Source organism: Epinephelus fuscoguttatus, linkage group LG4 (assembly GCF_011397635.1).
Source record: "Epinephelus fuscoguttatus linkage group LG4, E.fuscoguttatus.final_Chr_v1".
In the NCBI taxonomy this organism is placed as follows: Eukaryota; Metazoa; Chordata; class Actinopteri; order Perciformes; family Serranidae; genus Epinephelus; species Epinephelus fuscoguttatus.
The window spans coordinates 10,296,290-10,421,196 of NC_064755.1; the positions used below are offsets into that span (position 1 = coordinate 10,296,290).

The 124,907-nt window shown below is 41.0% G+C and overlaps 5 protein-coding genes across 7 annotated transcripts in view; 1 reads left to right on the forward strand and 4 right to left on the reverse strand.

Annotated features, from left to right (window-relative positions):
* Positions 1-6,049, reverse strand: part of exoc3l1 (exocyst complex component 3-like 1) — a 17,015-nt gene extending 10,966 nt beyond the window's left edge. Inside the window, exons 1-2 of the mRNA XM_049574888.1 lie at positions 5,770-6,049; positions 1-168 (exon numbers count right to left, since the gene is read on the reverse strand). The exon at positions 1-168 is cut by the window's left edge and continues 8 nt beyond it. Coding sequence (XP_049430845.1) covers positions 1-168; positions 5,770-5,812 — 211 coding nt within the window. The 5' untranslated portion in view covers positions 5,813-6,049. The remainder of the gene's footprint in view (positions 169-5,769) is intronic.
* Positions 6,050-12,706: 6,657 nt separating this feature from the next.
* Positions 12,707-29,350, reverse strand: si:dkey-30c15.10 (uncharacterized protein LOC559353 homolog). Of its 3 annotated transcripts, none has more exons than XM_049574886.1 (23): positions 29,231-29,350; positions 28,327-28,426; positions 28,032-28,199; positions 27,487-27,582; positions 26,736-26,920; positions 26,011-26,103; positions 24,488-24,569; positions 21,609-21,925; positions 21,411-21,505; positions 20,518-20,647; positions 20,121-20,256; positions 19,505-19,693; positions 19,176-19,302; positions 18,738-18,786; positions 18,136-18,189; positions 18,016-18,048; positions 17,901-17,922; positions 17,522-17,631; positions 16,874-16,927; positions 16,040-16,126; positions 15,601-15,708; positions 15,361-15,506; positions 12,707-14,042 (listed from the first exon to the last, which is right to left on the reverse strand). In XM_049574886.1, exons 2-23 carry the CDS (start codon positions 28,418-28,420, stop codon positions 13,877-13,879), a joined length of 2,541 nt encoding a protein of 846 aa, XP_049430843.1. In that variant the 5' UTR covers positions 28,421-28,426; positions 29,231-29,350; the 3' UTR covers positions 12,707-13,876. The 3 variants fall into 3 exon arrangements, with proteins under 3 accessions (XP_049430843.1, XP_049430842.1, XP_049430844.1); XM_049574885.1 differs by having other exon boundaries at positions 24,488-24,572; XM_049574887.1 differs by lacking the exon at positions 16,874-16,927 and having other exon boundaries at positions 24,488-24,572.
* Positions 29,351-32,868: 3,518 nt separating this feature from the next.
* Positions 32,869-33,721, forward strand: LOC125887820 (C-C motif chemokine 4-like). Its single transcript, XM_049574899.1, has 3 exons — positions 32,869-33,188; positions 33,280-33,406; positions 33,582-33,721. Exons 1-3 carry the CDS (start codon positions 33,125-33,127, stop codon positions 33,679-33,681), a joined length of 291 nt encoding a protein of 96 aa, XP_049430856.1. The 5' UTR covers positions 32,869-33,124; the 3' UTR covers positions 33,682-33,721.
* Positions 33,722-35,465: 1,744 nt separating this feature from the next.
* On the reverse strand, positions 35,466-98,055 carry LOC125887815 (septin-7-like). Its single transcript, XM_049574892.1, has 13 exons — positions 97,768-98,055; positions 91,825-91,924; positions 69,964-70,070; positions 58,933-59,033; positions 58,666-58,800; positions 53,434-53,551; positions 52,420-52,512; positions 51,278-51,374; positions 42,309-42,360; positions 42,090-42,215; positions 41,225-41,360; positions 38,541-38,686; positions 35,466-37,943 (listed from the first exon to the last, which is right to left on the reverse strand). Exons 1-13 carry the CDS (start codon positions 97,804-97,806, stop codon positions 37,904-37,906), a joined length of 1,290 nt encoding a protein of 429 aa, XP_049430849.1. The 5' UTR covers positions 97,807-98,055; the 3' UTR covers positions 35,466-37,903.
* A 3,253-nt stretch (positions 98,056-101,308) lies between these two features.
* Positions 101,309-103,428, reverse strand: LOC125887867 (C-C motif chemokine 4-like). The gene is made up of 3 exons (XM_049574954.1): positions 103,226-103,428; positions 102,106-102,223; positions 101,309-102,010 (listed from the first exon to the last, which is right to left on the reverse strand). Exons 1-3 carry the CDS (start codon positions 103,290-103,292, stop codon positions 101,896-101,898), a joined length of 300 nt encoding a protein of 99 aa, XP_049430911.1. The 5' UTR covers positions 103,293-103,428; the 3' UTR covers positions 101,309-101,895.
* Between the last annotated feature and the right edge of the window lie 21,479 nt (positions 103,429-124,907).

Consider the following 124,907-nt stretch of genomic DNA (forward strand, 5'->3'; position numbering starts at 1 on the left):
TGGTGTGAATGGAGGCAGTTCTCTGACTCTCTCTCTTCTTGTACTGGCTCAGTCGCTCCAGATGCTCAGGACGACAGAAAACACCTGACGCCCACTTCAGGGCAGCACCGCGGGCCAAACACTCGGCCCTCTCCACCTCTGGCCATACCTTTGCCACTGGCATCATGTCTGACAGAAAAACAGGGAAGAATAACATTATTACCAACATTACTCAAAATATACATATGTCATTGCTGCACAGAGGCAGATGTTTACTCTTTTTAAGCCCAAATGTATGGAATATATGTAAAGGAGATATGGAATCATAACATTTCTTCTTATGATATGTATTTTAGTTTGCCATTGTCTTTTCTGATACTCCCACTGGGAGTCGCCAAGGTAAAAAAAATTCAAATCTTACGATAACCGGCTTTAAAACTCAGTGAAGTACCACATTTTCCAGGAAATTTAATATTAAAATCATGTCCACTGACAAAAAAACAGGGATGAGTGGAAAGTAGCTAAAATTATAAAGGTTTTTAAAGCATGATGACAAAAAAATCATCAGCCATATTTTGTTATGTTGGTCAGCTTGTTAGCCTACACACCTTTTTTCCCTTAAAGGGTTAGTAGTTTTTGAAGTGGGGTTGTATGTGGTACTTACTTCAGTTTGGAGAAGTGGCAGGAGTATCGCTATAGAAGCTAAACAATGTACTGCTGTGGAGGGGTCAGCAACAAAGTGTATTTCAAGCCTTCACCTAAAAAAGTCTCACTTTAAAAAAAACCCAACAGTTTAAGTATATCCTATAATGAGACTATTATCACCGCTTTATCTTTCTGTCAGATTACCCATTCCAACAGAGAAGCCATTAACAACTTCAGCTCCTCATTTATGCTCCCGTCAATGCCACCAAACTACATTGACAAAAACAGTAATTTTGGTTGGCTGAACACTGGAGCTGCTGCTGAGTTAGTTTGTGTTATTGTGTGACTTTAGTGAATCTGAACTAAACAATTTAAATGCCGAAATCACACAATAGCACAAACAAACCAGCTTATCGAGGCAGCGGTAGACCAGCAGCTTCTGTGTCTAGCAATGTTAAATCATGGTTTTTCTTAATGGAGTCTGGCTGTGATTAGAGAGATATGACAGTTTTAGTTCCCCATCGGAAATCGCTCTCTGACAGAAAGGTAAAGTAGTGACAATATTCTAAATATAGCGTACACTTAAACTGATGATGATTTTTTCAGGTGGCTCGTTTTGTTGCTGACCCCATCTACAGCAGTACATTGCCTAGCTTGCCTGACTCCTGCCTGCTTCTCCAAACTGGGGGTGTGCTGACTGACATCTACTAAAGGCAGCACACTCACTATGGATAAGTACTACACACAACCCCACTTTAAAAAAATCGTAACTATCCCTTTAATACCCAGGTCAGCCAATTAGCTATGGTAAACATCTAGTGTTTTTGGTTATGTTGATGATGACACATCTTTTTTTTAAATATATTTTTTGGGCTTTTAGCCTTTAATGGACAGGACAGACAAGTATGAAGGAGAGAGAGGGGGTGTGACATGTGGCAAAGGGCCACAGGCTGGAGTCAAACCCAGGCCACTGCAGCAACAGCCTTGTACATGGGACGCCTGCTCTACCACTAAGCCACCAACGCCCCTATGATGATGACACATCTTGATAGTTTTCACCAAATCTGCCTTTTCCAGTTTGTTGAAAAGCACACAGATGACACATTTTAGGAAAGTACCGCAGCAGCATCTCATAGTACCTGGTTTTGTCTAGTTTTGTCTCAATATCTGAATCAATCCAAATCAATGTGAGCACAGTCCTCATCAGCTATTAAGGGTTTCTACTGAAAATATCAACTAGTGATTCCTTTCTTCACACTACAGGTCACTCTTAGTTTACATCTTAAAAAGTGCATTCTCTTAAATAAAAATATTAAGTCAGTGGGAAAGGGGATATTTCACATGTCATATATTTATGGGTGGTGGTTATAGTTTATGGTGTCGTGTATAACTAAATTGATCATGAGACCAGATATTTCATGATCTGGGTGGCTTACCATGTCAGCTAAACAATTTTCTGAGGGAAGCCCTTCATCACGTTCGATCAGAATTGGACAGGCTTGGTCCCAAGTGGATGAGAACTTTTAAAATGTCATGGTTTTATAAATCTCAAACTTTTCAACCAGAGGAAGGGCAAATTGAGACTTTTGCAACCAGATCACATCGTTCCCCATGCCAGAAAGGCTTGAAATGGCCTAATTATCTGCCAAATGAGGTTTAACTTACTCACGAGTGTCATTATTTCTGTCTCCACAGCATTTCTGCCTCCAAGAAATAATATCCAGTGTGGTGTGATAAAGTTTGTTCCCAGCTGGGAAGTTCTCTGTCAACAGTGACTATGTATTGCATTTGTAAAAAATGTTTTTAATGTGTTTCCAATTTACCAGCCCCAGGAAAGAACACCCTGATTTTGTAATAGTTCCCCATATTGTCCCCAAATGTCCTCCCAGCTCTCCCATGCTCCCACTGTTTACTGCTGAACTATCAGCTCCATCACCCACAAAAAGAGATATGCTAAGCAGCAGCAGTATTGATGTTTAGGTAATGGGATATGTTGCAAAGTCTGAGTCAAACATTTCTCTGAACCTTAATGGAGAGGATCTTTTTATAGCAGAGAGAAGTGAGGCACTGTTGTCAGTCGGCTAGTCAGGTAAGCAGGATAACATTTCTGTTAGTCAGCCATCAGAGTCATGTGACATGGCTTACACACTGAATTACACATCTTAATTGGTCTTAATTGAATAATGCTCTGGTCAGTGACTCAGCAGAGTGAAATGTGCTGTGCTCGGTCACCAGCATCGAGCAATCTCTCTGTGACTTCAGGGTTGAAAGCTCAGTTGATTGTATTAAGATAACAAAATTATAACAGTCACAGATAAAGCATGTGTCACTAAAAGTTCAGGATTTGGTTGTGGTAAGTTCAGCCTTTCCAGTCTCTGTGTGTTTGTGTGGAGATGTTTGGATGTCTCAATTACACAAACAGGGCTGCCTCTGTCTCAGAGGAGGTCATGGGACACTATCTCTTACCAGCACTAAATATGAGCGCTGAAACATCATCATCAGCAAGTCTGCAAAACAATAAACCATAGAGCTCACATTCAGGAAAGTGATGAGTCATGAGCTGCAACGCAGCACAGTCAAAAACACAACTGCACGGGCGACAGTACAGCAGCTACTAAGTGATTGCCGCACTATAGTGCTGTGGGAATGGTGGGTTGGCATGGAAACCGGCAGACTCTGTGCTCATAATGGCACATGGTGGAGAATTACAGCCGGTCTGATGGGAGACCTACTGCCAAACAGATCTACTCCTGATACGCCATAGCATATACAGTTGTTTATGCAGATACACGGTGTCTTTAAAGGGGCATTCCTCTGATTTTACACATTAAAGTTCAGGTAAAGCAAAAATAAATACGTGTTATAAGTTTGTCAAACAACAGAAAAAAGTGTTATTAACCATCCAGCCATATTTGAATAATCAAAAAAAAAAATCACCAAGTATACAGAATAAGGTTTCAAAATCATGAAAAAATGAGCAGTTATTCCTTACTCTGAGATGCTGAGGGCATGTCCGCTAAAGTGGCTGAAACGAAGATCAAGCCACTGAAAAGCGTCAGACACTCGTTAGCAGATAACCCAGTAGCGCACATGGTCTATGGAAGCAACCCAAACCAAAGGAGAGAGCTGCTGCCTCTCGTTCAGCAGCTAACAGTAGCTAACGTTAGCACAAAGTAAACACCCACAGCAGTGAGCAGTAACTGCCGGCGGGCCAGGTAGCCGATTTGGGCTAAAATACTAAAGCGTACATTAGTGATGACTATTTCACTTTTATTTACATGATTGTGGCATTTAACAAACATGTTTACTCATGTGTGTATTCGACTGAAAGAGCTAAGAGAGCTTGTTAAATGTAGCACACCGGGGCCAAACAAAAGAACACTAATGCTAAGTGCTCCAATGTTATAGTGGTGGAGGAGTTGTATGAAGGATAGTCATGATTTAGGCCCACCCCAGAAATCCTGGACACAGAAATGGCGAAAAACAGCTAAATCATTTAACCCCACATTTTGGCACAACCCAGTCTTTTCACATGTTTGTAACAAGTATTTTGAAACATTTATAATGTGTTTAGAAAGAAATCACTGATTATACTTCACCAAGACTTTAATGTTAATTTACAAGTCACAGCAAACACAAAAGATACTATTGAGTTGCATTATGGAAAGTATTGGATACATGATTTGTCGGATTTGACTCATTCTAAGGACTACGGCCCTGTTTACACCAGGTATCTACATGTGACTTTGATGATCTGATCATAAGTGGACAGCGCTAAACACAAGTGTAAACAACCAAGACGCATTGTGATCCAATCACTCAGACCACTTGCCGAGGTGGTCTGGGATGCATTTGACCACATCTTTTGCAGTGTCAGTGCTAATGTGTCCTGATGCATCTCCAACAAGGACGACATCATTAATGCAGGACATGGAGGTTATTTTGGTGACAGTGTGCAAACACTCTACCACCTGCCCCCTATGTGCTCCTTTGATTTGCCCTATGGAAGGAGACATGTTCAATTCTGTTGACAGTGACACCTGTTCCAAAACATCCACTTATATGATTGGTGAGCATGCTGGTGAGTAGCCAGTAAGAGTGTGGACATAATAACTATGTGTGGGGCACTTTGACTCTTTAGCAGAAGTGAAGTAGGCAGTAAGAAAATCTTAACCCAAGTGGTCAGATGGAGACGCATGATAAACAAGGATGTGAACAGTGATGTGTCACAGCTGTCTGCTTGTGTTTGGGTCCCCAAACTGCATGATGATACCTGGAGTCAACAGGTTTTAAAAGTCACGATATCTCAACTTCTGCTGCACCATTCTTTTGTTAATCTGTCTTTACAAAATGCACCAACTTTATGGAAGTGGAATACTAAAATGCAAGACTGTCCCTTTAAATCTGGCTATTTTCAAAAATCAAATAAATAACAAGTTCATGGTTATCTTCATTCTTGTCAGAAAAGTATTTGAAAATGTTCTGACACTTAAAGCCCATTCTTGACCTGAGAAAATCTCACCACATGGTTCATTTAGTAGCTGTTGTGGAGCTTTCAGTCATGTGGCATGATCTTCAAACCCAACGATCACAGAATTTGACTTTCTTTTCTAAGTGTATACACACACACACAAAATATAAATTTGAACATGTACAATTTCATGACAACAGGGATCTTGATCACATAGTATGACTGAAAGCTCCAGAAAAACTACTAAATGGACCTTGTAGGGATACTGTTTTAAAAAGTATTTGAAATTGCACTGGGACCATCAGAGGACTTATTTTTGGACTCAGGCTGATGAACGTGTATTGTTAGTAGCTCTTACAAGAGAACTTAATCATTATCACAGCTCCTGTGTTGAGGGAGAAACCTTCATCACACAAAGGGTGGTTGACACTGGCTGGCAAACATTCAATATGTTGACAAATGCAAGCAACAGTCCACAAATCAACACGTTATTCTAAACCTAATGAATGACCCTTTTTGAAGAGTTCATTCATTTATCTGACAGACAGGCAACACTGCAGCCCTGCACAGCTTTGTTTTGTCTTTAGCTAATGACAGACTTCAGAAGGATTGGGTGTTGGCCCTTTACTAATGTTGTCAACAGGCAAACCGTGAGTGTCTGTGTGTTCTGTTACCTTCTGGTTTGTCCCCACCATTCTTCTGATCCCCTGCTGACATTGGAGTTCAGTTTGCAGCTGTGCGTCCGCCCGACGTGTCTCCTTTCCCCTGAGGGCCGGCACTGAGGGTGCCCAGGGTGCAACACTGGCAGAGGAGGGTGAAGAAAGACACAGATGAGACAGAGAAGAAGAAGAAGGAGAAGAAAGCGTGGAGGAGAGAGGGCACATATCCATTCTACTGACGGCTTTCCTCTTTTCCCTCACACACACTCTCTCTCCCTGACACATCCTCTGCTGAGAGGCCGGCAGGAAAGGGAGGGAGCTGGGGGGAGGAGAGGGAAGAGAATAATGCTGGAGAGGTGGAAGGGGGAGGGTGAGGGTAGAAAGGGGCAGGGACAAGGAGGGTATTGGGAGATATGCTGTACTCAGGGTCCTGTTGAGAAGATAATAAATACTACTTAAGAATAATATTTCAGCTTTCTGATTTCAGAGCTTTCAGCCACACTTTCTTCATTGGGCAACAAAAAGCTTGTAAATTAAATCTTATCGGCTACTGAGCTTGCATGTGAACAGATCCATCTCCATGACAACTGAGCAAACGTCATCCGCTCATGAAGGCCATGTGACGCTGTTTTAAACTCTGCAGAGAGCTAGTAAGGGGACCTTGAGTTGGGACTACAATTGCAAATTACAATTTGCAAGATCAAGAATGAACTGCATGTTTACTTTTTCATTTTGAACTTTTTCATTTCTAAAGAAAGAATGCAACATTTTAGATTTTTTTCTTACATGCTTATTGCTGAGAGTCAGATGAAAACACCAGTACCACTTTCATGTTAGTACAGCAAATATGAAGTTACTGCCAGCGAGCAGTTAGCTTAGCTTAGCACCAAGACTGAAAACAAGGGGAAATAACTAGCCTGGCTCTGTCCAAGGGAAACCAAATCCTCTCTTCAACTTACTAATGAACATGTTTGGGGCAACAGCAGGGCTGGGTATCGGTATTCGATACCCCTTAAGGTATCGACCAAAATAACCAAGAAACAAGAAGTACCAAAACTTCTTCAGTTGAACGATACTTGCAGTCGATCCATTTTGTCCCCAGTTTAAAAAACGATTATTTGAATGGCTTTGCTTGCAGTCAATCATTGCAAGTGTTCTTCGATTAATGCAATATATTGATTGATTGGCTTACTACCACAGCAGCTACAACCCATACAGTCTGTCATGTGAAGTCAAGCAGAGTTTATTGACAGAATTAGCAGTTCAGCATGCCCAGATGTCACCAAAATGTTTGACAGTATGGCTGTACTACATGCCGGTGGCATCTGGTGCCATTTTACGCAACAAAATGCTTCCATTCACATGATGGGTATTGAATAAAGAACTCTGTTGGTACTGGTGTCACTTTAAGAGAACTGAAAGGTGGCCGATTCAGCTCCAACTCAAACCATGTACGGGACTGGTGGCTGAAGAGGTACCAGTTCACCTCTTGGGCACTGCTTAAGTGCCCTTGAATGGGCCTTCAACACCCATCACTCTGGCATCTCTCCAATGCATGAGTGGGTATTTCCTGTATGTGTAATAAAATAACAGTGGAAAAAAAACTACATGATTTTAATGCTATATCTCGTTTGTGTAATACGTACAAAACATAGACTGAATTAAAAAAAAGGACGCAGCTACTGTGACGTCAACCATTGGTGTGTGGACTCCCATTTTGACGCCTTGAGTTTGACATTTCAGCTGTCGCCCTTTTGTTTTTTTGGAGCCAGTAGTAACCGTATTTGGACGAGAGGTTGGAGCTGTGGTGGAGCGAGGGGTGGATCTGACTCAAAGACTGTAGCAACGCTTCGCAGACAGCCTGTCACTCAGAGCAGTTGTCAAGAATGTTGAGATTAGCTATAGAGACCATAGCAGTTTTTTGTGCTAGGCTGTAAACATGTTTATTTTTGCTGTAAAGTTAAGCATTTTAACATGGGTGTTAAAATGCTCAAGCCTCAAGTGGCCATTTAAGGAACTGCAGTTTTTGGCACTTTCGCATTAGCTTTATTTTTCAGACCCAGAAGTTGCTGCTTGGCACAAAACCGAAGTGTAAAATAACACTGAGTCATGGTGTCTTGACATCTTTTAAAGAACTATTTTTGTCCCACATTAAAAGTAGCATGAGAAAGAGCGAGATGTTGAGGGGAGGGGGCCAGGAAAACAATACAGATGGTGGCACAAGGGGTGCGAAGGGTAGGGGTTAAGTGGACATGGTGTTCCCACGAAACCTCCTGGGACTCCGAGAGTCTCCTTGACTCGTAAAGGGAAACCAATTAAACACACAGTTACAGGAAGAAACAATGTATAATGCATTAGCCTCCAACCCACTGTAAAAGAAGGGAACACACAGGAGCCAAGAACTAATGGAGTCCATGCCTGTTAGTCCTTCACATTGCAGTGTACTTTATAGGTGTTCGTAGATGAATACCAGACATCAGTCTCATAACATCATTAGTATGTCACTGACCTTCTCTTAACACCAGGTAGGTAAACTCTATTGTTGTTGCTCAACTAAATGTGTTGAGTTTTTCCACTGAAACAAAAACAGGCTGTGTCATTGACCCTCTCTGATCCTCTGCAGCTGTTTGACCAGCGCCAGCTACTACCACTGAGGGAAGTTTGTTTATTAAGTCCTCTGAACCGGCCGCCCTGTTTACGCCTCCAAGCTTCCCGGACCTCTTCAAAACACAGCGAGGAGCATGCCAAGTGGCCCCGTGGCTGGAGCCAGCACAAACACGTTATCTGAGGGGAACATGGGAACATCATCTTTCAGTGCTGCACTTCAGATTTCCTCATGCAATTCTAAAACTTGTGCGTGGGTGCTCTGTGAGCTATCCTTGAATAACAAAAGGAATCTGAGCGAGGGACAAAATTGTGAAAGACAGGATTGTGAGAAAGCTCGCATAGGATGTTACTGGTATGGGTTGAATGTTGGGCACTGTGATAAAGTGGTTCAGTACAGAGGGGACCTTATGCTTTACTTTTTAAACTAGAATTACTGCCTCACATTTGTAAGCCTCCGCAGATCTCTCAAGTTGCAGTTATAGTTGACATTCATGTCTGTGAAAACATGAATGCTTCACACACATCTTCCCCTTGGCAGCACAGGAAAATAAACAATCAGCATGGTCTTAAGTTGAGCACCCAAAATGAGTGTCACCAATTCAGTGTCTGACCAAATGTCTACCCGTCTGTCCCTATGACATGATGTTGAATAATGGACAGAAAACATTATGTCACAGTGAAGTTGACCTTTGACCTTTTGGATATGAAATGTCATCACTTCATCATTTTATACTATTCCACATTTGTGTGAAATTTTGTCATAATTAACATATGAATTCTTCAGTTTTGGCCAAAAACATATTTTGTGAGGTCACAGTGACCTTGATCTCTGACCTTTGACCATGAAATTCTAACCAGATGATTCTTAAATCCAAGTTGACATTTGTGCCAAATTTGAAGAAATTCCATAAAGGTGTTCTTGAGATAACACATTAATGAGAATGAGAGGTATGCAAGGTCATAGTGACCTTGACCTTTGACCATCAAAATCTTATCAGTTCATCATTAAGTCCAAGTGGACATTTGCGCCAAATTTGAAGAAATTCACTGAAGGTGTTCTTGAGATATTGCGTTCATAAGAAAAGGACTGATTGACATATGGACGGACGACCCGAAAACATACTGCCTCTGTCCACGGCTATCACCAGCGCAAATACGTAAAAATCAAGACCCTCCCACTGTTGCATTGAGCATTGAGAATTTTAGATACACAAATCTAAATATGTAATAACTGATTTCTAGGCCACTTGAGGTCAGTGGACACCAGCTGTGAATGCATCACTGACATATTATAATCTGTAAATTGATACAGTGACTTTCCTCCAAACAGCAAATAGGGAGCAACATTACTGTCATGCCATCTCATGAATGCAAGTCCAAGAGTCAACTGTCCTTTAGGTTTGTTTTGGTCTCCATCAACTCCTGAGAAATGCTCCCGTATGGTGAAACTGAATCAAAACAATTCTGTTTCGGGCAATAAAACCAAAACACTAAGCAAGAAAGACTCTAAATAGCCCAATAGAGCTGAGGGGAACTGCAGAGATAGGTGATGGATTTACCAATATGGTTTTTGTCACATTTCACATCTCACTGTTACTATAAAATATTACTTGTAGCTGCTTTAAACTAAATGTGACACACAAGGTTTATATAATACATGTCCCATGGAAAGGCTGACATAAAATTGAAATCTGGATATGAAAAAAATGATTTATGACTTTTCCCTGAACAATTTCCTTCAGTGCCATGTAAGGAATAGAGCCGAGGTTGACACACCAGGATGTTGTGCAGAATGTATTCCTGTCAGGGTGGGACCACATCACCAAGGACAACACGGCCGCTGACCTACTGCACTCTTGTCTTGTCACACTGACAGCAATGACTACTGAGAATTGTGAGTTTCCTCCCGTCTGTTTCTGGCTGCTCAGTCACTCCCTCTGCTGTAAATTACCAATCTGAGTTACAGACGTCCGGCAGGATAAAATCAGAGTAAAGATGAAGTCTAACATCCAGACAGTTGACATCAAAGTAACTTTTGTACCTCTGAACTGTCTGTTCATCAGTCATTCAATACTTTCAGCCATAATTCGCCAACTAATGTTACCGGTCACATTGATATGACATTTACTGTGGATGTTCTTGGTCCACAAATGATGAATAACCTACTGACCTGTCCTCTAGTGCCACCATAAGACCAAAATTTTCAGTTCTATATGACAGTGTAAGAAAATCTTATTACCAAGAAACTGGTCAGATTGAATGAAACCTTCACATTTTGTGAGTTTTCAAGGTCCAATGTGTGGGATTTAGGGGAATATAGTGTCAGAAACTGAATATTATATCCATGATTATGTTTTCTTCAGTGTATAATCAGCAGTTGGCAACTTCCAGGCCTGAAAAATGAAGCCAAGACAAAAGTGCCAAAAACTGCAGTTCCTTTAACGGCTGCTTGAGGCTGGCTCCAGAAGTGAGTCAATCTCCATAGACCCACATATTAAAATACCCAACTTTACAGCAGAAATAAACAGGTTTACAGCCTGGTGCAAAAATATGTTTGGTCTCTATAGCTAATTTCCCCCATCCATGATGACTGGACAGGGGGTGAATCTTTATTTAACTCACCTGTTTATATTTTATTAAGGCTTAAAGTTACGAATAATTAAGGACACGCGGCTTTGAGTGACAGGCTGTCTGGCAATGGTGTCTTTGGCTTCTCAGTCAGATCCACCCCTCACTCCTCTACAGCTCCAGCCTCTCGCCCAAATATGGTCACTTCTGGCTCAAAAATGAAAACAACAACAACAAAAAAAAAGATGGTAATGTCATGGTAACTATGTCCATTATTTTTACATTCGTCTGTGGGACGCCATTTTCTGCTTCCATCACGAAGTCAGTCTCATTATTGTTAGCATGTAGCATATGATCGGACATGCAGCCTGGGCTTGACTGGAAATCTAAACTGTGTCTTTGAGAACACTTGCTTGCACTTGCCATCATATAAACCTTCCAATTATATTTCATAGTAATGAAGCAACAAATTGCTCAGGACACAGAAATACAGATACTGGAGTGAAACTGCAGTAAAATACTAATAAATAGAAATGTATTGGAGTAATAGTGAAAGCTGACAGAAATATAAAAACTCAAGTACAGATACTCCCAAAAATTCGTAAGCATTGTAACACAGTTTCATGACTTTTTTTTAAAATTTTTTTTTTTTAACCACTGCCTGAAACTAAGAGTCATTGTGTTTTTGTTACCTTACAATGAGCCAGAGCGGGTCCGCTTCCATAGAGTCTGCCATGTTATTTCTACAGTAGCCCACAATGGACAAACTAAGCAAGGTCTGTAGATAGGGACATTCCCATTTTGTTTTCATAGCGGTTGCCATAGTTCTCCTACACGCTTGGCACATGGGAGAATTTTCAGTTGAATCATTTGCTTGAAGTGTTAATGGAGGATTAAAAAAGAGAAATAATGTACAATAGCTTGATTACTGTGGCTAAACAATTTATCCATAGATGTAGATTTATTTACATATATTACTGACACTAAGTGATAAAATGATATACAAAGCCTTTGATTCACATTTTTCCATTGTAGATTTGAAAAATTGTATCATTAAACCAACCTGATGGCCACTAATGCTGCTAACAAAAGAAAAGTTAGGTCATTTGCATTAACCTTACATAATGAACTTAAACTACTGGGATAAAACCTGCTGTCAAATCTGTGAAAGGTTACAAACCAAAAGAAATCCACTCCACTGCACTGCACCACCTCCCAGCACCCAGGGTATACAAATGCCCTAACAACCAGTGTTGTCCAGTTCAGCCCAGCTGTATGCGTCTTGAAAGCCTAATCGAGCCCCCCCCCGACCCCTCCCTCCTTGTTGTCATCACCTTGAGCTCCACAACACCCAGCAGCACCTCCACCCAGAGGAGCTATGGGACGAACAGGAAATCTAATTCTAGACCACTTCCTGTATGACATTCCTGACCTGAGCTGCCTTCCTGCCAGACTCTCCCAGGCTCCGTATGTATAGCGCACCAGCCACACTTTTACATTCCTTTACATGTAAATGTCTATACAGGACAGGAGTATGGTGAGACACAAAGGGATGTCAGGCCCATTCAGTCCATTTGTGAGACATCTGTTTTAAATAGCACTGTACCATGATTTCAATGTGGGGGGTTTTTTTAAATCAGAAAGGATAAGGAAATATCAAAGTGGCATTGTCTAATGTTGATGAGTAATTATAGAACAGATATATTAGCCTCTGTACCAGCACTTACATGCAATACCCCCGCCCGTAGTCCATAAATGTAAATTGTTTTTGTAGCCATTTCAATCCATTTATTTTATTGGTAACTTCATTAAGTGCATAGAATGAGAGTTCAAATGAATAACACTGAGAACAAAGAGACAGACTGATAGGTGGAAATACATGGAAAAGAACACATCAGACAGAACAGACTACATTCAGTGTAGCAGCATCACTACAGTCCCCTCTTTTACCTCATCAGTTCCCTCATTCACTGCATTACACATATAACATGGTTTAATATTGTAAATATATGAATTGATTTATGTGCAGTAACACAAATCGTGCACTTGGGAATATGAGTGAACACTTCAAACCACTGTGAACGAAGTAAAATCTCCGAGACGCAGTGACATGCCCTGACAAGAGGGACTGTCTGATATTTTGACTGGTTATTTCTTCAGTAAAAATTCTATCACATTTTACAGAAACAGCCAAATATTTGTTGGTTCAGTAAAAAAAAAAAAAAGCCTGCTTCCATCTACAATGCATCCACTCGGCCCATGATCAAAAACTGTATGTCTGAATGCCTATGAAAGACTCCCATTCCAACCTTAACTAGCACTCCTTCTATGAACTATTAGTCTGTAGTGTTTCGTGCCATTTGAAATACATTCTCACCCTAGATATGTTTAGTAGCGTTAAAGATTTCCTCCTCCTTCAATATTTATTAGTGTATCTATATAAATTGGTTTATCCTTCCAGTTTATACGAAGCAAAAATATAATATGAATCTAAATACATGTGTAAATTATTACAAAAATATATCAGCTACAAGAAGTTTCACCTTAGCTACTGAAAGTGACCAAATAATATTGCCAACAAAGGCTAAAGCAGCTGATTGCCACAGAAAATTCAAAATAAAACCTCTTCCACAAAATCATGATAAAGAAAGACTAAAATTATTCAAACGGCAACTGTAACTCAGCAAATAAAAGTGAAAGCCAACAGCAATGATTGGATTCAGGTTAAAAGAAATAAACAATAGTATGGAAATCAAATAATCTCCAAAAAAGAAAAATCAATATGAGATACATGTTTGCCTCGTTTACAATTTGCCAGTTTCATTTCGACTGTGAAACAGAGCCTGCTAAGAAGCAGCTCACCTCCTGCAGCTCTGAGGTGAAGAATCTAAACCCTGATGTCAGCTTATCTACCACACAGAGTAGGTTCGTTGGCCTCGTGGTGTAGTTACAGTATGCTCTCCCTCAGGTTCCCACTGCTGGACGAGTTTGACTGCTGACTTTCTGTTTGGGCTGCTGATGCGCGGTTCCATGTGTGAAAGTCCAAAAGAGCTTGATTGAGTTTCTCCATCCAGTCCAATCTCTCCTGTTTGGTGTCAGCTGAAAACCAACACCTGGAAAAAATAACATCCATCAGCATTGTAACCAGACCTGTCCGTTACTGGTACGTTGAGCCTGTTGTAACACCTGTCAGGGTCAAAGTATTTGTTCTACTTTGGAACACTTGTTGTAAAATCATGGACAAGACAACTACAGCTTTTTCTACATTTTCTTCCAAATTAGAGGGAAACTTCAGTGTTTTTGAACCTGGGTCTTATTTTCCCACGTTTTTGTTTCTAAGTGACAAATGGAGACAACATCTTTTAAACGTCTGCAGTCTGAGCCACGAAACAGACTGCAATCTAATCCTGACAGGCTATTGTGCACCATCAATCTAAGTCCACTAAAACGACTTGGCTCAAATTATTATTAATAGCGTCTGACTACATTATGGCAAGGACCCTAGAGTAAAATGAAAGTTTCGTTGATCCAATCTGTTTGTTAGTGTGTGTAACCAAGTCTCTCCGAAGGAGAAGTCTCGCTCTGAAATCTCAAACTTTTCCACAATGTCAAAATGAGCTAAATATTCAGCCATGACATTGAAAATCTTTGAGATAACACAAAATGACACTTTATGTTCTCAACACAACAAACTCTTCCTGGCACATTTAAACTGTTGCTTTTCCTGCAACAAGTCACCTCTTGGAGAATTCTAAAGGAGACATCACCTTGAGCAAGACTTGGTCACAATACCAAATAGACCAGAGAAGAGAGGTGTGGAAAAATGTTTAATTTCTCTGAGGGGTCCTCTCTGTGATGTTGTCAGATACTGCAGCCTTTCTCAATATTAGTTCAATTTAAAAAATTGTTGTCTCCATTAGTCACTTAAAATAGGGTCCAGGTTGAAAAATACCACAGTTTCCCTTAAAAACCACATCCAATGGCACACAATGTGAAATGTGCTATAAGAGTGTAGTGGCTGTTTATCTTTCTTTATAGTAATTATACTGCTTTAAAACACATTTCGAGAGGCAACCCAATCACTGATGTCACAGAAGGTGTTTCCCATCTGCTGTCAAAAGTAAAACACCCTCTATGACATCACTAGTTGACTCCAGCCAGAAGAGCAACATGCGTCATGCTTACTGTAAACAAAATGCCAATTACATTTAAGCATGTTTTCATGGTAAGTGAGGAGTTTTATTCTGCAAAGAATTTGTGCCTTAAAAAAACAGGATTACAATCCATGAACACAAAAACACCATAAAAAAACAAATCCTGCCATCTGTTTTAAAGATGTCACATTTAACTAAATAAACTGAGTGTATTTACACTTCACTAACTCACAAAGATCTAATTTTTCAGGGTGTTGTGGTTATTATTCAATCTTACTTGGCCAAGGCGTCCTGGTTGGCGTCCTGCTGCTGAGGGACGTTGCTCACCAGCTCAAAGGTGAAAGGTCGAGCACACAAGTCCCTCTTCACAGGCCTGACGCACTGACTGTGAGAGCTGGACAAAGAGATGCTGCTCTCTGCTTCCTGGGAAGTTCAACAGAAAACAGAATCAAAGCTAAAAGTAACTTGGTGACTCAGTCTGCTCAAGTCTGACGTCTGGCTGTTGGTCTGTCCTTACCTTAGTTTCTTTGTCATTGGGGTGGTTCCAGTAGTGCATGTTACATCCCTCCAGAACAAAATATCGGCGATGCCACACACCATATCCACTGATCAACTCAAACATTGTCTGGGAACAGATCCAGAAAAAGAGTGGGCTTAATACAACTAAATGCAGCAAGAAGATACTGACACTTAATTTTAAATTATTAAGACCAAACAGAACATTCTCCCCCCATTTACTTTATGAATCTTAAAATTAATTTTTTTATTTGCATTTTTTTTTTGAAGATTTTATAACAAAAAAAAACAACAACAAAGCAAAACAAACAAACACAACAAAACACAAAACACTGAATCTTAAAATTTAAGGTCAGTTAGACACTAAATTTTCATTAAGATGGACATGTTTGCCATGTAAAAAGAAAGTTGAGGAAAATAAGCAACATCACAGTACTGACCAGGAAACCTTGGTGCTGTACATTAGAGTGACTCTCACTGTCCAGACCCAGGTAGATGTTGCCCTCTAGAGGAGAGAGAAAAGGCACCTGCAGGCCGGGGAAAAAGAGGGAGGGGACACACTGTTAAACCAGTGTAGTGTGAAAGACATGTAGAGAAACAATAAACAGGAAACAATAATTTGAAGAATTTCATTCCAACATGATCTTTATCTGTTTTTGTAAAGCGAAGCTACCTGAAATCCAACTGTTCTGACTTTTAAGAGATTTCATTTATATCTGTTCGATATACTGAGCATCATCATAAGCAGGTAGCACCATGCTGCATTTTGGAGTGAAATTCTTCTAGTATATTTAGATGGTTAAAACACACACGGACAAACACACAGCCTCTATGGAAAACATGGCTTATAAGCTGCTATTTCCTCTCAAATACCATGTAATCCAAAATGAAATGATGCAAGAACATAGCAGAAGAGTGTAAGAATATGTGCACAAATACATTTCATTGTAACGCACATTTATAGTTTGTGTAAGCGCGTAAATATCTCTTTAATATATATTTTGAAGCACTGAAGCACTATGTCATTTCACAACAATGTGCTGATTGACCAGTGGAGTCAAAGGACCAACATAATATTTTCTTTGATTTCTGAGATCAGACAGGCAAGAGCTTAAACTAATAAACGGAAATCAACTCACGACAAACAAATACTACCAAGGCTGAGGCGGCGGTTAATTAGTATGACTGAAATGATGAGTCAGAGATAAGGTTAGTTTTTGCAGAGGGAAACGGTGAGAGGTGAAGAGCTGACAGTGTGGTGAAAAGAGTGAAACCTTTTCCTGAAATTCATCTCCCAGCAGCCTCCTGATTTTGCCTTCAAGTTTCATCTGAGTGGAAGAAGCGAGACAGAGAGAGGGGGGAGGGAGGCAGACACGTTACATCACCAGTGAGCCCACCCATGTGTGGAAACTTCTAACAGAATAATAAAAGCACCACATGAGTGTATATTTAAGTGGTGCCTGCAGCACTGGGCTTCTTCTCTGGTCATACAGTGCTGAAGGTCAAAGAAAAACACAGAAAGGTGCAAAACCTGGTGACAGTGGATGTGTTAGATTGGCCACGCTTTTCTTTACTGCTATCATCAATGCTATCATTCAATTAATAACCAATTCATTTAATTAATTATCACAAAAGGTATTTACGAGTCTGCACTTACAAAATAATAAACCAAAGTGCATTCATGAAATGTTTTATTTTACTTGCCACACTGACAAAGGCCAGCATATTCCATTTGCTTTTAACTATTACAGTAATTTAACTGACCAGCAATCCCACTTTCACCAACATTGCTCAGTACACATTTCAGCAGCAGACACAACCCTCTGGGCCAAAGTAAGACAGCTGTGTATGAACCTAAGATCCTAAAGATTGCAAATACATTGTGAGCAGCCCTTTACAACAGTATCATGACAGATAATTACCTTGTCCAGCGGGAACTTGCTGTGTCCCAGCGAGGCCAAGGTGATCTTATGGGAGCCCACCAAACAAAAGTTGCTGGAGCGACGAGTATTGAGAGCAGAGGGAGCAGCAGCTGAAAGGCAAAGAAGCGCAGAATGAAACTCGTAACAAACATGAAATAGTCTGTCAGCACTATGTATGACCAGTGAGTTTAACAAAGTTTATTTGGTAGAAAGCAGAGCTGCCTCCATATCAAACTCCTATTTTAATTTATTTATGCCAAGAGTTTTCTAAACATTTACATACTACCATTCAAGAGTCGCCAAGTTGATTAAAATGGAAGCCCCCTTTTTTTTTTTTTTGCGCTATAATGAATACTGACCAAAATTAAACTCAACTTACATGTCAGTGTGTTACTGGATCTCTGTTGAAAACAAAAGAAAAGGTTTAGATGAAAGGTCATAAACAACAACACATACTTTAATATGTGAGCATGAAATCAAACCTGGATACTCACTGTGATGGTGTTCAGGAGCTTCCTTGGTGTGACCTGAATATGTAGACACAACTTAAGTGAATTAGACTGTCATTGATAAATACACACCTGGTTCATTATATGGCTCACTCACTGACTCACCCGTGACTTGGTGGTGGTCCGGTCCATGCTGCAGCTACTACCTGAAGTGTGGGACTGGATGGCACAAACGCAGGCACATTAAAAATCCACAAATTAGATCAGAACATCAGTGCTGTGCAACTAAACAACTTGTTGAGACAAATACGTAGCATGCTAAGAAGTGCTAACAGTATGTTCAGCCATGCATGCTGTGTAACCCACCAAATAAAGCTCTTCAGCTACCTCAGCTTAGCAATCAACAACACATACATCTCTGTCGAATACCAACAGTGAACAATATCCCAGCTAATGTCACGTTGAGATAACAACATGTGGGGCTATCTACCACACTGCCATCACCTGCAGCATGCTACTAAAGGCAACTAACCACGGCACTTCAGCTACCTCATCCGAGAAAGCCACACCACACACTTGTTGTATACATCACCAGTTATATTTAAGTACAATAGTAAACATATAAATGGGAATTTAAAAAAAAATAAAAATAAAATAAAATTCTAGAATCCGCAGCCCCAACAACTTTGATATTTCTTTTAATTTTATTTTAATATATACGTAAAAATAAACAACTGCACAACAAAATGTCAAATGTTTCATCTCACCAGGCTATAGACTTCCACATCAATCTCAAAGGAAGAGCGGATATCCTTCCTGAAATCAAAGAGACAAAATTATTATCATATGCAATCATCTATTTCTTGCACTGAAATGATCGACACAGGCATAAGACTCTTTATATTCAAAGGGCATGAGCAAAAACATGTTTTATAAAAAAGTGTCTCAGTTTGACTTAACTTGTCTGGATGTGACCATTCATTAATCATTTATTAACAAAATATAAAACATGAACTGAAAAACCCAACAGATTTGTCCAGTGATGTCAATCACTGATTAAAATAGGATAAAAAAGAGGTTTTATGTGCTTATGATAAAATGTGTGCTGTCAATCCAGGAAAATTAAGTCCAGAGTAAATGCAGCATATTAGTGCTAGAAGCAGTGCATAAGCTATATCAAATGACACAACCACAAACCAGCTTACAGAGTGACAGAAGTAGGGAAGGAGATGGTGTCTCCATTCTGAGCATCAGCAGCCGTGGCCAGCGGGGTGGCGACAATGTTGCAGGGGCCGTAGCGGATCAGGACAAAAAAGTAGTGACTTGGCCGACCTAAATTATTACAAAAAATACTCAGTCTTTTCAAAGAGGACATCGACCACTACATTTGTGTTAAGCAAGCCCTGAATTTTGAAATAGAATTTTTTTTATTGAAATCATACAAATGCATCATATTGATGTTAAATATAAAGGCATTAAAAATAAAACCGAATTTAGAAAAAAAAGAAGAAGAAATGTCTTCTTGATACGCTACCTGTACGGTTGTGTGATGAGCAGACGAATTCCACCTTGAGTGGCAGCTGGATGTTTGTGATGCTGACAGTCCCTCTGCAGGCCTGTTGGGAAACATACTCCCTGTCCTCTCCTGCTGCTTCCGCTGACTCCGAGTTCCTCTCCTCCCTCAGTCTGGTCACCTCTGCCAGCAGAGCAGAGCGTTTCTCACCTGAAACAGACAAGTAAATCACAAGAACAATTACAGATGCTGCTCAGCAGTGAGTCAGGGCTGGGCAATCTGGGGTAGCCTTCACATAACGTTTCTCAAACTTCATACAGAAAGCAGTTGTTATGGAAACTCCGTTTTGGAAATATATCCAGAGTTATATTGTAGTTACACTTGCAGATTTACATATAATAGAAGACTGGACAACTGGCCTTGGTTTAGGTCTGCGCTCTCCAAATACCCATCTAGTTAGCATACGAAATTTTGAGTCATAGCCAAAAACATATTTTTTGGAGTCACAGTGACCTTGACGTTTGACCACCAAATGCTGCTGCAGCAACAAACTCTAAATAAAACAGAATAGTCTGACTTCCTATCTGTGGTACACAGAGATGGGACCATTAAACCAAAAATCTCGATATGTACATACATGAGACCAACAGGAGTTTCTCAGCTTCCGCCTCCTCCAGCGAGCCTCGTCCGTGCTCCTCATCAGTACAGCAGCTCAGAGCCTGCAGGGTCTGGTTGATCACAGTCTGCAACTTCCCTGCTTCTGTATTTAGAGCCTGGACAAACACAGGACAACATGTGGGTTACTCATCTGTACTGGATTTGATTATAATAATTATTAATCAAAAAGCTAAAGGCCAATCTTAACTGTTTCAGTGAAGTTTACATTTACAGTTGACTGAATTAACAGAAAGTAATAAAAGTATGTACATTCTCAGATCTCATCTTGAATACTGATTGACGTATTGTGAAATTAGTTAAATAACAACAACAACAACAGTTATTGGGTTAGTCTTGTTGAAAACTGCGGTACACACTGTGATTTTCTCCTTGGTGTTGACAGAGGGTTGAGGTTGGGACTTCTCCGGAGCTCGTTTCTGAACCTCAGGAGTGACACTCTGAATGGTGGGAAGCTTTCTCTGTCTTTGTGTGCGATAGGCATCAATACTGTAATGCAAAGAACAAACCAAAATCAATTTACAGACACTTGAGTGTACCAACCAACTACACAGTCAAATTAGAGTGTGTCAGTATTAAATTTAATTTAACAATATACCCACAAATGAAGGATTATTACTGACTTTACAGCTCCTACATTCAAAAGAAAAGTGCAAAAAAAAAAAAGCAATGTGAAGATAATGATGACATGACATGTTCACAGATCTGCATGACTGAAATACAGTGCAGCATTTAAGCAACAGCAACACATTTAAACACTAAACCAAAATCCTAGTTATCCTCTTGCGTCACATATAACGGTGTAAAATCATAGCTTTGGGGCAAAAAAAACACCTGATAGCAGTGAAGTTTGGGCTGCAACAAGCTGCTATGCAATGACTCTAGACAGCTGTTGCAGCCACTCTGAGCTGAGGCTGTATAATTCAACTTGATCATATCATATCATCATTATCTGCTGATCCAAGATTTGATTTGCAATGTTTAAAGCATCTCAGTTCTACATAACACATTCATAAGTGATTTCAATTTAACAATGCTATTTCAGTTATAGTGCTTTCTTGGTAAAGTCACCAGTTATACAATTTCAATGGTAAAACCTTACTTAACAAATATAAGTTTGGGCTTCTAATTTTTTTTACATGTGTCACAACAATTTTGTCTGTCAAAAGACAACAACTGATGACCCAAGACAGAGAACTCAGTCACGGTTTATTCCAAACAGAATGTGTACAAATGGCTATGATGTTATTACCTGTATAGAGGAGCAGATTCAGCAAGAGGGGGGGTGGTCTCCTCTGGGGTCAAGAGCAGAGAGGGAGGATTGGACTCCTGGCTCGTTTCCAGTCGCTGGTGGTGGAATGTTACATATATTTTCAGGCTCTGAATTTATCACAGAGCTCCCCTAATGGAACTCGTGTATTGACAGCTCAAAGTTATGAGTTAATCTTACCATAGGGGTGACTACAGCCTCTACAGACTTGCTGAGAGGGGACAGGATGCCACTGGGAGGAAAAGTCAACAGCTCTTCTCTATCGCTTTCAAGCAGCTTGTTCTCATCACCCTCCTCTTCACTTTTCTCCTTCTCTGACTCCGTGTCCAGTTTTTCTTTGTCTCCAGAGCAAACGCCAATGCCACTGTCATGGTCCTCAGTGTCCTCATCATCGCCCCTCTCTGCCTCTACCCTTCCAGCATATTCCAACACCTCCTCGAACATCTGATCAATTATTTCAGCAGTGTTGGTCTCATCATGAGAGCTCAGTTCAGCATCTGTGGAAAGAAACATTCAACCGTATCATGGAACTGAACAAATAAGAACTACAACTAACGACTGGTAGACGGCTGCTGAGGTCCCAGATAACTAAGTGATAAAACTGAAGACACATTATTCCCACAAGTGCACCTGTGCAATACCAACTGTGTACTCATGGCCCAATATTGATTTCTCTACGTATTACTTGTGTCGGGATAAATGTTTCCAAACACACTTAAGCTAAAAAATTAGACATTTGAAAAGATACACACAGTCATACAAACTTCTCGAATAAAATCTGTGCATGTTTGCTTGTGTGCATGTCCGAACCTTTAGTCACCCCGTGATTTAGAAAACATGCTGCTCTGAAAATGAACTCACTGTATGCTTTTCACCAGTGGTCAATGAATTCTGTCATGTCAACAAACTACTTCACCCATGTGCTCCACTCCTCCTAAGGTGTCCCTCAGGCACTCACACCTTCACCTTCTTACTGTTCTCACCTGACATACTTGTCTCTGCCCTGGGCTCCATGGAGGTACTGGCCTCAGGTAGGGTTGTGTCATTAATTAGCTCAGGCTCCAGGATAAAGGTGACTTTCTTGGAGCTTTCTCCTGCCTCTGCCTTGTGAGTTTCTCCTATCAGCCCATCCACAATTCCCTCCCTTTCATGTCCTGCATCTTGCTCCATTTCTTCTATCTCCAAAATAACTGACACCTGTGCCTCTGTCAAACTCTGAGCGTCATCATTTCCATCTATGTCTGATGATTCAGTCGGAGTCTCTTCCTCAGCTTTTGCTACATCTTCAATATTTCTTTCAAGCTCTGTGTGCCCCGTCTGTGTTTCTTTAGGGGACTGTGAAACACTGACAACAGGAGATGCCTCCGTTTGTCCCACTCCTCTGTCTGACTCAAGATCCATGTCCTTTTCTTTTATATTCACTGTCTCTGACTGTTGGCATATATCATCATTATGACCACATACTCCTGTATCTTCCTGATCATGTTTTGTTGCAAAAATATTGTTATCTTCTGTAACGGCTCCGTTATAAAATCCCTCACAGGACTCTATGTTTCCTTGGTCTCTGTTTAAATTAGACTGATCTTTCACAGAATCATCTAAACAGCTTTCTAACACATCCTCATCCTCCTGAGGTTTCTCACCGTCCTGCATTTCACAGGAGCCAGCAATCTCAGCTGAGACATTACCCAAAAAGCATTCACTGTCCTGAATGTCAGAGGGTTCACTGTGATCTGAAACACTGCCTCTTTTCTCTTTTTCCATTCTGGATGATCCCAACTCCGTTCCTTTCTCCTCAGCACTCACATCTCCCTCCTGTTCTGCAGCTATAACAGACTCTTCCTTGCACACCTTGTCTTGAGGATATCTCCAAGACCTTGCCTCCTCATCTGTTGAAGGCTCAATCCCCTCTTCACTGTATGAAAAACCATCAATTTCTTCACAGGAAAACACCTCAGACATGCCCTGTTCAGTTAATGTGGAAATCTCGACTGTTCCCTTCATGTTTGACTCCTCTAAATGAGTTGATTCTAGCAAGCATTGCTCTTCACCCGTAGGCAACTCCGACACATTCTGGTCCTCACTGAAAAGTACTTTAGAGAAACTCTGATCCTCGCTAAAAGACAGCTTCAGTACAGTCTGTGTCTGTGGTTGTCGGGTCCCTGGCTGATTTTCCTCATTTCCAACTGAGGCCTTGTGCTGTTTCTCCTCCCTGACTTCATCACCCTGATGAGTATTTTGCTTCTTCCATTCCAGGTGCAGCTCTGCCTCAGTAGAGTTCCCAAGCTCTACAGACGCTTCAGGAGCTTCAGAGTGACTGGGTGCACTTTCACCTGTTGAAAAAATAGTCTCACGACTTAACACTAAACTACCAACTACTACAAGTACCGACAATTCATACTTGTCAATTTATCTAAAGAATGTGTCAAAAGCTGTTTAAAATCCTTAGTGTTAGATACTGACTGTGTTGTGAAGGAAACATCTGGCATAATAGAGAATGCAAGGACTGAATTTTAAAAATTTCAACCAACTGTCATTGCACTGGCTGCTATTAATGTGCTCATACTCACACAAAACACAGGTTTTCTATCCTGATATGGATTCTGGCGCTTAAACTAACAGTACTGACGGACTATTAATCTGAAACCACTGTTCTTTTCATTTTAAAATGAAGGTCTGTATACCTCTTTGTCAAATTATTTGGGATGATTAATCTGCTTGTAAAGTAACATACACCTCTTGATGTAGATCATACAACAGCATTTTCGTTGTTGTCCAAACTTGACATGATGTTGTTCTAGCAGGTTTATAAAATTGTGGTACTCCAATTTTAGTGAATATATATAATGTGGGTCAAATCTGACTAATGATCAATCAGTTTAATACTGTCCGTTTTAGTGGTTATAGAGACCCAGTGTCCAATGTATATCCAATGAGATCCTGTGTGCTAAAGTCCTGGTTTGTGTTGACTTAATTCCTTAAAATATAGAAACAAAATGTGTTTATTTCATAAATGAGGATGGTATGAGGAAAAGTCAATTTAATGTCAAAAGTCTTACCTGTCCCATCTGAAGATTGCTTCTCTGCACCTGATCTAGGAGCTTCAAAACTTCCATCTTTCATCTCAGCGTCACCGTCCATCTGCTGGAAGCAACAATCCAGAGCACAGGTTTATTTGATTTATCAGTGTAATGCAATCAAAGTATATATATATATATATAAGAGCTAAAAGAAAAGTAATATAATACTGCATTTGGCGGTTATTGTTGTGATTTGGTCCATGTGCCCAACAAACAGAAAACCAGTGTAAAAATAAAGGGGCAAGAGACCTTTGTCACACAAGCAAATAAAACAGAGTATCAAAGAAAATATAAAATAAAAGTAAACAACAAACAGCTCGTGTAACCAGTGGAGTAGAGCACTTAATAACAAGGTGAAGTGATGATCAATAGTAGAAATGGGTGGATGATACCAAAGCTCTACTGCTCATTTCTATGAAGCTCGCTGTTTCAATACACTGTGTCAGAGCTTGTGTCAAATGATGAAAATCTGCATGAGATGACGTCCGAAGCTCCAAACATCACTGGTGCTTCAGACCCCTCCAAGGTGACTCTGTAATGGTCATTACTGGGCTAATCATATATTTATAATAATATACACGAAACAAAACTTGAATTATTGATGATGTTCAGCTCTGTGAAGCAGCCAGTTGCCTTGTCATGACCTCACAATGACATCTCAAATGAGACAGTTAAGTTTTGCTACTGTTCGTGACATGTGAAGTGAAGTGATAGTCCTTTGCGTGAACAGCCCATTTCCCCCAAAACACACCAGTTACGTGGGAGCACTACGTATTTAAGAAGTGAACTACCTTTATCTAAAAAGAGAAGCATCTGGAGCCACATAAATGGGTAATTGTGCCAACAGAAGTAGTAAACTTGTATGCTGATATTTGCCTTGTTCTGTTGCTCAATTTAATTCGTATCACTGCCCAAATAAATGTCACCCATTCTGTTGACTCCAAATATTTTGGTCATATGTCAAAGCACATAGATGACCAGACAGAGAAGGATTATTTGGCCACAGACTCACATCCCAGGGCTGCATAGGAGGCCAATGAAATCTCCCTCTAGATCTAGGAACCCAGGAGGGAGATGAGGGGCCAGGAGTGGTCCATGCCTGCTAATGTTTACATGAACTGGTGTGTAAAACAAGATCTCAGACAGACATGTAGAGTTTGTTACAGTTATTGTACCAAACACACTTTATGCCAGCCAAAGTGGACATTCTCTTTGAAAATGTTATAACCATAGTATATCACTTGATGGCTATGCAAGAACAAAACTGGGTGATATTCAAATAGCCACTTGTCATCGATCAGCCACTTGCACTGGTATCAGAAAAATGCTGAAAACAGTCAGGAACTGTGTTAGTTTCTTGTTGTGTTCCTATTTTCAATGAGGTAAATAAACCAAATGTACTTTAATATAACAGAAACTAAATATGACAAGACATTACTGATGGCTCTTACTGAAACATTCTTGAATGTTTGGAAAGCAAAATACCATGGACACAAACCCACCTGAGATAATGAGGGATCAGAGTTGCTCCTTTTCAGCCAGGCATTCTCACTGATTGGTTGAAAAGGCAACTGGTTCAACTCCTGTTCCCGTTCCTGATCAGTGAAACCATGTCAGAGGTCAGACAAACTCTACAGGTACCACGAGGATAAATGATGTATTTGAGTACAAACAGCATAGTATAAATTAATTTATTCATTCATTCTTAAAGGGGTAGTGCACCCAAAAATGAAAACTTGGATCACTACGGACGAGCAGTATGGAGATGTTCTGTGGTTTATGTGTTTTTGGACGTTTGAATCTGGGGCGCTGTAAGCCTCCATTAGGTGGAGTTGTGTTGCTATCCCCTCTCCCCTTGGATCTCCGCAAGTGATGTGAGGACTCTAAAATTTCACCTGAGCCTCCATCGGCATATGGGTGAGTAGATAATGGCTGAATTTTCATTTTTGGGTGCACTATCCCTTTAAGTTCTTATAATTAGGGTACTGCAGCTGCTAGTAGCTTTAGTTTAGAAAGGTTTTAATGTTTAAAGATTCACAGACACCACTGAGGAATACGGATATATTACAAATAATTTACATGTGTAAATGACTTGTATCAACAGGCTTTTGAATCTATTTGCACATTTAAGAACAACAACTTCAGTGCTCAAATGATGTTGATCAAGGGAACTTAAACACTGCTAATACATTTCAGTCAAAAAAAAAAAAAAAGCCCCTGAACGAACCTGGCGTATGCGTGAAGCCTGCTTGGAGCTGGGTGCTGTAGTACTGTGGAGTTTCTCCTGAATGGCAGACACAAAGTTGGAGCAGATCCGTGGGGAGGGGTTGGCAGGGCTTGGTGTGGGGTTGGGGCTAGCTTGGAAGACTGGCATTTTGAAACGCTCCAATCGCTGATTAAATTCTCCCTCACCTGGAGGGAAAACATTTAGAGATTCATTTTTAAACATAAATAGAAATTAGGTCAAACTTAAATCTAAAACTAGAGACCATCTTGTGATGGGATCACACAAACGGTGATCCGCAACTTAAAACGATTGTGGGCCAGGGTGTAAAGTGGGCTGGCAATAGCCCCGAGCCTACTCCCGGCATCCTTGCTTGGACTACAACCATCTTCAAACACTGCCTTCATTGTGATCTCAACCACACACTTGTAAAGTTATGTTAAGTTTTCTGACTGCATCTTGTATGGTTTTAATGGTATTGCCTTGACAAAATCATTCCACAGTTTTAATTGACTGTGAGCTGGAGTTCAATCTTAAACTCACTGTCTGTCTGTCTGTCTGTCTGTCCATCCATTATCTATCCATCCATTCCCATATCTATCTATACACACACTTTTATCTATTATTCATTTAATGTCTGTGACAGAATAGAATATAAATAGAATAGAATAGAATATAAATTGAAGCTGTATTCAACAGTGACAAATCTGAAGGGCTTTTGATTGTGTGTGTGTGTGTTTATCTGCATCCTTACCAAGGAGATGCTCTCTGAGGCCCTTTTTGTGGATGAAGAGCGATGGACTGTCAGCTCCAGGATCCGACAGGCACCGCTGGGCAAGAGGAGCTGCACCTGAAACAAAAAACGCTTGCTGTTATGAACTACAGCATATATGTTATAATCTGTCACACCTGCTCCACAAAGATTGTTCAGCACTTCGACAATTGTTCTTATCTTGCATTCAGACAACCCAGCTTGACTGTTGACCTTGTCTACCATGAAATGTCACCATCTTTAGCAGTAATACAAACACTTAATAGCTCCACTTAGCTTTAGCTACTAATGCTGTCTGATACAACAGTCCTGCAATAAATCCTACCTTCATTAAGGTTTTTTTTGCTGAATCTGTTTTGGATATGTGCTGAAGCAACGTCAAGATCTTTTTGGGGTTGTTGTTTATGAACAGTAGACTGTTGAATTGCAACGCACTATACTAAGAGGTGTTTCTAATATTTAGTCTACCTTCACTGATAAAAATGTGCAGGACAAACTATTCAACTCAAAAGTAAAGGCAGGATTACCCTCTCGTCGCTGGGTGAGTTGCTGGACTCGGGTCCGGACCGAAGGAACCATCGGTGTGTCTGGCTTCATCTCCAGCTCAGCTAGGCGTCCAGAGGAGGATGGTTTAGGACTACGGTTCTCCTGACCAGCTGCCTCCAGACGCCGCCGCTTCTGGCCATCATTCACCTCTGAGACATCAGAGTTAAAGATGCACAAGGACAAAAGTCACAAATATGCATAACTTACAAGACTGCTGTGAATGTGTAGCCATAAAGATATGAACTTAATACTCTGTAAATGCAGGCACACGCAAACCTGATTGTGAGAGGACATTGTCTTCAGAATCTGACAGAGGTGCTCTCTGTCTTTTCAAGTTGACATTGCCATTATTTTCCTCGCCAGCTTCCATACTGAGCTGCAAACAATGACATTACAGACTGGGTAAGTATATTAAGATATCAGCTGTTATTGAGTAGAAACCTTTAATCACAACGGGTTTAGTACAAACAAGAGTCAAGCCGTGGTAGTTTATTTAGCACCTGCTGACTATTACTAGAATAACCTCATGAGAGGTACAGACTTGTTAAACAGGAGATTTCTCAACAGTGAAGGTCATGCAGGTAACTATCATGAGGTAAGGTGATAACTTAGATTAAACTCTAACTAGGTAACGTTATGGCATGAAAAAATATTTGGCTAAAATTACTTAAGCTAGCTTCCAGACGTTTTTACACATATAGAGGACACACTAATATTGGCTAACAACGCTTCAGCAGCTCTACACCCTAAAAGATGAACCGTGACAACGCCCAATTTTTCAGTTTCAGCTCAGGTCGCTGTTAAAATAAACACACATTCATAGCAAGCTGTGACAACGTTAGCTACTCAGCTCTTGTTAACACGGCAAAGAACCCGTGTTTGTTAAATTAAATTCACAAACACTTATATCTTGACAACCTGTAAGTTAACTTAACAACTAACGTTAACTACCTGTTAAATGAGCTTACTTAATGTTAGCTTGCTAACAACAGCAACACTGTCCTTTAAGTTCAACTCTGACAAACTTATTTCAAGCTAATTTAGCTAAAGTTGGGCAGCGTACCGACAGCCTAGCTTAGACTGATAAGCTAACGTTAGCAGGAACACGCTGTCTCGCGTCGTAACAGAGTTAGCAGAGCAATGTAGCGCTATATGCTCAGCAAGTCGCTTGTTGTCTTACCTGAAAAGAAGTCTGTGTGAAACGGGTCAACGCTAACTGACTGAAAACAAGAAACAACCTTCTTGTTGTTATATGCTCCGGTCTCCTCCTCTAACTTTGAATTTCAGCGGGTCTTCTGACGTTAGCTGTGCATACAAGTGGAGTACCGTAAATACTCTCAAAGAGCGCGGATCTAGCGCCGGTCAAAGTATAATTATGATGATGCCGTTTTACCGTATTAAACCAAGTAAGCACGCAAAACAAGATTCCAGTACATCTCCCAGGTGTGTGAGGTGTGGGTGTGACACATTGTTTTGACATAGATGTTAACGGTTAAGTCTGTTAAATACATTGTTGGTTGTCTATTTATTACACTATTTGTGTGATGTGTCAAAACTGTTCTATTTCTATTTCATTTTATTTCCATGATCAAAACTGTAAATCTGAAACAGAGTAAACAGGCTGTTAAACTGTGAGAATTAGCTATACAATGTGATCTACTACTGGAATATCTCTCTACTGACATTTAGTGGATAGAGGCTACTTTTGGTGACAAATCATATTATGCACAAAAACGTGCCTTGATGCCCCTCTCTGAGGTGTATGATATTTTTAATGTAATTTTGATTCACACATCCATTCTCCATTGCTACTGTCTCGGGTCACAGCGGCAACAGGTGGAGTTGTCCAAAAAACCCACATTTTTTCCCAGCAACTTATGCTGATGAATAGCATTTGTATTTAACATTTTGTAACAAATAATCAAATGATGTAGTGCAGTCCACTGACCTTAGTGCCACCCATGTATCTCACAACTGAAAACTGATTGATAGGCTATATTACACTGCAACAAGAGAGCGGAGAGAGGATTTTGCATTAGTATGTTCAGGCATATCAGTAGATGGATTTCTCAAATGTATTTTTGAATGGGAAGTGCTTATGTTTATATAAAAACCTCAGTGCATTACATTGGCAGTCTATTGATGGAGATTTGAAAATCATTTACAGATGATGATCAAGAGGAAATTGGGCTGCAAGTGCATGCAGACAAGAGATCTAAATAGGTCACAGATGCTTTGCTAAACCTGGGTTTGTGTACGAGTCTGAAAACAGCTGTGATAAGATCTTATGAACATCATGCAATCTCCATCACTTCAGTCTGCTCCACACAGATTTGCATAAAGGGGGGAAGTGACTCATGTTAAACAAGTGATGTAGTTTACCCTGGAGGAGGCAAAAACCAATTCAGTGGTTGGTATGTTGTATTTGTATTTATGACCCAGCAGCCATCTGATTTAATACATTTTTATGAACTCCAAACTTCAGTTATTAGTGGTAAGAATTACTGAATAAAAGAGATAGTTCTAGTTAAAAGTGGCACGCTTTGAGATACCGACTTTGAAACTTTAAACCTCACTGTATAGTTTTAATACGGATTAGAATAACTGATGAAAACTGTTGACAGTGCCTGTGGATAATGCAGAATAATGAGGACATTGTTTCTGGGAATGTAATTGCCAGTGCATATATTTGCCATGTTGTGAATGTGGCAGAAATCTCAGAAGCCCGTATGACAAAACATGGGCATATTAAACCAGATCTCTTTCCATTCATACCAATCCTCCACACATATATTATGGTCAGTCCTCCAGGACTATATAACATCTACGTACTTGTTGCAGTAAAAACCCACTAACCTCTAAACTGACTTTGGCAGTTTGATTTACCTGAATGTGTTTTCTTTTGCTGGTGGAACCAACTGGATTAACCTGCTGGGGAGAACCAGGGCAAAACTAACCTGCTGGGCCAGTACTGACACCACATTCCTCCTGCTCTCTGTGGGATGTGTTACAGTATGTGCATGCTGTCTTCTCTACATCGGGAAACTTGATTTACTGTGTGCTAATTTAATTAAATGAATCTGTATGCAACACTTAAGCACCAAGCACTAAACTGAGATAATAAAGTCCCTCAACTTTTGACTCAAGCACCCTTAAAATTAAACGCTCTGGTGAATGCTTGTGCCGAAATGCCCACCCAAGTGTTTGTTGATTGTGGTGTGAGCTAAATGAACAAGTGAAATGTGCCTCTTTTTCAATTTGTTTTTTTAAATAAGTTGATATTTGGTTTAAGTGATGCATATGCTCAGAAACTTTTTCAAATGAATTTGCACAAACCAGTTGACACACAGTTCAACTGGAGTTCGCTGGCCCCTGGCAGTCCAGTCATCACAAGAAAATTTTGGCATTGTACATTTTTGCAAATCAGAAATATATTACATACACACGTACCGCATCGCATAGCATCGTATCGTATCGTATCGTATTGCATTGTATTGTATCGTACTGAATCATACTGTATCAACGTTTCAAAAGTGATCTGACTGTCACCTGGAGGTGGAAGGGATGGTGGATAGTGAAACACTTTGGGGAGCACCTGCTGACCAACTTTCAAGACCAACAAACAACACAACTGGGTTTTAGTGACCCATCACTATATATCTAGCTGTTTTTTAGGCACTAAACCTGGGTTGTTTTTTAACAGAGACATTGCTGTGTTTCCAGACAAGACAGTGCCACAAAAAACAGGTACTGTAAACCAAGACAAGATCTGTTCCTAACCATAACCAAGCGGCACACGTTAACCACAGTGTCTGTGAAACATAAAGAATCATAAATGTTTTTCAATGTATCCACTATATAATAGAAAAACGGGAGCCCACAAACACATGGATGTCCAGTAGCTACATCTGTTATTTTTACAGTCTATGGCAAAAATGTACAATGGAAACATTTTTTTGGACACTCGTCGGCCCTTGGAGTTCTGGGGTTTTGGGGCAGTTGCTTGGTTTACCTGGTTGATCCAGTCTCAGGTGGAATGCAGAGCCGGACCTCGCACATTTAATGCCCAGGGCAAGCATCCCCAGGTGGTGCATTAGGCGGACTATGTTGTCTGTAGGAAGATCTACCACTGGTGGAATGTACAATTTTACAATGTCAAATATTTAAGTTTAAGCTTTAGCTACAGATCAAATACATCTCTCTATTTTGTAAATAACCTTATTAGTTGTGGCAAAAATGATGAATGTACAAAGTCACAGTGTACTTTATGAATCCATGAAATGTTTCAAACAGCAAATATTGTGTGTGTTCAAAGGTCATTTCATGAGTAAACTTAAAACATATACAGTACAAGTGTATGATGAATTGAATGTTCATGATAACCTTTCCATTCACTAAATATACACAGTGATGTAAATAAGATAAATACTGAACCGTCTTTTCTGTTTTCTGTGGTCGTGGAACTAAATCAATCTTTGCAACAAAGCTGTTACTTCCATCCTCTCACCAGACAGCAGCATTTGACGTCATGCTGCTATACGATTCTATAAATGTGGTATATGTAAATGTGAAAAGAGGAAGATGAATTTCATCTCCTTTAATGAGAGAATTTAAACCAAAATGTTGCTGCTTTAACTTAAACGTAAAAATAAAAACACTTGAAATATGATTTACTGAAAATGTTTTTATGTTTTTTATGTTGTACTTTCCTGCAATGTTTCAAACATGATAACCTTTCCACAGTCTAAAAGTGCACTGAGATGTAGACGAGATAAATACTGAAGAGGCTCTTCTGTTTTCTGTGGTCGGGGAGCTGATTTTAATCTTTACAACAAAAGTCATCATCAGCAGTCATCTGAGCCTTTCTTGGCAGTGGAAGTTCTGAGGAGGTGTGGGGAAATTCTCCCCGATGTCTCACGGCAGGATTAATGTAGCATGGAAAGGCTGACGTACATCATACACCTTTCGGTTCCACAATGGACAGGATTTATATCGGACACAGTGCCGAGAGTCGATCACAGCAAAGAGAGAAGAAGAACAGCATCATCCTCCTCATCCTTTCACTGACAGCATCATGAAGACTCTGTGCATCACTATGGGGCTGCTGCTGCTCATTGCCTGCTGCTGTGGCGCCACACGTGAGTTTGTGTCTGTGTTTGTGCCTCATCGTCTGCAGAGTTTGTTCACAGACATGTTTGGATTGACTTTATCCATTTACCTTCCTCACAGCCACAGCTCTTCAGATCAACATGGCACCTGGAAACTGCTGCTTCGGCTTTTACAACCGCAGTATACATGTGAAGAGGGTATCCAACATTATCAAGACCCACAGCTCCTGTCTGAAGGAGGCATTCATGTAAGTTTGTGCCACATTGTGCTGCTGTTATTGTCTCATAACTGAAGATGAAATGACGAATAGAATAATGGATGACCTCCAGGCATCAATACAAAGCCACAGCATGCTTTATAATTACTCTTAAAACACAAAAGAAGAGGCATGACCTGAGTTTTCTCTCCTGTATGTTTCACAGAGTCCAGACTATCAGAGGAAAAGAGATCTGCTACAGTGGATCTTTCCAGTGGGCTCTGGATCTCTACAATCAACTCCACAACACTGAGGGCAGCGGTTAGCAGCAATGAAGATGTATTATTGTATAATACTGTGATGAATTATTGCCTGGTTTTGCAGATCTACAATATATTTTATTAAATACATTAACTTTATTACTGGCTGTGTTATCTGATTGCTACCTTGTGTCTGAGGTTTTCAATTTAGCCCTTTTATAAATGATCAGATGACTTATGTGTTTTTTTAAGTTTGGTTAACTTAGGTTAATTTAAAACATTAATATTAGGGAAAATGCCTATTCTATAATATATTACAGGTTGCAGACAGGACTTGAATGGCAGGCTCTTGTGTCACTTTGCACACCTTCTCATAATCCCCAAGATCTTTTCTTTTCGTGAGAAAATTCTTTGTCACTAAGAGAGGGCTATAATAATCAGACTTACCAAGAGAGGCCGCTTGAAATGTTGGCATTTAAAGAATTGTTTTTAATAAAAAACCCATGCTGCTTTCTTTAAGGACATGAATCGACTCAAAGGGACAGATACTGTGAAATCTATCTATGTTTTATATTTTATCAATCTATTAGCAGAGGTTGGGAACCACTGGTCTATGACATACAGTGTAATTCTTCAATTACAGTGTAATTTATTTTTGAACTAACGCTGTAGGGCAGGCCGGGGTTGGTTGGCACACTTTTCACTTTCTGACGTATTTCTCTGACATCATTTATGTAAGAATATTCTAAACAGCAGTGAATAAAATGTTAAGGTCTCAACTATAAATATATATGTTTTGATGCTTACAAATATTTTCTAAAATAATGAGATTTGTGATTAAATCCATGTTGCACATTTGTACCAAACAGCCACATCATGGGGTTGTTTGGCACAATGATAAAATGCAGTGGTTATGAAAAATGATATAAAAATAAAGGCAAAAATTTCAAAACTTTTCAAGGACCCACAATATAAATAGTTTTTCAAACTCTTATCAAACATTATTTCAACTAGTGGGCATACATGAAAGGAAGAAATGGAATGCGAGGAGAAAATAAAAGAAACATATGTGATGGTCAACAAAACGTCGTCACACATGAATGCTTATTAGAGCTACGTTACGCTGTCAACTCCAAAAATACATTTGCTGTTATGTTAAATTAATTGGAAGGTTATCCATTGAAGATTATAGTATCAATTTTGTTAAACACAATAAAATTTCCATGACTTTTCCAGGCCTGGAAAATGTGATTGTCAAATTCCATAGCTTTTCCAGGTTTTTCGTGACCATGGTTACTCTGCCATTTAAAGTATTTTATCAATAGAGCTGTAAAAGTATTTACAATTGACAAATCAACTTACTTCATATTAAGTAACAGTCAAAGTTTCAAGTGTAAACCAACCCCACATACATTTGACCCAACTTTGTGACATAATTATCATAGCTAGCTATCATCAGTCATCATAGACCTTTGAAACTTCTATCAAAATGTAGCTGATTTCTTTGTCTATTAACTAGACGTAACACATTCCCAACATCTCAATCTAACACAGTTGTATAATACATTTAGTCCACAGACCAAAATGTTAGTGATTTATCAAAGATTTTAACACAGTAAATGAGTGCAGGACAAAAAAGCAAACATTTTGGTGTTAGACTGAAAATAGCTGTGTGCCAACCAACCCCGATCCCCCCTACCAGTACAGTATGTCCGATACGTGTGTGTCATATTTACATTCGTGTATGTTTTAATACAGCTCCATCCAGAGATTTTAAATGTTTGACTCCACATTATTTTTTCATTTTATGAGCGTGTTTAAAAGAATACTTGCACACATTGGGAGTTAAAGCATAACCTTGTCAACTTTAATATTAACCATGTACAGTTAGAGGCAGAACACATAAAACAAAGAAGAGAAGCAGAAAACAGTGTACATATAAAAAAAAGAAAATATTACCAAAAAAAAAAAAAAAGAAAAGAAAAATCCACCTAAACTTATGTCTATCTTAACTTGGTGTTATTGGAAGGGCGAGTGGCTCTCAAGCATTAAAAAAAAAACAAAAACAAAAAAAACAACAACACTTTTTTAAACTTGTAGGACCACAGCATTGCTTTTCTCTGGACTTTAAGAGAAAATATAGCGTAACAGAGCAGTCCTGAGAAAGTGTACTCATTGGCATAGATGTATACAGTATATGTGTGTGCAGGTAGAAATGTATGGAAATGTATTTGAGGATAGTTAAGACAAGATTTAAATGGTAGGTTCTGGTCTGAGTACAACTTCCTGGCATATAATATTCTGAAAAATAACAACGAAAGAAAAAAGGCCACTGAGCAGCCTCCTTTATGTACAAAATATAAGCATTTCCATCATCAACAAATCCATACAGGTAAGATTTAATGTGCTGAAGGTGTAAGGTTCGTCCCTTTAGCATGTTGCTTTAAATGCACGTTTAAGACTGCAGGCAGTCTGAAAACTATACTAAAAATAACAGATTAATCTGTGAGTCATTTAACAAAACTACAAAGGATTCCAGGAGTCGCTCTTCAGCCTTACATATAGTATTAATAATATCATCGTCATCATATGAAAATAAAACATGGAAACTCTTGGAAAGGTTTATTAAAGGTTTGTCGGAGCACACTGCTTTCTGACTCTGACTCAGACCTGAAGTTTACAGAATAGCAGAGGGGTTGTGTTTTGTTGTGTGAGGAAGCAGTTATGTATGATACTGGTTAGTGAAGCTGGAGATAAAGCTATGGCTGAACAAACTTCTCCAAACAAGCGGTTATCTTTCTGAGGAGTCCAGGGAGAAATTAAGGTTTAAGGAATATTTGATCCATTATCCCTTTGCTGGTTTGACACAAAGGGAAAATATCACAAAAAGCTGGACATCAGGGTTCAGATCTATGACAACATCCATCACTTACACCACAATATAAAACATCTTTGTTATCACTGTAACCTGTAGAGACAACAATGAGGCTTTTGCATAATGTCTTCTGTTTAAATATGAAACACACTGCAATGACAAAAATCTGGCTGCTCTTCTGATCTCCCTTCTTCTGCCTGTCTGATTCAGATCCGACAGTATCTATGACCTCAAACACAGTTTAATAAAACACACCTGCTCATACACACACGACTGTAAATCCTGTCTAAAGGCCTGGTCACACCAACATTTACATCAGTGAATTGGCTTGCGAGGGCAGAGTTTAGTGAAGTTTGGTGAACTTCAAAGGGGGAATTTGTGCTGTTGACCATTAGCAAGCTGTCTTGACGGTGCTGACCTTTGAGAGGGCAGAGAGTCCTAAATAGAGAAAGCCATTTTGGCTTTGGGGTTTACACTGCTTCGCAAAGGAATGCTTTGCAGACAGTTATGAGACGGGAATCAAAGGTATAAATATATATTTTTAATAGAAGAGTAAGTTTGCTAAATGGACAAAAGTTCTGTTCGCTGAATATTTGTCCTTTATTCAGAAGACATATTTGCTACAGGGAGAAACTTGTGACGAAACTAACGATGAGTAAACCGGGGGAGTAAAAGGCAAGTGTTAGTGGCTGGCCAGCATGTTAGCAATCGGCTTGTATCAGTACCAAGCTTGTAGAACCCAAATTTTGCAAAGCGACTTTCTGGTGTGACCGGGCATTAACACCACCACTTCTTTCTCCTCAGCTGCCACCTGATTCAGTTCCTTCACTCACATACACTCTCCCTTCTCTTCACACACTCTCACTGAGGTCTTTATGACTGGTGTTTAAATGTGAATATTTGTTTCTAAGAACAATAAAAGAAAGAGAGTCGAGAAGAGGGATAGTACGTCTATCTGTAGATCTATGGAATACCTAGAGAACATACAACTACTACATGTGTACAAATGGCTATGCATGGTCCCTGCCATGTGTTAACTCCGTGCTGTAGCTCAGAGGAACTCGAGGTTCTCCTCTTCGTCAGGAAATATAGGAAAATAGAATTTCACAAAAACATGCATTCCCCATGAAAACAAGAGGTTTTAACAGATACAGTGAAACCCTGCAGAGAGACGAGCATGTGGGCTGCTGAGGGCATCTGCATGTGTGTATATGTATGTGTGTGTGCATAAAAAGCCTCTATGTCACATGTGGTTCATGTTAAATGCAACACAGAAGAAAGTTGTAGAATGTGCTGTGAGCGTTTTATCTGTTTATGTGTGTGTATGTCCGGAGGGCCACGGTACGAGTGAACTTCAGAGGGGATGATGAAAAAATGAGTTTGTGTCAAACTGAAGGAACCGGTCGCATCCCTTCAAAAGATTTTTCCTTTCTTCTTGTTCTTTTCCATCGTCCTGTGGGAGAAACAAGAAAAGTGAGAATATTACTTCACTATGTTGAACAGTAACAGAGAAAAAACCTTATTGGTCTAATTGTTACTGCTATTCCTCAAATTTCCTCTGTGTAACTCACATCAGTGAAAAATTAGATAAAAGAGAGTGTAACATTTCACAACTCTACATACACAACAAAATACACCTTCACTTAATTTTTCTGTGAAGATTCTCAGTCATCCAGGTCATGGTAATCATAAGTGCTATATCATAGGCAACTGGACTTGCTTACGTTTCTTGAAGACGTTTCGCCTCTCATCCAAGAAGCTTCTTCAGTTCAGAACTGAAGAAGCTTCTTGGTGCACCAGATAAAATAAATAAATAAACTAAAATAAATAAACACATTCATCATTCCAACTAGACTTCATGCCACATGAGATAAAACTGTAAAGATGTTGTTCCTTTTAGTGCTGGTAACCTTTAGAGGTCAGTGAAGGCAGCACAGGTAGGAAAATGTGGCATATGAATCAATCAGTCACTGTACTGCAGACCTAAGTGAACAATGCTGCTGGTTAAACAGCAACTTTAGTCAGTTGTTGAAAAGTGTGTGTTACTGACTTGGAGGCGTCCAGTTTCTGTTGCTCGAGGATTCTCTGCTGAGCCTCCCAGTTGGCCTTCTCATCCTCAAACACTCGTCTCTTTTCCTCCAGCTCTTTGTACTGTGCCTCCAAGTTCCTTTTCATCTGTTCGTGGCGTCGCTCCAGCTGCGGGTCAAAGCATTACATAGACTCACTCTCAGGTTGTATGCTTCCTTCAATAAAAACAGTTGGTCATTCACTCATATAAATATTTTTTATATGACGCATTAACTCTTCAGCAATGTCTCCCTTTTGCTTCACACTCTTACATGAAACTCCTGCTGTACTGGTCACTTTTCCACTCCAATTTCCTCTGCTGCTGCTTCTCAGCTCTATGGGCTGCAGCTTCACTGCAGCCAGCGTTAAAGGCTAACTTTGGTATTTTCTAACCTGGACGCTATTTGCTAGTGCTTCGGTCTCAAGGTGACTAATCGGAACAGAAGTTTTTGAAATTGGTCCAGTATTACGTGAGACTGCTGCAGCCAGCAGCAGCAAAACCAGATGTGATGTAATCCCTATGGGCAATTGAGCATTGTCAATTTACAACCACTAGAAGTTGTTTTTGCAGATGAAAGGATCGGATTGTTATTGTAAGCGTCTAATAACGTTATGAAAAGGATCCCTGCAAGACTACAAGACTACATTCAACAGTAATTTTATCACTGTAATACACACACTTCATTCAAAGTTGATTGAAACAAATTGACACTCATTAAAGCTATCTTGATTTTTCTTTCTCATGTTTCAGCAATCACCAGCTCTGGTTTGGTTAAAATAAACCCTTAATTCACCCTCTAATATGTGAAAATATGCTGGCTCTACACATGCTAAAATCACGGTTTCTTTAAATAGAGTCAGGTGGGTTTGGCGACAAAAGCTTTTTAAGAAAATGAAGGGATTCTCCCAATAGAAGTTATAGGGGGGTTTTAATTTTACACAGATACAGGAAGTGGTGAGTTTGAAATGACGGCACGATGCATTAACTTCATCAAGGCAAACAGGAGCGGATAAAAAGTAAAAATATAAAAACACAGAGGCAATAATAAATAACGGCCCTTTTATAATGTAGTCTGTTTCAAATGAAGCTGGGAGCCTCTGCAGTTGTGGTGAGTAAAAGCCCCGCCGCTATTTGCTAATGTTATTAATTTATGTCCGTCTCCATTATGAAGAAATAACATTCTTTGCTAGCTTGATGCTAATGGTAGTACTCAGCGGGTTGACAAAATACCTCTGCTGTTTCACCCCATCATTTTTCCTTTTTTACTCTTTGTGGTAACTCCCCTGGAGGAAATATCTAAAAAGCTGGGGTTTTGTTGCCGTACAGTTGTCTACAACAGCAGACTGCTCTGTGTTCCTATTGGTCAAAGTGACGGCTGTGACGGGAGCAGTTGTGAATGACCAAAAGAAAATCAAACATGCTAGACTCTCTGTTGGAACGTCCTGGGGTGCCCCAGACGTGGCATTGGTTGCCGTATACTATGACACACTACACAAGTTTAAATGATGGATTATCCCGTACGACAGTCGTTGTCGTTCACGATCCATGCCATTACCTTACGACGCTGTGTCGGGCTATAATCGGGCTGATATGATGTAGTGTGAGCCAGGCGTTAGAATAACAATCTGAGTCTGTCAGTGGCAAAAACAAGCAATTATAGTCGACATACATTGATGGTGCATATTGCCCCGAGTGGTTACACTGCACCCTGTGTGATGCTGCCGTTTGCCATGCTCTCGATCAATTCTGGACCAATTTCAAAAAATGTTGTTCCCATTAGTTTCCTAGATAGAAAACATTAGGCTAGGTTTGAAAATATCAGTTACCCTTTAATACTAAAGATTCTAACCGCTGACCCATTGATTTAAATGTCAAGATTCATGAAAACAAAAGCGTGAAATCATGCTAATGTTTTTGGTTTTTTTTAAAAAATCTGACAATTTTTTTTTTAACTCAAGGTCCATTTACAGTTCTAGCCATTTCCAGAGCTTTCATCCACATCTGGCTGTCTTTATCTTCATCTCCATGACAACTTAGCAAACTCCAAACTTCAACTAATGAAGACTGAGATGCTGTTTAAACCTCCAAAAAAAGAGAGTAAGTTGATCTTGAGTTACTTTTTTTTCTGAGACAAACGACTATTTTATGGTAAAGAATGACATATTGGTTATGTAAGTAACTGTAAATCCAAGTTTTTAAACTTACCCCCACTGTTTTTTGTTGTTACCTACAGTTTACGACTGGTTCATTCTTTCAGAATCGCAAACAAACACGTGCATCATAGAAGTCTGGTTATACTGCAGGGTTACTAGAAAGTATTTGCCAGACAATCAGAATAAAAGTGGCCAAAATAGAAATCTTACATAGAAACTGTTTCAGAGGCAATCTGATTTAGACAGAAAGATTTAAGACTTTACAATGAATAGTTTCAAACTGGATTTCCACTGGACTGTTGGCAGCTTCAGTAATTAGGTGCATGACCTGTTTATCAGCATACTGCCGGAATATAAAGCATTTAAATGGAACACATAAAAGCCACTGTGAAGTTGCAGGTAAGTCGTTGGACTTTTAGAAAACAAATAATTGCATCATGTTGGATGCCTTAAATGTTGACCATGAAAAAAATACAAAGGTCCAATATGTGTACTCTACAACCTCAAACCCACCTCAGCCTCTGAATCCTTCAGTTTCTGCTTCTTCTCCTTCACCTTCATTTCAAAGACCTGTTCCATTTCAGCCTCCATCTTCTTCATTTTCATGACATGCTCCCTGCGCTCCTCCTCCATCTGTGCCAAGGGACTCCTGTTGACCAGAGTGAAGGCAGAGGTTAACAGTTAGTTGAAATTTCTTCTGTTCACCTTTTTGGGGTGGCTGCAGCTCAGGAGGTAAAGCAGGTCATCCTTTAATCACAAGGTTGGTGATTCAATACCCAGTTCTTCCGGTCTGCATGTCAATGTGTCCCTAAACAAGACCCCAAGTTGCTCTCCCCTTGACTCTTAAAGGCTTTTCAAGACCTTTTCAAAATAATTTTAAACCAAATTTAAGACTGATTTTTGGAAAAATCATCTTTTTCTTATTCAAGAAGTGCAAACTGGTATTCGGGTCAAGTAGTTAGTATGGGGTTCTTTGCAGAGTTAGGTAGGTTTTAAGATTTTTAACATCAGAAATGGGGACTTTGATGCAGAAAAGCTTGACTGAGCTTAAAGAAAGTAAAAGATGAATAAATGAAAGTAGATCACATATTTGTGGCAATTAAGAACTCACAAATTAAGATTTATGGCTTCTTTATGTCTTTTAAGGCCTGATATTTAAAAAGTTGAATTTAAGACATTTTAAACTTTTTTAAGACCTGCAGACACCCTGGAAGCAAATTATTAAGTGCTTTGTCTGGTAACATAGAAGGCGCTATATAAATGCAGTCCATTAAAAAAATAAAACAAAAACAAAAGGAAAGCAGTTTTTCTAAATCTAAAGTGGTGGGTTTTTTCTCATTATAAATATGAAAGCAGTGGTTTAGTAACCGAGGCATACTTAGTGAGCTGTCCCTTGGTCTTGGAAGTGTCCACTCCATTACAGGTGACGGCAGCGAGTTTCTTACTACGATAATTTTCATAATGGACGTTGTTGGTGACGTCCTTTAAATCTTGCATGTGCGTTCTGTGGAACAGGAAGAAAGAGAAAAAAATTAAGTACAAAGGTGTATGATGAGGAAAGAAGAGGAATGCAATATCAGAGAGAGAGCCATCTCACCTTATGAGCATATTACGTAGCACGGTGAAGTCACAGTGTTCACCGTTCTCCACTGAAACGCACAGGAAGAGAGAGAGGAAGACAGAGTAGGAGGGAGAGGGACACAGAGATATCAAAGTTAGTACACATGAACACTACTCCCAGTAATAATCCCAATAATCATTATTTGGCCCCAAGGGAAACTGATACAGTCTCACACCTGTCTTACAGGTGCTAAAACAGTAGTAATATAACAGCAATGAACTCTGGGTAAATGTCAACTGCTGGGGTCTATCTCTGGCTATGTGTTCACACTGAGGGGCAGTCCCAGCAAAAACAAATGTTATTGTGTCTTTGGTAAGTGAGATCAACACAGAAGTAGTGTGCATTATTTACATGATAAAACATAAACAGTGTAGTGGCAATATAGACAACAGTTAAAAAAACATAAGCAAAACCTCTCCAAGTTAAAATTCACGTTATTAATCTCTATGGAGACCTACTGTTACAAACACACACATATCACAGTATGTCAAGTTCATTCATTCGTAGGTTATAAAGGGAGGGGGTATACTGAAAGAAAAGTATCTTCAGGTGTAGCCAATAAACGGAGGTATTATACAAGATGAGGTGTAGTAGCACATTAACAGGGCACAAAGGGCAGAGGGACATCAGGCCATGATCACATAGGACGGTTTTAATATGAGTATATGACTTTCATATTGTTTTTTACTGGGTTGGCTTACAACAGGTTGTGTCTACAACAAACTGTATCGAAGCTTCAGGCACAAATGTCTCAGTTGTGTTACAGTTTAGACAACTGACACGTCTGTCTCAACAGCAAACAGTGTAGTTGCAAACACTCTTTTCTTTTGTGTGATTATCTAACTATGTTCATGAAAATAAGACCGACTCAAGGTCACAGTGACCTTGCCCTTTGACTACCAAAATCCAAAGAGTTTATTGTTGAGTCTAAGTGGACATTTGGGCTGAATTTGAAGAAATTCCCACAAGGTGCTCTTGAGATATTGTGTACATAGGAATAGCGTGGCTGCAAGGTCATAGTGACTTTGGCCTTTGACCATCAAAATTTAACCAATTCATCCTTGAGTCCGAGTGGACATTAGTGCCAAATTTGAAGAAATTCCCTTAAGGCGTTCTTGAGTCACCATGTTCACATGAGTGGGACGGATGGACGAACAACCTGAAAACATAATGCCTTAGGCCACGGCTGTCGCTAGCACAGAAGCATAAAAAAAAAACAATGCATGGAGGAAGATCAGCCCTGAACTTGGGGTTTCCATTAAGTAGACTATGATACAGTGCTGGTTATGGTCGCTTGGAAATGTCAGGTGCAACCTGCCTCCACGCCCTTGAAAGTTTGCACAGAGTTGGCACATGAGTAGACACCCAGCGTCCGACCTCAATTTTTTCCAGGCAGTAAAAGATGTGGCATACATCCCGGCCAAACAGCTCAACCTCAAAGCAGCATTAAAAGATTTTTTGGCAACCTGGGGTAAGAGCAATAAGCTGTCAACACCACAGTGACATATTATCAGCTTGTAATGTTGTGACAAACAGTTGCAGCAGGCAGAAAGCAACATTAGCATGTATTTGGGTTGTGTTTCTGGGTACCAGATGAATGCCAATTCAGCATTCAGTCACTGTTTAGCTCTGTTTTGGTCTCCACCAACACCAAGAAAATGATTTGGCTATTTAGCTACTAAATGCTATTACAATTTTTACCACCTAGTCTCTAAATGTGTCTGTCTGCTGCTTGGTGTGGAGTAGATGGAGGACAGTAGGTTTATCAGAGCTGTTTTAATGTTAACAGTTGCCTGATTTTGCTGGAAACAACATTAATTAGACCATTAGGACTGCACAGTAAATCTGCCGCCAAAGAGCAGCCAGTTGGAAAACGCTGAAACCCTTCATAGAGCTGAAGGAAACTGCAAAGTTTGGTGAATATTCTGTGGACTCATCGCTACAAGTAAGCCCTATCACATTACACACAGTCCAAGTTTCAGCACAAAACAAAGCCTCCTATCTGATCACAGCCTTTCACTGTTGGACGCCACATAGTTAGAACGAACAAGAGTTCTTGGTCAGACAACAGGAAACAGAACTGGTCTCATTTCAACAGAGTGCAGTTAGATGATTGTGAGTTTTCATCATAACAACAAAGACATGGTTACACGGTCAGATGGGATTCTGGAAAAGGACTGCAGATAAACTGCTGCTGACGATGTATGTGGTGGATCTCCAGCCTCCTCTTCATCAAATACGCTGCTCCTGACTGGTTAGCCTCCACCCCACTGGCAGTCAATCATCAGGGGAGCGAATAAGGAGGACACCTTACCATTGATGAAACTTAAGCAGTCCCGCCCCTTGGCCTCCCAAGCCAGCCAATGACCTTCTGTCTCTTCTAGAGGAGGGAGCTCTGACGGAGGGGAGGGGTACGGTTTTTCAGTTACTGTCTGCGCCCAGCGGGGGCTAAATCTGGGTCTGGAGCAGCTGGGTTAATTATGGCTCAGACCTGGCCCAGTTCGAGCCCAGAATCGGCCTATGTTTGGCCCAGATTCAGCCCAGATTTGGCCCGGATCAACACCATAACCTGCATGTGTCCAAGCTGACTGACTAAAGAGCGCAGGGCTTGTAGAGGGAGTGTGGTGGTTGGAGGGGTGTTATATGAGGATCTATGCATGACCAGTTGGGGGTGCAAGTCTCAATGAGGGAATAAGTGAAGGAGCTCAGTGGGGTCAAGGGTCATAGGAAAAAAAAAGGTTGTAACTAATAATATAAAGATCTTATTTGTTGATGAATGGCAGAAAATACCTGATGCATACTCTGGGTCCTTTTAAAAAATTCCACTCATTTTAGTGTTTTTATTTGTCAATCATGGACTTAAAATTGAAAATTGCCTTAGCCCATCAGGTGTTTTGAGCCTGAGCGCTTTATCTACTAGCAGTGTATATTTAGGCCATGATGATGAACCGCTTTAATGAATCAAGAGCACACAACTGTTTCAACAACATGTGTCTGCGTTAAAAGCCTTACATTAAAATTCCAAATATGCTAATGAGTGAGAATTCATGATACCAAACCACATGTTACCTTGATGACTTCAATGAGCTGCTACATGCCTTTTTGGAAAACACTAACTCGCCATTAATTGCTCATGAACCTATAATGAATTTATAAGCAATGCGTTAGGAAGGTGGATCCCAGTCCTTGGTCCAGTGATACAGCAAGGCCTGTGCACCGTTCTCACCCTGCACCAACACAACCAATTCAACTCCAGCATAATACAATGAGTTGAATCATGTGGTGAAGCAGGACTGAAATGAAACGGTAAAACAGTATGGGATACCACAGGAGCAGAGAAGGGAACCACAGCGTTAGAGTGATGCTTCTATTGCAGCTGTAGCTTCAGCACCAAACAGCCTCTAGTTTTCTCCATGACTATTCACAGCATCAGACCTGGGACAACAAGTGAGGATGTGAAGGCTTTAAACCTGCTGACAACACCACACAGATTTTGAGATATGTCAAGTAAGCCTTATCAAATAGAGGACAATTCCTGTTTATTACAACCTTGGCAGTGCTTCCCACAGAATAAGAGTCAGGGTGGTGGTAGCTGGCGATGGGGTGGGGCGAACAAGCAAACTTTCTTTCTTTTTTAATGCCTGTGTGTCCCTTTGTATCATTCTGTGTCCCGTCTCTAAATTCTGAGGTTTTTGTACATCCATGAATGCAGCACGGGCGGAGCCCTCCATGAGTTCTTTTTTTCTCAGCCGCAGTTTGTCATTCATGGGGTGGATAATTCATCTTTCGATCTGTTCAGAGCTGATCAGATCAGATCAAGGATGAGAGGAACAGCTGCTGCGAGTGAATGCAGACTTTTAGATCCAGCAGAATGAACAGTTAGGTTTTACTTTCAATGCACCTGATGTTCTGCTTCTCCATCTCTCATCTCTGCCCTGAGTGTGCTATGCACTCTGACAGTGTGGAGCTATAAATAACTGAATATTTATATATTCCAATAGCGCTCCAAATGAACAGTCCAGCTCCAAGACTCTAAAAATCTATTTGTGGCAGCAGATGTTTTAATCATGCAGGCTGCCACAAATAAATTAATGTGTGGGAAACCATGTTCGGTCCTGTTTTTGTAATTCTGACCAATATTCTTTCCAGTAATAATATCAATATACTCTCCAAGTTAAATGCTGAGATCAAGAAACACAGTGACATCATTAAAAAGAAACCCAAGCAGCCAGACAATCATACAGGTTTTCAACAAGCTCCAAGGTTAGCCTAACATTTTTGGAAGGGAACAAACAACAAATGGTAAAATATTTGCCCAAACTGTTCAACCTACTTGCTATTACTACCTGCTGTAGTGTTCCTATACTTTGGTTTTATTTTTAACAATATTTTAGGCACGCTTATTTTCAGTTTTACGTCCAAATTAAGGGCTTGTCTGTACATACGTGGACATGTTTGAAAATCTTGCTTTTTCTATGCGTTTTGGCCTTTCATCCGCATGCAAACTGCGATTTAGGTCCCTGGAAATGAAGCTTTTGTTAAATTCCATCCAGGAAGAAGGTTTTGAGTCTTCACATGTTTTGAGGGAAAACTGAGTTTTTGGCCTGTAAAGTCAGAGCATGCACCGTTATCTTGTTTGTGAGGCGCCACAAGTAAGGCGACATTTTGTGCAATGGCTGAGGTGGCCAAAATAGTACTGGCTCTAACCTTGCTAACAGAAATTTTTACATGTTTACACATAAATGTACAGTTACTCTTAAACTACACTGGAGAACAGAGGCATCAGAATGCACCACAGAGGTCACTGCTCCAGGTAGCCTTCCGGTAATTGTTTTTCAGGCTTCTGACTGGCCAACATCATCTTCTTTGCATGACTTTAGTGCCATGTTTATATCGTTGCCTCTTGGTTTTCTATCCACTTGACAACACATCCAATGTGTGGACAGAGATTTTTTTGAGGGATTTTTTTCCCGTCCACTTCATTTTCAAAAATTCCCACATCTGTGTAGATAAAGCCTAAGTGGTTTAGATTGTCTGGCTAAAATGCTGGCTTGTTTACAACCTGTCTGTTTCTTGCCCAGTCAGACTTTGTGGTATTGAGGTCACCCTGTTCCCACATCTCAGCTATTAATGTGGTGAGTAACTGATATAAAACAGTAGTAAAAGTCAATCAAAATCAGACCCAAGCTGTAATAAACTGGAATTATCCTTTAAAAACATACTGTGAGATTGTCTTACAGGTTGACTATCAAATTAAGTGATACAAATACAAGAAAGATAATCATTCATGTGTCCCCCGGCAAAATCACAGGCCTTTTTCTCTATGGTGACACCTAACATACACTATAATGACTGATAGTCCAAAGAATGGAGATTGTTTAAATACCCCTAAGGCATGACAAATATATTAAATAGTGCTTATGGAGTGAGACAGTGATGAAAATAGGTTCAAGTAGTTTTGCTCTGGTGTAGCCTGGTTCGTCTTTCCCTTTGGGGGGGCGGGGGTGGATTTTTGGTTCTCCACAATGTCTTGCTATTAAGGTGCAACTAGCAATAAAAAATGCTCAAATATTGGTAAGGCTGTAAAATGTATGCCAAATTATAAAATATGATAAGAAAGAGTATACTCTTTCCAATATGAAAGAGTAGTGCTTCGAACAACCAAGATACAGATAATTACCAACATGGAGCAGAGAAGATGTACACTGCTGTTTAGTGAATGGACTTATGGTTGCTTTCTTTAAGTATTTGTTAAAATAAACCCGGACTACTGGGACACTACTGTGCCAAACACACCGATGCAGAATCACATGTAGTGTGAATTGTCCAAGTACTATCCTGTTCAAGACTAAATTCCACAACATCAGCTACACTGAAATAATGAAATTTATTTTTTTTAAATATCTAAATGATATATTAATAATCACCACTAGAATCTTCTTACAAAGGTGAAGTCTTTTTACTTTGGATACAGTTCTGGTTGTAGAGGCTTGTTCTGCATGGTGTATGATAGATGTCAGCAAGGGGGCCATTATTCTACTGAGAACACATGAATGATTTTGGTGTCGTTGTTCTTTTGTACTTCAAGATATAGTAAGTTCACATTATAAAATGTTATTTGTTTTCAGATGTTTCCAAAATATGGTGTGTTTCAGAACTTAGAAAAGTATTCAGCCCAAGTCTGATTAGAGCATTGGTTTGACCATCAGCCTAATGATGAGACAGCACAGCAACAGAAAAGTGGAGGGAAAGTGGGACGGAGAGTTTGGGGAACACTCTGAGGAGGAGTAAGAGGAGGATTGGAGAAAATGAGGCTGAAATTAAGTGAAAGATGGTTTGGTTTACCAAAAATGCCCTCTGTCAGTCATGGAAAAGAATAGACAAAGAAAAAAGAAAAAAGAGAGAAAAGAAAGAATGAAAAAGTGAAAGACTGATAAACGGTCAACCACAGAGCAACAACGGTATAATACTTTATATAAAGATATATACAGTATATCATCTTTCAAAGGACTTTGAAACAAATGGAAACTAACACACCAGTAAGAGCAACTACAGTTTATCGTGGCTAGTGGTGGTTGGATCAGTCAGTGCTTGCTGCCATACTGAAACAACATATCCCAAGATACACTATGTCTGTCCTCTGTTTTTTTTTTTTTTCCAGAATCCCTATCAGGGTCAAGACTACTGAAAGAACTGTGTGCATGTGAGTTTGTTCGTGTGGAGGGGAAGACAGGTGGGTGTATAAGGTAACGATGTATTAACTGCCAGATAACTTCATACTTGTCAAAATGTAATTGTTATTTCTATTTTTAGGAACATGTTGCAGCCCATTTACTTCCCAATCTCAAGACAAAAAAGTAAAAAACCCTCTCATTAAATGTGGAGGTTTTAAAGTTCTCCATGTCCAACAGTCGTTGTCACTGTTAACCCCCATTCACACATACAGACTCATAAACTGAAGAAGCAACAAGCTGCCAGTCATTGAGAACTGATGCTCAAAACCATTCTGGTGCTGCCCACTGAGACTCAAAAAACAAAACAAAACAAAAAGTTTAACTCTAGGCAAACATCAGCTGACAGGTGGATTTTGATTCCCTTTGGAATCAGAAGCACTCAACTCAGCTACATATAGGAACTTTAAACAAGCTCAAAGTTGCAGTCAACAGCTTCCAAACTGTCTGAAACATAACTTTAAAAATCTTGGGGTGGTATTCCAAAACCAAAAGCCATAACTGACTTTCAGGACATAGGCTGGTTAAAAAAGTGTCAGTATGGAGAGTTAAGGAATCACATACTGATATATTTGTTTCTTTTCTTACATTTAATGTTAGTAATTATCTGATGTGTATAGACAGTTAACATTTTGAGTTCCACAGCTATTTTAATGTGTTATGTATCCATACGTGTTAGGCAATTTGTTGTTCTTAAAATAGGCTGGTTGTCCTTTTCTTAAAAAGACAAAAATACATCTTTAATCTGAGGGAGTACACTGACTGTATTGAACAAAACTACTGGAAACAAGCCTTCTCAAGTTTAGGTGGGACTCACGGGTACCCATAGAACCTATTTTCATTCATTTATCTTGAGGTATGAGTTCAGAGGACCTCTTTGAAAACCGCCACATCAGTTGTTTCGTCACTAAAATTTAGCCAATCTTCCCTAGCTTCCTGACAAGCTATATCGACAGGGTTGGTACCAATGGATGCCTTAGGTTGTCTAGTGTCTAGCTTAAAAAATTAGCGTGCCGCATCCTCTTAGGGCCGAATGAAGCCCCCCTGCTGCGTCGCTGTCATGGCCATAAAAGTTGCACATGAACACACTACAAAAGCTACAGCCGACAGTCAACCAGCATGTATGTTCTGCGCCTGGGTGAGTGGATATAACTCTCTACACCAACAAAAGATCATAAAAAACAATCTTACCTTATCTAACAAATTTGTTTTGGTCTCACTCCCTCTTGACTTTAGCTCTCTGTTCACTTTGCTCACTTCTGTTTCTCTTCTTGTGCGCTGAGCTGAACTGCCAATCAAAGTGATTTCATTCACCCAAAGGCTCCGCTTTGCTGACAGCAATTCAACATGTTGAATTGAAAAAAAAAAAAAAAAAGCCGATGGGGGATGATGGGGGGCAACGGTGTGGGACATACCTCACCGACGAGGGCGCAGAAGCTCACCAATGGCCCAACTTTGACCGACAGCCAGCCATCGGCTTGATTTGTCAGGGCCTTTAAAGAAAGTAATGTCAGCCCTCAATTATTTTCACCAGGGAGAGTCAGTAATTGTGTTGGGGGGCCATAACCTCTCCTCCAACCTTTTCATGGACACAACATGATGCTTTAAATGTGGCTACCATCTTTAGTTTGACTTCCAAATCCAACAATAATGAAGGGATAAAATGATACTAAAATCAATTATCTATTTCGAGACTAATCCTATAAAGCTCCAGCAGGTGTATTGTGATCACGTGGCAGTAAAACATTTGTTTTCTACTTTAAAGGATTGAATTTATCAACTGATTTCCAGTCAAGAATACATTTTGACAAGTGGTTGTATTACCTGGTAGTTAATACATTCAGTGGATACAGGGGGTCACTGTGGAAAACATGCACTGTGTCCCACACTCTCAGGATTATCATGCTTCATTCATCATGATAGACATAATACTGTGACTGCCGGACATTCTCAAACACATCAACCTTCAAACGACAACATGCATCAGCCTCTCTTTCACATCTGTCATTGTCTGACCGAGATGCAACGACATACTGTTTTTCTTGAAAACCGATGTGAAAATAATAATAATTTAAAAAAAAGTAAAATCATTGTTCCTTCTGAACTTTTAAGAGTGCACACTCCTTTTCTAGTTCATTTTCTAGGCCCCTACAGTTTGGCCACAAAATGGAAGCTGCGTCCTTCTTTTCTGGTAGTGGACCTGAGTGAACCTACCTTCTGCGACGCCCCATGGGTACTGGCGACCTCTGACCTTCTTTCCGTTCACCTCGATTACTACGTTGCTGCCGACCACTGCCAGTGGCATCTTCTCCTGGAGTGGAAAGAGAAACAACTTTCTTTTACTGCAACTGCTGAATCCACCTCTTTCTGGATGGCGCAGTGCTAACAGCTGTTTGGAAGGCTGTTTGAAGTCATTTCCTGTGGCCACTGACCATACCTGACATCACAGTTTCATTAAGGTTAAGTGTCTGAATCTTTAGGGTTGGGATACACATGTCTGCTGACGTGTTTATTAGTATTAGTACATTAAAACTCCCATCTAGTTCAAAAGCAGTGAACTGACAAAGAAAGAATTGGCTTAGTCTTGGATTTACATATTTTTAAGGCCGGGTCCTTATGTGTGTGTCCTTGCAAAATAGGTGATGCTAGTGGCTGGGTAATATTTTTTTCATGCCACCTGTGCATTATTTTATCATATGCACAAATAAAGAATCAAGAACCAAACCAAAGACGTGTTGCTTTTTGTGGATCAGCTTATACTCCCATAGAGCAGCTTTTAAAAAAATTGGATGGCATGATGTAGTGTCCTTCATTTTGGACTCTCTGTTCCGTCTATGGTCAGCTGTCAAGACAGCATGCTTGGGGTCAATGGCACCAATCATGTGTCAAAATTGACCAAAATTCAATTTAGGTCCATGAGCAAATTCATTTATTTCCAAAGTTCAATTGAAATGAACTGATCACCAACAACACTGCATCATCTCACTGTTTTAAATGCTGCCTTGAGCGGGTCTTTGAATCATGTAAATGTCAATGATGGCTGACATCAACATCAACATGCATGCACCACATTTGATGTTGCCAGAGGCAGTGGTTACTGGGGCAGAGTTACATAGACAGAATCACTAGTGAAAGTTCTTCAGTGAGCTTGTCTATAACGCTGACGATCAGTTGTGCAAGGAGTCTGCCAAGCATGGGGAAATGGGAGTGAGCCAGCTGCAGGGGTTGGATACTGACCAAAGGACAGACTGACCTTTAGCTGTCTGCACAACTTGCTATTTAGTGATTCCACTGAGGTCAATCAGAAATCCTTAAATCAACTTTTAAATTACTAACAGGACAGTGCGGTCCATTACCTTAATCTTCCGGATGAGCTTGTTGTCCTCATCGTCCTCCGTGTCTGGGAACTCATAAATCTTGATTTTGTGCTCCTGTATCTCTTTCATTATCTGACGAGGAGAGAAAGTGATCAGAATAAAGGTAACAAATACACACTGCCAGGCCTGCATATGCAGATCAACAGGATTTTAATTCCTCTTGATAGCTCGTTTTTTTTTTTTTTTTTTTTCTTTTTTTTTGTGAGTTTGACTGATACCACTTAAATGTCTCTGCATGATGTATGGAGCTAGAGCATAGACTGTATATAAATAATGGACGCAGCCACCATGATGTCACCAATTAATTTGAGGACTCTCAATTTGAAACTTAAAAGTCTGCCAATTTGGCTGTCACTATCTTGGTTTTTTGGGGCAAAAAGTGAACATATTTGGACATGATGGTGGAGCTGTGAAGGAGCAAAGGGGGGATCTAACTGAAACCCTGGGGACCCTATCAAGGTAGTGTAACTACAAGTCTTAATCAAATCCAAACAGGTGCGTTATCTCAAAATCAACCCCCAGTGCAGTTGTCACAAACAAGGTAATTAGCAAATCAGACGAAAACCATTTTTGGTTCCAGGTTGTATGCATATTTACTTCCGCTGTTAAGTTGGCCAGTCTCTGCTGGTTGCCTGGCAACCCGAGGTGACAACAGCAATACGCCAGGATGTTACTGCACTCAGCTTTTGGAGAGAGTCAGATTACCTATTTTGTTGTTTCCAGTCGTTTTGCTAAGATAGGCCATTTGCCTTCCAGCTCAAGCCCAATTCTTGACACACAGGAATAAGAGTGGTATCAATCTTCTCATCCAACTCCAAAATTAAAAAACGTACTTCCCAGAGGGTTCTACTATTTCTGTACAGATATGCTTCTTGCAGTAATTAAATAAGTAAATAATACAAATATGTTTCAAATTGATTTATCTGTCTCCCTCAGTTGGATTGCAGCAACAACACTGCCTATCCCAACAGCATGACACACTTCCACAAATACCTGTTTTTTAAAAAGCTGGCACTCCTCTGGTGTCAGAGTGTCAGCTTTGGCAATTAGAGGGATGACGTTGACCTTGTCATGGAGTCTCTTCATGAACTCGATGTCCAGCGGCTTCAGACTGAAAGACAGACAGAAAGAAAACTGTAAGAACTACAAGCCACTGAGGTCAGCAGAGGCCCATTCAAATGTAACACAGATGAGCCAGGCCAGTTTGGTATATACTCTTTACAATCCCTTCCATTGATAATCCAATCTTTGTTCATAAATGTATGTGTCTGTGTGAGTGAGCAACAGGCAACTGGTGCCCTATCCTGTCCTGGGTGTACCCTTTCTCTCTGCCAATGAGGGCTGACTTAATCTACGCCCTCCTTCTCTGAACTGGATACACCCTTATAGAAAACTGATGAATGAAAACCTATAAAGGGCTTATGTTTGATTACAGTGAAACAATTTCATGGATCAGCAGCCATGTAAGGAAGGCTGACACATCCTGTGATGTAGAATTAATTGATATGAACTGATCTAAAGGAAATGCCATGGTGGGTGTCCTCAGTGTATGATTTTTCAAAGTAAATGCAGTTCAGTGGGTCACCAGCAGAGGGCCAACGTAAACCGTACATGACATGTACTGTAGCTCACAGTAAAGACACAATGAAGCCAGCTGAGGTTGACTTTTTGTCTCCTGTGTTCTTCTGTGGCGACAACTAATGGTTTTGTCTTGCTGGGCTGATGAGGGATTGTCTTTGTTATGCTCCCATAGGTTCTTTAACTCTGTCTGAATGACAAGGGGGACTCATATTCGGTTGAAAATATGAGTGGTGGTGGGCAGTGTGTGTGGAAAATGAGTGTGTACTGTATAATGTGAGAGAATTATGTAAAAATATAACCGCACATGGTTGAACACTTAGATTCAGTTGTGCCTGTATGAATTCAATTTTTTCATTTATGTACATTCAAATGATGTATGCTTTGTCTGACATAGTTCTGTACATGTGTGTGTGCGTAATAACTGTGTGTGTAAAGGGGAAGTCAAGGTACTCATCCCAGGAATGCAGAAATACAAAGAGGGCAACAAAACAGCTGTTCGGTGGTTCACTAGTTCACAGAGGGACAAAGAGACAGAATGTGTGTGTATGAAGTAGTTGGTAAGAATGGGGTCAGGTTGGTGTACAGAGCAGCATCAGAGGAGTCCTGGAGTGAGTGCAGTCCCAGATAAAACAGGAGTCAGAGTGTCTGGTCTAAGCAGAGGTAGACTTAAGACTTACTGGCTGTCAAGGCACTTCTGTGATCTCAGAATGTTATTCCTTTTTAGAGTTAAACTATAAATCATCTCTACACACGGACAGTGATGTAGCTTGGTGGAACTGGTTGGAACTTTTCCTTCCTACTCCCTGCGGTATCTTGGGGTATAAAACATCACAGACAGGCTAAGCTTGGAAACATGAGCATGCAGTTTACTTCTAACGCAGGATTTACGGGATTTCAAATGTTACAGCCACATGTCAGTGAGTTTTGGTAGAAGCAGCATGCAAACTGCAATTCTGCAGCTGTTGCAGAAGATTTGAAGGCGTAAACAGTCTGTGGAGAAACTAAATATGCTGGCAAATTCCTGTCGAGTGACAGGAAAAGCACAATTACCTGATATATTTACCCAGAGAAGTGAACAATGGCCTCAACATTTACTGACTTGTCAGTGCCACAATAGTTAGCTTGAATTTATATCACCAATCCTTACACAGAGTACAAGATTTGGGCATGCCACAGCCATTTATACAGCTGTCAAACACAGAGCAGCAAGGTTAACTGACTTCAAACTCTATCATGCACTTAATAGACTTACTGCACTGTACAAGCTGGGCAGAAACTTTACAGTTTTATTAATGGTATATGTTTCTTTGCAGCATAGTTCAGCTTTAAGTTCCTTTCAGATATGCACATCCTTATTTAAATGTGATGGCAATTAAAGGCCCTGTTGGTCAGTGTCGAGCCATCAGTGAGCATCTGTTGCCCTAGATTTTGTGGTGTGTCCCGCACCATTGGTAGTAGTCAGCCCTTGTCGGCTGATTCAGTGTACTGAATCAGCGACGAGACAGCGGAGCCCATCGGTGAGTGAAATCACTCAGACTGGCAGTTCAGCTCAGTGCATGAGAAGAAAAACAGAAGTGAGGAAAGCAAACAAACAGCTCAAGTCACGAGGGAATTCAACTAAAACAAACTTGTCATTTAAGGAAAAAAATTAAGCTACTGAGCTCTTTAGCAGACACAGTTAGTAATTGCTGGCGTTACTGTTGGCTAGAGCATGGGAAATACAATTAGTTCTATGAACATCAGGTTGTGTTGTTAATGCGCTAACTGGTTAACTCATTTTAAATTTATCCTGTTTCTCTTTTTGAATGATGAATACAGATTAATGCAGAGTTATTTCCTCTCACAGAGGTGCAGAACGTATGTGCTGGTTGGCTGTAATCTTTATTGCGTGTTCAAGTTCACACTTTGGCCAAGACACAGGCGACATGATGCGGTGCAACAGCTTTGACAGCAGTCGGCCTTCTTTATAAATACTTCTTCGATGTCAGTTTGGTGTTTGGTGTGTCATTTCCATAACACTTCCAACACAGCACAAGTCTGAACTGAACTCTATTCTCATGTCATGTAAGTCTATAAAAATAATTTTTCCCTTTGCGATGCAGTGCAAAAGAGATTAAAACAAGTCTATAGACATGCTAGTACGTCTCTGTGAGGCAGTGCAGAGCGAGCTAAATGCTAACAACTGCATGCTGACATGCTCACAATCACAATGCCAACATGATATTTAGCAGGTATATTTAGCATCCTGCATTGCTAAATGGCACTAAACACAAAGTGCAGATGAAGCTGATGGAATTACTGAAGACCTGATGGAGGTGCTAAGTCAAATACTGAGGGAGTTAAAGTTAACACAATTCATTTTGAGGGGGACCTTACTATCTGCACCTATTCCATGTCTATACATCCAATAGTTGTTGAATTATTTCAGCCTGAACCAAAGTGGTGGACAGTTAGACCAACAGACTGAGCAACTAGCATTAGCATCCCTAGAGCCAAGCTGTTAGCGAGGCTAAAATTCCCTCCTCAAACACTTTCAATATTCTAAAAATTAATTTATAGATAATACACGTTACATTTCTAGACACATTTTCCATGTCTCATGTATTGTTCCTATTCTTGTCTCTGGTTAAATGTGGATTAAAAGCAGCATGACGATAATTAAAGCAAGCAGAAATTGCTTCAGTTTCCACATTTTGGAGTCAGAATCAAAAAGAAGTATTACAAAGGGAAACTGTTAATAGAACAACAATAACAGAGGCCAATTTATTCATTAACAGAAAGCAACATGTTCACACAGTTTTTGACTGGTGCTGTCAAATGAAAGCAATTTTTGACAAGTTGCATATGACTCATCTCTGCAGATTTATTAACAAACCAGGCCTGATTGAAATCTATGTAGAGCAAACTCAGCCATCATTAAGCCTGAGTGAATGGATGGATTTTGGGTTATGTGGAAACAGAGCTTCACATTTTAACTCAGGCTGGTGCTGCAGCTATACTGACAAACAGGCCATGTTCTTGTGATGCCAACACACGCACACAAACACACACCATCTGAGACACTGGAAGATGAGAGAAGACAGAGTGTGTTTGTCTGAGATGAGAGGCCTGCTTCTGTGAGCTGCTCCAAGCCTCTGCTCTGATTGGGTGATTCAGGGATGGAGAGCAGGACTCGACTGAGCATGAGCAGAACTGGGTTATATAACCTTTGTGGGTCACAAACACTGGCTGGCTGCCTCCTCGTCTATGGCACAGACACACACACAACCTTTTTGCTTCAGCCTCAGCTTGCATAGCTGGCAGAGGATAGGAAGCTGGAAGGAAAGGTAGACTTTCCTTCTGCGTAGGGGTCTCCAAGCCAAAGGGAGGTCATATGGTCTGCAGGTTCTCATCTCACTTTAACACTGCATCAATTGATTCCACTGACTGGCACAGCACCGTCATTTGGACCAGTACAGAAGAATGTTGGTTAGTGTTGGTTTATAACATCCTTGAATACAAATAGACTGGGAACGGGAGCACCTTGACCAGAACAAGACCATCCTCCCACTTGCCATCTGCTGCTTCTAAAACACTGGCTTAAAAATATCTTACTTCACCAGGTTAGAACTATGGTACCATATGAAGTTATCAGCTTGAAAGACACTTAGAGGCAGCACCTCCATCAAATTTTGTCCCGCCCCCAGCTCTCGACAAAATTCTGATGGGTGTCATAAGTGCTGCACTTGTTGGATTCCTGTATGTAACTGCAATTACGGTACTGTGCTGATGTGGTGGTACTATCATAATCAGCACAGTACACTGGGAAAGGTGCTGCCAAAACTGCAAAGGAGGAAGAGAAGAGCTGTCCTTTTTTTTTGTTTTGTTTTTGGCTAGACCGCAGCAAAGCAGAACAACCAGAGAATCCAGAACTACCTGCAACGTAGTTCATACACTTAAGTAATAAAGTACAGAATTATTTAGTAATATTAATAATGAAGACCGTCCAATAAAGGACTAAGACCATAATTTTTGGGGTGGGGATACATTCCTTTTGTACTGCCGTAAGAAAAAATCCAGACCATCTCAGCCCCAACAACAAGCTTAGAGGGGTAAAACCAGCACCATGCAACGTACTACATAAATTACTGACAATTAATACCAAACCATAACAACAAGCAGTTAATAGATGACAACATAAATCACATTGTATTACAGAACACAGAGGAAAAATCAGAAGGGATGCAATCTGACAAAATATGCAACTGTTTGCCAATGCAATTGCAAATGGTAAATGGCCTGCATTTACAGTACGGCTTTACGATTTGCCTGTCATTCACCAATTAGACCTGGAGGACAACCAGCTTAACCTCCTGAGCCAGAGCCGCCTCCCAGAAGATAATGATAATTACCCATTTTCTTGTTGTGCTGCCTCCAAATGGCAAAAGAATCAGTTAACGCAGGATTAAAGATCCCATTAAATGGACACTTGATTCTCCAATTAAACTGAGCGTCATCAGTAGTGACTTCATGCTGCACTAGTCGGTGTCAAAAAGGTCCATCAATTACGTCACATAATATTGCAGCCTCAGTGTCATGTTTAGTCCATTTTATCTCACTTTACTCAACCTCATCTTATTACAACTTCATCTCATGCAGACCTACCCGTGTCCAGAGGGTGCGATGAAATATAGGCAGCAGTGGACTCTGTTGTCTGGCATGGATCTGCGGTTCACCCTCGACTCTGCATTCAGGAAGTCCTCGCACTTACTGTCAATGTAATTTATCACTGGCTGCCAGCTGGAAGATGAAGAAAAGATATCAGGCAGAGAAAAGAGGAGGAAATTGGATAATAAAAAACATATGATCACTTTGTAAGAACTCTGCATATGTTCATTTGGGAAACACTCTGACTGTGCCAGGACTCCTCACCAGTTGCTGTTATCAACTGCATCGCCAAACCCAGGAGTATCGACAATAGTGAGTGTCAGCTGGACCCCTCCTTCCTTAATCAGCACTTTGGACTGCTCCACCTGAAACACACCAACATTCACACGATTAGGTCCATTACTGGTCAGAATCAAAACCTATTCCTAAAATCTAAATCTGAGTTTTTGCAGTGTTCTCATTATATTTTTGCATTTGTGCAGATTCAACACATTGTAAATACAATTCAGAATAAAATTTGCTACCACAAATGTGCCCACACACAGCGGCCTCCATGTTTAATTATGTGACACGACCCTCTCCCACTCGGGGCACCGATGATACATCATCACACTGTAAACGCGCCCACACAGCCTGCTGGGAGACTCAGAGATACCAGTATCTGCTGCAATCACTTTCCTTCCTCTATGCAGCAAATATTTGGAGCAGTGATGGTGTTTGGGTTAAAGATGGATGATTACCACTTCCTCACTACGCAGGGCACTGAACTCCTGAATGAAACTAATCCTGAAACTTATTTATTTTATTTTTTTATTTATTTATTTGAAAGGGACAGTACACATTAATGAACATCAGTATGTGAGTACATGTGTAAATGTGTCGGAGTTAGCAAGCCTGCTAATTTACATCCGTAGTCCCTTGGCAGGTAATAGACAGACAGACACATAGGAGGTAGACGAGAAAAAAAAGAAGGAATAATAACAGTACACAAGGAGTTCACATTAAAATACCCATTCATACATAGACATAAAGTGCAGTGTGGATTCTATAAAGTGCCGGGTGTAAAGTGCCAGTTGTTAAAGTGCAAGTGCATGATAGTTAAATAGATCCACATGTGGTGGCCCACTCCTGCCGCTTAGAGTGGACCAAGACATCGGATACTTAGCAGCAGATGAAAAGTCACATTCACAATTTAGGTACACAAAGATAATACATCACAGTGCAGTATAGTGCAGTGCATGCATACATACGTATATGTAGGCATGCACTGCACAACAACAATAACAACAACAAAGACAGTGCAAAGCATGGCGGACAGTCACAGAGCACGGCACATACGTATATGTATCGCGCTCTGCGAGAGGTCCGCCTAGCCATGATTACAGTGTTGGTTTGTTTTGAGCCAGTTTTTGAGGTGGGCCTTAAAGGTGCTGTAGGTAGGGCATTCTCTTATTGTACATGGTATGTTGTTCCAGATGTTACTGCCCTTAACCGACATAACAGATTGTCCAAAAGTCGTGTGTCTGTAAGGTACAAACTGTACAAACTGATATGAGGCAGCCAAGTTGAACTTCTTAAAGAGCAGCTACGGTAAATCTTGTGTAGAGGGGAAGCACAGCTGCACTGACCTCTATGGGCTGAAAGCTTTAAATGTGCTGTATTTCTGATCACACCCAGCTGAGAGTTAGTGTCCTAAATAGCAAGGGCGTAGGTTTCATTTAAACATTGGGGGGAACACACATTAAAGAGGAACTAACTACGCCCGTTTTCTTAATTTATACATGTCATTCCTATGGTCCATAATAGTCCATAAATATTAACAAACATGAATAACTCTCTCTCCAATCCAAAAACTAGAGTATAAGGTCTGGAACTGCTCCATAGACAACTAATTGGGAACAATGTTGAAGATGATACTGAAAGCACCCAGGGGAATGTTCTAAGTATATGGGTAGATTTTCTGTTTCAGAACTGACATCAGTACTATAGAATAAAGCTCATTTGGGTATAAAAATGAAAACAAACATTCTGTGGGTCCAAAATATTAAGCTCCCATTCACTGTCTATGAAGCAGCTCTAAACGTTATACTTGATGACATCATAAGTTTGAGACTCACTTCTCTGGTTTCTGGCTTTGAGAGAGAGGGTCTCATGTTCACAAATATTGATTGAACTTTCCTAACCCATGGAAATAAACAGGGATTCACTGATTGTGATTGCAATGCAGTAACAGAATCTTGTTATCTGATCAGCACTGCCTTGTTTTACAGTTTAATCTGGGTTTAATCTGAGTTTGAGAGAGAGGGGCGTCTCTCTCTATTTTGATCCAATTCCATACTATTTGTGTCTGGGAGGCCGACATACAAAAATGCTGAAATGTGACTGTAGTTCCAACAACAAGTCTAGAGCCAGCTAAAATATGCCAGATGACCTGGCAAATGAGCAGGGAGATCTGGGCGTCAACAGTGGTGTAGCGGTAGGTGATAAGGCTGGTGTTATACTAGGAATATGGGTAAGTTACCGAGGAAAAAGTGGGTATACTCACCTATATATTCCAGTGGCTTTTTGACTGATAGGTGGGTATACTGTAGATAGTCAGAAAAAACGTTGGTATTCCCCTGTATACCTGCAGATCCACTACACCACTGCTCATTAACCAGTAACTAACCTGTTATTTATTTATTTATTTTTTTTAAAGATATTTTTTGGGCCATTTTGCCTTTAATCGGTAGGACAGTTAAATGTGAAAGGGGGAGAGAGAGAGAGGAAGTGACATGCAGCGAAGGGCCACAGGCTGGAGTCGAACCCGGGCCGCTGCGGCAACAGCCTTGTATATGGGGCGCCTCTCTACCACTAAGCCACCGACGCCCCAACCTGTTAATTTTTAAGGGAAAAAAGCACAATGACATGAACTACAAGAGACCCTTCCTTTTGATATAGCACTCCATTTACTCAGTAGGCTGTCTGAGAGACAGACAGACAGATGGAAACATAGGGCCCACTGCCCACCCTCTGATCTAACGTCGGCCTTGGCCGCTCTGTACGGCGCCCCAGCCTGGTCGGGTGGGAGTTAGGTAGCAGAGCCGCTCATTTGGGGTTCCTGTTGGTTACGTTGTCTGGTCCTAATCTTTCAGGCAGCCACAGTGAGTAAGATATAGATATAAATGTGAAGCCTTTGTTGTGGCAAAATGCCTAAAATGTGCAACCATCTCTGTTTAGTCATGGAAGACCACAATCAACCACTGCTAACCAAAAAGGCAAATGTTAATAAAAACTATTCAGTGTATTTGACATAATATAAAAAGGTAAAACTGGTCCTGCTGACTACTTTGTGTCTCAGTGCCTCAGTATGCTTAATGAGGTTCCAGGTGGTATAATAATTCCAGATCCAACATATTGTTGTTAAGAAAATAACCATCTGATTGATTTTGTGCGTGCAGCCTTAGTTCAAAACAGAAAAAGCAGACCAACACAACCATTCCATCTCACACTTCAGCTACATGTATTCACATTCAGCCCCACAGATCCATCATTTCCTGCAGTTCTTCTGCTGTTCCCTCGCTTTGCCGCATACTTTCACAAGGCCATCTAGTTATTTTAGGATCACCCCTTTAACTCAAACTACAGCCCTCTCGCTCTAACACAAACATTCTTCAGCTTCCACAAACCTTTAGATAATCTGTCTGACTTTACAGCTGAGCATATATATCACGAACCATGGTCATTTGACATATCTGAGCTTAATTGTGCATCTAGCGTGTGTGTTTCAACGTGTGTTTGCACTGTAAGTGTTTGTGCATGACATGTGAGACATCTCAAAACCAAATCTGCTATTTCCACCGTTTCCGCGAAGAAAAACAGATTGGGAGAAAACCTCAAATATGCCGTCAGTCTCAACACCATCATTTAAAAAGAAATCTGATCCGGGGGAGAGTGAGTGAGCGACAAAGCATGAGAGATTGTTCTGGAATATAAATACTCTGACCCGGTCTCTCCCCCTCCTCCTCAGACCACAGCACCCATGGCAAACACACTTACACACACTAATTGCTACTTGCAGGAGAGCATGTATGCCCACGTTGCGCTCATGGGGTTCAAATGAGGTTCGGTGTGTGAGTGATGGACTAAAAGGGAGTTGGGAGCAAAATGTTCTTAATGTTTTCAGTCTAGCCAAAACAGAGTAAATTTAGCACTATGCTGAGACTGAAACATAACAGAGGTGCTGTCATGTGGAGATGCAAAAGATAAAGCGACATCACCTGATTTTTTTTCTCCAATCCATAATTTAGGACACACTGCATGAGGACAGGGACACAGAGACTAAATTAACAAAGTGGAAAAACAGAGATTTCACTGCCCACAGCAGAATATGAGCATTTATAAGTTGGTGCAGTGGGAAAATTTCACACTGAATGAGGAAATTAATTAATTTAGTTACAAGTCTGGACTCTCTGTTCCTCCCATGGTCAACACTGTTGAGACAGCTTCTTATTGGTCAAAGTTGTGTGTCAAAGTTCTTCAAGTTGAACTCCAACAAATCCATTTATTGCAGTGATTCCAATGAAATGAACAAATCTCATTACTGAATGTCACCATTTTAAATGTTTGTGTGTCCAGGCATTTGGTAACACAAAAAACATCTACCAGTATTTAACCATGTTGATAGTTTTGGTTTATATGTCAAGGTTTAAGATTTCTGCCTCCACTACATTGAGGATGAATGGAATTTAGTCAGTGGTGCTCACAGCAATGATAAATTACATTTAAAAATTTCAACACAACAGTTGCTTTTCCTGAGGCTTTTCTCTGTTTTTTTGTTAGTTAGCGTACAGTGTACTTCTAGGGACATTTTGGTCCCCAGAAGTAGCTGCAGAGTAGTGGTCCTCACTTTTATGCTGCTCTTAGGGTTAAAATCATTACACTTGGTCAAGTCATCCTGTTCACTTGGTGAAGATGTCTGCAACGGGTACTGGCAGCTGCCGACCCAGACCCATGGCGAGTCTGAGGGAGACCAAGTCAGTTGCCCAAGTAAGAGAGGCTTTGCCTGAGATAAGGTTTTTTTCCCTTAGAAGTTGGGAATCCACAGCTTACAGCTACTTAATACAATATAAACAACTTTTTTTTAATATCTTGTGTTGACAATAAATGCTGTTGCACATTTCTAATCCATTGATACCAAAGTTAGCATGCATTAGCTCAAAGGGCTAGCTTGGCTTGTTTACTATATTACGTGATTACCACTGTGACACTGCATGTCCCACCAAACCCTGTTCGAAAACCTGGCACTTAAAGTGTTGCTTGATCCTCTATATGAAAAAAGGAACGAATAGTCGAATATTTGTATTGACTTTCTTTGTGCTCTCAAAGGTACCAAAATCAAAAAGTACAAACGGGGTCTATATTCTACATGAAACAACCCTTTTAACTTTAAATCCATTCATTTCTAAACATCTCACGATTCAGCTATGGATTTTCAGCTCAATTTTCTCACTCCCCTACCTACACTACCTACACAAGAGCCCTTCTGGGCCAGCCAAAAGACAAACTGAATAGCTGGCTCCTAGGGGAAAGCAGTTGTGTGTATTGTGAATGTGTGGGTGATGCTTGTTGTCTTCATGTGCAAACATGACAGTGTATAGTCTAAGCTGGAGCCAAATCCTTCTGCAAAGTGATCTGACAAATGTGTTTTGATTTTGTGCATGGGGGCAGTTTTTAGGAATTATTCAACTTCATTAAAATTTATTATCAACTAAAGAGAGGATGATTTATTCAGCCTTTTAGAAGTGTGTGTGTCTGTCTTTATATGAGTATGTGTAAAAATACGTAGCAAAGCCCCACCTGCTGGCAACTGAAGGAAGTGTGTTTTTAGTGATACTGAGTAACTTACACATTAATATATATCTGTAGTAATGCGTGACAAAAAAAAAAAAAAACATCTGTTGCTGCTGTTTTTAAAAATCATGATTCTACTACAATTTAAGATCAGCTCAATAGAATAGTTTCAAAAGCATCATCTAAATGCGCTTGGCTTGCAATGTCAATTGCTCCATGTGTTGGCAATAAAAGCGAATGCCACAAATTTGATGCCAGGAGCGGCTGATTACCTGTGGGGCTGCCCCTTGAAAGTCAGAGATTTGAATCATCAGTCTGAGACCCCCTCAGTTGACTGAGACTCCTTCAAGTCGAGCAGTCTTTTTTTTTTTTTTTTTTTTGCTTGCCAGTGTGCTGTGCAGTGTACGTCTGGAATTGTGTTTGAACCCTACATTTTGCTGCAGAGTGAGCGCTCTTCACTTTTATGCTGCTCTTTGATACAGGGTGCTGCGAACACGATGTAGCAGCCCGAAGGAGGAGAGACTCTACTCTACTCTCCACTCGCTTACAACTAAACACAATAAAATCTCTGGCTTTTGTTTGATATCTTGTGCCGGCAAAAAATGTTGTTGCACATTTCTCAATCGTCAATAAATTGTTAGCTTATTTACTATATTATGTGGATGACGCTGTCACACTAAACATCCTGCTGAATCCTGTTCAAACTTTAAATGAAAAAAAAAGAAAGAAAAAAAAAGTCAAATACTCGTATTGAACAATCAAATCTGATTCACTTGGCATAATTCTGAGTCGCAGTAACACTGCTGCAATTTGATTTGCTGTTTGTTAGAATTTCTGAGATTAAACACCATGGTGCCCAGCAGCCATGAGATGTTGCTGTAACCTGTGGTAAAACAATCTGATTTAATTTGGAGTGGTTCTCCATTGAAAAAGAAAAGGCTAACTGCTAGCTTGTCGGAGTAGAGGCTTTTTTGCTTCCCGTGTGTGTTATTAGGAGGGAATGGTATCTGGTTAACAGCAAGCTTTTAGGATCGCAAGCATCTTTCCGAGAGGATTACCAAACATGAAAGCAGCAGGACATCGCAGTAAAAATAGTCTTGCTCAGCACAGCGAACACAGCTACCTTAATTGACAGAGCATATAAATGAGGAATTGAGCATTATAACAGTCATGATGAGGAGAAGAGGCAGTGCTCAGTCAGATTATCACCTGTGTTAAACTGTGCGGGAAATGTGAAACAGTGCATTATGTCAAATTGTAAAATTGTGCAATATTCTGATTTTGCATCTTTGTGCTATATGTGTTAAGTGTGTGTGTGTGTGTGTGTGTGTGTGTGTGTGTGTGTGTGTGTGTGTGAGGGTGGGTGGGTGTTACGTTACATGGGAACATTCTTGCCCTACTACTGACCCTATCAGGCCTCAGGGGAAATACAAGGACTCTCACCCAATTCCCTGTTTTTCTTTGTCTCTCCACAGTCACCTCTTACCGACCCATCAGTGTCTGAGTCCACAGATACACTCCTCTCACTGTGTCTCTGCCCATTTCCTCCTGCACCCTGCATCCCTCCTTTTTCCTCCTGGCTGCACTGCTCCTGTCCACAACCCTTCTCTTCCACCTTATAGTAGTTGCACTTACCATCTTCTTTTCCCTCCTCCTTCATAACCCTCCTCCCTTTTTCCAAAATGCCTCTCCTCCCCTCTCTCTGTCCTCTGCTCCCCACTGCTACTCCAGATGCAGCCTCCCTTCTCCTCCTCCTCCTCTGTCATGACCATAAAAGGACAAAACCAGGCCCTGTGGCCTTGCTCTTTCCCTCTTAGTTACTCCATCCTTCTCTCTCGCCCTTCTTTTCTACAACACTCCATCCCTCTTTCTTCCTCCTCTCCAGAAGACTCCATCTCTTGCTCCCACTCTCCTTTTTTCTTTACATACTTTAACCTTTTACTCTCAGTGGCAGTATGACAACTACGACTGGTACAACCAATGTGGCTTTGAAACTTAATAATATTTTGTGCTAAGGATGTAAGCAGCTATACTTTCTTCTGAAATTAAATGTTTCCAAGATGTCAGTCTAATCCAAGAGATTTCATAGGACTACCAATTAAACCATTTTATATTAAAAGGCTCCTTCCCAGAGTATTAAAATATTTTAGGTGATCCACGGTAGGGATGGGCAACACAAGCAAAAACACTATTCGAAAATCGTGGCAACTATTCGACAATTTTTCGAATAATCGCCCCCCGGAGTCACGCGTGGACTCAAAGCGGATGTCCACAAGCCCTGTGCGCGCACGCCGGTGACTGCTCGGCATGTATTTTTCACATTGTGGGGATTTTTCACGGACATTTTTGCAGGAAACTACAACGTGGAAGTGCGCTCGACTATGAAAGCCCAAATGACTGCGGACATTCCTCACGGAGTAGTAGTCTCTGCACGTTTCTCCTGTTTGTAGAAGAGCATCAAACTAGCTGGTAGCCCATCTCACATCGTTGTAGCAATCCTAGACTGCCCTCGTGCGGTTAGGAGCTGAATTGCATGTCAAATATAGGGGGAGAAATAAGACGGCGAATAGTAATAGTCGCATTAAAAAAATCGATTTTTCAAAAATAAAATGACTATTCGAAATTCGAAAATCGTGACCCGAGGATTGCTACAGCGGTGTGAGATGGGCTACCAGCTAGTTTGATGCTCTTCTACAAACAGGAGAAACATGCAGAGACTACTACTCCATGAGGAATGTCCGCAGTCATTCGGGCTTTCATAGTCGAGCGCACTTCTGCGTTGTAGTTTCCTGTAAAAATGTCTGTGAAAAATCCCCGCGATGTGAAAAATACATGCCAAGCAGTCACCGGTGTGCGCGCACAGGGCTTGTGGACGTCCGCTTTGAGTCCGCGTGGACCTCCGCGGAGTCCGTTCCGCCGGAGTATGTTTGGGCCTTTAAAGATGAATGGATCTCTGTGTGCGTGGCTCCCGGGGGTGATTATTCGAAAAATTGTCGAATAGTTGCCACGATTTTCGAATAGTGTTTTTGCTTGTGTTGCCCATCCCTAATGACTACAACAAAAAATGAGGGAAAAATACCACAAATGTTGTGAGTGTGTTTCCAGTCCTATGTAGGAGAGGTGGTGGGGCTTTTACATGTCTGTGCCCAGGGGCCCATTGTCTCATAATCTGCCCATGGGGTGACCAGTCCATTGGCCAACTAACTTTAAAGTAGTGGGGTCAGATCTAAGTAACACATTGCCAACTCTGGTTCTAACACTTAATCACACACAGCTTATGAATTGTCCAGCATGATTGGAATTTTGGAGTCCAAGTTCTCAGCATCTCATCAATGCACTGACCAACAGGCAGAACACACCCTTGACATAAAGTAATTTCAAACATCTAGATATGTGGAGTTTCTAAAAGCAGCTGGAATGTTTGACATGTTATGTGGGCAGAGTCTTTGCCTGTGGCGAGTACAGATAATAAAATGTCGCAAGTCAAGTTTGAGGGATGTAAAAGTCAAAGTTCAGACCAAGGTAGAATCTGAAGAATCCTTTGTGTTGCTCACTCAAAGAACAGACCTTTTATATCTAGGAATGCATGATACTCAAATGTTTGCAGATATCTGATAATAACGGATAATTTTCATGGTTGTGGTTTGGGTTGGGATAGACTGTTGAAATTAGAGAGCAGGTTGTGGAGGGGTTAGCAATACTGCCAACAAGTCACATGTGAAAATAGAGGTATAATTTACCTACATGACTGAAAGAAAACTAAAAAAATCAGACATATTTTATAACGGAAATAAAAACTGTTTGTGGGCATCATTAAGAGTTGCAAACCACTGACAAGCAGTTGAGGAATGCATCTCTTAGTCAACACCACAAACTGCTCCTACCAAAGAAAACCAAAAAACCTGTTTCAACTGTTACTTTGTTTCAGGGAGTTTTTTTCTGCTTTTGTGCAGAACTGTCAATCACTCATCTCCATTCAGATCTCATGCTGTAATGATAAACATCTGTGCAACTTGGCGGCTCAAATGTCTGACTTGGACGTGCTGATGCATTCTTAAGACTTTGGTTGCATCTGATCACTGTTTCATATGTAAAAGTCTCACCCTCAGTGTGCAGTACTTCTACATGTACGCTTCACAACAATGATGAACAAGCCTTGAGTTCCAAAAAATGAAATCAAACATATATATATTCTTTGGTATGTTTCATTCAAATAGTTTCTCTCAAACCAATATTGACATTTTCCAACGTAATACAACTGCACTAAGGACAAGCATATAATAAATCTGCATTTAAGTTAAGTAAATCCAATCCAAGTAAGAAACTACAAATCTGGCAGCGGAATAGTTTTGCATTAAGAAAATACTGTAAAACTTGCATCAAGGCTTTCCTTTATGGGTTATCTACAATGTTTGTTTAGTGTTCTGAATTATTTTATATAATATTCTTGGAGATTAAAGTGCTGGTGGTGATGTGTTGTGATGGGAAGCTTTGGACAAATGTTAACAGCATCTCTCTTTGTCATCAGCATGAACAAAACTGTGAAGTTTAAATGCAATTTTAACCAACAGCAGCAGTCATGTTTTCTTATGCAGTCAGTCATGAGCCAAGTTCATCCAGCCATCTACATTTTCAGTTGACGCACAAGAAGCAGAAGACATTTGAAAACAACCAAACCAAAAATCTGTTTTTTAACTGTAAGTTAAAACAACTTTAACAGATTACAAAAACCTGTGCAGCTGCGTCTCATTTGTGGCTCTGTTTTTCATTGGATGTAGCTATTTTACTTGCCGTGGCAAAGATACATGACATTCCCATTGTTAAACCTGCCTAGAGCTACTACCGTCCCAAAAATCAGGCCCAACCCTACATGAACCTGCATAGTTTCTGTCTAAGCTCGACCCGAGCCCGAAACCACAGCAGCAGTTTTGGGCCAGAGCCTGATCACAAACCTGAATTTCCACTGTAAATTATTATTTTTAAAACATTTAAACATATATTACAAGCTAAAATAAACTACAGTCTCTCCAGTGGGGACACAGACATTTGTGACCGGATTTCTGACAGGCCCCTTCTCCTACCGAATGTTCAGCATCATATGTAATATATGTTAAATCGAAATTGTATAACATTCCTCCTTAGTAATGAGAGGTGGCAGCACCCCATACATTATTCTTTATGACTTTACACAATCTTCAAGGTCTGCATTAAAAAATAATCAAAGTTATAATCACGCTAGACCTGTTTAAATTGCTGTGATGTCATCAGCACATCATCAACTACTGAGCTGTGATCTTCTGACTTACCATGGTAGCAACTGCTTCTTAAGAGTTCATTTGGAGGAAGTCCGTCTGTGGTATAATATTTGACCTACTTACAACCTAACCTTGATACATGAACCAAACTTGAACATCATGTGTGAAGCCAAATGAGTCTGTAGGTCGTGATGCTGAATAACCTCACCTGCACAGTCTTCTTTATGCGCTGGGAGGGCCCGGGGTAGTCCTTGGAGTACAGGTCAGTCAGGAACAGAGAGTTGATGAGTGTCGACTTCCCAAGCCCAGATTCACCTGAGGGCAAACGCACAAATTCAACAAAGTTAAATGGATAAGATCATGAATTTAATTCTAGCTCCATTTTATGGCATAGCAATGAAGAACTAGCATCTCATATTTTATTTGGCATGAATACAGTGAATGAAAAGACAGCCTGCTGGCCACATGTTCTGTGCATGCATACATACGTTCAACTACAGGCAGACACACATGCATTGAAGACCTTACACAAAAGCATGTGCATACACTGCACACACACTCTCACACATATATGGGGGCCTGGAGGGAAGGAGCAGGAGCAGAGAAAATAAAGTAGATTCATCGTCTGTGAAGGAAAAGGTCAGGAGCTCGTCTGCCAGCAAGAAAAGCTTTCAGATAGGGGAATAAAACATTTCCTCTCCACCTCCTGCTTACTCCCTCTCTCACTATGCCCATTCATCCACTCTTCCTCCGTCCCTTTCACTAAACGCTTCCCTTACATATAAATCTTCCTGTTTTCTCTCCTTGCTGTGCCAACTTTCCATCCTCTGCTCCCACACTAATGTTAGGAACACAGCATTCACACAAACACACAGTTAACATTTACTTAACAAAGAGTGCGGCCACTCCAAACATACACACTGCATACCCTCTCACACACGCACAATGCTGTGATTAATGGCCAAGCATCTGGCTCGTGTCTCATGAAAGGCGTTGGAGGAGTGTTTGGTTGGAGGGAAGGACGGCTGCTTGTCCTAGCAAGACCTCTGACTGACTCCCAGTGCACCATCATGCTGCTCTTCAGCCTTTGAAAATCTGCCACTGCCACTACCCTGTGACCAAACACCAACCACGATGGGTAAACAGTAGCTTACCAAACATTTGCAAGACAAATAATAAGGAGGTTATTCTAATCAATGAAATCTACCAGATTAAAGACAGCAGAGTTGTAAGAGCCCAGTGTCATTTACTATATTAGTATTCAAACTACTGTTTTAAAGTGTTACGGTTTTCCAATGGAGCAGAGTGGATGCTGAGTCTTTGGAAATTAAAAGCTATCACCTAACTCACTGATTACAGGGCTTGAGCACTGCTATAATGTTTCAGGAAGCTGTCAGTCTAACCAGTGGATGGACCTCCAGGGCAACAGAGAGCAATGTAAAGTAACTGTGTATAACTTGAAAACAGAGCTAGCCTTGACCAAGTTCAGTGTTAATTAAGGAGTTGCAATATGCCAATGTTTCAGTGGTTTAAATTCAATAGAAATATCTCTGGCCAGTGAGCTCCCATTTAATTTTTTCATTTTTCAAAATAAACATATAAATGTCTTTTTCTTATTTTGTTTCTCTTGCAGCATTGAAAATGTACCAAACTATGATCACAAAACCTACATACCCATCAAACCGTGGATTCTGTGAACCATTACGCCTCTATTAATTAATCTCGATTGATTCTCTAGTCTAAAAAAAAGGTTAAAAAAAAAAAAGTTAATCTATCAAAACTTCTCACAAACCAACATGTCTTCAAAATCCAATCTAAACAATCAGAGCTGAACGGGGGAGGCTAATTGGGACAGATCTGTCCTCAGGGGGGTTTAGACTACAGCAGTGACACAAGTCTCTTTCAAACATGCACTGCAGCCCCGAACTTATCAAGACATTATCCAGATGAGCTGTAAATGTGAAAGCAAATGTCTGAATCAGTAGTATCGGACATTAATGAGACGTAACCCTGCCAGCTCACTTGTCCAAAGTCTGTGTAATGTCTGACTGAATCCATATATGAATACTGCTGGTAATTAATCCAAAGATTTTACAGCGAACAAGTGGGCATGTCGGTGACATTTTTATCATGTGACTTATAATGACAGAAACATGCGGCAGTCATACAAGACTGACAGAGTGGGTGCATTTACACGAACCCACAAACGAAAATGTCTAACTGAAGAAATGATGAGATTTAATAACTTTCGTCTGTAAAGGTCAATGGCTAGATCATCTGACAAATTTTAGAAACAGCAAGAGACTTTGTTCTTCATGACCAAATTACAAACTGGCTGTTTCCTCCCGCATGCTCTACTCAGGCAACACCCCTCGCCTAAACTAAATGCAGTATTTTCAGTAGGTAAGAATGAGTCTGAAAATCTCCTGTTGTGTGCCTCAATTTACGAATCTGATTTTCCTGACGTTGTCCGGAGTTCATTTAATAAAAGGCTAGAATTAAGTTTCCATCACACTGTGGGCCTTTTTAGCTACAAACCCTCCACCTCAGCTGTACAAGAACTCACAACCCACAGAGCAAAATCCAAAGAGATTCACATTGGAGGACATTCTGACATTTGACAATGCCTGGCATTTTTGCTTGATAACTAAAACAATAACCAAATAGTTGCCTATTAATTTTTCTGATGATCAACACATTGCTTGGCATCAACTTTAAACATCACTTAGGTACAGAACCCACATTTTTTTCCTATTCTTTACCCTGTTTAAGTTAGGCTTTTTAGTAAGAGTGTTGCTGCAATATGTATTATGTCTTTTATGCAGCAATTGTTCCTTAACAATTTTCCTTTTTCCAAAAAATTGACCAAAATAAAATACATTTTTGGACTTTTAATATTTGTGTTTCAAACCGGCAGCGACATTACTACAATAAGTCACTTAATGAAATCAAGCTGCTCTCCACAGCAAAGAAAAATCTGTATAGTGCTGGCAAGCTGTATTGCTCTTACCATATAGCACCTGTGTGCAGCCTGAAAGCAGAAAGCTGGAGGTTTTCCATTTCAAAAATGATGATCAGATGTTGTTCCAGTAATTCTAGATTGATGAGCAATTTTCCAGATATGGCACAGCTCACTGAGTGTGCTGTGCCATATCTGGAGCTTCTTAAAGTGCTCCAGATTGAGATGCTTTACTGTGACGTTAGCATGAAGTAAAATGCTAATTCAAAGATACACACTGTAAGGCTTTGAAAGGCTACATGATTATTAGCAAATGTCAGAAACACAGGAAAAATGTCATAACACTTTTTTAAATGCAAGCCAGCTTCTGGTGCTGATGAAGGGTCAGTGTGTTTGATTTTGCTGCAAAATACCTTTAAAGCTAGGGATGTTCTGTATTATTGGGGCGGTCCATATTTGTCATTTTAACCATTCAAGGTGATGGTCAGTAATGGCTAAAATTGAGAAGCTGCTTCATTAATGTTTTGTATGGTGATCTGTACTTATGAGAAAGAGAGTGAACAGGTAACAGATTCATCACCATGGAAACTGAGCAAATTTTGCAAACCCGGGTGTCAGAACAGAATCAATCATCAGTGCAACCGGTTCATTATTTTATTCAATCTATGGCCACAAATACTGATTCTCTTTTTATCCCCTTTAAATCAGCAACCTGCCAGAGGAAAACATCTGCAGGGAGAACGGTTTCATTCATACTTTCCACAGGACATCTGGGTTTTCCATCAGTCCATATCTTGTTGGTGTGAAGCCCCAGAGGATTCCAGTCTTACCCCTTCTTAACCCCTCGGTCTGCCCCCTGTGTGTGTTTGCTCGGTTATGGATGATATTGCGTCCCAGTGTGAGTTATGAACACAGATTGTCTCTGTGTCTCCTACAGCCTCTGCAGCCAGACGACGGCCGATGCACCCGTCTGATGGACTGTTTGGAGTTAGAGGTCAAGCATGCACACATACGTATACACAAAGGCCATTTCATGACGAGATAGCACAGATGCATGAAAACCTCCTCCTCCTCAGTGCTGGGTAAATTGCTCCCAGTCCTGCAAAAGGGGGAAGGTTATCTAAACGTGGAGGGGAGGGGAGTGTGTTTGGGTATGTGTGCCCTTCAGTATTGAACTATACATCTCCCTGTTAGCTTTGCTCTGTTGTTAGGTTAGCGCCACTACCGATGCAAACTCGACAAAACAAACAGCAGGTGATGAAGTGAAAAGTCTAACCTAACAATGACCCCACTCACATGGAGGGTGCAACTGGATTATCTACTTAAACTAATCAAAAACAATTAATGTGATGGATTAACTTGGACAACTGGAGAACCACCCCACGTTTCCCTTATAAACCTTATAAAACTGATACAGCAAACATGTTCCTGAACAGCTGCCCTTTTACAAATTTTGCAGACACAGAGCAACATCAGCATTGACTTGGAGTCATGTTTCTGACAAATATTCACCCTCCATTTAGCTCTGTATAAATCTGCATCAACCCAAAGAAAACTATTTGGCTCTTAAGTTGAAAAATACTCCACTATGTTCACTGACTAGTCTTGAGCCTGTCTGCTGTGGTGCTGAGAGGTAGATGGTTTATCTGGTTTTTACAACCGACCTCACGAGTCATGTGACAATTCCCTGTGAGTTTGTCACACCTCTCACATTGTACACACAATTTGATCGATAGTCCGTGTTAAAATAATAATAGGTGCAGCTTATTCAATGTCAGGCTGTTGGTGAGTGTCAGCCACCCTAGTTTTGCAGCGTGTCCTGCACCGTTGGCACTAATCGGCCACTGTCAGCTTTTCCTTTGTATGATTTAACATGTTGAATCGTTGTGGGAGACGACGGTGAAAGACTCATTGGCAGTTCACCTCCGTGCATTAGAAGAAAAATGGAAGTGAGGAAAGAAAACAAATGGCTCAAGTCAAGAGGGCATGACACTGAAACAGAACTGTTATTTAAAGTAAGATTGCTTTAGTCACTGAGCTCTTAAGCAGAAACAGTCCATAGTTTTTTGTTATTGTTCACTAGCGCACAGTAAATATCCTTAATTCTTTCGGCAATGTGTTCGCATCACTTTGGTATGTCTGGACCTTTAGTCCTAGTACAGACTTATATTAGAGGAAGGACATTATTTCTGTCCTTATATTCATTTTCTTTTTAAATAATTAATTTCACATGTACCCACAGTAAGAAATTTGTCTTTTCTTCAAACTAAATTACTTACTGCTTGTGTAGCCAACATTCAAACAGGCCTCCATGACTGTGCCAGTCATGGCTGCCAGGAGTCACAGATGGGACACAGATGCACCACGAGCTATTTTCTTTAGAGTGACAATGGAGTGTCTATGAAAACACTACAAAAGTCAAAACAGTGCTTAAAGGATCTTGTGAGGGAATCTCTCTGGATGACTTAACCTGTGTGAAAGCAGATTCCAGGTGCGGTATTAGGACAGAAAGTCGTGAGTCAAAATGTTACAGTTTCTGTTCCTGACAGGTTTGATCTGTGGTCTTACTGAACCAGACCTTTCCAGTCTTGTCTCTGGGACAGCTGTGATACTGAGATCTGCCATCCCAAAGAGTCCAGACAGAGGCCTCAAAACAAACTTAACACCCTCAGCCACAGGTCCTGAACAAACACTAGACAAAGCTCGCCTACACCCCACTGACTAAACATCTTATTGGATCCTCAGCAAACATCATGTTGGCTGTCCTTAACTAAACAGGTCTTACAAACACTGTAATCTAGAAACTAAGCAGCATTCTCCACTTGTAAGAATAACAAGTAAACCTATTCTAAATGACATTCTGGTAGCTAAAAATTACAGGTTACTTTCTCTGACAGAGAGGCCCACAGTGTGACGGGTGCTTCACTCAGTCACTGCACTAGTCTAAACCACCCCCTGAGGGCAGGTCCGTCCCAATTAGCCTCCCTAGTTCAGCTTTAATTAAATATTGGTTCCACATGACAAGTGGAAGCGCAGTGCCAGCTCTCTGTAAATAGACTAATGACCTGAACGTCAGTGATGGATGGCTGAGCCTTCCAGCTCATCCCTGCTGTTTCTCTTCCTCTTCCTCTCTCCCTCATCAGGACATCGCTACATCTCCCCACAGCCCTGTGTCACTCAGCCTCCAACCACATTCTATTTTGCCCCATTTCTCCATCCCTGCTGTTAGTCTTCAATATTTTCACTGTTAGTATGGGGATTATTATGCCTCACATGAACAGAGGGTAGTCATTGCATGCGTCTTCATACATATATTCCTATTTTTTTTTTTTGTATTGCAATACAAAACACTCACAATCAGTTGATTGTGGGGAATTTCCATTATTGGAATAATCATAAATATTGTGTAACACCCACAGAGGCTGTTGGGCAACCAACAATTTAAGAAACTCCACAAAAACAGGCTGCATACAACTCAAAAACCTAAAAAAATGCACAGATCTTCATCAAGCATTCACATATTTTGTATTAAAAGATATGATGCCATTTAAAATAGTTGAAAAGCCTGGATTATTTGTTTGACACAAATCAAGTTGAACAACTGTGTTGCTAGAATGTAATGTTTACACAGATTTAAATATTGTTTTAATTATATGAATGACCACAGTTCTTTTTTGTCTTTATTCTTTGTATTTGTCAACATAGAAAAACTGAATCAATATAATATAAATCATACAAAAAACAAACAAACAAGGAAACCACAATAAAAGTGATTACTGTAACTAGTATGTCTTTGTGTTACGTAACTTGTTATTTGGTTTCTCTTGCAAAAGAGATCTTAATCTCAATGTGACTACCCAATAAATAACTAGCCCAAAGACATATTTTCACTGCTATAATGATGCTCTCCTCATAAAACTGGGCAGTCTATACAGTAGAAAGATGCAAATAGTTTTAAAATTGATGCTACATGACCAGAGAAAACAGAAAAAGAAGGCTGTGGCATTTGCTTTCTCTCAAGAGGTAGGAAACCTGCAACTACCACAATGCACTGCGCCACGCCAGACCAATAAATGCTTCTGCTGGCGGGTGATGTAATGTGAGCGTGTCCGTTTTGACACAGAAAGCAATATGCTGGTCTTCTGGTAACAAACAATCTTGAATTACAGGAAAGTGATCTAAAATGCGTTTCTGAAAACATTCTAGGTGAGAAATAGGCAACGCAGTAACAGAATCTTCTGACATATTTGATCATTACTGCTTAGCTTTATCATTTGTTTTGAGTTTCGTCGTAGTTTGAGAGAGAGAGATGCAGTTTTCTCTCTTGATCTGCATCTATATTTTGTCTCCATAGTATGGAAGTACAATCTGTAGCTTGCAACAGCCCTAGAGACAGTGAAAATCTGCTGTATGATGCAAAATGTGTCATATGAACTAAAAACTAATGGCCACAAATTTAAATTAATAAGGAGGTACAAGAAGAACACAATGACTGTTTGGCAAATGGGCTCTGTGATCTCACTGCTGTGTGACGAAATGGCTTGTAGCAGCCGGCATCCACTTATCCTGAAAACCGTGTTTGGGATGAACAGAGGTCTTCCTCAGGACAAAAGGACGCAGTGGACTCCCTATGGACCTGCCAGGGAACACACCTTATTGTTCACCTGATAATGCTATATTGTTAAAAACGAATCCGGGTTGAAATCAGAAGGAGGAGCACTAGTTAATGTTAGCTGTTTGCAACTGGTGGCCGCAACTAACAGCTAACTGATGTTGCATTGAGTTACATTACAATGTATTCAAGCTCTATTGAGTAAAAAATAAATAAATAAATAAATAAAATAAAATTATGATATAATGTATATAGTAAAGAAGAAGTTTTAAAGCAGTTTTTTTTTTTTTTTTTTACATGATTTTTATGCGAAAGGGTATATTTATGGCTGTTTCATAGGTAAATTTGTATGCTTAAATTTGTGCTCATTCAAAAGTAGTGTTCTGAAGGGGTCAATTACTAAAAACAGTTCAGGCATTTTATGGTGCAGATTTCTTTGTTTGCCAGGCACTAAAGGGGGGATAAATAACAAAAAAAAATAAACAACAAAACCATAAAAATCCTGGTATCGGCTATAGGCCATCAACCAGATTGTTATTTTAAACATCTTTATCGGTATCAGCCCAGAACCTCACAATTACTGCATCCTAATATATTGAAAGCCATCCATATTAAATATGTTTAGAGAGCTATTGCAAGATGGACTGTGAGAAACAGAAAAACAAACAAATATAAATGGTCAGAGTGGATTTCCCATGGGATTCCTGGCATTCCTCCCTCTCTTTCTCCCATTCTGTCTCTCCCTCTCTCTCTCTTCTCTCTTCTCTCTCTCTCTCTCTCTCAGCCCTGAGGCAGCAGCTGGCCCCCTCACATCCTGACAGGCCTACTAACTAGCACCCAATACAACCACACATACAAACACACTCACACACACAAATACACTTAAATAGATTCACACACACACACACACACACACACACACACACACACACACACACACACACACACACACACACACACACACACACACACACACAGATGCACACCTAACAGGCATGTGTGAGGCCTGAACCAGAAAGTGTGAAATGAGACATCTGGGGAACATACAGGCATAAAAAAAGAACAGCAGAGTCACAGACAGAAGGTGGATGTGAGAAAAGTTGTTTGAAAAGATAATTCTCCATTGTTGAGGCTAAAAGGGACTGACTGAAGCAGAGGGCAAAGGTCAGTGTTTTGGCTAAGATAAAGATCTGCAAGTCTGCACTGTCTATAGAAGAGTCAGAATCCAACCTAAACTGTGTCAGCTCTCCACCTGACAGCAGTGGTCCACATTAGCTGATTACAGAAGCCTTGGAAGGACACAGCCCACTTTCCTCCGTTTTTTTAAATTAGGGCGTGAGTGTTTTGCTACAATCCACTGAACCTGAGACTAAATCTGACAGAATCGGCACGTGCTGGGTCACAGCAGACATGTGCATCTCAAAATAGAGACGGAGAGAACCAGAGCAGAGAGAAAAAGTGGAAAGAAGAGGGAAAGACTTGCCTGCAGTGGTTTGACTGAGCATGCATGAACATGCACATGTGCACGACCCCATCCACACACACTCATACACTGTGACAGAGTAGCGTGTGTTGAGTGTTGTGCCCAGAGGCGAAGAGGAGTCTTTGTGAAGTAGGTTTGTAAACAGGCTGCTGTCCAGAAGCAATAATGACAAGGCCTGTGCTGCTGTAACATGGCTTAATACATACTAAACTGCCCACAGATCTAGGGCGGAGATCAGATTGGAAAATACTGAACTAGAGACTTTGACGTCATTCTGTAACTTTCAGCTGGCCTGCTCACAATCTAGAAAGTGGGGTTTCTGGACAGCATAATGTATTTTTGGAGCCCTGAGACTTTTCTCAGTACATGTTTCTATGTCCTCTATGACATCAAGCAGCTGAGGAATAACCAAGAGAAGACCCAAAATAAGTGCATGAATGTCACATCATGTCCAAGAAGTTCAAGAGAGGGGAAATGAGCAGCTGTGAGTCTGAAATAATGGCATAAAGCTGAAAGTGTTCATGTTTGAGAATTCTAATGCCGTGAAGGTGACATGGGAACATCTTTGTGTAAAGGACACAAGTACCAACTTGTCATTCTGGGATTTAGAGTGTGGCAATTGAGAAACTGCCATGCACAGCCTGCAAGAGTAACCAGCAATGACGTACTTTAAGTCCATAAAACACAGCTGTGTGCAGCCCATAATGCATAACACAAGGCGTTGACACAATAAAAACAACACCTGTACAATGTAACACAGTATAACAGCCTATTCATCCATCCATCCATCTGCTTATCCAGGTCCGGGGCACGGTCGCTAAGCAAAGCCGCCCATATGTCCCTCTGTAGCCACTTCCTCCAACTCCTCCAGGGAGATCCTGGGACATTCACAGGGCAGATGGGACATATAATCTCTCTACTGTGTTCTGGGTTTGCCCCAGGTTCACCTCCATACCCGACTTGCTAGATTACTTCCAGGTAGGCCGAATAAAAACAATGGCTCTGTTCCATTGAACTCCCCCATTAAGCAACACTAGTTTGCCAGCATACACAATACCACGGTACGGGAAATGACTTACCTAAATGGAATACAGCCAATATTAATGTTATCAATTGCAGCTGTGTCTTTCCTGTGATGACACGTCAAAATGCTTCTCTGTGCCTGACAAAGAGCCAAGTTGGGCTTGAAACATTGCGTTTTTCCAAATGTCATAAAGAAGAAACTCTGTAAGGGGGCGGATGACAGTGTTGCGAGTCCTTTGGGAGACACAATAACTGCTATGAGAAATACCTATTGCCGTGCAAGGAGAGGATTTCAAGCAGTGGTGTCATCAGTGTTGTCAAAAATATCAACTTGTCAATATAAACTGATACTAAATATCTGAAGTGGTTTCAATACCCATTTTCTGCAGTACTGATGAACCGCTACCAGCTGTGGTATCAGTGATACTTTCTTGGGCCTCTCTTATTGTTAATGTTTATTACAGACATTCTGCTGTTCTCTTTATCATTTGCCCTCAATGTCAATTTCTTCTGTGGTACTGAAAATGGTATCAAGTACCAATATTTTTCAAGGTATTGTATCAAAGTTAGAAATTTCAGTATCATGACAACACTAGGCATCACGTGTCACTTTTTATGATGGCCATTAGACAACTTAATATACTGTTAACTGCGCACTAACTGTGCTTTTGTGCTCTCTTTGGGGTAGAACCACTCATTGTGGTTATCTTTTACAGATGTTTTATTTTATGCATTTTGATTTTGCTACATCAACACTCCCAATAACAGGTTTATCAATTTATTGGCCGAACATTGTTATCAGTCAAAAATCATCTTGCTGACTTCAATCAACAAGGCTGTTTTCGCTGAGAGGTTTAATTTAAGAGAACAGTAAATATTTAATACTTATAAAACATAAGAAAATATAATACCAGAATGAGAATATAAGAAGCAATACAAATATGGAATATGTCTTTGGAAACATTCAGGGCATAGATCTGTTTAAAAGCCTATAATAGCTTAAGGACCAGCACTTAGCTGTGTTTGTGTTTTTAAGTTTTTACAGCTGATAGAGATTGTGGATCTGTAATGTGACAAAATGAATAAGTTCCCAAATAAAAAAGGTCAGACCAGTACATCGCTTTTATGTTGCTGCCACACCTAACTGTGGGACAGCATTATCTCCTTTCCTTTTGTAAAGGGTGGTCCAGTGTATCCTATGATAAAGGAGATTATAAAGAAAGCACTGAAGCGCCTTTCCTTAGCATTAAGAGAATCTGATCAGCTCTTATTATGGCAGCCACTTAGATACTTCTGCGTCATTTCGCTCAGTTAGGAACCCTCTTAAGCATAAAGACAGTTGGCAGTGGCTGATGTTTATCTGTTGTGTCACATCAATTTTGTGCTGGATAAATGTTGTGTTGATTACTTGCAGGAGAAATCAGACAATAGTAGCTAGTATAGCCAGCTGCTGAAACAAAAACAAAATAAACAACTACAAAAAAACCATCAGTATCGAGCTATTGGCCAAATCGTTATTCTAAACATCTGTATCTGTGTTGGTCCAGAATTTCACAATCGGTGCATCCCTACCAATAACCTCAGCCAATACAAAATGTTTAAAAGACATGGATACAAGTGGAGGACTGTGATAACCTTTGAGCTGTCATTACACTAAAAAACACAACACCCTGCACTCTGATTTGAATTGAGAAATGTGGAAAAAGCTAATGAGAGAGGCAAGCTCTCAAAATGTTTTAAGAGAGCTAATTATCTAAAGCTACTGATTGCACCACTTTAAGATTATGCAGAGTGCAGCTGGACTGTTTCCTGAGATAAAATGTGTGAAAAAATCAGATGACTTACATAATCTGCTGCATCATTTTAAAGACTTACTGTTACATGAGCAGGTCTTGAGATCAAGATCTTGAAATCCTTGCAAGAAACAGTCGGTATTAAATGAAACAAAACTTGCTTTCCCCTAATCACATATTTTTGCAGGTACTTGCAAACCACACTCCTTGAACTTTAACCACAGAAGGGCACCGTTTGGCAACAGAAAATAGTGTTGAAAGAACTGAAATTTTAAATGAGGAATTAGCACATGCCAGTAAGATCTGACTGTAGCTGGTTTGAGAGCTTCACCAGCCTCTCTGTCACGTTAGCAACCACAGTTTGTTCTTTTGTTCTGTTACAGTTGACTCTGAATTGTAAAACAGTGACTGTAGCTGGGTAAAGTTGAAATCCTTCATCCTGAGCTTATGATGAAGTGAGGGTTGGAAATAAGAGTGATTAAGAAGATGGAAGGAAAAAGGAGTTAAGTACTTTTCATAGACAATGAGGAAGTGAGTGAACGTGAGTGAATGTGTGTGCTTGGTGTGTATTAACGTATCTGGTTAAGCCAGCAGATTAAATAGTCCAAAGCCTTCCTTCACTCACTCCCTTCTGCAAGGTCAGTAGGCAAGGCGGTCAATCCTAAGCCTGTCAGACCATCTTATATGGACACACACACACACACACACACACACACACACACACACACACACACACACACACACACAGAGCTCAGAGGCTTAGAGAAGTACAACAACAACAGGATAGACAGTAGGACAGACAGGCAAACAGTCTTACAATCACACACGGATCAGTGAGGCAGATAAACAGATACTGACTTAGTAGGCAGACTACTAACTCGACTGTTAAAGAGATTCTAGCTCACGATCCAGCACTTAGCTGGGTCCTTCATTCACAGGCCTTGGTTAGCGTATGAAGCCCCTGTTGTGCTTACTTGCCCCATCATCAACAACTAGACAAAAGTTCTAATGGAAATATTAAAACACAACAGAAAACAGACAAGTTTGCAACACTGTTCTGTACAGTTTGAAATTTTAAGCGTGTTGAACTACTAGTGACACCTCCAGTCAGTGATGTAACAGGGGGTGTTGCATAAGACTTTTTAGAGAAGACAATAGACTAAAAGGATATTAACATCTTAATAAATGACACTTACATAATCAGATACTCAGTGTAAGCCATTTATTGTTGTAACAAGACTAAAGGTGTACTGACATTACAGTAGAAAAACAAGGCTCTTCCACGCGTTGGTCTGAGCTGTATTTACCACTCTCTAACTTTAATAGGAGACATTAGCTATAATGCTAATGTTGCTAGCAGCAGATCTCTACATTTCAGAGACACAAATGGTGTTTTTGTAACAAACCCAGTAGTTGCATCTACATGCTGATATTATATATTATCTGTGTGATAGAGATGTAAGATGTTTTTTCACAATAATGCTAACAAGCAATCAGAGTCTACAGCCACGCTAACAGCTCTGCGAGGCTGTACGGAGCTGCTTTTGAGCTAAATGCTAGGCTTACGTATAATGTTTATCACATTCACTATCTTAGTTTAGCATGGAAGAATGTTAACATTTGATCACTGACAATAAACACAAAGTACAGCTGAGGCTGAGGGTCATTAGTTTTGCAGCTATTTGGTCAAAAATTGAAAAAAGAAATGAAAATTTTGAACTGACAGTGGCACAAAATGCAAAGTTATTACAATTCAATCAGAATGTGGCAATCCATCAAAGAGTTGTTTACTAAAAACATTTTGCTAAAAAAACAAAAATGTCAACCTCATAGTGAATTAAAAGTCAGGGGATAACCAAAGTCAGTAGGATTCATCCTCTGGTTTGTATAAAATGTTATGGCAGTCTATCCGATAGTTGTTGAGATATTTCAGTCTGAACAAAAGTGGTGGACGGAGAGACTGACATTGCCACTAGCTGATGTGGCTAAAAATACCACACATTTCATTGTTGCAAATTCTCAAATGTGGGTGGTGCTGTCTTTCTCTCATATTAGTTTCTGGAGCATTTGTATCAATAGTTCTAACAGCAGAAACATGGCATGGCCAATGACAACGCCTGGCCCAGCTGGCACAAACACGCAATCCCAGTAAATTGCACAACATGGTCTACAGGGGGGCGACGTAGAGTTGATCAGAGCGTTTCCATGACCAAAGTAGTAAACAAACATGCAGGGCGCCCAACAGCTCACTGGGAGGAGCTTGCACCCCACATAGGCTGGGGCCTTTGCAGTGGCCCAGGTTTGAGTCCAACCTGCAGCCCTTTGCTGCATGTCTTTTTCTGTCACTCTCCAGCTGTTCTATAATGAAGGCAAAAAACCCTGAAAAAAAAAAAATCTTAAACAAAAAAAATCTGACTGACTGTGAAGGATGTATGCTGCACACAAAGAAGAAAAAAGGAAAACATAGCCGATAGGATGTGTGTGATAAATATGCTGAACATGTTCAATTAGAGCTTTATCAAATTGATCAGCTGTGGTTATTTTAAGTGGAAGTGAGCTGAAATAGGAGGGGACAACTTTCTCTGACTGTTTTTATCTCGGCTCAAGGAGCAACACCCTGACTGCAGCTCATGCTTACGCTGCATTACAGTTTTTCAAGTGACACACTCCAGAATGCAACAAAGTGTGAAATTAATCGTGCATAGCTTGAAGAGTCTGCATTAGCACGTTGCACGTTGTTCATGTTGCATGTTACTGCCCTAAGATAACATTTACATGAACTATATGAACCTGTAATTCATCATTTTCAACATAAAACAATGAACTGATTAGACTGAAATGATATGTAGGTGTACTGTAGTGGTAGTGGTGGGGATTTTTTGAAAAGCATTGATCCAAATCAGGAACTATCTGATAAAAAAACAGATCAACAAGATTCTGACCAGGCATTCAGTGCCAGCTTCTAATACTTTGCAGTTCAACACTCTTCTATAGAGACATTTTGGTAGGTACCAAAAAGATTGATGTATGATACCCGACACTCATTAGCTGTAGGCCAATGCTGATCCAAATGTAGTGTGAGAGAATTATTCACCCTGATAAGAAGTTAATGCTTGGGGAAACTTGGGAAAATGCTGAATAACTCAGCATGATTATCAAAGCCAGCAAAACTTAAGAAGACCTTGTATTAGCTGAACTCTAATGCAATGTCCCGCATGCAACTCACAGCTCTGCTTGCAAGGTCAGACTCATAAAAAGCTTCTGATGTGCTCTCCTCCTGAGTTGCTTTAGGAAAGCAGGGGCAGCGGGGCCGTTAAGCCCTGGCCTTGTTACACATCAGAAGCAGCATGAAGCAGGCATCACTTCCCCTCTCCTCCCAGCACCCTTCAGTTCGGATCTGACTCTCTGCTCTGTTCGGCTCTCTACACTGGCGCTGGATCTTGCTAATCTTTCCAGGAGTTTCTATTCAATCTGCCAGCTGGACAAAGGGGCAGGAAGCTGCTTTTTCCCCCTCAGAGAGAGGCGGATTGAGAGGGAAAAGACAGAGAGTTGGATCTGGGAGGAAGAAAAGAGAGGCTAAAGACGAAAAACCACCAGATGAGCAGTTTCTGGTGGCGTTCCTTCTCAGGGAGTGACCGACTGAGAGCAAAACAACTTGAGCTGCATCCTGGTGAGCCCGCAGCTCCACATGGGCATGACAAGCACCTACACAAACACATAGTGTGGTCACAATACCATCATTCTGACTTCCATACCAAGAATTGGTTTAATATATAAAACCTAAAACAACACCACATCAGAACAAGCAATATCACAAAGCAAAACAGTCCACCACAGCCAGTGGTGTAGTGTCATTTGTCTTGGCATGGCAGGTCTTCTGTTGAAGCTAGCTCAACTTTTGCTGAAATATGATGCATTCAGCAACGTGTGGTGTTGGCCAGTCAAATACATGAAACCACATATTCCTGGTAGTGTACTTTCTGACAAGAACAGGGGAATTCAACTATTTATCTCAGGATACAATGATCTTTTGCTGGCCTTCCTAAATTGTATTTCATCACCTCACTGGGAGCTGTTGCAACATGCCTCCACCAGTGCAGCCCCTTGCATTTCTTGAGCACGGTGCCCAGTTTTAGCCTGTGCTACTGCCACTGGCAGAGGCTACTCAAAATGTAGAGCTCAACTGTTTTTGTTGTGATACTGTCAGCGAGTTTGGTTATGCTGTTAGCAATTATGACAAATACAGGGGGCAAATTTTAGTCTAAAATTTTGGTCAGGCTAATAAGCATTTAAAATGATGTATGCTTAAGGTATGATGTGTGAACTTTCATGAAAAAAAAGTAAAAGTAATTCCTCTCAATCATCACCCAATACACGTGTGAGGTGGTGAGACTCTGCCTGTATTTTCTTATTTCCTCTTATTTTGCTGTGTTCAGGATGTTCTTGGATACAGCATGCAGGCGAGGTAAGCGCACCACAGACTTTTGCAAGCCCAGCAACTAACTTCCATCAGTCGAGCAGCTAACCTCCAGTTTTGCCCTCTACTAATTTGAATGGAGATAAAATGATTTAATTGTGCTGCTTTTCTAGACTTCCCAAATGTTAACAGGCTGAATGGATCAAATCACAATAGTGGAACAAGTCATTCTGCAGGGGTTGTGACGCTCAAAAATATTTTTCCACTGATTTACGGATGTCTCTTTCACAATGTAAGTCTATATAAAAAGTCTTTTCAGGCCCAATGGCATCATGTGATGGACCTGGAAGTTATAATTTTACAGTTTGGCCTCTACAAAAATTGGCTTTATAGCCTGGAACATTTACTTGGGGACTGACACTAGCGAAAAAACACAAATATAGAGAGACAAAAATGTCAAGCAGTTGGCTTTCACTTTCACTGGCGATACTGTAAACAAACAGTAGCTAACAATTCCAGTTTAGTACCTTTATGTGATGTTTTGGGGAATAGCTTAAGGATACTCCATGCTCTTTCCCTGAAAAGCATTTTTGCGCTTTTCCTTTGAACTGATTCACTTTGGGCACTGTTCAAGATGGCAACAAGTATTTCCCAAAATGTCAGTGTTGCTTTAATTTTATACAACCAGACATCTTTTATTATTCCACATATATGCCTGTATTTAGCTGATAGGGCATAGAGAACAGCGAACTGTGAAATAGATATAATTTAAATCTTGTGCAACAGTATTCAGCGTTAATAGCTTGGTTAACAGTTACTCACACACAGTCTGCTGCAGTCAAAAACACAAGTACAGCTGGATGCCATTACAATCTGTTAATCTGAAACATCTCGCCAAGAGACATATTAGAGCTCATATTTTAGCCAGTCTGACCTTTGCTATCTCTCTCTCTTCCACACACACACACACACACACACACACACACATACATGCATGCACACACAGACACACACTTAAGCAGGCAAGTCCCCAGTTTCTACTTTCACCTAGTTGACTGCACTTATTAGAGAGCTTTGTTCAGCAGTGCGTAGGAAAGGGATGCAATACCCTGCTGCAGTTGTCCTTTACAAGAATCTGTTACAACGGCTCCTCTACATTAGATACAAGACAGGAAAACAACACTACTTGCTTGACGTCAATCAGTCAGCGGGGTCACTCAAATACTGCCCTTGACAAAGAGGGAGACATAATGATAGTGAAAGTGGTAGCTGAGAGGAAGACAAGACAATCAGTGTCAGAAATAATTGGAGACAAAACTGCCCCAAATTCAAGGTAGCAGCCCCATAAGACACGATCGAGAGACCACAAAAATTGTGTGGTGGTGTATGTAAATGCCTCCAAATGTCAAGAGCAAAAATCGCCCATACTTGCCCTATGATTTTTTTTTTTTTTTTTTTTTTACAGACAGCATTTAATATTTATTTAGCAAGATATCAAGAGCAACCCCACTCTTACCTTCACATTTGAATGTACCAGCTACAGAAATTCTTCATGCTCCGTTGGAATTTCAACGAGTTACCTGCAGGCATCAGCCCAGTCATCTCATACTCCACCATCTGCCTGTTACAATGGAATGGAACTACAATGGAACAATACCGGGCCTCTGAGCTGAGCCAAGCTTTCACACTTCACCACAATGCCAAGTACAGCAGTACTGAGGCCAGCCTTCAGTCTTTACTTTCTCAGTCAGCCTTACGCTAGTAGGTCCAGCTGGCTGCTTCTCAAATCAAAACATAATCAGCTCCTCTTTCTGTCTGACACTGGTATTCCCATTTCTTTATCCATCACTTCTCCACTAGATTATTCATTAATGATGCAGGACTTGGGAGTTTATTGTATTGTATTAATTTGCTAGAGCTACAAAGTAAAAGAGTTTATGTTAAATGCCTATCATGAAATTTCAGATGCAGTGATAAGGAAACACTGCTAACACAAGCCAACCTCACACTTAAGTAGCTCTCCATATTTTATCAGACTTATCAACCTTTTAATCTCTTTTTTTGGCCTGACACACACTCAATGCTGCTTCAGAGACACGTTGGATTAGGCTCAAAATTCAATTGGTCATTTCCTGTCTGTGCAAATAGGTACCAGAACTTCATTTCATCATGGCTACAGCTTTTTCTTCAAACATAATCTTTCGGAAATCAGCTCATCATTCTCTACCTCAAACGTCTATTTGTCTAAGTCAACTTTCCAAAATCAGACACTTTATAGTGTTCATTTCTTCAGCTGTTTGTAGATTTGGCTGTAAGGCCTGCTCAGGATGTTTGATATAGTTTTGCTATTGTTAAACAGGGGCCCCAATGACTTCAATTCATGAATACTGTTGGCCGGTTTTGGACTCTCCGTTCACCATGGAGACATGCAAGGAAAACAAGATTTCTCTCCACAAATTCAAGTTTACACATGGTAAATAACTGTTATAGAAATGGTCAATTTGCTGGTTAAGTATTCTTTGAACATTTAACACTTGTTTTTAGCCATCAATGAATTAGCACACAAAACTAAGCAACTTTGTCTCCTCTTTATTCATCAACAAACAAATTTATGGCAATTACTGTGAAAGGTTTTATGTTCAAAATCTTCAGTCAACCATTTTTTGTCAGTGGAGATTAAGCTCCTCTTTTAATTTCATCTTGTTGATGGTCCTTGACAAATATATTTCGTCACAGTTTTCATTCATTGTAACATAGTGGCTTTCAGAGAGCATTTATTGGTGGCACAAACAGACCCCAGCTGAGAAACCTCCCTCTGATCCTCTTTAAATGTCTGCTGTGAACACACTGCTATGCTCCTCACATTAGTTCTGTGTGAAATTTGGATCAGCTGGGGTATGCAGGGCTGGAAGCCAAGAAAGCTGGGAAGAGAGACAGAGGGGCCCATATGCGAGAGGGCCTGAAACAGGATCTAGTTGATGGTGGAGATCTCTCTGGTTCCCACCCAAACCATCACTCTGCTGTCTTTGTGTCCCTCCTGCTACTCTTCCACAGTGGCTGTTTACTAAACAGGAAGCTAAAACCCCAGGCTGAAATAATAAAGGCTGGACGCCTGTTTGTGTTCATGTCTTTCTCCGTCCACGGAACTGGTTGGGGTCACCACAAGATACACTGAGTCAGATTTATGACCTTTTAAAACATTTTAATGCTAGCTGGAACAGAGTTTAAGACCAATGTAAAAACCTTAAAATAAAACTTGGCCAAAAATAGCCAAATCCAGAATATTTCTGAAGGAGCAGAAATGATGAAAGGCAGAAAGAGACTATTTTTAAGGGTCTAACTGAGTACAGTAAAGTCACAATAGACAGAATGCGAATTATTTCTTTCTCTCTGAGTTTTCAAATGCTCAGGTTAGTTTTTAATTTAGTGTTCAACATTTTGAGGAATATTCTTATTTCCTTTCTTTATGTGAGTGAAATGAAAAGACTGTGCTTTCAGTACAGAGTTGGAATCAAGACACAGTTAGCCTAGGTTAGCATAAAAACTGGAGGCAGGGAAAAACAACTTGCCTGGCTTGATTCAAAGTTAAAAAATATACCTACTAACACCTCTAAAGTTCACCCATTGACACACTGTATCTTGTGTATTTGAGCCATATATAGACAGAAATGTAAAATATCCATGGGTGTGGTTTTAGGGGTGTTATGTGCTGGTATGGCAGTTTCTTTGTGCAGCTTCTTTGAGCCTTGTTTTCATAGTGAGGTTGATAGGTTAAGCTTGTGCAGAGACCAAATCAAACCCTGTACTCACTAACGGTATCTGGAAAGGAACAGAAGCACTACACTAATGGACAAACAGTGTTTGTCAAAAAACAATGCAAGTAAGTCCTCCTAAAAATCATCAATAACATACCAATGAAAAGACCAAAACCAACATGAACTGATTCTTCTAAAACATTGTGTTGTGTGTGTTTTTAAGATTAACATCTAGAGAGGGGAACCAGTGGGCTTGAGACCGAGTGCCACAGACAGGCTAAGGATGTTTTAGATTGAGACTGACAGACAAACACTATTAGTTTTAGTCCTTTTATGCCTGTCATGCCTTTTTTGCTTCCAAGATGCCGATATGCTGTCTGAAATCACACACTGCAATGGCATGCTGTCGTTTGGTTCTGTGTGTAAAGATTTTGCTCTTCAAAAGGGCGTCCAGGGCTTGTAAGGAGAAAGGGAGTTGGAAATAAAGAGAAGTTTAGGTCTTTTCATGGGACTTGTTGGCAATTATAAGAAAACAGAACAGCAACCTTGTCCCGAACTAGAAAATTTGGCAATACTTGCAGTATTACAAGGAAAAGAATATACATATTTTTTTCATTTATAATCAGTATCTGCCAGCTAAGTCCCCATTCAATATTTAACTTTTTGTTAACAATACAGCTGCACAGTGCACACTTTCCCTACACAATCCATATCTGTTCGTCACTCATTACAGGCCTCATCCACACAGAGCATGGTTCAATATATCAATAGAGAGCCAAAGTGAAACTAGAACTTCCGGTTTCTGTTCCAGAAGTAAGAAAACCTCATTAAAAATCCCACTGACCTTTGTAACTCTGCTAAAAAACTAAAAACACAGCCTTGGAACAGATTATTTTTCAACAGGATGTCATGTAGCTCGCTCCATATATTTAAATAATGGTGGCAGTTTTTGAAAAATTATCTTATATGTTGTTTGTTCAACATTACTGAGTTGTCTTTAATGAGCAGCATTTTCCATAAGCCCTTGACCTTCGCTGGCTAAATGTTACAGCTCGACAAAAAAGGAGAGTCCACGAGTGAGCTGAGGGATTGTGGCTAGCTCAGACATGTCTGCAATCACAGCAAGACAGAGAGGACCAAATGCTGTAGAAGTTTATCGACAGCATAAATTACAACTGGAAAGTTGAAAAAATGGCTCTAGAGGAGAGGTTTGGTGAGTTTTGTGGATATGGACAAAACCAAAAGAAATCAAGAAGGTTTTAATTCTTTTTAAAAACTGCTGCAGTAGATGCTTATTTGAATTATGCAAAGTAAACCCCAGCAATGTGTTCACTTTTTCAGAGAGACTGATGAAACAAATGCTGAATGATAAACTGCATTGATTTAAAGAAGCTCATGGAACAGAGACAGGCCTGAATCTGATGCTTCTTCCCTATACAACGCTAATTATACATGTGTTAGCGTGTGTGTATCCATATAGACAGCCAAACCCATAGTTCCTCCACTCCTCTGTCCACTTCCTTCCCTCTGTAATGCTGTTAGCCACATTTTGCAACCAGGTTCATTCATACTTGAGCCAACATCCTGCAGCTCACGATCCAAATCAAATTATTCAGAGCACACAGATGTGTTGCTGTGCGTCCTGGGGCTACAGAGACAACTCCCCTGAGAAACTGTGGCAATCCAGCTTCCACAAGAAATATTTTCACATGCTCATTCTTCATCACTCAACAACATTGTGGATGTTTTAAAAGCCAGGCCCACACACCGCTCTGCAGTAACTCCTCTTTAAATTGTCAACTAGTCATCCTGAACAGCTGAGTGCGCTGGATGCCACACATGCTTCACCTTCTTTCAACCTGCACTGACGACCCACATCCACACAAAAATGAAAACACACTCAGACGCAGACAGGTGTGCATTACTGTGGGTTTGAGTTGGGTGCACAAACACTCTCACATGAACTGAAGCAAATACACACATTCACATCCTCAGTCATGAGTCAGATATAGATGTTTCCAACTTACCTACGACCATTAATGTAAACTCGAACCCTCTTTTGACCGACTTCCGATACACCTGGTTGGGGAGATTAGCGAAGCCCACATAGCCCTCCAGGTTCCGCTGCTAAAGGAAAACACACAGACACATACTTTCTGTTAATTCAGGGATCAAACAGCATAAATAAATACTAAAAACACACAGACAGACTCTCAAACTTGTCTCAAATTTTTTAACATACTCTAGAATTTAAGCCTGTAAAAGCATAAACAGGCTTTTGGCAAAAGATGAGGCCTCATCAAGACACAGATGCATCCATGCACCACACACTATCTCTGTTACTATGGTGTTTTGTAGTAAATAAATACACAATGGATTCGGAGCTGCGCACAGTCATCATGTGCACACAAAGTGACAAAAATCATGTTTTTTGTGAACCTGCAATTAGTATTTGTGTCCTGCAGCGACGGCGCCCCTTTGAAGTGAAGTGCAGCTGGGATAAACACAAGTGGGGAAAAAGGCTGTTTTAAGGGGAAGAGGGGTGAGGGGAGGCTGACACACAGAGAGAAATAACAGGCTTTCTCTGAGGAGGATGGAAAGAGGAAGTGGAGTCAACCCTTCCAAAGTCTAACAAGCAAATTAAAACAGAAAATAAATAAATAAATGATAGCCAATGAGTTCCTCAAAGCATAAATGCAGACACGTGAAGCCACGTGGATAAAGACAAGGCAACACAAACAAACAAATGCAATCTCCCTACGTGCTGAATCATGTCCATCCTGTTCCTAATGTAGGAAAGGTTGTGGTGAAGGCGGTAGATCTCAGACCAGATCACAGCCAAGCCAGGCTCTCCAGCTGCTCTCTCTCTTCACCACTGAGGTTATCTCTTCATCCTTTGCTCCCTTCCTCATCACTCTCTCTGCCTCGCTCCAACTCCCAGTCTGCTGTCAGATACCACCGCACCAACCCCCCAATCACTGTGCACTGTCCTGCACGCTACGTGAGGCAAACACAATTGATTGCTTGCCTTCCTGCCACTGAGTGGCCTCTCAGGCTCTGTCATGCATGGCGCCAATGGAAAACTGCAGCTCTGCACTGATAGGTCTGCTGAAAGAAGGGGTTTAAAAGCACCTGCAGCTCAACGTTTGACCATTTCAAACTCCCAAATGAAGACATAGAACGAACCTATCCTTGGATGTGAAGACATTAAACAGGGCATAGTAAGGCCATGTCCATGCCAATGGAGATAAGTGCACCTATACACTGACTCGATCATTACTACTACTTTTGTCAGTTTGAGGCATCTTTTGTGCACTATGGATGTCATGTGATGCAACACACAACAACGTTGCCCGTTTATGTTACACTTAAGGGACAGTTCACCCCCAAATCGAATATATATATTTCTCCTCTTACCTGTAGAACTATTTATCAGTCTAGATTGTTTTGGTGTGAGTTGTCGATGGAAAACCTCAGCTTTGCACTGATAGGCCTGCTAAAACAATCTTTCATTCATATCAATGATCCATTTAATAGTTTTGAAACAGGATTATCTGGATTGATTAGCACAAGAAAAATAAGATGTGCTTCAATGTATCAGATATTAAATCAACACATGTCGTTTTGTATAACATCGATTTTAGACTCAGTATCGGCAGATAATCAATATTAATGGACTTGAATTGAGATCAGGGTAGTGTTGTCACAATACTGGACTTTCTAACTTCTTTATAGTAACATGAAAAATATTGTTATTCAATACTATTTTCACAGGAAAAATTATATTAAGTGCATACAATTTTAATTTTTATTAAGAGACACTTACAAGGCTATAGCATGACAATTGCTTTCCTTTTCTTGGTTACTAGCAGAGAAGAGCAGATAAGCTAAGAGAGCACAGGAGAAAGCAGGTGGGACCAGTGTATCAATATTGTAGAAAAACTGTTTCAAATATTCAGTATCGATATCAATATTTTTGACAACACTAGATCAAGGGCAAAAAAACTTGACTGGGACATCCTAATGAATATGTAATGTAGCTACTGGCAATAACAGTCAGTAGCACAAGAATGTGAAGTCATTTAATAAGAGGAAGTTATATTCTGAAGGCTAATTATGAAGCTTTACAGCAGCAGGGTTTTAAACTGCTTCATCAGACTCTTCAACATTTTCAGCCAAGGACCTACCTTCAAGAAAACAAGTTTCATCCCTGGGAGACCAGACTCATATAAACATACTTTTATTCCCAGAAACATGCCTTAGGCCCAGCTCCAGTCCAAATCCATACCAGGATTGTTTTACATAGTTTGGAACTACGCCACTTTCAAAATTCATACATGCTATATTCCAATGATCTAAGACAGTCCAAAAATATAAAATAACATGAATAACTCTCTCCCAAATCCAAAAACTAGAGTATTAAATCTCAAATTTCTAATGTCATTAAGTATAAAGTCCGGAGCTGCTGCATATACAGATTCTACAGATGACACTCATTATGTTTACATGCATTGGATTACTGTCCTTGTCCCCGTATACAAGCACGGGAGGGGAGTCTATTTATTGACCAAAGTATGTCCGACTCTGCTACGATATGCCCCTTTCAGCTTGTTAGTATTGGATCTTTCTCTGGTTGACCTATTACGTCACAGACCAAAAAAAAAAAGACAAACGAGTTAGCTATGGTTAGCTTGCGGCAAACTGGTATCATGGTGGACAACATTACAGCTCTGTACCTTTGTACATGCTTTATGCTTTTCTTTTTCTTTCTCTTCTCTTCTCCTGTTAGGTCACCTAGGCCAGTTTGGGTCCGATTAACTGTATACATGCAGGAATAATTCAACTCCCAATAGCGTAATCTGGGTGTTAATCCAACTTTGAGACATTCAATTTGGTACAATTTCAGTCAGACTAACATGTTTACATGTATTTTAAAAGCCCAGTTTTTCAGACTAACACAAGAAATGTATTTTCTCTGATGTCATGTAAACATAGTGATTGCAATTACTCAGGGGAATGATACGGGTACCTTTTCTGTGTCACAACTGAAAACACTACAATAGAATAAAGCTCACTTTAGTATAAAAAAGGAAAAACTTTCTGAGTACTCACACAATCAGTCTCCCATTCATTGTCTATGGAGCAGCTCCAGGCTTGATACCCTATGACATCACAAGTTTGAGACTTACTTCTCTGGTTTCAGGCTTTGTGAGAGAGTAGCTCATGTTCACAAATATTGGTTGACCTTTCCTAGCTCATGGAAATGATAGGCTAGAATTTTCAATTTCGTTGCTGTTCCCATTTAATACTACAACATACAATAATATGTAAGCCAGACAATAGTATTCTTCTAGTTCTGTGGCACATGTTTAGGGAAGACCCTTTCCTGTTTCAACATGAAAATGTCCCTGTACAGAAAGCCAGGTCCACAAAGAAATGCTTTTCCCAGTTTGAAGTGGAAGAACTTGAGAGCCCTGACCTCAACCGCATCCAACATCTTTGGGATTGACTGGAAACTGACTGCCCATCATTAGTACTGGACCTTACTAATGCTTTTGTGACCGAGTGGGAGCAAATCCTTGTATCTGAGTTCAGAAATCTTTTGAAAGGATTCTCAGAAGAAAGGAAGACATGAGATATTAAACAGTCTGGCTGAAATGTTTAGGTGTCTGCGTACTTTTTGGTCATGCTGTATGTCTTTTGCAGGTCTGTATCAGCACTGACTCATCATTCATAACAAGGGTTCGACCAGTGTCTTCACAATTACAAACACAAAACCACCTAGAAGCCGCTTCCTAGCAACAAAAAAATAAATGGTCTATAGAGTTTTTGAAGGCTTGACTCTTACAAGGCAATAACTAATGCATACAACTATTGTGAACTGTCAAGTTTCCAGTATTCTGTAGCAGTATTAATGCTCAGTGACTGCCCATTACTAGCTTAACTCCACATTTTCTGTGTATCCCACATTTCCCACTGCTGAGTGTTAAATTCAGAGAACTGCAGGTTACACACCAACAACACTAGTGGATGTAATGGACACACAGAATGTGGGAAAAGAAAAGGAAACTATCTATTCACCTCATCAATACTCTGTGATGCATGCAGCTCAACATCAGGCGTAACTACACAGAACAAGCCTGAGGCACTTTCCACCATTTCCATGTTTGATCCACCCACATGCCAGTTCCGTGTGTATGATTATGCACATGTTACATAAGGTGCCACCTCTGGCGGTCTGTCTATTTCCCTCTAGCTGCTCTGAGGGCACAGGTAATGCAACACACTGGGTCAGTCATTTAGCTACTGAGAAGAAATTATTAGTGGTGCAGGCTATCAGTGTTTAGCTATGAAAAGCCTTTGTGAGTGTGTGTGCAAGTGTGAATGCATCAACATATGGTATGTTCACGTTCATGTGTGCATGACTGAGAAAACCTTTTGTTTACAGAGACCTTGTGTCTGTGGCACATAATGGGTTTTGTATACATTATGTACAAGAAACATGTAACATGTTTGCAACAGCAGCAGTGCTACAGTGGCAGCAGCCACTTAAGAAATGTGTTATGATTAATGTGGTTCTTTTACATAAGAAAGTGACTAACAGAGGCAGAGGACTTAAAGAGGGAAGTAATGGGGGATGAGAGAGAGAAACACTAGCCAGTCCATACCATTACTGCTAACCCCTCCCCCAGTCCACCCAGTGGTGATAGTAGCTGCCTGGTTCACTGACATCATCTGTATTGCCAAGTCCACCCCCCACATGTACTCAGCAGCTGATGCTGAGGCCCTCTCTCTGCTTCCATCAGCTGTTTTAAACTTTGATTTATCATATATTGAATATTTATCATGTAATGAATATTGTATCTCTTACCATCGCATAAAGAGGACAGGAATCATTTGAAAACGGTGCCTGTGTAGTTTCTTTCTTTTGTTATTTTTAGCACTGAGCACATTGTGCCCACTGCTCCTTCAGTATCTCTCTGTCTCTTGATGCACATTGTGTATGCCCACCCCCTCGGTGTTATGCCAAGGAAAGTCACTGCCAATCCTCTCAGACTGTATCACAAACAGGTACAGTACAACACAAAGTATGGTGTGTTGTGTGGTGAGTAATCACTGATTGCTCAATGTAAGTGCCAGTGTACAAAGCCCTTAAGAAAATAGCAAACCAGATGTGGTCAACAAACAGGGTTCTTCTTGCTTATTGCTGTTGTGTGGACAGTCATACCAAACTGCATTCAACATTTAAGCAGTTTTAATAAAGACTTTCTATCTAGTAATGGATGATATATGTAATTTGGGGAACAGGATTTAATATCTCGAGTACTAAGTGGTTCAGCTACTGTTGTAATGCACACAATACAGTCAATCTAACAATTATCTACTTCATAAGATTCACATATTTAATTGATACTGCCTGTAGTCTAAACTGCGAGATTTCTTAAGGGGATTTGGGAAAGGACAGCAAATCTCATCAGCTGGACTCTTGACAGTGAAAGCATAAATCAGAGCAACATTGCAGCTAGGCAGTTACCTGCATTTTATTTAACTGCATACTTTCACTAGTAATACTGTCAAGGTTGATGTGAAAACAAGTCTATACAAAAATTTGCTATTGCCCATACATTTCCCCACTGAAATCAACTATAACTGGGACCAGACCACGTACGGACGATACGTGCTGTTGTGAAAAACGTCCAGCGGACCCTCGAGCCAGCCTCCGTTTAAATAACTCCCATTTAAAATACAACATTAACGTGTTCTCTCTTTGTCAGTTAGGACCAAACGGTAGTTAACGTTACAATAAGCAAACACTGTCTTCACCATGCATGATATTTAGCAACAAAAAGCTAAATTATGTTATACTTTATAAATAGGTTATCCCAGAGGAGATTTCAATCACAGCCTATTGAAACGAACAATAGTGTCAACACTTTAAAATGGCTTATTTGGAAGATAAACAGACTTACAGCGATGCTGGGAACCGCAGTCTCTGGTCGCTCGATCATTGTATCACTGTGTTGTCACAACCCAGCCTGCAACGGACAGTCACCGAGGCATAAACTGATTAACGTCCAAAAGAATGTCGGAGCGGAGAGAAATACGAAACTTTCCACCGTAAAACCGTAGTTTGGTGTCAACAAAAATAAACAACGTGCGTCTGTATGCGAATGAATGAGGTTAAATTACATATGGCCGCTGACGGATAGTACTACCAGATGTAGCACAGTGAAGAAAAATGCTTCAACGACCGTTTTTCCTCGCGAGGGAAACTAACGGAATTTAGATTAGTACATCTGGTTGAGATTTTCAGAATAAAACAACAACTGCAATACTTGGCTTTATACTTTAGTTTTTTGCTGTAACGTCTGACAAAAAGAGTACAAAAAACAGTGTGAAAAGGCAAGGCAAATTTATTTATATTTCACATTTCATACCCAAAGGCAACCAAATTTTATTAAAGCCCAATCACAAAGTAAACCTTTAGGGGCTGTACCAATAATAGTTCCAATTTAATTTGAATTTTATGTTCAAAGTTCAATATCACAAATCACAATTTGCCTCAGAGGGCTATACATAAGATAACATTCCTCTGTCCGTGGGTCCTCACAGTAGAAAAGGAAAAGCTCTCCCAAGCTCTCTTACTTTGAAAGAGAATACGCCTACATCTCGGTCTGCTACTGGCTGTGTCCGGCCAGCTTGATGCACCTTGATCCATCTTCCTATTGGTCAAACATGAACGTGATCGGCCTCTGATTGTGTGTGAGGCCTTCAAGTGCTGGAGGCAAAACTTGCCTCCAGCTGCCTTCAAAGACGGCTGTAAATAGCGCCATTAAACAATCACGAACAACCAAGAAGTAGTAAATGTAGCTTGGCATTGATTTGGCCATACCATGATGTATCAGTTGAGACAGGTGTGATGAAGGGGTGTACCACAAAATTTTGAACCCTATGCATATGCATTCTCAAAGGGCCCCTCCTACAGCTATTCATTCTAGTATAGGCTAGTAGGAAATAAAATGTTGACCTTTGAAACGTATCAAAAATTGGGGGAGCATTTAGGACCAGCACTGACTGTGAGGAGATCATTTCATTACAAACAGCTGTGTAGTCCTAGTTATCATATTTACATAATAATGGTCCAGCAGCAGGCCTGGCAGTCTTCTGTATCATGCATGATTTGTTGCAGGATAATCATAATATTGGCAGTACTGATGGTTTGGTGGTGAATGTCATAAGATACATTCCTATCTCATTCTTGGAGTACTTCTGCTATCCAGTACATCAATGTGATTAGATGGCTGGAATGAAAAACATAAATCATATCGAGTCATCATTGGAAGCAACATCTAAGGGATCATGTGTCTCATCAGTGAAGCTTCTGATGGGAACTCATTTTGTTGTTTAGCACACATGAATATTTCAAAAGATTTGCATGCACTTGGGATCTTTATGGTGGCTTGGACGTGATGCTAAATGGTCTGTTGGCGCAATCTAGTGGCAAAGAATGCAAACCGCCATTACATGTTCCAGCAAATTTCTTGATAAGTTCAAAGTACCTAAGAAACACACACTTGTCCTTAACTCAGTTCAGTGATATTCACATGACTCCTGTACTGTGGTCCAAATTACACTGTAACTGACTTTGCAAAGAGCATTTTTGTTGGGAAACAAAATATTTTGGAAGAGATTCTTTGTAAATATTTACACAATTGAACTTGTCTGTGCTGTACTGTCCAGTATCATCACAGTATCATATCTTTTTGTATATTAACATGTATATGAAAAGTACTTCAAACATGAAACACATCGATTTTTTTTTATATTTTTTTAATATATGTAATAATAAATAAATATGTATAACTTAATTTTAATGTGTTTCATTTTTAATTTGAAACACTGAAATATAAGTAGCACTTTATGAGGTGAAATATGTACTGAGATGACCACAGTAACCCTAATATATGCTCTTTATTTTATCAACACACAAACCAGAGATAACTTTGTATAGAGGCAGTTTAAAAAAAGAAAAAAAAAGTTAATATTAAACTGAGACTAAATTTTGCTTAAAAGGAGCCACAATGGCTACAAGTTTAACTAATATAATATAATATGATATGATATGGTTCCCGGTTCAATCCCGGGTGTGGGAGCCCTTCTGTGCAGTGTCAGTGTGGGTTCTCTCCAGGTACTCCAGCTTCCTCCCACAGTCCAAAGACATGCAGATTGGGGACTAGGTTAATTGATAACTCTAAATTGTCCGTAGGTGTGAATGGTTGTCTGTCTCTATGTGTCAGCCCTGCGATAGTCTGACAACCTGGTTAGAAGATGGATGGATGGAAATTAAATTAAACAGACAAGACAAAAGTCAGCAAACTAACATGACACAGATGTCTCTAAAGTTAGCTAACATCGGCCTACATTAGCCTCCATGAGTTACTGGTCATACCATGCCCCCAGGAAGTGTGTCAGGCTTTGAAGCCAATTATCTCAGTGGCCAAACAGTGTACCTGCACTGTCATATTATGCCTGGTGGGCCCAAAAAGACTTTATCTCATTGACTTACATGGCGAAAGAGATGTCTGTACATCAGTGCCTACTTTTTTTGAGCATCACAAATTCGTTACTTGTTTCACATTTGGAAAGTCTAGAAGAGACACACGAATGAATTATTTCGTCCCCATTCAAGCACCTAGCTTGGCCAGTGGAAGTCTCCAGTGCACCTGTTCTATGGGCCACACAGTGTAAAAGCAATGTCAATTATTAGGGTAATTTAATACATTGCCGTTGAACCATTTGTTGTCATGCGCCACTGAGCAACTTTGATAGGAATGAATAGAGGTCCACCTCCAACACTGTATATAGCGCTCTATATATCTCTTTATACATCCATGGGTCATACTCTACCGTGATGTCACCCACTGGTTTGTGGACTTAACCTTTGAAACCTCAAGTCTGGCATTTTGGCCATCTCCACCTCGGTTTTTGGAGCAAGATGTGACCATATTTGGGCGAGAGAAGCTGGTGCTGTGGAGAAGCAAGGGGTGGATCTGACTGAGAAGCTGAGGCCACTATCGGTTCTTCCAAAAGTTACATAGTCTGGCTTTAAGAAAATGACTTTTTGGCCCAGAAGCTAAATCTCATTACTTCAGTCGTGCTGAGGTATTCGGTGTTATCAGACAAATACAGCCCCCTGCACATCTAAAGCTTTCATCTCTGTGAGAAAGCTGCTCAGCAGTCAATAAAAAGACCTTGACCTTGAAAAGGAAGATGAAAAGATCAAAAGCATTACGAGAATTTGACTTAAAAGTTGAGATAAAAGTTGGGATTCAAGTTAATTTGCAGCCCTTTGTGTTTCTTAGTGTGTCTCTATCTCTTCAGCATTCATGGTTTCACACACGAGTTTATGTAATATCAAAAGGGGAATTAACAATTAGAAAGTTTTGTAAAATGTCTGTGTATGAGGAAACTAAACCCTTGATAAGGTGAGAGAAACACAAAGACAAACCATGACATTTTATCTTGCTTTAATTCAGCATACAGATATAAATTATTTGTTGTCAAATTACATTACTTAGCTGCACATGTTATTGAGTTCAAAACATGAGTGTAAATTTCAAAAAAGAGCCATAATCTTTTTACTTGATATGAAAATCAAGACACAGAGCTCACAACTTTCACTGTAGAAAAGGTGGGGTAACCCATAGCTTATACTCTAATGATGACAATAGGTGGAGTTGGGAGGCATTGCTCATTGATCTCCTTTTACAGTGAATGTAGTTTCTTTCAGTTAGTTCAAATTATAGTATAACAACATATCACAGTGTTGACAGTCCGACTTTAAGTGTTGTACTAAGCACAAATACACATATTGTTGTACATACTGAACTTCTTCAGTCTGAAATGAAGAAAATGTTTAAGAATAGTAAAAGGGTGTCAATTCAAACTGTTCCGCATACATTTTCACTAGCTATATATGTATGACAGAAAAACACATATTTGACAATTGTAGTTTTAAAGGTTGCAGCATTACGACACATTAAATGGCCAGATTTTGTTCATTAGAGGCCCTGATAGTGGATGTGGCGTTGCCATGGTTACAGGTTGGATGTCTCTCCTGGGTAGGCTTTGCTGTCCAGGTAGGTGATGAGCGTCTTCACCCAAGGGGCTGAAGGTCTGACACACAGCTGATGACCTGCCTTTGTCTTCAACCTGAGCACACACATGAACAAGAAGGTCAGGTTGAGTGGATTCATGCGTAGATACAATGATATCAGAGATGTATTTCTGTAAGGCTGTGTACTTACAAGATGGCAGGGTTGGAGCACCGCTGGCTGGTCTTGATGTAGCTAGTCACTCTGTCTCTTGGCACCTCGCTCTCATTGAAACGAAAGCAGCATTTCTTTGGGCCAGAACCACGCATACCTACCAACAAACACACACACAGGAATGAACAACTTGTGGCAAACACACAGACGTCATGTGCTTGTTACTTTTCTGTTCCCTTTTTAATTTCCTCTGACCCTGCATGAGCCTAACTTACGTACTTCAGTTGTTCCATTACAGTCATGTGGCGAAACTCTTAATGTGTGTTTAAGGACTGGTTCAACTTAAGAGGGTAAGCTGTTCGATACTTATCATATGTATCTTATTCCAGGGTGGATTTTCTCTTTAAGAGGAAGACTGGAACAACTTAGTGTTGGTTCCATCGAATCAGGGTTTCTAAATGTTTAAAGCTGCACTGATAGTTTTTATGTTTGGCCACTCAGGGGCGACAACACAGGACATATTTTCTATTATGTTATTCAAACTTTGCCTGCCCATTAACATAACATGAAATGGGGATACATTTGCTTTTGTGAAAAGTGGGACTTTATAGAACTTACACTCTACCTGTCATATATTTCAGTTTTTAAATGTACTGTCAAGCTAATTATTTGAATTACTGAAATGATTGATATTTGATCCTGTTTTTAAATTCACCTTTTTATTCTTCATTTGTCCACTTTGTTTTTTCTTTAATTCTTTTTTGTGAGATTATATTGTAATGCGATCATGTTGTAATATGTGTTTATGTGTATTATTTGCCTGTGCTAAAAATAGAACGTCCAATATTTACACTTGCTTGACTTGTTTCATATGAATTTGAGAATGGCACATAGTTTGGAGGGAGCTTTAAAATGCTAATACTGAAATTATTGTACGTTTAGGATATACAACTTTAAGAAATCCATCTAAAAATACATTGTCCTTTTGCATATTTCCCATATTTCTTTTTCTCCATTGGAAATAAGGACGCAAAAAGCTACACACTAAATCATATTCATTCTATCAAATGTATGAGTGTAATCATAAAGATATTAAAATAAGATTACATTTCTTCCCCTGTTTCACACACTGAACTATAATGGTCAAACTCCTTCTTACCTTCACTGAGAGTGATGACAGCCAGCATCAGCACAAACACAGACAGAGCGAGACGAGGAGCAGCCATCCTGATGTGAGTGTTCACAGTGTAGCAGTCAGTGAAAGTCTCAGTTGAGCTGGATTAAACTGTTCTCTCCGCTGTGTGAAGTTGTACTTCATCTGATTCTTTTATACAGTACAGAAGTAGCTGGGTAGTAGCAGGGGCGATCCCGAAGCTCAGATTTGGAATTGTCTATGACGTGTCAGTATCTCTCACCTTTATCTGCAGGGGGGTTACCAGAGTGGGAGTTTCATTTAGGCCTTTCTGTTTGTCTTTATTTAAGTTGATTTCACTTCCCTAATCGAATTGACATTCATTGAACCCTGCCTTTAACCTATGAAGAATTAAGGAAGTAATTTTCTTTGCCCCGAACGTGGTTTCCCTGTGAATTACACATTGCTTGTATGATTGTGACCAAAACTTCTGTACTTTCTGCGTGCTGCCCACACATCAAAGCCATAAAAGTTCTTTGAGAGCAGATATATGAAAGCAATCAAAATGCATATACAAATAGGCAGCAACCAACCTTTTTTCCCTATAAAAATTAAATAGCTTTTTGTGCAAAATCCAAAATTTAATTTCCCCAGTGTAAAACATAATATTTTGCCTGACAAAATTCCTGTTTGGCATTATATCAACAACATCTCAGAGAAAGATTCTGAGTCACGGCGGTAATTTGGAAATGACTTGGTATGACTTGACATGGTATGCAGTGCAGCTGTGATTACAATGGAAGTTAAAATGAACAGCAGGAAAAACCGTTTGGGGATTCTCAAGGGTTTTTACAGAGGCCATTGCACAACAATAACAATTATATAATAATAGTTCCTTCAATTCCAACAGGGCCTCGCAACCACCTGCGGTCGGTGCTTAACCTGCATTAACACGAGGATGAAGACTCCATTTTTAAGAGTTTGGACAGTAGTTCCAAACCTTGGGGTCAGGACATCTTACTACAGTAATACACACAACCTCACAGACACTTGTCACTAGTAGTACTATGTTGTCTGTGTGTGTGTGTGTTTTTCTATAAAGTTTGGTCACATTATGTGAGTCTGTTTAGAAATTATGTGCCTTTTTGTTATATATAAACATTTCCACTGGACAGAATTATAAATCGTTTTTTGTGCTTTTGTTCAAATTTTCATTTTTCTTCTTGTAGATCACAGGTCACCTCTTCAGCTTGATGAAAATGCTTTATCAAGTAATCTAGGAGCTAAAATCACCAATTTGTGGTTGTAAACCTCCACAAACCACTTCCGTTGTATTTAAGGTTTACACCCATCAAGGTGAGCACCCAAGATTAGTGTTACTTATTTTGAAACGGGTGTGGTATGGACCCAAATGCAGTACACAGGCGCTTTGGAACAGTTGATAACGACCTTTATTCCCACCACAACAAACAAGGTACGGTGCAGATTGAATAAACACAGAATAAAGTTTGTTCTTCGGGCTGCAAGCCCTTACATAGTCTCCGGGGCTCAGACGAGGGGAAGAGAAGTAGCTTACTTCAGCCGAAGACGATGAGGAGGAAGCTCCGTGGTCCGAAGAGCCGGCTGCACGTGTGGAGGTGCCGACGGGGAGAGAGCAGAGGAGTGGTTGGAGGCAGGTGGGGGGTCGTAGCCAGATGAGCAGTCCGCGAAGGCAGAGGCACCGAAGAGGAGCAGGCAGGAGGATAAACGAGGACAGGCGGAGGAGTCGTTACCAGCCGAGCAGTCAGATACCAGAAACGCTGAGGCAGAGCACGAGGTCAGGGACAGAAGGCAGGTGAGTTTACCGGGAGGCAGACGAGGAGAGCAGGTCGGGAACAGGCAGTGTCGGCACCGGGAGATCAGGCAGAGGAACGCTGGAAAGTCTGGTGCAAGCATCGAGAACAATCTGGCAATGAGTGAGAGTGCTGGAGAGGCTTAAATGCAGGGCTGATTATGATGAGCTGCAGCTGTGTAGGCAGGTGAGCAGAGTTGGGCTGATGAGGTGGGCGTGGTTGGCAGGTAGAGTGGAGCAGAGGGAGGGAGAGTGGAAAATCACTGCAGCAGAGTGACAGGAGGGGAATGAGAGACAGGGACTGTGACAGAACCCCCCCCTCAAGGGACGGCCCCTGACGTCCCAAACAGTTCTAGAGGAGCCGGGTGGGTGGAGGGGGCCTGGAGGAGGGCTAAAATTCTTCTGAGGCCTCCGTCCCAGCCTCCTCGTCCTCTTCAGAGACTGACCCCCCGTCTTCCTCCTCAGATCCAGATGTCTCAGCTGCAAGAGGGGACTGAGGATTGGTGTTGTGACCCCCTCGTGCCGAGGCGATGTTGGAGGGCTGATCAGGGTGTTGGCGATGGAACTCCTCAATGAGTCGCGCATCCAGGATCTGACGGGCCGGAACCCATGACCGCTCCTCCGGGCTGTACCCCTCCCAGTCGAGGTATTGCAGACCCCTCCCATGCGGCGCGAGCGCAGCAGGCGGTGCACCGTGTAAGCAGGGGCCCGTCAATGATGCGAGGAGGTGGAGGTGGATGGGAGGCGGGCTGCAGGGGACTCCCGGAATGGCTTAATCCTGGAGACATGGAAGGTGGGATGAATCCGCATAGTGCGGGGCAGCTTGAGCCGAACAGCCACTGGATTTACAACCTTCTCAATGGGGAATGGTCCAATAAACTTGGGAGCCAATTTCATCGACTCCACCCTCAGAGGAAGGTCCCGGGTTGACAGCCACACTTTCTGTCCCACCTGGTAAGGGGGGGCCTGGGAGCGGCGGCGGTTGGCTGCTGTTGAATAACGATCTGTGGCCCGTAGGAGAGCGGTCCTGGCCTGTGTCCAGGTCCGGCGGCAGCGGCGGATGAAGGCCTCCACTGACGGGCAGACGGTTTCCTTCTCCTGGGCAGGAAACAGGGGAGGCTGGTAGCCATAAGCGCACTGGAATGGAGAGAGCCCAGTGGCAGAGCTGATGAGGGTATTGTGGGCGTATTCCACCCACAGCAGTTCTGTGGACCAGGAGGCAGGGTGCTTGGAAGCCATGCAGCGGAGCGCCGTCTCCATCTCCTGATTCATCCTCTCGGACTGGCCGTTGGATTGGGGATGAAACCCAGAGGACAGGCTGGTGGAGGCTCCCAGGAGGCGGCAGAATTCTCTCCAGAATGCAGAGGTGAACTGGGGGCCTCGGTCGGAGACCACGTCGGACGGGAGGCCGTGGAGCCGGAACACGTGCTGCAAGACTAGCTCAGCAGTCTCCTTGGCCGAAGGGAGCTTGGGCAGGGGCACGAAATGAGCCATCTTAGTGAACCGGTCTACTACTGTCAGGATGGTGGTGTAGACTCCTGACAGCGGCAGCCCGGTGACGAAGTCCAATGAGATGTGGGACCAGGGTCGATGAGGCACAGGCAGAGGGTGCAGGTGACTGGCGGGGGCCCGTCGCGGGGCCTTGTTCTGGTTACAGACTGGGCACGTGTTAACAAAGTCTCTGGTGTCATCATCCAAGGTGGCCCACCAGAACCGCCGTTGTAGAACCTCCTTGGTTCTATGAATTCCAGGATGACAGGTGAGTCGGGAACCGTGGGCCCACTGCAGAACCTCAGACCTCAACTCCTGAGGGACAAATAAGCGGTCTTGGGGGCAGGAGCTGGGCCCCGGCTGGTCCTCCAAAGCAGCTCTTACCCGCTCCTCCACCTCCCAGGTGAGAGCGGCCACCAGACGGGAAGCGGGGAGGATGTTGTCTGGACTGGAGGGGTCCTCTTCCCCGACCATGAACTGTCGGGACAGGGCGTCAGGTTTAATGTTGCGGGAGCCTGGCCGGTAGGAGAGGGTGAAGTTGAATGTGGCAAAAAACAGAGCCCACCGGGCCTGACGAGAGTTCAGTCTTTTGGCCGAGCGGATGTACTCCAGGTTCTTGTGATCGGTCCAGACGAGGAAGGGGGTCTTGGTTCCCTCCAACCAATGGCGCCACTCCTCCAGCGCCAGCTTCACCGCCAACAGTTCTCGATTACCGATGTCATAATTCCTCTCAGGTGGAGACAGACGCCTGGAGAAGAAAGCGCAGGGGTGTAGTTTCTGGTCCTTGGCGGAACGCTGGGAGAGGACGGCCCCCACCCCCACATTAGAAGCGTCAACCTCCACTATGAACTGTCTCTCGGGATCAGGGATCAGGAGAATGGGGGCTGAGCTGAATCGCCCCTTCAGGTGCTGGAACGCCTCCTCGGCGGCCGAAGTCCATCGAAAGGGGACCTTGGAGGAGGTAAGGGCGGTGAGAGGTGCTGCCACCGTGCTGTAGCCCCGGATGAACCTCCTGTAGAAGTTGGAGAACCCCAGGAAACGTTGCAACTGCTTGCGAGAGTCAGGAACAGGCCAGGAGGTGACGGCTGAGACCTTAGCAGGGTCCATCTCCATGCGGTCCGGGCCGATGATGTATCCCAGGAAGGAGACAGAGGAGGCGTGGAACTCGCATTTCTCAGCCTTGACGAACAGGGAGTTCTCCAGCAAGCGTTGTAGCACTGTCTGGACGTGATGTATATGTTCTTGCTTGGACCGGGAGAAGATCAGGATATCGTCTAGATAGACGAATACAAACTTGTTGAGCATGTCCCTTAGTACGTCATTGATGAGGGCTTGGAAAACAGCCGGGGCATTGGTGAGCCCGAAAGGCATCACCAGGTATTCATAGTGTCCTGTGGGGGTGTTGAAGGCTGTCTTCCACTCGTCCCCCTCTCGGATCCGAACCAGATGATAGGCGTTGCGGAGGTCCAACTTGGTGTAGATGGTGGCCCCTTGGAGCAGCTCGAAAGCTGAGGCGATGAGGGGGAGAGGATAGCGTTTTTTTACCGTGATGTCATTCAGCCCTCTGTAGTCGATACAGGGCCTCAGGGAACCATCCTTCTTGTCGACGAAGAAGAACCCCGCCCCAGCAGGTGATGAGGAGGGTCGGATGATCCCGGCGGCCAAGGCATCACTGATGTAGGTCTCCATGGCCTCCCTTTCAGGTGCGGACAGGGAGTAGAGGCGACCCTTGGGGGGAACAGAGCCCGGAAGAAGGTCGATGGCGCAGTCGTAGGGCCGATGAGGGGGCAGAGAGGTGGCCCTCGCCTTGCTGAACACCTCCCGGAAATCGTGGTAGTCGGGGGGCACCATGGAGAGGTCTGGGGTGGAACAGGAGCTGGCAGGTGGCGTGGGTGCAACTGTCGGTCTGAGGCAGATCTGTTGACAGGAGGCTCCATCCCAGGATGGACCCGAGACCAGTCTATATGGGGGTTATGGCGGCGAAGCCAGGGGTAGCCGAGGATCAGGGGAAGGTTGGGAGACCTCAGGATATGAAACCGGATGGTCTCATGGTGTGTGCCGGACAGGAGCATCGAAATGGGGATGGTTTGATGAGTGACGGTCCCCAGAAGATGACCATCCAGAGCGCTGGCCGGCATGGGACGAGGGAGAGGAACTTGACCAATGTCCAGCTGACGGGCGAGTTCCTCGTCGATCAGGTTGACATCTGCACCTGAGTCGATGAAAGTGGCGAGGGTGTGGGAACCCTCTGCCAGCAGGAGCTGGAGCGTGAAACAGTGGTCTTGGGTTGGGGCAGAGTTCTGGGACCGGCTCAGCAGAATGCCCCTCTTTGCTGCTGAGCCCTCCCTTTTACTGGACACCGGGAGACAAAATGGCCGGCCTGGCCACAGTAGAGGCAGAGATTTCCCCGGCGTCGGCGCTCTCGCTCCTCTGGCGTTAGGCTAGTGCGCCCCACCTGCATGGGCTCCGCCCCCCCATGCATGGGTTCAGAGGAAAGGACAGGGGTGGCTGGAAACCCACGCTGACGGGCGGAAAGCCGATGATCTCGTCCCTCGTGGCGTTGCTCCCTCCTCCTCGCCTGTATCCGTCTGTCTAGCCTCGTGGTCAGCTGGATGAGCCCGTCCAGGGAGCTAGGGAGGTCAAACGAGACCAGCTCATCCTTAACGTAAGGAGCTAGTCCGTTGAGGAAGGCGTCGCATTGGGCAGCCGCGTTCCAGTCACTGAGGCGAGCCCGGGTTCTGAAGTCTATGGCATAGTCCGAAACTGTCCGGTCCCCCTGCCTCTGACTCATGAGTCCCCCTGTAGCATCAGGACCCAGGGAAACGGGTCCGAACACCTTGCGAAGCTCCTCTGAGAAGGCCTGGAAAGAGGCGCAGGCTGGCGTGCCTCTCTCCCACTCCGCCGTACCCCACAGACGTGCCCTTCCAGTGAGGTGGTTGATGGCGAAGGCGACTCTAGCTCCCTCTGTGGCGAAGGTATGGGGTTGCAGGGCAAACAGAATTGAACAGTTTGTCAGGAAAGGGTTGCAACCCTCAGGATCCCCAGCGTAGTGTTCTGGCGCCCCCACCCGGGGCTCAGATGTGTTGCTGGATGATGGCCCCGGGGTCGGAGCAGGAGGGGCTGGAGCTGAGGCAGAGGCAGCGTGTTGAGTCATGGAGGCTGCCATCTGTTGTACCTGGGCGGCTAGCGAGGTTAGTGCTCGTTCCAGAGTTGACGCTGACTGACGGGCCTCCGCCGCGTTAGAGGCTAACTGAGCCTCATGCTGCTGGAGCATTCCCTCCACCCGGGCTAGGCGAGACTGAGGAGAAGCGGGGTCTGCTGGGTCCATTTCTGGCCAGATTGTACTGAAACGGGTGTGGTATGGACCCAAATGCAGTACACAGGTGCTTTGGAACAGTTGATAACGACCTTTATTCCCACCACAACAAACAAGGTACGGTGCAGATTGAATAAACACAGAATAAAGTTTGTTCTTCGGGCTGCAAGCCCTTACACAGTCTCCGGGGCTCAGACGAGGGGAAGAGAAGTAGCTTACTTCAGCCGAAGACGATGAGGAGGAAGCTCCGTGGTCCGAAGAGCCGGCTGCACGTGTGGAGGTGCCGACGGGGAGAGAGCAGAGGAGTGGTTGGAGGCAGGTGGGGGGGTCGTAGCCAGATGAGCAGTCCGCGAAGGCAGAGGCACCGAAGAGGAGCAGGCAGGAGGATAAACGAGGACAGGCGGAGGAGTCGTTACCAGCCGAGCAGTCAGATACCAGAAACGCTGAGGCAGAGCACGAGGTCAGGGACAGAAGGCAGGTGAGTTTACCGGGAGGCAGACGAGGAGAGCAGGTCGGGAACAGGCAGTGTCGGCACCGGGAGATCAGGCAGAGAAACGCTGGAAAGTCTGGTGCAAGCATCGAGAACAATCTGGCAATGAGTGAGAGTGCTGGAGAGGCTTAAATGCAGGGCTGATTATGATGAGCTGCAGCTGTGTAGGCAGGTGAGCAGAGTTGGGCTGATGAGGTGGGCGTGGCTGGCAGGTAGAGTGGAGCAGAGGGAGGGAGAGTGGAAAATCACTGCAGCAGAGTGACAGGAGGGGAATGAGAGACAGGGACTGTGACATATTTAGTATCTGACCAAATCAATCAACTTCTGTTTATGAGATATGTTTTAATGGCAGGAAAAGTGTTTTTGCATAACATTATGATGCCCCGGTGAAGTTGACCTTTGACCTTGTGGATATAAAATGTCATTATGTCAACATTATATCCTATTAGACATTTGACATTTGTTGAAATTTTGTAAAATAAGCATATAAATTCTTGAGTTATGGCCAAAAACATGTTTTGTAAGGTCACAGTGATTTTTGTCTACCAAATTCTAATCAGTTCATCCTTCAGTCCACGTGGATGTTTGTGCCAAATTTGAAGAAATTCCCTCAAGGCCTTCTTGAGATATGACTTTTACGATAATGATACAGATGTGAGGTCACAGTGACCTTGACCTTTGACTACCAAATTGTAAACGGTTTATTCTTCAGTCCAAGTGGCCTTTTGTGTCAAATTTGAAAAAATACCCTCAAAGGTGTTCTTGGAATAACGTGTTCACAAAAATGACATCTCGACCTTTGACCACCAAAAGCTAATCATCGTCTAGTCCAAGCAAACATTTACGGCAAACTTGATTAAAATTTTTTGAGATATCACACTCACAAAAATGAAATGAAAGAGCAAATTATCGTTGAGTCCAAGCGAACATTTGCGCCAAATTTGATTAGATTTTCTTGAGATATCGCGTTCACAAAAATGAAAGCAATGAGGTCACAGTGACCTTGACCTTTGACCACCATAGCCTAATCAGTTCATCATTGATTCCAAATGGATGTTTGTGCCGAATTTGAAGAAATTCCCTCAAGATCCTTTTAAGGTATCAAATTCACAAGAATGGGACAGATGGACATCAGTCCCGACAGACAGACAACCATAAAATATAATTTCTCCGGCCTTGGCTATCACCAGCACGGAGGTGTTATTATAAGGGTTTTGGAGTTGTAAATACGTACACTAAAACAATATTTTTTAAAGTAGCACAAAAATAAGTGTATAAAATGTGCGCTTCCAAAAAGTAGACATATACTGCAGCAGTACTATTTCGCATCATATATGTACATATTGTACTGTAACAGTTGATCTTTCGGTGAGTACATCTGCATGTCTGACTCATAGATGTCCAGTTTTAACATGACTTAGTCATAACAATCCTGCAACCACATGAACCAGTCATGTGTGAAGACACCTTGCAGCATGAGGAGGAACTGAGTGTAGTGAAATGATACACACTGAACCTTTATGTTAGTTTCATGTAAGAGAAAGATGTGTCCTTCTACTTCTGTGTTGTTGTATCTTGAAATAAAATAAACTCAACTTGTTCATTTTTTTGGACAAGAAAGCAATCATTTTTCAGAAACAACTCTCCAATAAAGTTGTATGACAAAATAATAATAATTTTAGCTCTACAGTACGAGTCACAAAGAGTGTCAATAAATGGCTAATTATGCTTAAGTAATATATATGTATAAAACATGCACAATAATTTATAAGTTAGGCTATACATTAGTAGCCTGGTAAGACCATTGCAATGACATGAGCTCAACTTTCTATTTCGCTCTCTGTATCAGTGTTGACTCGGTGCCACCCCGAACACTTTCAGGGAGTGGAATTATTCACCTCAACAAACAAACTCCTTCAGCCAATCAGCGTAACAAAACACTCAAGCCTTTGCCAAATCAAGTTGCAAGAATAGTGAAAAATGTCTTCCTTTAAAAACTCTGCAAGTGCATACTCTTGTTCATGTTTAATTATTGTTATTGACTCTATTTATGCAATTACATCACTTATTGCTGTGTTTACTCAACTAGGGAGCGGGAGCTGTCATTACTGATCATTGGTCTGCAGCAAAATCATCAAGTTGTCAACTATGGTGTGGATCCGTGATTGGCCCCGGTTGGATTGTAATTTCAGGAAAGAGTTCGGGGCAGCAGTGAGTCCAGACTGACATACATTAAGAGGAAGGAACAAGCAAACCTCTACATGAAGATCACAGAGCATGTTCACTTATTTTAACCTTTACCAAAACTAAGTCAAAAGCTGGACTATGGAAAAATAAGTGGACGATATAACCATTAAGCAAACACGTATAAAACATGGCTTAGCTTTAAGCTTAATGACATACATGTTACTTAATATATTTAACAACCATTTACTAACATTAGCTAATAAATGTCAACAAGAGACATTTGTTAACAGTTACTTAATGCTTATTATTGTATTAACTGTTAGTAAACGCTTATTACTGTATTAACTAATGTTAATAGCATCTTTCAAAACTATTTAACAAAGTATAAATGAATACCTTAATTAACATGAACAGCATTAATAAATTATTACTAGAAACATTAGTTAACTGTTCATTAACCATTAGTTAATGCTTACAACTGAATTGACTAATGTTAATGTGCACTTATTGTAACGTGTTACTGTACTAATAACACACTCTTGCTTAATGCAGTACACTCCAGGGGATTTTCTGTGAGAGTTTCACTTAGTGGATAATGTTGTTGTGTTGTTGTGTTGTGTGCGTAACTGACATGACCAAGTCAGTTGTCTCTATGATTTATAACTCTTCTCTATTTGTTATAGTGTTACACTAAACGTTGCTGTCACAGTATGATTTTTCAGACTCCCAGCAGGAGTCCTCATGAGTTTTATGTATTCATTTGAGGAAAGTTGTAGTCTCCTCATGGCTCCACACAGACTCTGTCTCTGTTATATAAACATCATAAATCTGTTTCTATTGCAATTTGTTGCACTATGCTTCTTTCTTTCTTTCTTTCTTTCTTTCTTTCTTTCACCAAAAAATAACAACAGGTGGATGGAAATATACCTAAGGAATCAGCATGGACAATACCAGAACCCCCAAACTGAAGTATTCAGTCATTAATTCATTCATTATCCGTAACCCTATTAATGGTGGTGGGGGCCCTATCCCAGCTGACACTGGGTAATAGGCGGGTACACAGGTCGCCAGACGCTCACAGGGCAAACACATATGGTCCATTCCAAGTATTTTTTTGACATTTCCTAGCTTGAACTGGAAATCGCTCTGGTGCGCCATCTTGAACTGTCCCAAAGCTTTTATTTATGCTCTGAGGAGCTATGAGTGAGTATACATAAGAGCAGCCTTCATGGAAGTCTTTTATTGGCCGACATGCCCCCGTATTGTACTGACTGGATGCTGCAGCTGATTGGACTGATCTGATACATCACATTATATTGGAGTTTTTATACTAGACTGAAGACAGATAAGAGATTAAACTCCCAACTTTTATAATATATTTGTTTTCTCATTCACCATCTAGTTAAAAATCAGCAGTGGAAATTACAGGGTAGAACAACAAAGGGACCAGCTGTCTTCATTAGAAAGATTTTTCTTTTCTCCACCTGTTATTTCCCCAGTTAACTTTCGTTCTGAATAGGCCTACAGTTAAAGCGAGTGTGCTAGCAAAAAACACTTGATACGTCATTTATCATCATTTCCATTCGGTCATATCTGAAGTTGATAATCATTACATCATTTCAACTTTGCCTGAAACATTTAGCCTTATAAATAATATCCAGTGTTCAAAAGACACCACAATCGTACTCTGGGTTATTTATATGACTGAATCATATAAACACATTCTGTACCTGAGCGGGTACTGTTTATGTGCAGGTCTTGTTAAACAGAGAGTAACACTAATACTCTGGCAGTGGTAACTGTGAAACTTAATCAGTATTACATGTAGCACAGTGCTCATGTATTCAGACTCAAACAGCTGTCAAAGCTGACTGACAGCTGATCCAGCTGTAACAGCTGCTGCTGTCATCAGGACCAGGTGTCGCTTCATGAGATGATTCAAACATATATATACCCTATCTCCTCTCTACCTGCATGGTGCGTGGTGGAAAAGATGCAAGTGAGGGAAATGTGGATGCAATTTCAGAGACTTGGGATGCAGCCATAGAGACAGACATGCTCACCAACGGGCAATCTAAGAATTTACCTAATCTGCATGATTTTAGACTGTGGGAGGAAGCTAGAGAACCTGGAGAAAACCCACGCTGACATGAGCAGAACATGCAAACTCCCCTGAGGCTCCAGAGACTCCTCCACTTCCTGATGACAAAGTCAGCTAAGATGTGAAATGTCACTTTAGAAAAGTTGATATGACACACATGAAATTTTAAATGTATCTGTGGTTTGCAGAAACCTACAAGGCCAACACTTCCCTCTGGTGACTGAGCTTCAAATATTGGAGTGTAAATAACTTACTGTTTTGCTATTGCTGGAAGCTGGAGAGGTCTTTGATGTGTTTTCTCTTGATTTGCTGCCCTCAAGTGGTTAAAACAATCAATGCAGCTGTAAAATTACAGACTAACAATACTGCTATCCAACCGGGTGATGTGGGGACTGCTTTGTAAACATTTGAGACAAGAACCTTACAAACTAACAGATCCATTGTTTTCCCCATCAGGTAAGGAACCAACAACACTCAAATGTAACAAAATAAGACACAGTTCAGTTTCAGATGCTTAAAACATTGATTGAACATCTCCTGCACACTGCTTTGTAGAGTCCATTCTTTTTGTCATAGCATTAAGGACTTGATCTCCTGGGTGTCTGTGAACTTTGGGTAATGAAACTCATTGGCCTCTGTTCCAAAGCACCACACCTGTGTGTAGTTCTTGATTTCTTCCAGCTCGTACTCTGTCAGGCATTTCCTCAGAACAGCGGAACATGGGGTAAAGAGATATCTCAGATACTTTTTTTCCTTGATCTCATATGGAAATCACAAGTCTCTGAAATTAGGATTAAAAAAACAACAAGCCAAAAACGAAACACTGGTGGGACAGCCCTGATTAGCATGTTGATGGGAGGGTTGGCCGTTCAGTGGGAGCACATTGATTGTAAGGACCAAAACATTTACTGGGAACAAGTCTTTGCAAGTTTATACGGAAGCGTAGAACTGATAGGCCAGAAAAAATTTCAGGAAAGAGTTCGGGGCAGCAGTGAGTCCAGACTGATACAGAGAGCGAAACAGAATGTTGGGTTCATGTCATCACGGTGGTCTTACAGGCTAATAAGTTAGGGAATGTTTACATTAAGATAAAGGAACAAGCAAACCTCTACATGAAGATCACGGAGCATGTTCACTTATTTTAACCTTTACCAAAACTAAGTCAAAAGCTGGACTATGGAAAAATAAGTGGACGATATAACCATTAAGCAAACACCTATAAAACATGGCTTAGCTTTAAACTTAATGACATACATGTTAATTAATATATTTAACAACCATTTACTAACATTAGCTAATAAATGTCAACAAGAGACATTTGTTAACAGTTACTTAATGCTTATTATTGTATTAACTGTTAGTAAACGCTTATTACTGTATTAACTGATGTTAATAGCATCTTTCAAAACTATTTAACAAAGTATAAATGAATACCTTAATTAACATGAACAGCATTAATAAATTATTACTAGAAACGTTAGTTAACTGTTCATTAACCATTAGTTAATGCTTACAACTGAATTGACTAATGTTAATGTGCACTTATTGTAAAGTGTTACTGTACTATTAATAACACACTCTTGCTTAATGCAGTACACTCCAGGGGATTTTCTGTGAGAGTTTCACTTAGTGGATAATGTTGTTGTGTTGTTGTGTTGTGTGCGTAACTGACATGACCAAGTCAGTTGTCTCTATGATTTATAACTCTTCTCTATTTGTTATAGCGTTACACTACCCGTTGCGGGCACAGTAAGATTTTTCAGACTCCCAGCAGGAGTCCTCATGAGTTTTATGTATTCATTTGAGGAAAGTTGTAGTCTCCTCATGGCTCCACACAGACTCTGTCTCTGTTATATAAACATCATAAATCTGTTTCTATTGCAATTTGTTGCACTATGCTTCTTTCTTTCTTTCTTTCTTTCTTTCTTTCTTTCTTTCTTTCACCAAAAAATAACAACAGGTGGATGGAAATATACCTAAGGAATCAGCATGGACAATACCAGAACCCCCAAACTGAAGTATTCAGTCATTAATTCATTCATTATCCGTAACCCTATTAATGGTGGTGGGGGCCCTATCCCAGCTGACACTGGGTAATAGGCGGGGTACACAGGTCGCCAGACGCTCACAGGGCAAACACATATGGTCCATTCCAAGTATTTTTTTGACATTTCCTAGCTTGAACTGGAAATCGCTCTGGTGCGCCATCTTGAACTGTCCCAAAGCTTTTATTTATGCTCTGAGGAGCTATGAGTGAGTATACATAAGAGCAGCCTTCATGGAAGTCTTTATTGGCCGACATGCCCCCGTATTGTACTGACTGGATGCTGCAGCTGATTGGACTGATCTGATACATCACATTATATTGGAGTTTTTATACTAGACTGAAGACAGATAAGAGATTAAACTCCCAACTTTTATAATATATTTGTTTTCTCATTCACCATCTAGTTAAAAATCAGCAGTGGAAATTACAGGGTAGAACAACAAAGGGACCAGCTGTCTTCATTAGAAAGATTTTTCTTTTCTCCACCTGTTATTTCCCCAGTTAACTTTCGTTCTGAATAGGCCTACAGTTAAAGCGAGTGTGCTAGCAAAAAACACTTGATACGTCATTTATCATCATTTCCATTCGGTCATATCTGAAGTTGATAATCATTACATCATTTCAACTTTGCCTGAAACATTTAGCCTAATAAATAATATCCAGTGTTCAAAAGACACCACAATCGTACTCTGGGTTATTTATATGACTGAATCATATAAACACATTCTGTACCTGAGCGGGTACTGTTTATGTGCAGGTCTTGTTAAACAGAGAGTAACACTAATACTCTGGCAGTGGTAACTGTGAAACTTAATCAGTATTACATGTAGCACAGTGCTCATGTATTCAGACTCAAACAGCTGTCAAAGCTGACTGACAGCTGATCCAGCTGTAACAGCTGCTGCTGTCATCAGGACCAGGTGTCGCTTCATGAGATGATTCAAACATATATATACCCTATCTCCTCTCTACCTGCATGGTGCGTGGTGGAAAAGATGCAAGTGAGGGAAATGTGGATGCAATTTCAGAGACTTGGGATGCAGCCATAGAGACAGACATGCTCACCAACGGGCAATCTAAGAATTTACCTAATCTGCATGATTTTAGACTGTGGGAGGAAGCTAGAGAACCTGGAGAAAACCCACGCTGACATGAGCAGAACATGCAAACTCCCCTGAGGCTCCAGAGACTCCCCTCCACTTCCTGATGACAAAGTCAGCTAAGATGTGAAATGTCACTTTAGAAAAGTTGATATGACACACATGAAATTTTAAATGTATCTGTGGTTTGCAGAAACCTACAAGGCCAACACTTCCCTCTGGTGACTGAGCTTCAAATATTGGAGTGTAAATAACTTACTGTTTTGCTATTGCTGGAAGCTGGAGAGGTCTTTGATGTGTTTTCTCTTGATTTGCTGCCCTCAAGTGGTTAAAACAATCAATGCAGCTGTAAAATTACAGACTAACAATACTGCTATCCAACCGGGTGATGTGGGGACTGCTTTGTAAACATTTGAGACAAGAACCTTACAAACTAACAGATCCATTATTTTCCCCATCAGGTAAGGAACCAACAACACTCAAATGTAACAAAATAAGACACAGTTCAGTTTCAGATGCTTAAAACATTGATTGAACATCTCCTGCACACTGCTTTGTAGAGTCCATTCTTTTTGTCATAGCATTAAGGACTTGATCTCCTGGGTGTCTGTGAACTTTGGGTAATGAAACTCATTGGCCTCTGTTCCAAAGCACCACACCTGTGTGTAGTTCTTGATTTCTTCCAGCTCGTACTCTGTCAGGCATTTCCTCAGAACAGCTGAACATGGGGTAAAGAGATATCTCAGATACTTTTTTTCTTGATCTCATATGGAAATCACAAGTCTCTGAAATTAGGATTAAAAAAACAACAAGCCAAAAATGAAACACTGGTGGGACAGCCCTGATTAGCATGTTGATGGGAGGGTTGGCCGTTCAGTGGGAGCACATTGATTGTAAGGACCAAAACATTTATTGGGAACAAGTCTTTGCAAGTTTATACGGAAGCGTAGAACTGATAGGCCAGAAAAAATAAACAAATAAACAAAATAAAAAGATCATTATCAGGTGATAACATGTAAATTTTCTTGTTATAACAAGATTTTTGTTCTGTTTTTACAAGATATTGTTGTATTATGACAAAACGCTTTTCTTATTTACCTGATACTGATATGTTTTGGTTTTTTCCCCTATGTTGTGGCATCAATACGCTCAGCAATACACTTCCTGAAGTTCAAAAACACCACAAAGAATTCTTTTTTTTTTTTTTTTGATTAAGCCAGCAATTGTATCACAGTTGGTATTGGTGCCATTGATGGGTCACACATACCAATTTTGGCCCGGCAGGAGTACCACTGTGACTACTTCAACTGTAAAGGCTGGCATCCCATCATTCTTCATGTAGATGGAAAGGGACTATTCTGGAATGTATATTCAGAAACAGCTGGGAGTTTGCATGATGCTTGAGTGTTAAGACTGTCCACATTGTGGGAGTTGGTTGAACGTGGCAGTCTTTTCCCTGCTGACACAAGGAACATTGGTGGAGTGAATGTTGGATATTACATCCTGGGAGACTGCCTGTCCCTTGCAGAACTGGCTTCTGAAACCATTCCCTGACACTGGTCGGCTGACACCAGAACAACAGTGGTGGTAAAAAATGCCTTTGGCAGACTGAAGGGAAGGTGAGGTTGCCTTATGAAACTGTCCGTGTTGTTATCTACAAAGCTGATTCATTTATTTTAATGTAATTACAACTATCTAAGAAATGATATGAGTCAAAAGCAAGGTGAACAGAAGCGTATGTGGTTTAACAAAACTTACTTTACATCAAAAAATGTGCAAGTACAAAGTGAAGTATTGAGAGCAAGCAAATACAAATCGGTGCAAAGCTGGAAACTATACAAAAGGTGCATTAAACAACAACCAATACACTGTTGTCAGCTGTAGCAGCGATGTCCAATACTGTCCACATACGTTATCAGCTAGTTGAGGGTCCTGAGTCGCGCCGGCCGCTCATCGCTTGTACGAGCTGGTCCAGTGTACTAAGGAACGCTTGGTTAAAAGCTTAAGTCTCCTGATGCTGTTCCCTTGCCAGCTCTACTTCCTGGCGCCTTGCATCCCTGGAGTCCTCCAGCATCATGCGGAGGTGCTGGTGCTGATGCTGTTGCAGCTCCAGGAGTCTCTCCATCTGCGTCTTGTGAGACGCATGCATTTCCCTCAGGACAGTCACCAAATCCTCATGGTCCTGTCTCCTTTTGCCTAGATGACAAAGCAAACAGGAATGGGACAAGTTGAGCAAAGCATTTCTGTCCACATGTTTGTCTGGCAGAAGGATGTGAGTATGAGTCATTTTGAAGATTAAATTGTTTATATCCCTCATGTCCAATGAAAAGTATGTTTGTTAAATGTGTTGTATATGTAGTGGGGTTGGCTGGGCCACCTTAAAGGTCAGTCCACATTAAGAGGGCCTGATCTCACGTTCCCCATAATAACGGACGGTATAGATGGTTTGTACCGTCTTTTCCGCTCCCGACGCTGTACTCCAGCTCTGCACCCCCGCATCTTTCTCCTTAAGTCCTTGGGGATCTCCGGTCTCTCGCTGGGGTGTACACGACTGTGACACAGCGCCAACAGCCGATCACGGGTGTAAACAATCGAGCGGTGGCTGAATGAGTCTCCAGAAGTCACTTTAAACAGCTCAGAAGTGAGTAAAAAGCACAAAACAAATCTCAGCAGTTGCAAATATGTTGTTGAACGGGACCTGGACCCCCTGCAGTTTGCATATCAGACAGGCACTGGGGTGGATGATGCAGTCATCCAGAACACTGTCTCACCTGGAGAACACTGGAAGTGCTGTGAGAGTCATGTTGTTGTTTTTTTTACTTGTCCAGCGCTTTCAATACAATACTGCCATCTCTGCTCAGGGGGAAGCTGGAAGGAGCTGCAGTCGACCATCACCTGGCTGCGTGGACCATCGACTACCTCACCAGGAGACCACAGTATGTGAGGCTTCGTGACTGTGTGTCTGATGTGGTAGTCTGCAGCACAGGGGCTCCACAGGGGATAGTCCCCAGCTGTTTCCCCAAGCATCCACTCCTTTTGCACGGTTGAGTGTTTGCTGTGTTTTCACCTGAAACTTTATTTTTAGTTTTGCATGGTATGAGTGTGTAACCTCGCTCCCTCTTTTCTTCCCCCTGACTAGCAGTTCTCAACTTATACAGCCACGATTTATTTTTGTATGTTTAGGTTTTATCTTCACTTAGGACTGTCACATAGGTTTTCATGGTTGCTGTTTTTTTTTACATCTTGTTTTTAGTTCATATATTTAATAAACCTAACGGTTGTTACTTGGAAACCTCGTCTCTGCTGTCCCCTTTGTGTCAAATTGGTAAAGAGGACCATCTGAAATGGTCCCAGTCCTCACCCTGCGGTCACATCTATAAGATGCATTGCAGCAGTTTAGTACCCAATAGTAGGCCCATGAAGAAGTTAAAATGAGCATAACTTTCAACATTTAAAGCGGTCAAATTGAGCACTGGAACTTTTCAAATCACGAATAAAATTTTCAGACATTCTATAATTTTACATTAGTAAGATTTCAAATGGGGTAAAGCACTTTTATAGTGTGGTTATTAGGTATAGCATCTGATTCCTCTACTCGTATGAAGCCAGGGACGACAGCAACATTTAACAAAGGTAATGTTATGAAATTCGGTTTCATTACAACTAACAAGGTTCACTAGCAAAACAACTGTCTTATTATAGACAAGTTTTCAAAACAAATATAACATGCTAACGTTACTAGCGCAAGCCTATGCCATTTCATAGATCCCGGTCCTGTTGCTGGGTTGATGCCCTTCCGGGGCCCTTTCCAGCTCTCCTCATGTAACGGCCAGTCTCCTGGTATCCCTCCATGCTCTTGAAACTGTGCTGGGAAACACAGCAAACCTTCTTGCGACCACATGTATGGATGTGCCATCCTGGAGGAGCTGGACTACCTGTGCAACCTGACTGGGCTGCAGGTACCACCTCATGCTACCAGCAGTGACAAGGACACTAGCAGAACACAAAACTAGAGAAGAATCAGTCAGGAAGGATAAGGAGAGAGCAACTGCCTGTGGCCACCACATGCAAAACCATTCCCTTTTTGGGGGTTGTCTTGGTTTTGCCTCTCCATTGCACCTGTTGTCACTTTCATTTGCACCAAAGCAGGTGAAACTGATTCACAATCACTTGTGCTTCCTAAATGGACACATTGATATCCCTAAAGTCTACTGACTGGTGTTATACTGTGACAAATAAGTGTTTCCTTAATTTTTTGATTAGTGTACATATAACATAAATTAATTACTTAATTAATAACACATTATTTTGTCACAATTCCTGCTGTAATTTGAGATAATCCAGACCTCACTGTCACTTGACCAATACAGCCTGCCCTCTCTGAATAGCAGACTCTGAGCTCCCTCATGATTTCATAGCCGTCCTCCACCACCTGAGGGCAGAGCAGGACAAAACATCTCAGCAAGACAATCAGAACTGGAAATTTTAAAATAAGAATGAAATAACCAAAAGCACTGTAAAAAAAATGAAGATAAGTGATTTGTGTGTGTGGTCCCTGGATGATTCTTGTTATCTAAGTGGACTCCATTCTGCACATGCAAACACAGAGCTACTTTTTTTTATTACACATAAAATATACTGTGATTAGTAATGTTGGTAAGTCATAAAGGCCCATAGAAGCTGATGCAGTTGTAAATGTTATAGGGTTAATTCACCCAAATTAGGAAACCCATTTTTCCTAATTTATGCAGGCTAGTGATTACCAGCTATACAATTAGTTTGTGCTTAATTTGACCAGATTTTGTTATCACTGCTAATGCAGAGATTCACTGTGTCTTTCCAAAAGCACAGTGGCCACATGTCTGCCGTGTTTCATAAAATACTTATCAATTGAGGAGCCTCCCCTGCTGCAGTGAAACGATGATGTGGCTCTGTCACTCACTCTGTTAATGAATCAAAAGAAATTAGTAACCACCAATACACTGCTTACACACCGTACAGTGTCAGGTATGGAGTGGATCTTATGGTGCGCATGTGTGTCTCTCTCTCCTTTCTGTATAGGTGAGCCACAGAGAGCTTGTTCAACACAAGTGCAGTTTTCTCCTGATTTCAGAGGACAGCTGTCAGGGAGCAATGAAAGGTTCAGGCACCCTGCAGCTGGTGTGGCAAGGCGGGTGTGTGTGTGTGTGTGTGTGTGTGTGTGTGTGTGTGTCGGGGGGGGGTGTGCATGAGAAAAGTTTTGTCAGTTTTGTATTACATTTACACCCATGCTTTCCTGCCTTTTGCTCTCCAGTGCAATGTGCTGCGTCTGTCTGGTCATTACATGTGGTTGTGTGAAAATGCAGAGACATCTTAATTTTCCACAGCCTTAGAATACCGAACATTTTGTTCATGATATTTCTTTAAAAATATCATTAAAATTGTAAGATATAGTTCAAAAACATGACTGTGTTCCTTAAAAAACTCTGTTGAGCACCACTCACGCTTACTGTAAGACCTATTGGAACTGTTTCCAGTAAGGAGAACATCATTTCAAAACAAGAGGGTCAACAAACTGAAAACTACATTGATTTATGACTTCAGTAATTGTGACAGTAATGACACACAGTATTAGTGTGTGTTGGAAAGCTGTCTTTTCTCTGGTCCCCTGCCACAAGAAGGTCAGAGGTCAGCCAAGTAAGAGCATCCTCATTCCTTACAGCTGGTAGCAAAGCTGAAGGATGGTCTTTGGACTCACTCCACTAACATCTGTTCACTGCTGCCACCAATCTGGAGGGATTCAAGGGAATACAATCTGCAACCTATAGCTGAACTTAAGAGGATGCTTTTGGGAATGTTGCATGAATTATTGAAGTACTGAAAAATATAAAAGTCTACCACTGTTATCACCACATGGTTAATAGTTCCTGATGACAAAATCGACCAAGCATGTAGGCTATTTATTTATTTCAAAGTCCTGATTGCATATACTGACACACCGGCTTTTCACTTTGTCATGGGTTTAATATGTGTACGTGCAGTGTACTTTCTGACAGAGATGGGAATGGGATACCTGCTAGGGACTCTTCATTATTTATGAGGAAGGAGAGGGTGATGCAAAATGGGGATAGCGCTATAAATTATTTTTAAGCACTTTGGAGGGAATTCTGTGTTTGATTTGGCTTAGGGGAGCGACATTCAACTTTAAATGGCTATATTTTGTATATTTTTTAAATACTCTCAGAGCTCCAAAACACTCAACTGGATTTGAAATGTATATTTTCTTTAAAAATCTCCACAATCTAGGCTACCATTTATCAGAGCAAGAAAATGTGATATATTTATTTATATTTATTTATTTATTTTCCCCAGTCACTCAGGGAGGCTCAAGAAAAAACATTTGTAGCCACAGTCCCCTATTACTCACTATTCAGCGTCACTGGTGGAAATAGGATATTGTCATATTGCGTATGTATCTCTGACTCTGTGACTTAACTGCTGACAGAGAAAAATCCACTTGACAGATGAAATTCACACCAAGACAAACTCAACGCTCAGGTTTCTTTTGGATCTCCTTTTAGGTTGCCTGGGAAGCGCAGCTTTTTTAAATTCTGCAGCGTCAAGCTGAACACAGACAGACAAATCAGTACCGGACATGGGGCAAATTTACTTTCAAAATAAAAGCGACTATTTAAAACTCGACCTAATTGGGCCTCATGTACACGTGACCGCTGCCATCAAACAGAATATTTCATTAGATAATAGTTTTAGTGGGCCATCTGGAGGATCTTTATTTACACAACATCTTCTAAATCACACATTAAAGAAATCATGACAGTAAATAGTAGAAGCCCAATAATTGTTTGGTAAATCAGTTTATAAATCTTCTTTAAATGCTCTTTCTAAAAAGCTGATAACCATTTATTTTGTTAACACTGATTATTACTGATACTGAGTGTAAGGCTTTGGCAGTTATACTCACTGATTGGCTGGCTAACTCTAACACAACCTACACCCTAAGACAAGGGCTTGGGGTTTTTTTTTTATGATTTGGTGGTCTTCCACCAGCAAATTCTGAGTATCATACAGTTAACTTGAATGAATCAATGAGTTTTATGCACTAATTTGTGTATTTTTCTGCATCAATTTATGATGGAAATGGCTTTA

What these genes read in the sequence shown, in the direction of transcription:
- si:dkey-30c15.10 (XM_049574885.1), bottom strand. Translation starts at nt 28,420, where the DNA reads ATGGAAGCTGGCGAGGAAAATAATGGCAATGTCAACTTGAAAAGACAG. An exon ending in CCTCAGAGAGCATCTCCTTG is followed by an intron (nt 26,921 to 27,486) that starts GTAAGGATGCAG and finishes TTTTCCCTCCAG; the next exon opens with GTGAGGGAGAATTTAATCAG. An exon ending in GAGATGAATTTCAGGAAAAG is followed by an intron (nt 16,127 to 16,873) that starts GTTTCACTCTTT and finishes CCCGGCCTGCAG; the next exon opens with GTGCCTTTTCTCTCTCCTCT.
- LOC125887815 (XM_049574892.1), bottom strand. Translation starts at nt 97,806, where the DNA reads ATGATCGAGCGACCAGAGACTGCGGTTCCCAGCATCGCT. An exon ending in CTGCGGTTCCCAGCATCGCT is followed by an intron (nt 91,925 to 97,767) that starts GTAAGTCTGTTT and finishes GTTTTCCTTTAG; the next exon opens with CAGCGGAACCTGGAGGGCTA. An exon ending in ACCAAGGGACAGCTCACTAA is followed by an intron (nt 41,361 to 42,089) that starts GTATGCCTCGGT and finishes TCTGGTCAACAG; the next exon opens with GAGTCCCTTGGCACAGATGG.
- LOC125887867 (XM_049574954.1), bottom strand. Translation starts at nt 103,292, where the DNA reads ATGGCTGCTCCTCGTCTCGCTCTGTCTGTGTTTGTGCTGATGCTGGCT. An exon ending in TGTCATCACTCTCAGTGAAG is followed by an intron (nt 102,224 to 103,225) that starts GTAAGAAGGAGT and finishes GTTTGTTGGTAG; the next exon opens with GTATGCGTGGTTCTGGCCCA. An exon ending in TGCTCCAACCCTGCCATCTT is followed by an intron (nt 102,011 to 102,105) that starts GTAAGTACACAG and finishes GTGTGTGCTCAG; the next exon opens with GTTGAAGACAAAGGCAGGTC.
- LOC125887820 (XM_049574899.1), top strand. Translation starts at nt 33,125, where the DNA reads ATGAAGACTCTGTGCATCACTATGGGGCTGCTGCTGCTCATTGCCTGC. An exon ending in CTGCTGCTGTGGCGCCACAC is followed by an intron (nt 33,189 to 33,279) that starts GTGAGTTTGTGT and finishes CCTTCCTCACAG; the next exon opens with CCACAGCTCTTCAGATCAAC. An exon ending in TGTCTGAAGGAGGCATTCAT is followed by an intron (nt 33,407 to 33,581) that starts GTAAGTTTGTGC and finishes TATGTTTCACAG; the next exon opens with AGTCCAGACTATCAGAGGAA.